This window comes from Cynocephalus volans, chromosome 3 (assembly GCF_027409185.1).
Source record: "Cynocephalus volans isolate mCynVol1 chromosome 3, mCynVol1.pri, whole genome shotgun sequence".
In the NCBI taxonomy this organism is placed as follows: domain Eukaryota; kingdom Metazoa; phylum Chordata; class Mammalia; order Dermoptera; family Cynocephalidae; genus Cynocephalus; species Cynocephalus volans.
In genome coordinates, this window is record NC_084462.1 from 157,606,820 (window position 1) to 157,737,179 (window position 130,360).

A 130,360-nucleotide genomic window follows, 5' to 3' on the forward strand; every position below is an offset into this window, starting at 1 on the left:
CACACAGAGAGGGAGCTACTGTCATTCCTATTTTCCAGAGGATACACTGAGGCCGAGGGGCACTAACTAAACCTCCAGAGCTCACGCCAACTCTTTGTCCCCAGTGTGGCTGCTCCTGTTCATTCTCATACAGGAGTTCCATCAAGGGACCCAGGGGCAGGAGTTCCAAGGCTGGCCATTCCTGCCCACTTCAACCAACGTGAGAGGAGGGGGCTGCCCACGACCTGGGCTGAGGACAGGTGGCAGAGAGGATGAAGGGAAAACCTGGTGGAAAACGAGGTTTCTCTGAGCCAGACTTTCAGAGGAAGGAGGAAAAGGCAGCCTCTGGGGCTGAGGGAGGGGGTGGGGGGCAGCTCCCACCTCTTCCTGAGCCCAGCCCCAGCCTGTTTCTCCTGTTCTTTCTGGCACCTTCAATCCTCTCTCCTTCCCCTGAGGCAGAGTTTCCAGGAGAGGAACAAGGACTCAAAGGCAAGATAAACAGAAGTGCAAAGGGGGCTTGGGAGAGCATTCCAGAGCTAAAAATAACAGGGTCAGCTGGCTGGAAGAGAAAGTGCCTGGAGCCCCTCCCAGCCCCCCCAAGACCAGCCCCCAGCCCTCTCCCCTCCGTAGCTGCAGCTGTCAACTAGGCTCCCAATCTGGGAAGTCTGGAATGCCAGTCTGCTGACACCAGGCCCAAGGTTCCCTTCCCAGACCCCTCCCCAGCTGTGGGGCCACGGCTCAGCAGCTAACCCTCTCGCCTACCTTCTCTATTATTATTTGGGGTTTTTTTTTTGACAAAATACGAGTTTACAGTCCTATCAGCAAAGGCAGGGGTTCTTCAGACCAAGAAGGATCTTGTCCTTCCTACAGGCACACCCCCACCATGGGTAAGCAATTCTTCTCCTACAGATGATAAGGGAGGCGAGAACATGGAGGAGAAGGAAAATTCCAAGAGAAAACCCATTTTCAAGCACCTACTATGTGCCCAAACTGTGCTAGGCTTGTCCTGCCATCCTTTCACTCCATTCTCACAGAAAGTGGGTGTTGTTCTATCCCCATTTTCCAGATATGGAAACTGAGGATCAGAGATGCAAAGAAAGAACCAAAGCCACCAGAGGCAGCCCAGACAGGAATGGTACCCCATCGCCTGGGGCTGCCTCCCAAAAAGGCCAGGGCTTCCCCCAACAGATTTGCACTAGATGCCAACTCTCTCCCCTCCAGCTGCTCCAAGGGGTCCGTTACAGCAGCTGAAACCATCCTGGGAGCAAAGCGATCACGCCTGCCAGAGTTCAGAGCCTTCTGGAATTGTGAGCCCAATCCCCATACTAGCAGCGGGGATCAGCCTGTGTCAAGGCCTATGTAGGCCCCTTTGCCTGAGGACACCAGAGGCAGAGTCTTTTCCATCTAGTGGCAGCTGCTGCTGTTCTGGTGAGCGCTGCTGGAATGGGTGGGCAGGGGTGTCCAGATCAGTTGGACAGGAAAGCCCCCTCCTCCCATCCATGACACCCTTGGGGCATCCCTGCAGGAGTTCCACTTGGGGGGCAGAGAAGTTTCGGGGGACCATGCCTGGCTCCAGTAGCCCCAGAGACATGAGGACACCCTTTCCTAAAAATCTGGAGACCTTGGACAGGCCTGCACAGCATCAGCCCGGCCCTCCCTGCTCCGCCCACGCTGGGGTTTGCTCTTCTCCTGGCCACAGGCAGGGATTGAAACACTGACACTGTTAAAACCAGAGCAAGCAGGGCAGGCTTAGATGTGACTTAGCCGCTGTCTTCAGCTGGTGGAGGGGCTTTTGTGCAGGGGATGGGGGGCAGCTCTTTTCCTGAGATGCAGGGAAATAGGAGGAAAGAGTGTTCACAGCCACAGGAATTCAGTCTCCTTGTTGACTGGCTCCCAGGTTGGGGATGCTCCAGCATCCTGCCAGCCTCTGTTCGAATACACCTAGTGATGGGAGGCTCACCCCATGATAAAGCTCTGATTATCAGCAAATTCTTCCTTGTGGTGTTGAGCTGGAATCTCCACCCCTGTACCTCTCATCGTCTGGTTCTGCCCTCCAGGGCCACGAAGCTGCTCCGCTTTCTGCAGGAAGTCCTTTCAAAGGTAGAGCACTCTTTCAGATGACTAGGTCCAGACAGGCTTTCAAATGCTAGAATTAGGAACAGCCATGGAAAGAATGAGATGATTCAAAATCATGCTAAACTGGTTGAGAATAACTGCTGCCCACGCTCTTCTTCCTTGACACTGTGTCTCAAAGAAACTTGAAGCTAAGGTGCCATTCACTTGAGGTCTCTTTATATAGTTAGTGCGGAAGCTTTTACTGCCCAGCCTTTATAGACTTTGGGGGAAAGGTTCTCACAGGGCTAGTAAACATGGGGCTTTTCTTTGACAGCAGCTGGACATTGCACTGTTTAGCAGGTTTGCTGGGTTCCCAGGCTAGAAACCAGAGAGTCCTGGAGACTCTTCCTACTCCCTCCTCCCCCAATCCGTGACCAAGTCCTCTCACTCCCACCTCTGCCCAGCTCTCATTTCTGCCCACTGCTCTCCATCCTTATGGCCACCACCTAACCGGTCTAAATCACCCCTACCTCTCACCTCCTAACTGCTCTCTACCTGCAGAGAAGTCTCCTGCTTCCCACCCCATCCTCAGTTCATTCTCCACCCAGAAGCTGGAGCATGGTTAGTTCGTGTCATTCTCCTGGGAAACCTTACAATGTCGTCCGATGCACTTCAAATAAAAGCCAAACTCCTCACCATGGGCTGTAAGGCCCTTTAACAGTGTGCCCTGCCCACCTGCCTGCTCACTGGCCTTGCAGAAGAGCACCAAGCCTTTCCTGCCTCACCCTTTTTCCTTTGCACTTTCAGGTCCCTCTCCCTGGAACACATTCACATTCCATTCCGTGCACATGTCTGGCTCCTTTTCAACCTTCAGGTCTCAGCTAGAATGCTGCCTTCTCAGACAGACTTCCCCTGGTGGCACCATCTAAATTAGATTCCCTTTTTTATTCTCTGTTACAGGCCTTTTTTCGTGTCATCCATATCACTTCCAATGTACTTACTCACTCACTCATTCATTTATGTCACTGACTGTCTACCACACTAAAATGTAAGTTGCATGACAACAGGGACCCTGCTTGTCTTGCCCATCCCACGTAGAGCTGGCACCTATAAGTACACAGGGAATATTGGTTGAATGATAAGTAACACCCTCGCCCTTGTCCAGTCTGCAGGGGTATTTGGAATTCAGCCCTCCTTGAAAACAGAGATGGGCATGAAGACTGCCTCAGGACCCCTGAACTCCATCAGAGGAAGAACGCATTTAAGAAAAACTGGCCAGTTGTCCTGGTTTGTCCATTCATTCATTCACTTATTAATTCCTCTAGCAAAAACTAAGCACTTCCAGACAGCCAGAAACGATTCTAGGGACTGAAACTTTAGAGATGAGCAATTCCGACAAGTCCCGGCTTCCATGACCTTACTTTTATGCAATAAATATTTCATTATAAACAAGTAAACAACGGGCCGGCCCGTGGCTCACTCGGGAGAGTGTGGTGCTGATAACACCAAGGCCACGGGTTCGGATCCCATATACGGATGGCCGGTTCGCTCACTGGCTGAGTGTGGTGCTGACAACACCAAGTCAAGGGTTAAGATCCCCTTACCGGTCATCTTTAAAAAAAAAAAAAAAAAAAAAAAACAGAAAAAAAAACAAGTAAACAACAAAGCAATTACAGATGGTGCTAAGGGCGCTACAAAAACTAAAACTGGGTCTGGAGGGGGTAGAGTTTGAGTGAGGTGGTCTCTTAGAGAAGGAAGCCAGGGGAGGTCCGAGGATCATGAACAGAGGCAGGCCTGGATATGCACCATCCCACCTTGCCCCTGCTCTGGGTCCCCATTTTATCATCAAGTAGCAAGCTTGTTGTGGGTAGGAAGTCAAGAGCAGGATTCCAATAAAATGTACCTTTGGCTAGCCAGTTCCCCATAAAAATCACACGGTCCCTGTCAAGCTCTGTGTCCACGGAGACCCTGCCCACTGCTGCAGGCTCTTGGGACTTGGTGCATAAAGGAAAGCTGCAGAGATTCCTTCGGTAGAGCATGAGGTCAGCACTACCAAGTTCTCTGTGTTAGATATCCACCTGCGGGATCTGCTTCCTTAGAATGAGGGGATACCTGCAAACTGACACACTCACAGGTAGACATTTGCGGTCGATGGTGCAGGAGAAAGGGCTCCACGCTGACACAGCTTGTAAAAGGAACTCTGCAGTGAGTAAAAGAAAAATAGAACTGCAATCGACTTGGGAAAACTGATCTGAATGCTAAGACGACCAGAAAAAAAAAAACCCACACGTTTAGGTGGCAAAGTTCAATGAGAGTGTGTGGGCATGTGATAGGCCGGTATGTCTTTGTCTGGGCATAGGCGTCCTTGGGTGGCATGCGTCTAGGGGTCATTGTGTATGTACTGGGGTGCAGCACATCTCTATTTCTTGTTTGTTTCACACTCTTTTCTCTTTTTCCCTTGGCAGCTGGCCAGCAAGGGGATCCGAACCCTTGACTGTCTCACACACTTCTCATCTCTGCCCATTTCACTTATTCATTCATCAGACTTGGGCATTCCCACCGTGATCCAAGTCATTCCCACCGTGATCCAAGTCTCTGTAGTCTCTGGGGTCGGGGAGAACTGGAAGGAGAGGAACTCGACAAGAATGCCACAAGGGAATTCTCTCCTCAGATAGTTCACCGACTGGTTCAAATCCTTGTTTTCTGTGCTGGGGGGCACAGCTTCCACCTCCCCGCTGCCCAAGCTGTAGCCCTGGGAGACATCCTAGTCCACCATTTCACCATCCCTTCTACCAACCAAGCACCAAATCAGTCCCTCGTACTTGTTAAATCGCTCTGATCTCCTCCCCACCTCCTGCCTGTGCCCTAGACCAGGCCATCGTCTCTCTCCTGGATACTGCAGAAGCCTCCTCGAACCTCTCCAGTCACGCTCCCACCCCCATCTCCAGGGTCCTCTGTAGGCACAGCCATCTTTAACAAACACACATCTGGCCTCCAGGAGCATGTCTTGTCTCAGCACAGCAACCCCTCCCTCCCTGTGGACTGGATGAGGTAGGTGCTTCCAGAGGCTTCCACCGGTACCGCCCTGGCCCCTGGGTCTCCTGCAGAGCGCAGCATGGTGCCTGTAGGACAGTGGCACTGGCTGGTGACACACTGGGCTAAGGCGACCCGTCAGATTTTTCCTCCTTACCGAGCTGGGTAACCATGTGGCTGCAGAGGAGACCCCGCCCCACCGAAGGAGCCAGCAAGCGCCAGGGCCCAGGCAGCAGCTGGTGTCACCATGGAAACCGCTCCTGCTCCTCGCGGGGCCTGGCCTTTTCACTTTGCTGTTTTGGCAGACTTCCTCAGCCACCCTGAAACCCATTCAGCCAGGAGAGCCAGGCCCTCGCCCCTGCCCCCACCCTGCCCTTCTGTCCTCTTTGGCCAGCTCTTCCCCTCCCTCTCTTCCTCCCCCTCGTCTTCCTCCCAGCTACCCTTCCTTCTGCAGCCTTTGCCAGAGCGAGGGGAGGGGAGAGCTGGGCCAAGGAAGGACTCAGATTTTCAATTCTAAGCCGATTTCCCCTCCACAGGCAGCCAGCCCTTTCATGCATTTTCCCCTATTATCATAAATGCAGGAACTGGCATTAGGATGAATGAGCAGAAACTCCTGTCTTTGTCAGAGTCTTGGCAGAACGCCAGGCATAGAATGACCTAAAACGCTCAGAACTAAATGGAGCTGGAGAGGGGGTGGAGATCTCATGTCGGGTGAGAAAAGGGAAGGGGGGGTGGCCCTTGGTCTCTAATTACAATAATGAAGTGTTTGCCCTGTGCCCAGGCACTACTATGCTAAGCCCTTTGCACAGACTCTCATTTAATCCTTGCAGAATTCCTACATCCTTTTTATCCTCCAATTTTTGTAGATGCTAAAACTGAGGATCAGAGATGTCAAGGAACAGGCTCAAGATCACACAGCAAATGAAAGATGGAAAGGGATTTGAACCTTTCAAACTCTGGAGCCTGGACTACAATGTCAAGGTCACTTTCCTGAGGGTCAGTTCCCATCTCCCAGACCCCCCAAATCCTCCCCTGCTCTATCCCTCTCTTCACCCCACAGCCTCCCTTCAACAGTGCTCCCTCATTTCCTTTCATCAGTGTAACTCTGCCCATCAGACTTGCTGACCCCAAATCAGATATACATGGGAAACCTGCAGTCAGAGGAAAGAGAGACTCAAGACTCAGCCAAGGCATGTTTGTGCTGCCTGGAGGCCAGAGACCTTGCTTTATAGATCTGCATGTCACACGTTTGTAGGGTACACACTCCAGCACAGAGCTGGGACCAGCAAAGGTTTATCAGGTGCTGTGCTGCATGGTCCACATTGCCCCTCCAGATCCACAGTCCACCCCTGCCATACCCCTGAACTCTAAGGACTATGTCACGGAGCTCCCTTGCTCTTTGGCTTCTGGTTGGATCCAGCCAATGGGATGAGGCAGCAGGCGACTGGAGGGCAGAGGAGAAAGAAGTCGGGGTATTTATTCCCCACTCACTTCCCTGCTGGGCCATGGGTCTCCAGTGGCTGCTTTCCTCTACCAAAGGCTGCAGCTCCTGTCCTCTGGTGCTCTCCTGCAGCTCCACATGGCCATGCTCTCCCAGGGTTCCCTCCTCTTGCAGCTAGGGCCCACCCCTACTCTGCTGTTAGCCCTGGGATGCTATTCCTTGCTGGTTCTCCTTACCCTGTCTACAACTTTAGAAACAGTGCTTTCATTGAAGTCCCCTTGATCACCCTGTTTGAGCGTGCAATCTTTCATTTTCTTTTAGGACACACACAGATATGAGCTCCTACTGGCTTTTTTATAGGTAGCAGGGATATAGCAGTGAACAAAACAAGCAAAAATTCCTGCCCTCAGGGAGCTGGATGGCATAAGAGAGTAAACAAACAAATAAGGACTATACTATGTCAGGAAGTGGTAAGTGCTATAAATGAATGAACAGAAGAAAAAATTGATGAATGTGGTCATTTGGAGGCATGATTAAACTTCAGAGATGATCTAGTCTGAATCCTCACTTTTCAAATGAAGGCAAGGAGGCCCAGAGAGGATGCTCAAGGTCACACAGTGAATTATTGGCAAAAGCTGGGCTGGATTCCAGCTCTCCTTGGCTCTGCCACAGTCATGGCCATGGCCGGAGGAATGCAGCTCAGCTCATGGTGGGGGGAAGCGGGGGGGGGGCGGCTGTGTGCAAAAGCCTCTCTGTGAAGTTTTTTCTGGTTCTCTTTCCCTTCCTTAATGACAATCTTACCGAAGAAAGGTGGGGGGTGGGGTGGGCAATGGAGATTACTGGAAGCTTGCTGGGCGGAAAGGAAGGACTCACCCAGCAGGAGCAATGGGAGCCCCTTTGTTCTACCTTTTTTTTTTTTTTTTGTGGCTGGCCAGTACCCGGATCTGAAGTTGTGACCTTGGTGTTATTAGGCTGCACTCTAACCAACTGAGCTAACTGGCCAGCCCCGTTCCACCTTCTGAGGGCACCTTGGCTACTCACCCGAGCAGAGGGCGCCTGGGCTGCCCAGGAGGCATAAAGGGGTGTGTGGGTGGAAGGGCCTGGTGACAAGGCACTAGGGCTGCGGAGTGGTGGAAACTGGGGGGAGGGCTGGCACTGCGGGCTTGCCTTTTGGGAAGGGTATTGTTCTTTTGTTGCTGACGAAGCCCTAGCCCACGTGCAGGGCTTGGCTGGGAACCTGCAACTGCCCTGGGTGAATGGGTCATCCGTTTCCCAAGCCCCACAATTCTTCTTATTCCATCCGGCTCACCAACTTGGCATGCCCCCAATACCCTACTGGGTGTTATTCATTTATGGAGACTGCAACATGCCAAGCACAGTTCATGCCTTATCTCAATGCATGATCATCCTTGCAATGTCCTAGGAGGTGAGTTGTAGCCCCACTTCACAGTTAAGGAAACAAGCACATGGGAGCCTGTGACTTCCCAGGGCCACAGAGCAGGCAGTGGCAGAGGGAAGATTCACACAAAGACTTGGGTAAGGAAAAGCTTGGGTTCTTTCCTCACACCACCCCTCAGACTCCTGTGGGGGGGCTTCCTGGAACCCGTCCGCCCACTCTCTTGTTTGGTGCAGAACATGGGCTGCCGGCCACACCCAGCCCACGTCCCCTCAGCATTGGCTGCTTGGTGGCTCACACTGTCCCCCGAGCCCTTAGAGTCTGGTCTGTGCCCAGCATAGTTTCTCTGCCATGTGGCCCTGCACCAGGCTCCTCTCCTGGTGGCCAGGCTGGGGGTGCCATGAAAATGCCCAACCCTTGGACAGCCTCAGGGGCTCCACAAGCCACTGGAATGTCTCAGAAATCCCACTCTTCAGGCCAGCATCCAAACTGCTTCTCCCAGACGGCCACTCTCATTGCAAGCAACAGGAAAATCCTTTCAGATTGTGTCCTGATTTTCAGTTTGGAAAACAGATGGCCACCATTGCATGCTTGCCATACACCCTCTTACTTCCTTTTCCCTTCCTTTCCATCCTCTTTCTCTGTCTCTCTCTGTCCGATATTGTGCTGTGGTTACAAGCACAAACAGAACCTGAGCTCAAATTTCAGTTCTTCCACCTCCCAGCCAGCTGACCTTGGACTCCTCACTTGGGCCTTTGTTTCCTTGTCCTTAACAGGGATGATAATAATTGTACCCGCATCCTTGGTTTTTTGTGCGGATTAAGGACACGTAACGAATCAGAATCAGTGCCACTCTCTCAGTGAGCTTTTCCCAGCCTGTCTACTTAAAATTGCAAACATGGCTGCTGGCAACCCCATCCTCCTTCCCTTCCTAATTCTTCTCCATAGCACATATCACCATCTATGTACTAAATATTTCACTCATTTTGGTTATTGACTGCCTTCCCTCTACTAGAATATAAGCTCCATGAGGACGGGGTTTTTTAAATACGTGTCCATGGCTGTGTCGCCTGTGTCTAGAACAGGGCCTGGTGCACCGTGAGCCCTCAAAACCTATTTGTTGAACACATGGACGACTGTGGCTGGTCCAGTGGCACAGGTATTTTTCACAGGCTTGTAATTCTGAGGCAGCACAGAGTTCTACCAGGTGCGTAAAGCACCTGGCACAGGGCCTGGAGGCGGTGAGCGCTAGAGGCTGGCTGACACTATCCTCTTGTTCCTTTCACTTTCCTCCGCCTCCACTTCATACCTTGGGCCTCCCAGTGACGCCATTGGGGAGCTCTGCTAGGAGCCCACAGAGGGCAGCTGTGGCGGAGGTAGCATCCTGACCTGTGAGCTGGCCACTCCAGCTTCTGACCCCTCCCACAGGGGACAACCTCTAGCTGTCGGGCCCTCCCTACCCCCTTTCACCCACGTGGGGAGGTTGAGTCAGGACAGAAGACTAGGGATCAGTAGCCTCAGGCCACCCTCTTGCTGCCCTGCAGGCAGCTCAGAGCAGCAACCTGGTGTGGGGGGTGGGCAGTGAGGAGCTGCCCTTCCTTGCTGCGGGGTCTCTGCAGGCAGCTGGCAGGCTATGAGCTCCCTACTCCCTCGTTCATGTGGCTGCTTCTTCCACGGGGCCACTTTCACTTTCTGTTTTCTCCACTGAAGCAGGAACAGCCAGGCCAGGGGCTGCAACCCCAGCTCGTAGAGATGGGACTGGGGGTGGGGATCAGAAAAGCTGGCTCCTGGGGGCCTCCTAGGCATGGGGAGAAAAGAGCTCTCTATAGCCTCTGTGCCCCACATCCACATGAGTGAATCTCAGCAGAGAAATAGTAAGAATGATACTCCCTTCCATTCCTCCAGCCAGGGATACTTTGCAAAGCATCATCATGATTATTATCTTACTGGATCTTCATTCTGGGGCAGGGATAGAGAAGACAGGAATTAAATAACAAAAGGAGAAAAAAACATCCTCCAGGCTCAGAGAAGCCAGAGAGTTGGAACAAACACACTGTAGTTTTTCTATTTTGTCAGATTTCCTCATTGTTCCCAGAAGGCCACCTCGGAGCAGCAGAGCCCTGCTCAATCCCTGTCCACCAAGGAGGAAACTGAGGCACGCCTGGTAGGACCTGGAGTGGAAACATGGCTGGAACCACCTCCCCCTAAAACCCATGGTTCCCCCCAACAGTCCAAGATCCTCTAAGGAAAGGAATTCCCCATTCCTGGATTTCCTAGCAGAGCCAAGTGTGTCTTAGGACAGGCAAGGAGAGGAAGTGACATCTGGGAGGGGACCCAGAGCTGTCGATAACCCTGCGAGAGAGGTTGTGTTCATTCCTATTTTCCAGATAGTAAGTAACTTACCTAAAGACAGAGCTAGCAACTGAGAGAGCTGGGATTCTCCACCAGATCTGGATTACTCCAAAAACTCCTGCTGTTTTCAGGGACAGAGGCCCCTGTGGCTCCATAGGACCTGCACACAAACACCCCCACACAGGCCCTGTCCCTCTGTTGCCTGGGTGTCCCCGAGGCTGCCCTTTCAGGCCTGTCCCTTCTCCGAGCATTGACCTACTTAATGTTACTGAGCACCCACTGTGTCCCAGACGCTATTCTAGGTGCTGGGGACACAGCAGGGCCAAACGAAACAGAATGTCTCTGCGGTCAAGAAGCTTTTATGAGGGAGGGGAGATGGACAGACAAAGAAGCAAACAAATAGAAAAGATAAATTCAGAGAATGGTAAATGCCATGAAGGAAATAAAGGAGAGTAAAGGCATGGAGAATGACCGGCAGACTGGACCTCTTTAGGTAGATGGCCAGGGAAAGTCTCCCTGAGGAGGTGACATTTATGCTGAGACTTGGGCCAGTCACGCAAAGATGTGGGGACATGGGCAAGGGTGAGGACGCGGAAGTGGGAACAAGCTAGACGCAGGGCTTGGTGTGGGGACAGTCCCAGTTCACTAGCGGCGTCCGGGCGTCCGTGTTAATTGCTCTTTCTTTCACAGTGGACAGTAGTGGCCCACGCTGAAGATAAGTTACCCACCGTGAGGGGTTGAATTTATTCTAAGTGCAGCGGGAAGTCATGGGGGGAGGAAATGATGTGATTGATGTTTTGAAAGATCTCGCTGGTTGCTCCGTGCAGAATAAATTAGACGGGCGCATGGGAAGAAGAGCCAGGCCGGGGCGCTCAGCAACCCAGGCGTGCTGAGATGTGCCCTTTCACTAGTGTCCAGTGGGGGCGTCAGGGAGAGAAGAGCCTTTAGGGAGGACCCCAGGCTCACCCCCCACCCAGACTGTGCCCCCGAGCCAGCCCCTCAGCGCACATTTCCATTGTTCTTGAGGCGCCCTGCCACTCTGAAGAGGGCCACCCTCCCCACGTCCCCCCCCCCCCTTCGTCCAGCCCGTCCCTGGCCTGGCCCGGCTGCAGCCCAGCGCCAGCCAGAGCCCACCCCGCCTCCCTGCAGGAAGCCGGCTGGCGGCGCCTGCTGCGTGACCTTGGGCTGCAAAGTCGGGCGTTTGCAAAGTCAAAGCGAGTCACTTCCTCCCCTGGCCTCCTCCCCGAGCGAGCGAGCGAGCGGGCAGCCAGCCGCGCTCCCTGCCCCCGTCGCTGGCCGGGCTGGCGCTGGCACGAACGCGTCCTGCATGCTAAGTGAGCGCGCCCGTGCCCACCGCCCCGGGCTCATTTGTCACCGGCGGCTGACTCAGCACTTCTACGGAAGGCTTTTCCCTCTCGTTAGAGGGGGAGGCCCGGAAATGAGGCGGCCGGGTCTTCCTTCCCTTCCCTCCAGGACGTGTGCGCATGGATATCTGTGTGTGTGCATCCGAGTGTGTCTGTGTGCAAGTGTGTCAGTGTGTGAATGTGTCTGAGGATTTCTGGGTTTGTCCGTCTGTCTGATGTGTGTCGATCACAGGTGTGCATTTCTGTGTGTGTCCTTTAGTGTGTGTTGATGTGTGCCCTGGGTCTTTGTTTGCATCTGTGGGCGTGTGTCAGCCTCTGTGCCTGTCGTGTGTGTGGTATAATGTGTGTCATGCGTGTGTCTGGGTGTGTATGAACTTCTCCAACACACTGCAGGCCTCTCCTCTCTCCCTCAGTCCCAGCATCCTCCCTTGGGACTTCACCTTGACTCCCTGAGTGATCCTGGGTTTTCTTGAGGCCACAGACAGCACACTTTCCCTGTGTGTTAAAGGGGCAGGTCCCCCAGTTCCCGCCTGCACGTTGTGCCTCCAATCCTCTAAACTCAAGACCTCAGGGAGCTGATAGCACAGGCTCCGGAATCAGCCTGATCCAACTTTCATCCCTGCCGCTGCACTTTCCAGTAGTGACCTTTCCTGAGCCTCAGTTTCCTCATTTATAAAATAGAGGTATTCATATCTCCCTAAAAGAGATAATCTTGTGATGGAGTCTGGCGTGTCACACGCAGTAACGGGTGCCTGTTACTCCTTCTTTAAACAGTGCACCCAGTGTCAGGCACATAGCCAGAGTAATGAATAGCCACTCAAGAACAAAGCTTCGGGCAGCCATCTCCTTGGCTGCCAGGGAAGGGAGCCGGTGGGGAGACAGTGACCTGGATTGGGAGCTAGGCAGGAGCTGCTTGCATGACAGCTACTGCTAGGAAAGATGAGTGGCGACCTGATTCAGTGCTGCCTTAGGCAACCAAGGAAGAAAGTCACAGGTGAGGGGCTTGGGAGCTGCCCTGCCTTGCCCCAGACCAAGCTGCCCCACACCACCAGGCTTAAGGAGGGCCTGGGGAACAGCACAACTCCACCCCAGCTCCCAACCCCAGAGCATCCCTCTTGCTGTGCTGTGTCCCAGAGAGAATGTTCATATCCATTTATTTTATCTTATCAACACTGTGAAGAATCTTAGGGTCCCCATTTTGCAGCTGCCAAGGCTTTGGCAAGTTAAGTCCCAAGGTCACTGGGTTGACATGTGGCAGAGAGAACTCTAGCATTACAGCTGCCAGTCAGGTACACCCTGGATGTCTGCACCACTGCCCTCTTCCTAGGCACACGCTGATGAGCCCTCCCACAGGCAGAACCCCACACTCTCTGGCTGTACCATACCAGCTCCTAGGGCCAGCCAAGCCCTGCTCCCCTTTATTAAAGGTGGCTTTCTTCAGAAGGGTTAGCGTTTGTCGTCTCAGGGCCTGTAATGTGGATTCTCACTCCCATCTTTTTGCTTTGCGGAGCAGGAGAGAAGCAAACCAACTTAGGATAGGAACACAGGATTTCCCCCCACTGGCAGGGGAGACCTGGAGCTAGCAGTCCCACGCTTTGGAGTTGCCGCCTGGGCGTGGTAGCCCCTCGTAACAGGGTACCACTCTCATCTGGGCCACCTATGATGACTTTAGTGGCTGGAGCCAATTAGGGGGCAAACCAGGGATCCAGGCAGGTGGGAGTAGTAAACAAGCGGAGACTTAAATTCAGGAGACTCCAATTCATGCCTGGGCTAATAATGAGCTATGTGGCCTTGGGCAAGTCACTACCCCTCTCTGAGCCTGGATTTCCACATTTGTGAAATGAGGGCGGCTGCACTCAGGTTCCTAGCAGCCCACACAAAGTCCCAGATGCTGCTAGACCTAGATCATGGCTAGGTCTGTGCTATTGGGTGCTACTATAAACCTAGACACCAGGGGAGACTCTATCACCCCCATATCGGCACAGCTCCCAACTGTCCCTGGGAGGACCAGCAGAAAGCAGGCCCATATGAGCAGAAGGAATCAGCATGAGGGATCTGGGTGCCTGGAGATGGGACTTAGAGCCTAAAGTGGAATAGGGCACCAAAGAGCTGCCTTCATTCCCTTTGCTCCAGGGAATCCAGCACTGAGCTAGAGACAGGACACTGGGTTCCTGCTCAGCTCTGGCCTGGATTCATAGGCGAGGCCAGGAGTCATTTCCGCTTTTGGGGCCTGTGACTGGTGGAGAGAAAGGGGTGATAGCATCTCTGGCCTTCCTGATTCATAGGGTTATCCCAGCATGAGGTGGGGCCGTTGCAAAGCAGACATGCCCATTTCTGTCCAGACACAGTTGGGGCGGGCAGTGGGCGGCTGCAGCCTGTCCTTACATGGGGCTGACGGGGCCCAGCCACTCGGTGACTCACCTAGTTACCCAGCCAGCTGAAACCCTGGCTCCACCCTTCCCTTCTCCTCCTACCCACAAAAGCCCCTGACATAGCACTCTTGTCACACTGAGACTAAGGTAGGAAAAGACATTTCCAAAGGTTGGCAGATAACAAGAGGGAAATAAACACAGAGGGCCATGTGATCACTTCATTAACCAACTGTGGAACCACCTACCTCTAGACTTCCTGGTGTGTGATTTATTTACCCCTTATTGTTTAAGTTGCTCGAGTTAAATATTTTGTTCTTGAAGCCAAAAGCGGCCCACTGCATGTGAACGGATATGAAGCCTGTGGCCTCCTGGGGCTATTATGCTTATTTCAGACGGTCTGCCAGTAACAGGGCTCCTGGCACCTATTCCGGAGGTCCCCGAGGATCCAAGGGGGAACAGGTGTGGTAACTTTTCTGATTGTAGGTCTGGTGCAGGCTGTATTAGTGAGGAAAACATGGAGGGAGGAACTCACCAGGAAAATCATGGTCAAATTCTAACTGTCAGGGGTCGAAGACCCAGGAGAGTACAGAGTCAGCTCCTTCAGAGCAGTGTTTTTTTTCCAGTTGTGGGCTGAGACCCATTAGTGGATCATAAAATCAATTTAGGGCCGGCCCGTGGCTCACTCGGGAGAGTGCGGTGCTGATAACACCAAAGCCCCGGGTTCGGATCCCACATACGGATGGCCGGTTCGCTCACTGGCTGAGCGTGGTGCTCACAACACCAAGTCAAGGGTTAAGATCCCCTTACCGGTCATCTTTAAAAAAAATAAAAATAAAAAAAATAAAATAAAATCAATTTAGTAGATCACACCCAGAATTTTTTAAAAGGAGAAATAGAGGGGCTGGTTAGAGCACAGTGTTGCTAACACCAAGGTCAAGGGTTTGGATCCCCTTACTGGCCAGCACCAAAAATAAAAAAAGAATAGGAAAACATAAGTGCAAGCTACATCTGATAAAAAGGAACCTACAGTTTCGTAAAGCTTTTGCTTCAGTATATGCATGTAGATGTTCCTCTGAGTAAAGGGTTGAGGTATGAAATGCATTTCTTAGTTTGGGTCATCATTTAAAAAGTTCAAAAGGGGCTGGCCAGTTGCTCAGTTGCTTAGAGCATGGTCCTGTAACACCAAGGTCAAGGGTTAGGACCCCTGTACTGGCCAGCTGCCAAAAAATAAAGTAAAATAAAATTAAAAGTACAAAAGCCATTGCTCTGGAAAACAGGAGTGAAGACCAAAGTATGTCCTTTGTGTATATGTGGGCAGCAGGAAGGGGGGGTCTTTATCCTAAAACTCAATTCCAGCACCCCAGAGTGTCTCTGGGAGGACATTTACCTCCATTTTCCCGTCCCCTTCACACCTAAATGTGCTCCAGTTCCATTTGCTACTTTCATTAGCAGGAAGGGAAGGATCGTAGCTTTTACCCAGATTTGCCATCTCTGGAATGTTTTCATGTTTCCCAAGAATCTGCATGGGGCAAGTTAGTCAAAATCTTTTTTTTTTTTTTTATACTATATTTATCATTACACAATGTAATTTTTTGTGGCCTTTTACCAATTTCTCACCAACCTGCCCCCCTTCCCCTCCGCTGGTGGCCTCAGTTCTGTTCTCTCCTTTTGAAAGTTCAACGAATTATTGTGATTATTGTATCTTTCTTTTCAAAAATTTATTTGTGTGTGTGTGTGCTTTGTTTTGTTTTTTAGCTCCCACTTATGAGTGAGGACATGCGGTATTTCTCCTTCTGTGCCTGGCTTATTTCACTTAACCTAATTTTCTCTAAGTTCATCCATGTTGCTGCGGATGGCAGAATTGATGGAGCCTTCCAAGTGGCAAGCGTCACCCTGTCCCCATTCCCCGTCATCGTGAAACCACACAGAAGGCAGCAGCAGGAGTCAGGAGAGGCAGTTTGGCCCCTGGGAAATCTACCCTCAGATACTTTCTCCTCCCAGTTTCCACTATTTGGCAGAATGCTGAATGTAGTGGAGCAGGACAGAGAAAAAACTAGAAAGCTCGATTTATGCCACCAGGCCGGAAGCCCCGCTGTGGCCCCAGCCCGTGGTTAGCCCCTGTTTGTCATTTTGCAAATCTGATCAACCCACCTCCGGTGAAAACTCCCAGTCTCACCCCAGGGGGCAATGACTAATTACAAAACACATTTTTTCTCTTTTTCATCCAGCTCACTTCCACGCCCACAACGCCCCTGCCTATCCCGATGCTTACTCAGGACTGGCCTGAATGAACTCTTGGCCTGGCCCCTCCTCCCCAGACTTCACCTCCTGGGGTTCTCTCCTCCCCACTCAGCTTTACTTTCACTTTCTAGTCACTCTCACTTCTCTGTCAGCTTCTTGCCCTGGAGCTCAGAGCCCTGGTACTTCTTGAGGTGGGGGCCATCATCAAAGCCCTGCACCGGATTAGTCAATCCTTGATTCAACAACAGTCAACAAGTACTTATCAAATGCATTCTGTTCCAGGCTCTAGAAATGCAATGACAGCAAGACAGTCACGGTTCCCACACATAGCAAATACAGAAGCTTCTAGAAGTCTGGGATACAGAGATGTGATCAGTGATTAAAAACAGTGGATGAAGGCTTTGCAGTTGAATGCAGGGTGCTAGAGACGCACACAAGAGGCACAGACAGCTAAGCTAGCTCTGGGGAACTAGGTAGGGTTCCCTGGAGGGAGAGAAGTCTGGATTCAGGCCTGAGGGATGACTCGGAATCAGCTGTTAGCCAAGCGAAGAAAGTTTTTCCAGGCCAAGGGAACAGCCTGTAAGAGGTGCCATTTTGGTGAGACTGACTGGAATCACGGGGTGAGAGGTGATGCAATGAGCCAGATCTAAAAGAACTGTGGAAACCTCCTAAGCCATTTGGATTTTGCCCTGGGGTGATGGACAGCCATTGAAGGGTCTTAAGCCAGAGTAACATAATTATACAGAATGGAGTTGGAGGGCAAGACTGGACACAGAGCGATCAGTCAGGAGGTTGGTAGTTGCAATGGGAGAAAATGGATGCACACAAGAGAAATTTAGGACACAGGATCATTGGGTAAGGAGGTTAGGGAAAGGAAGCAGGCAAGGATGACCCACAGTTTCTGCATGAATGGTGGGCCCCTCTGTTTCCTGCAGGAGGAAGAGTTGGAGAGATTAAGAGACAAAGAAAGGAGATGACAAGGTCCATCTGGGACACGTTGAGTTCCAGGAGTCTGATGGCCATTGGCTATGTGCTCTAAGCCCCGTGAACAGGGGCCTGGGCAGTTTTCAACTGGTTGCTCCCTACGTGCGGAGGTAAGTGAAGGCAAGGTGTGGAGTGAGAACACGTGAAGATGGAAACATTTGGGACACAAGCCTGGGGAAAGCAGTATAGAAGCAACTGGCAGTGAGTGCCATCAGCAAAGGAAACTGGGCCTTCACAAGGAAGGGTGTGGTCACCAGTGTGGCATGCTGCCGAAGGCCAGGGGTTGAGCACAGAGAAGTTTCCTTGAGATTGCACAAAAGAGAGAAGTTTGAGAGCAGTAGTGAGGGCAGTTTTGGTGGTGCTGGTGGTGGTGGTACGGGAGGAGAGAGACTGACAAAAAGCAGTTTGATTTTGAGGCTGGGAGTCGCAGGCCAGGGGAGGAACTGACTAGGCCAGCTCACAAGGGCCCCAAGTAGCCTCTTCTGTTATCTCTTTACCTCTCAGTAAAGTGCTACTTAATTTTTTTTTTAAGGAGTATTTATTTTGTGTCCAAACCTACTACCTTATAAATTCCCCTCACTGTTCCTCTGCTACCCCTGGGGGCCACACTGAACATGTGCAGTGCTGTTCCACCCCACTGAAGAGCCAGCCAGTCCAGGCGGTGTTTACGGACAGTACTCCTGCCTCCTCCCCCATGCTCCTCTTCCCCAGATTAAACAGTCCCACTTCTTTCCATTCTTCTTCCTCCATTCTCAGGCCCATTTCTGCCGTGGTTGCCCTCCTCCGACCACAATCCAATTTGACCACATGCCCAAATCTGAACACCGCCCACTGGGGTATGTTTTGCCAGCGTGCAGGGTGGGACATCTTGCCTCCCTCTTTCTAGATGCCATTTTCTGCTAAAGCTGCCTCTCCGGTGGCTACACTGCCCTCAATCACAGAACTAACTCTAAGACTGGAAGAGAACCTCAGAGTCTTTAAGACCTAGTTCAATGTCCTAATTTTACAGATAAAGAAGCTGAGTGCAGCCTAGGTCACAGAGCTAGCCATTGGCAGATGGACAATTAGAGCCAGAGAACAATCCAAGGTACAGAGGACACATTCTCCCTTCCTTCGAATCATGTGGCTTGTGGATGGAGGTCTGGAACTGTGGCAGCCTTTTTGCTCCGTGAGGGAAGATCCTGGAGCTGGTGAAGGGGAGTGAAGCAAACACTGAGTGGAATCCAGACAGAAAGTCCACACCTCAAAAAACAGAAAAGACACCAAGAAATATACTTGTCTGCTCTGTGGAGACACTGGGTGGCTGGGTCAAGCCATCATGAAGTCAGCATTATATCCAGACTTGTGCAGTTCATGAGCCTTCAAACCTTCAAACTCCATTTTGTTTGTTTTTAACTGTCACATGCACACACAAGTGCATGTGTTTAGGTGTTCCCCAAAGTCCGGAATAGCAGACCAAACTGTTAATAGTGTTACCCTGAGGGCGGGGAGCAGGAGTGGGCGTGTGTGTGTTGGGGTGGCAGGGCTGTACCTGCTGGAAACTCACTCCCTGCTAACAGTCAGTGCTAGGCACTGTTCTAAACCTTGCAGGTATCAGTGCATTTAATTCTCACTCTAGGAGCTCAGGAAGAGCCCTCCAATCACCCCTACTTAATAGATGGGGAAATGGAGGCTTATAGGGGTCACACAACCTGCTGGAGCTGGGATCTGAACTGCCTCAGGTGGTGGCCTCCCTGCCCACTGCATTATCCTGCCCTCTGGCTTCTGGGTAGCTGCTGGGTCCCAGGCCATGAGCCGGCACTAGAAAACCCCTTCATGCCCCTCTTGTCACTGAATCCTTTCCCACAGCTGCCTCAAGGGTGGCGGCCCCTGTGGTGTTCTCTTTTCCTCCCACTTGCACGTTGCTGACCTGAAATCACTCCCCTTCCCCTCCCCATTTATCTCACCTGGGAAAACAGGAAACTGGAGGCCAATCCCGAGCCTCCCAGGACTGCATTTTGTTTAAGTACTGTTTACATTTTCTTTAAGGTCTGTTTACAGAGTCCATTCACACTGGGAAAAATATAAAGGGTTATATTATCTAGTGCTGATGAGGTCTGAGGCAGAGGATACTCTGGTGAGACTGCAATGCTTTGATGGGGGGACAATGGGACAAAATCCATCCCACTGAAGAATGCACATGCTCTTAGAACTAACCATGGCACTTTTAGGAAGGTATCCTACTGAAGTACCTCAACAAGGACGCTGATGGCAGCAGTCCTGTAAGTGGTTGCAGGCCACAGGACTCTAAGCAGCTGTCAAAAGGAACCGAGGAGGTCTGGCTTAATGAATAGGCACAGAGGATATCACCGTGCACTGTTTAAAAAACAAGTTGCAAGGGCTGGCTAGTTAGCTCCGTTGGTTAGAGCACCATGTTATAGCACCAAGGTCGAAGGGTTCCGATACCCTTACCAGCCAGACACCGGCACCCCACCCCCCCAAAAAGCTGCAATACCTAAAGTATGACTCAAGGTTTTATGCAACAGTAAAAGCTATACACACAACTTAAGTGTACAGAAAATGGACTGAAAGGATGTACACAAAAATGGTGATAGTGGGAAGCAGAATTAGGGAGGAAATGGGAAGACAGGGAGAGCTTTTCACTTTTTATCTATATACTTCAATATTGCCTGGATTTTTACTATAAGAATACCTTAGTTTTGTAATTAAACTTTAAAAAACAGCAGTAACTAATCAATTAACTTTTTACGGCCCAAGCATCAGTTTGCCGACTGTGTCTTGTCCCTCATCTCCCCCACCCTTCCACACGCAGTCTTGTCTGCTGCTTCTGCCCTGTGTTAGGCTTGGACCTCAGACTCCTGAGCTGGCTGCAGGACCCCAGAGCCCCTCCAATGCACACTCACTAATCCCTCCCTAATCCCTGCTTCCCAGCAGCTCAAACCAGCTTGCCTGCTCCTGTGGGAGGCGGGCAGCGGTGCTCTTGGGTCATGCCCATCTTAGAAAGAGAAGCGGCTATTTCCCTCGGCTACCGTCCTCGGGATGCTGAGTGCCAGCTCACATCAGTCTCTAGAGAGGCACCTCGTCTCTGCCTGGACAGTGTATTTCTTTCCTTCCTGGATGCACTCTTTGCAATCAAAGCATTTCCTAAGAGTTGGGTGGGACTCCAGAGCCTGTCTTGGCAATGGCCTCACTTTGCAGGTGAGCACACTGCATCCAGGCCAAGCCTTTCACCACTTTGCTTCTCTCCAAGTTCAGTCCCTTAACAACCTCTGAGCCTGAACACAACTCTTGTTTACTGCTCAATAAAGGAATTCCATCAGCAAAGCTGCCATTTATATCAGTGGTTCTCAGCCTTGTGGCACATTGGAATCACCTGGGGAGATTTAAAACTCCTGACACCTGGGTCCTACCCTAGAGGTTATGATTTATTTTAACTGGGGTGTAGCCTGAGCACTGGGATTCTGTTACTCCCCACCTATTCCCAATATGCAGCCAGTGGTTGAGAACCACTAGTCAATATCGGGTGCGTGTGCATGTGTGCATGTGCATATGCTGCATGCGTGTATAACCCATGCATGGAAACCTACACACATATGCAAAGCTGCATTTCCCAATACACAAGGCAACACGTACTGTGGAGGTCACCAGTAAAGCAGGGTGCCAAGAAAAAGCGAGAAAAAATTTTAGAATGTGATATTTAAAAAATGAAAAGGTCATCATGGGGAAAATCAGAAACTTTATTGGGCTTCTTGTTTTCTGATGTGGTTTTCTTGTATTACTTGTGAGGGGAAAGGGACCCCACAATCCTACCCAAGCTGTGCCCTGACTTCACCCTGCACATCCACAAAGAGGGCCGTTTGCCCAGAATCTTGCAGCAAGTCTTCAGTTTGGGGCTTCTGAAGGAGGGATGGGGCAACGTGTCACTGTTCCTCCAGGTGAAAATCCTCAGCAGCCAGAGACTTGGCACTGAGCTGGGGGTCAGAGGGGCTCAAGAGAGACACCATGTTCCCAGTCCTTCAGGAGCTCCAGGCCACCTGCAGGTGGCCCCAGGTATTTGGGGCTCTGGTCTCAGGGCGAGGTGTGCATATGTATGATAATATACATGTGGGCCTGCCTGAAGCAGAACGAGAGTTGGCAACCTTCAAGGTCATTTTCAAATCTAAGTTTGATGAGTCAATAATACAAAGTGAATCCAAAGGAAGTACTTGCAGAAGCGTTATGGGGAATTGATTAGTTGGTTTTGATCTGAGAAAGAAGCTAGAGCTGCCCCACACTTATTTTCCTCCACCTTCTCCTGCTCAAACTCAGGGAGCTGGACTCTGCCATAGAGCCCTTTGCAGACTTCAGGGAACAGAGGGCTCTGGGAGTGGCCTGGGAAGAAGGCAGAGGGTTCCCTGCCTCTCACTGCCCTCTGTGAATGAGTATCAGCCCCACAATAAGCATTCACCTCTGGACCTGGTGTGCTCAGTCCTGGCTCCTCCGACTTGGCTTTGAGGTCCCTAATCCTCCTCAGAAGCCCTCAGGCCTACCTAACTGTACATACATCACAGTTCCAGGTCATGGCAGGGGGAAATACTCTTATCCCTTCCCCTGAGGCCCTTGGGGCCAAGCTCTCAACCTGGAATTGTCTCAGAAAGATATAGCTTTAAAATACACAGAGTCCAGGACCCTCACCCCACACCTCCAGAATCAGGCCATCCTGGGACAGAGCCTGTGCTTTGTGAAGGCTCTTCCAGGGACGCTGCTGGCCAGCCAGGATTGAGAACCACTGGCCAGTGCCAAAAGGAAGCAAGGCAAAAAGCAAGGGGGAGGGGAGGACAGGCGCCCAGGGGAAATGCCCAGAGGCTCTGGGACAGGTGGAGAGAAGGCCCCAGCCAGAAGGGGCTTCATGGAGAGCAAACATTCGGGAGCAGCCCTGAATGCTGCTGCTGTTCCCCAGGCCTCAGGCCAGAACCAAATGCAACTGTTCACCACCACCCAAGGTGGGAGGGACAAAAGGTCCCCAGAGAGGGCGTCCTGTTCTCCATAGTTGGTGCCCCCATGAGAGCAAACACTATCACATCTGTTCACTGTTGTCTTCCCAGCGCCTGGCACACAGTAGGTGCTCAATAAATACCTGTTGAATGGAAGGACTGAATGAACTTCAAATGCCAGCTGTGTGCCCACAGCTGCCCTTCCAGATCAGAAAGTAGGAGGAGGACGAAGGGGAGGAGGAGGAGAGAGCAGGGTAGGAGAGGAGCAAGCGGAGAAGAGAAGAGTGTACGAGAGCCCGTGGTGGCTGCCAGCACACTGAAATGTACATGATCTACCCAGAGAGAAAGGGGAGGCTGGGGAGGCACCCACATGGTCACTGAGCTCCCGGGATCTTACCTCCAGAGCTTGGGAATCTGCATTTTTGCAAGCATCCTAACTGATTCTTTGTAAATACTGTTACACTGTTTGCACTGAGGTTCCTAATGCAGAATCCTGGGGTGGCAGGGGGGTGTCCACAGATGGGCATGGGCAATAGTAGCTAAACACTATGTGTAGGATTTTCCGGGGATGGGGTCATAATTTTATAAATTCTTCAGAATGGCCCCTGACCCCAAATAGGTTACACATAAGGAGTATTGGTTGTAGAGTGATGTTTACAGAGGAAGGAGCTTCAAGGTGGGTATCCCTTCTGGTCAGATATGGCTGGAGGCCTGAATTCTAATCTCTCCCTCAACCAGTGTGGACATCCCTGTCCTGCCTGGAAGCTGAGCTGAGGCCTGGACTCCCACAGATGCTATGTGCGATCCAGCCATCCTGCTCTGCGTCTCCCCCTGCCCACTCCTCCTCCTGCTCTTTCTCTTTTAGGACTTCCCTCTCCCCGCACCCTGCGCTTCCCTGCAAGTCACCTTCCCACCCAAGTCAGCTTCCTCAGGATACAGCCATGTGAGGGATGGCTTTTGCACCTGCCCCTAATTGCTTTCCTGGGGGACAATTTCAGAGGCAAACCAATTACCAAATTGTTATACTCTGATCTTTGGTGTTGGGTGGTCCATCCTGCCTTGCCCAGGGAGGGGAGCTGTGTGGAAGTTGTGTGGGTTATGGGTGGGGGGCAGAGCTCTGATATTGGAGACTTGCATGTAACCAGGTTAGCCCTTTCCTGCTTCTGTCCCCAATACTCCCTCACCTCTCCAGCAGCCATGTATCCCTACGGGAGTGACTTCCAGAGTGGGGTTGGGGATGTGTGGAGAGGACCCAGGGCAAGAAAGCAAGCCATCACTCTCCACCCGAGCAGCACTGGGCTATTTTTCTTCAGCGTGTCTCCACCCCAATAAGAGATGGTGGAGTGACAATCATACTCTGTCTTAGCACATTCGGGCTGGTACAACAAAGTAAAATGGTGGCTTATAACCAACAGAATTTTATTTCTCACAGTTCTGGAGTCTGGGAAGTCTAAGGTCAAGCTGCCAGCAGATTTGGTGACTGGTGAGGGCCCACTGCCTGGTTCAGGGTTGGTGCCTTCTAGCTGCATCCATATACAGTGGACAGGGTGAAAACGACAAGTTCCCTTGACACTAATCCCATTCATGAGGACAGAGCCCTCAGGACCTAAGCACCTCCCAAAAGGCTCCACCTCCTAATACCATCACTTTGGGGATTACAGTTTTAACATATGAATTTGAGGGGAGGGGACAAAAATACTCAAACCATAGTATGCTCTTTCTTTTTTCTTTTTTTTGCTGGCTGGCTGCTATGGGGATCCGAACCCTTGACCTTGGTGGTATAAGCACCACACTATAGCATACACTCTATCACTGATGGTCACAGCCTCTGGAGACTACAGTACCTGTGTGTTTCTGTATGCTCATCTGTGGGTACAGGCCTGGAAGCACATCAGTTAGTCACAGGTGAGTGTGTATTTAAGCTCTGGGAGGCTGTATCTGTGTGTCCTAACCAGGATGCAGAGTTCTTTAAAGCCACCTTTAATGAGCACACTGGCCTCTCCATTTCTGGGTACCTGAGCCCACTCCCCACCATACCTGAGGCAAGGAGAGCAGGCTGGGGCACTGCCCCTGGCCTTTCATCACTTCTGGAACCCCAGGTGTGTCTGAGTGCACAGGCTTGGAGTCCCCTGCAGCCCCTCTCATCTGTGAAGTTCTGGTTCTGGTCTGTTACAGGTGAGCTCAAGGCTGGCCCTGGGGCAATGAGGAAGGGAGGGCAGGCCAGAAGTGGTGCTGGGGTTAACCCCTGCCTGCCCAGGGCCAGATTCTGCCTCACCAGGGACACCCCTAGCCAGCTACCAACTTCCTTCCCCAGGAATGGATGTAGGCATGGGGACAGGTGACAGGCTGATAGAGTATGGATGTGTTATCCCCCTAAAACTCATGTCAAAATCTGATCCCTAACTTGGCAATGTTGGGAGCAGTTTAGGTTATGGGAGCAGATCCCTCATGAACAGATTAACACCCTGGTGGTGTGGGGGGGTCATGAGTGAGTTCTCACTCTGTTAGTTCCCAGGAGAGCTGGTTGTTTAAAAGCCCTTGCACCCCCCCACCCCCCCCCCCCCCCGCTTCTTCTCACCATGTGATCTGCTTGTACCCTCTGGCTACCTGCCACTTTCTGCCATGAGTAGAAGCAGCCTGAGGCCCGAACCAGATGCAGTTGTCACAGAATCACAAGCCAAGTAAGAGTCTGTTCTTTATAAATTACCCAGTCTCAGGTATTCTGTTATAGCAACACAAAAGCAGACTAATATACAGGCATTACTGAGCAGGTTCCCTTTTTGCCCATTCTCAGGTCTTTCCAACCTTCTGCTTACCAGAGGGATAGCCTCCAATCATACCTCTTAGGGAACAGACCCCAGATACAAACACCCCAGAGGACCAGGTGGGTGTGGCTGAGCCCCATTTCCAAGTAGATGTGGTCATTGTCTCATTGCTGGACTGCCCCCTTCCTATGCTGCATCCCCAGTGCCCAGCACAGTGCCCAGCATAGTCGGGGTTGAGGATGTGTAAGGAGAATGGCCTTTTTGAACCCTTCCAGCTTCTCCACCCCTCCCCCACCTTTTCCCAGAGATTCGGACTCTAGCTTTGGGCGGGCATGAAAGCTCTAAGAGCATCCAGGTGGGTCTGCAATCTGGCCAGCCCCACCCACCTTCACACCAAGGTGCTGTGTTTCCAGGCTATTCTTCAAGAAGTGTGTGTTCCAAAAGACAGCATGGATTGCCAAGAGTGTACTTTAGGTAGTGCGGTGCGGTGAACCTGCGCTCAAGAAGTTCGAACTTCAGATCTTGACGCTGAGCAACTCGCTAAACCATTTTGTGCCTCAGTATCCTCATCTGCAAAACGGGGAACTAATAATACCCACCTCTCAAGGCTGTTGTGAGGATTAAATGAGACTTGGCACCTAATCAGGGTATGTAAGCGTGAGTGGTTATTATAACTTGTGGTATTTCTAGGTTGGATGAGAAGAGAAGGTGATCTTTTCAGCGACTCAATTTGAGTCCAAAAGCACTTTCCTCATCTCATGAAAAGGCCAACCCGGCTGCCCAGCCAAGACTGGGCACAAAGCAGGAGGATGGAATGTCTGGTCTCTGGATCAGGGTGACCTGATCAGGGCCTTTGAAATGTAAATGACGATTGTGTTGTGACTCAGCCAGTTCAATGGGAAGCATTGGGAAGTGCTCTTTCTCCTGGGAAGAGGGCAGGAAAGCTCCGCCATTACCACCACAATGTTGGGGGGATAGGGGGCAGTGGGGAAGTTGGCCACTGGTCATCAACTGCCTAGAGAGCTGGAGAAACCTGTGCCATCACCAAGTTCAATCCTCCTGTTGTAGATATGGAAAAACCGAGGGCCTCAGCCTCTGGTGAGTGCTTAAGCCCTCTGAGACTCAGTTTCCCTATCTGCAAAGGAGAAGTTGTAACCTCTGTTCTGCATAGCTCAGAGCATGTACAGGAGGCAGTGAGGGTGGAATGGTGAAACCCTTGAGAGAAGTGGACTCTCTGCCATAGAAGGCACCAGGTGGGGCCCAAGGCTAGTCGGGCAGAGCTGGGGGGCAGGGCCCATGACAGTTTGCTTGCTCTGACCCATGACTCTGTCTACCCTCCTGCAAGGGGACATGGCAATCTGGGCAAACACAGTGGGAGTATGGCACAGGAGGAGCTGAGTGGCTGTGGCCACCCCTGGAGGCTGGTTTTGTAGCACCAGCCTCTGTTTTGTGTCCTCTTAATCATATTTTTGCTGCCCCAATTTCTAAGAATTTAGACACTCCTTCGGGTACCAAACTCATCATGGGAATAAAAACTCAATTCAATTCTCCACTAAAACCATTTCCTGTGCTGAAAGACTTTGCACAGACATTGGAATCCAACGAATCTGGGTTTAAATCCCAATTCCACCACTTACTGGCAGAGTGACATTGGACATACCTTGGCTCTTGGAGCCTCAGCTTCTCCATGTGTAAAGGAGAAAAAGCCACCTCTGCTAGTAGGCTTGTTGAGAAGATTAAATTAATTCAGTCCTTTATTCTACAAGTCCTTATTGAGTGCACAGGCATTAATACATCTATGAATACAAGACGACAGGCAGGGGTGTGTGCTCACAGTGTGTTCAGAAAGATATTAACTAGTAGTGACCCCCATGTCTATGTTACCAATTGTGTTAAGTGTTACAGAGAAGTACTCATGAGGTTGTGGTGTGAGCTCAGGTGTGAAGGATAACTACGCGTGATCTAGTTCATCAAATATAAAACACTATTTATTGTCCACACTGTTACTTTAGATAACACTGAGAAAGAAAAACTTAGCCAAATTACCTGTAACACATAGCCTTTTTACCCTTAGAAATGTTATTTTGTGCTCACTGAAAGAGCTCTTTTAAACTTTCTTCAGACCCAGAGGAGTTTCCTATCTCCCATCTAATTTAAAACAAAGAAGGAACTGTAATGGCAGAGATCAGAATAGGGTAAAATCCAAGAGAAATCCACCTTGCCCTGTAGCAAGCTTGCCTGGTATAAAAATTTCTGAGTTTGTGGCTGATAGGTTCCCAGGCTCTGGTTCAATGGACAGGGGAGACAGGACAAAAGGGTCATGTGGACTGGCTTGGAGAGAAGGGTGGGGAAGGGGTCCTGGCTGAGCAGTCACTGCTGGGCTCAGCATTTGGTTTAGAGTTGCCAGAATAAGAGCCAAATGCCAAACTGGGGGATTGTTAAACACCATAGTCTGAAAAATACATCCTGTTGTCAGAAATTTAAAAGGTGCAACTTCCCCAGAAGCAGGGAGCATTCCTAGTTCCCAGATCTTGGTTCCTAAATACCATTCTTCACTAAAAGGAACCAGGGCACTTTGGAGAACAGCTAATTCCAGGGCTGGCTCACGGAAAAGATAAGATGAGCCTGGAACATCTTGTTGTCCAGAAAGTGAGGACATGCTAAAATAATGGGGACATGTCAATAGGAATGGGAACTTAAAGGGGTTTTCACTGGACAAATTTAAGTACTAAATTTGAGTACTAAAATAAATAATGAGAGATACAGAGTATAACCCAAGAGTAAAATAAGAATCCACAAGTCCATCCATCCTGATATAAATAAATAAAACAATGGATGGGGAAGGAAAGAACACCCTTGCTTAATATAGAATGTTAAGGAACAAATGTAGAAAAAATGGTGGAGTTAGAAAATCATCATATGGCAACCACCATAATATTATTGTCATTTTTTTCAGGCAAAATTGTATTTGGATGAATGGATGCTACTACTAATGGGTGATAAGAAATAAGGTATTGTCATGGTTTCAAAGTATCTCTCCACGAGAAAATTATTAATTACAAAGTGGAGAAAATTGAATCTTCACAGTAGAGAAAACTAACAGACATTACCTTAACCAAATGACCCAAGTTACCAAAACCAGCAATGGGACAAACCAATGTTATGTACCTCCCGATAGGATGCACCAAGAAGGACACAATAACATTTCCGTGGTATTCCTGCCCAAAGAATGCATAACCTGAATCAAATTATGAGGAAACATCTGACGAATCCAACCCGAAGTACATTCCACAAAATTGGTGGCCTGTCCTCTACAAAAAAATGTCAAGGTCACAGAAGACAAAAAAAGACTAAATAGTTCTAGCCTAAAGGAGACTAAAGAGACATGGCAACTAAATGCAATGTGTAATCTTGGACCTGAAAACTTTCTTCTTTTGCTATAAAGGACATTAATAGGACAGTCAAGAGGACATTTGAATAAGGTTTGTACATCAGACAATAGAACTGTAGTCATGCTAATTTTCTGGCTTTGATAAATGTATTGTGGTTATTATATAAGAGAGTGTCCTTGTTTGTAGGAAATACTCATGGAAATATTTAGGGATGAAAGGGTATGTCTGTCACCTATTCTCAAACAGTTCAGAAATGAAAAGGAAGGCGAGTGTACACACACACTCACCCCCATACATATAAAGAGAGAAACTGATTAAAAAAAGAAAAGATGTACCGGCCAGCTGCAAAAAAAAAAAAAAAAAGTTAAAAAAAGAGAAAAGACAGAGCTTGATAAAATGTTGGTGTGCTGAAAAATGTTTAACAACCAATTCTCTAGGTGAGAAAAACCCTGATACCACTTTCTCTGGGTGTAAATATTCTCCCTCCATGGCCAATTTCAAGTTAGCAACATGAAGTCACTGAAGAGGAGTTGGGAAGACGTGCACACAGGTAGCTCTGGTATCCAGCACAACAGTGCAAGCGCAAGCGTGGTGCAACGCTAACAACTGCGGAAACTGAGTGAAGGGGATATAGGCATTATTTATACTATTCTTTACAACTTTTATTTAGTCTGAAATTATTTCAAAATAAAAAGTTTGGGTTTTTTTAAGTGCTCATCTTACAATTGATAAGATACTGTCAATGAACTGGGGAAAGAGAGTATATATGGGAGGTACTTCTAAAAATTTGTGGAAAAATAGAATTAAAAGATAATATGAACTTTTCCATGAACTTCTTGAAGTACCTTCCTACAGTAGTCCCTTCTTATCTGTGATTTCACTTTCTGCAGTTTCAGTTACCCTTGGTCAAATGCTGTCTGAAATATTAGATGGAAAATTCCAGAAATAAACAAAGTTTTAAGTTGCACATCTTTCTGAGTAGCATGGTAAAATTTCATGTCAGCCCAGTCTGTCCCACCCAGGACGTGAATCCTCCCTTTGTCCAGCACGCTCACACTGTAGACACTCCTCACCTGATCATCACTTAATAGCAGCTATGGGATCACAGTGCTTGTGTTCAAATAACCCTTTTTTAATTTCACAGTGGCCCCAACAGGAGTGATGCTGGCAATTCAGATATGCCAAAGAGAAGCCGTAAAGTGCTACCTTTAAATAAAAAAGTGAAAATTTTAGACTTAATAAGGAATGAAAAAAATTGCATGCTGATGTTGCTAAGATCCATGGTAAGAACGAATCTTCTATCTGTGAAATTATGAAGGAAAAAGAAATTCATGCTAGTTTTGCTGCTGCACCTCAAACTGCAAAAGATAAGGCCACAGCGTGTGAATGAGTGCTTAGTTCAGATGGAAAAGGTATTAATGTGTGGGTAGAAGACATGAACAGAAACGTGCTCCGACTGACGACGATGTGCTGTACTGGAAAGCACTGAGCCTATGTGAAGACTTCAGCAAGGAATCCCCTATGTACGTATGTATGGATGGATATATGTATGGGAAAAGCACAGGATGTGTAGGGCTGGGTTCTATTCTCAGTTTCAGGCATCCCCAGGGGTCTGAGAACATATTCCCCTGTGGATAAGGGGGACTACTGTATGAACATTTAAGATAGAGGCACCTGCCCTGTGTGTACAGAAGCCCCAAGGCTGATTCATTTGAAAAACAAGAACAACAACAAAAATAAATAAAAACAACGAAAGCCTGAGTGTCTGGGGGCAGAGAAGTGCAAAGTGAGCTGAGCAGTGGGGATTGCAGGACACAGCGAGCGTTTGGGTCCCTGTGCCCACAGCAGGGAGAAGCCACCAGAGTGCTTTAAGCAGTGGGTAAGGAGAAAAATTTGCTCTTATCACTCTGGCCCCTGGCTGACCCTCAATAAAGGGTAGCCAGTAATACTGCCTTGTCTGGTTAACTCTCTACTGTCACCTCCCTGGGGGCCTTTTTGCTCCATTGGAGTTGCCAGTGCTAGCCCCATACACGGACTGCCGGGGGACTCCAGAGCATCCAGGCACTGTCCCACCCTCTCCCCTCCCTCACTCAGACCTATTTGCAGGTCACATAGCTCCACCCCTTCTCCATCAGCTTCTTCCTGCCCGGGTTGGTTTCTAGTCAAACCTCTCACTCCTGGAGTCCCAGAGCCCAGTGGGGCCTGCAGAGGGCTCAGTGCAAGAGGGAATGAATGGGCTATTTGACAGGGATCTCCTGGTGCAGCCTCCAGGCTTGGTACAGTGTGAGTGGCTGTGGACTTCCTTTTTTGAAGATGACTCAGTGCTCTGTGTCTGTGACTGTGTGAGCCCCCGCTAACATGCCTGGGGCCCTGCGTTACAGGAATGGACTGGATATGTATATACAACATGTTACTCACCTCCTCCTGTGCAGAGAACATGGACTCAGGCCCCGGTGACCAGCATTAGCTGCATGCCAAGTATTCTGCAAGGCATTGCTAGGCATTCCTCATCCGACTGTTACAGCAGCCTTAGGATGAGACATGCTATTACCTCCATACTACAGGAGAGCAAACTGAGGCTGGAAAGGTTTACTGGAGTATCCAAGTTCACACAGCTGACCCAAGGAGTTAACACAGGCCCTCTGGCCCCTGAAGCCTGCACTTCTGCCCGCAGCACCACCCTGCCTTTGTCTAGTGGCGCCTGTGCCACTGTCTCTCGGCCTGGGCATCAGCATTATGAGCATCCAGGCCATGTGGACAAGCGTACTGAGGACCCTGCTACACCAGGAAGGGGTTAATTGGTATGCCCTCAGCAAGTTCTGGTTTGGCAGAAGGCCGGTTGCCATGGCAACAGCAAGGTTTGGGGAAGAGGGAGGCCAGCACAGCAGGATCTTCTGAATCACTGGATGCACAGCCCATGTTTATTCTGCGGTGAAACCCTCTCAGCGTCTTCTGGGACTGCATGTAGCCACCAGGAATGGCAGTATTAGGTAGGGGTGAGGGCAGGGGTTCCTGGAGTGGGCAGAGGCCCGGAGGCCTTGGCAATGCTGCAGCCTCTCACCAAGCACTGCCCAGGGAGGCTTTTCCACCAGGAAGGCCTAGGGCTCCTACTTCAGCTCGCAGCTCCTTGAACTAGGCAAAAACCAGGAAAGAGCAAAGACTTGAGGACAAAAGCAGTCAATCGATCATTCACTGATTCATTCATTCACCAGATATTTATTGCTTGCTGATGATACGAAGTCACTGAGCTGGGTGCTGTGACCTGGGGTTAAAGCTGGGAGCCAGACAGCCTCTGCACTCATGAAGCTTCCCTTCCAGGGGGCCGGAAGTCTCTGCCACGTGCCCTACCATGGGCAAGTCCCTCTCCCTTTCTGAACTCATCTGTAAAACGGGGCCAAAAATGCTGACCCTGCAGGGATGCTGTGTGGATGAGACAACATATTTAATGCATTTACCTGAATGCCCAGCACATAGTAGGGTCAAATATGCAGATATGGCATAAAAGCCTATAGGCTTCTCACTTTTTCCTCCAGAGGCTGAAGGTCCCAGGTGACTATCAAACTCATGAATAAGGAGACCCAGGCTCTGGACCCTGGGGGTTCTCTGTGAGCAAAATCTCACACTGACCCAGTTAGTCAGATCCAGTTCTTTCATTACTGGGCATGGACCTTGGCTTCTGTGTGCCCACTTGTAATGTGGGGCTGAGCCTCCAGCATTTACTGGAGGTAATGTACTGATGGGCAGCATCGAAGTGCGTACTTAACCATTCTGTTCCACCATCTGAGACACCCCTGGTCAGAAGAGCTCGAGGCCACCGGATAAGAACCTAGCACTGGCCTCCTACTCCAGCCTAACTTGTTTTTTCCTACAACATGGATCCCAATAGCTATCTGTTGATTTGATTCAAGTTTGATCTTCCAAGCTGGGCTACCCTAGCCTAGGGGAAAGCCCCTTCCCAATGCCCATTCAGGACTCTGCCCACCCTGCTCCCAGCTCATCTCTTCCCTGGTCAGCCCTGAGCTGGCTAGCCCACTGATCTTCTAGAAAGAATTTCTAGAGTAGAAATTCCTAGAGTAGGAAGCAAGCCCACTAACCTTGGTGAGAAAAAATTTGACTCTGAGACCTTCCCCACTACACATCAGGCCTCATTTCAGGGAAGGACCCCTGAGGTCCTCAAGGTTGGCCACAGAACGACCGGTCTAGAGACCCAGCACAGGGCAGGCCTGCTGGGGACAGGAAGACCAGCCAGGGGTGAGGGCTGATTATAGATAAGAGCAACATGCAGACCAAACCCATAGTAAGGGAACCAGCAAAAGTAAAAATCACGTAAGAATTTCACATTTGATATTTCAAAAAATAAAAAAACTTCAAAGTAGTCATCATGGGAAAATTCAAAATGTTGAAGGACTTCCTGACACTTACTTTGTGGCTCAGGATTGATTTTATTTTCTACGACTCATGGGGGTGGAGATGCCCTAATCTTTTCAGAGCTTAGTGCCTCTGAAAGTCTTAATCAAGGCTTGGGAAATGGAAGTGGGGCACACAGTCGGTGGGCTCCCCTCAAGTCTGTTCCACGTAGCAGCTCCGCCCCTGGAGGGTGGGGGGGGGGAGATGTTTTTCCTCTTGCTTTAGTCTGACACCGAAGGAGGCAAGATTAAGCTTGGTTGGAGGTGGTGCTAATGAGTTATCCAGGATTTTCTTCTCTCTCCAATCTTGAATTTCCTTCTCCTCAGTTGGACGTCAGGGCACATATTTATACCAGGACAGGGCTTACAGAGCAGATTGCAGCTGTCAGTTGTTTATGAAATTCTTTCTAGAAGATCAGTGGGCTGGCAGGAAGCTGGGGGGCTGCAAAATTGGCAGAGGAACCACAGACATCCAGAAGCTTCCAGTCAGGCCGGCCCCTAAGCTGGAAAATCTTACACAAACCACAGAAGAAAAGGACAGGTAGACAGACACGCCCAGTAAGCACATCTCCTGTGGGGAAATCAGAACACTCGGGCAGCAGAAGGAAAGAATGTGGATGGGGAGAGAGGAGAAGGAAGCCCAGGGGAAATGTCTGAAGCTTTCTTTCCTTTTCTTTCTTCCTTTATTATCTTTTTTTGATAGACTTTATTTTTTAGAGCAGTTTAGATTCAAAGCAAAATTGAACAGAAGATACAGAGATATCCCATATACCCTCGGCCCCACACATGCATAGCTTCGCCCATTATCCACATCCCCCTCCAGAGTGGCACACTTGCTACAGTCCATGAACCTTCATTGAAAGGTCATTATCACCCGAAGTCCATAGTCTACAGCAGGGTTCACTCTTGGTGTTGTACATTCTGTGGGTTTTAACAACTGCATAATGACATGCATCCACCGTTACAGAATAATACGGAACAGTTTCACTGCCCTAAAAATCCTTTGTGCTCCGCCTATCCATCCCTCCCTCCCTCCTGACCCCTGGCAACCACGGGTCTTTTCAGTCTCTGTAGTTTTGCCTTTTCCAGAATGTCATATAGTTGGAGTCATAAAGTACTTAGCCTTTTCAGATTAGCTTCTTCCACTAAGTAAGACGCATTTAAATTTCCTCCATGTCTTTTAAGGCTTGATAGCTCATTTCTTTTCAACACTGAATAATATTCCATCGTCTGGATGTACCACAGCTTATTTATCCATTCACCTACTGAACGACATCTTGGTTGCTTCCAGATTTTGGCAATTACATAAAGCTGCTATAAACATCCATGTGCAAGTTTTAGTGTGGACTTAAGTTTTCAGTTTATTTGAGTAAATATCAAAGAGCGTGATTACCGGGTTGTATTGTAGGAGTGTGTTTGGTTTTGTAAGAAACCATCAAACTGTCTTCAAAGTGGCTGTACCATTCTGCATTTCCACCAGCAATGCTATCTGTATATCTCCTTTGGTGAGGACTCTGTTGAGGTCTTTTGCTCATTTTTTAATCTGGTTATTCATTTTCTTATCGTTAAGAGTTCTTCATATATTTCGGATAACAGTGCTTTATCGGCTGTCTTTTGCAAGTATTTTCTCGCAGTCTGTGGCTTGTCTTCTCATTCTCTTGAACCTCCTCAGTTTCTGAGTTGACGGTTCCAGTCTATGACTGCTGAGCCAGACTGTGGTACAGAGTCTCGCCATTTCCACTCAATTCCGGACTCCTCTAATGGACAGTCTTTGCTGACGGTGCCCCAGGGGGCTGGCAGAGATCCTGTCAGTTCTGCACCATGCTCTGATGGCTTGCCCCATCCAGTCCCACCTCCTCCCTGTCCTTTGCAGGGGCTACTCCCCAGTAAACCCTATGCACTCCCAACTGTCCCAGTATCTGCTTCAGACCTGACAGACCTAGTGCTGGGCAAGAACTAAGTCAGAGTGATCAAATGGAGAGGGACTGGAGGTGCTGATTTAACTGGTGCTGACACTGGTACTGTCATCGTATTGGGCTAAAACCTGGAGCCAGGACAGCTCCTGACAACAAAGGGCCCCAAGAGAGGAAGTGGCAGGTGCGAAAGCTCTTGGCTGTGTGGCTGAGGCAGGATGTGCCCAAGGAGTGAGAGGAGATGAAGCTGCAAAGTTCCAGAAATTGGGGTGGGGGCATATCCTGTAGACCAGTCAGAATTCTGAATCATTCCATGTGAAATGGGAAGCCACTGGAGGATTTTCAGCCTAAGAGTGACATGATTTGATTCACATTTTTAAAAGCTCTCACTGGCTGCTGGGTGGAGAATGGATTAAAAGGAGCAAGAGAAGAGGCAATGAGAGACCAGTTTGGTGTTTTATTGCCTTGGGTAATATAAATACCCCAGCACAATAAGTCTTTTTTTTTTTTTTTTTTTTTTTTGGTGGCTAGCCGGTAAGGGGATCCGAACCCTTGACCTTGGTGTTACCAGCACCACACTCTAACCAAGTGAGCCAGCCAGCTAGCCCCCATCCCAGCCCAACTTCTCTTCTGCAAATTTCCTCCTCCCAGTCATGGTGGCTGGAGTTGCAGAGTTTCGTGCAGACTCACTGCAAACACACACATACCTCATATCCCCTACACTCATAAACACCCACACACTCTCCTGAACACCTGTGCACATGCATGCACCCGTGTTCCCCACATGCATATTTAAACACACAGAGCCGTGCAGGTTTTTTGAACATTTGCACCCACACACGGCACCAGCAGAGATATTTCCCTGCAAACACAAGTACATACACTCCCATTTATATACTTCCTCATATATATGAGATACTTTCATTCACACACACACATATGGCTACACACATACATGCTCCTCTACACAGGCACACCATTTGCCAAAGGAAGCATGTCTGAGCAGGGGGGTTGGCTGGGGAAAAGGAGTTAAGGGGTTTATGGGAGGAGGAGGAAATTGCAAACATACTTAGTCATTGGAGAAAGAAAATGCCTGAATGCCTGTTTCACCCTAAATTGCACCTGATGGTTGGGCCAGCCAATTTTTAGGGAGCCTACATTAAGGCCTTCTTTCAGCAGGTTGGGGGTGTGGGGCCACTGTGCAGTTCCTCCTCACTGAGCCACTGCCGCCCACCTGCCCACCCACCACTAGCATTAGTCAGCTCTCACTACGCTACAAATGTCTCACAGGGCATGAGGGGAGGTGGGGGTCCTCTGCCTGGGAAGACCTGCTGCTCACAGGAAGGGGAGGAATCAGGGAGGTTTCATTTCAGGGCCTCACCTGCTGCAGCAGAAAGAGGACAGGCTGCAGGGGAGGTGGGGGCCGCTTTGGGAAAATCTGGAACCCTCAGAAAGGCCTTCTCAAGATCCTGCAGGACCTGCCTCCCTCTGCTCCATCACCCCCAAGACAGCTTCTCTCCAGTACCTTCTCCCTTCCAGCCCTGAGCCCCAGCCAGTGACCTGCCAACCACTAGCAGCTCTTCAAACACATACCTTCAGATCTTTGCATATGCTACCCCCAATGCGTTCCCCAAGAACAGCTTCCTTGTCATTCCAGACTTGGCTTAGGAGCTGCCTCCTCAGGAAAGTCTTCCCTGACTGCCCCACCATGCCAGCCCAATTAGAGGTTCCTCCTGTGCTCACCTCCACCTTAGCACTTTACTGCACTGCCCAGACATACTAGGTTTGCCTGTCTGCCTCATCTTCAAGGCTGAGAGCATGTCTGCTTTGTGCATTGCTGCCCGGCAGGTGCTCAATAAATACTTTTTGAATAAATGAAGGTTGCTCCTCTGTGCAAGTGAAACTAGAAAGATCGTTTCTGGAAAGGATTCTGTGCTCCCTCCCACCTTCTCTGTTACTGCAGGCACCACTTGGTGAGCACATAGGTGCCAGCACTCATCACAGCATGCCTGTGGCCAAGGTTTCTCTTCTACCTCTTCTACCTTGAACCAGCTCTGGTGCGTGTTGCTGGAATAATGTTAAGCTCCCTGAGTCGGGAGATAATGGGGGAGGTCTGAGAAGTGGGGTGACATGGAGTGAAGACATTAAAGTTACTATATATAATTCCCTGTAACTTATTCTGGGGAGAGAGTGGTGAACATGAAATTGTGTCTACATGTGTTTCTGTATGTGTGGTGTATCTGTGTTGACAGGGAGGATCAGGCTAGGCATTTGGAGACTGAAAAGAGTAAGAGAAAGTCCCAGGAGAGAGAAAATCTTAAACAACCTGGATAGGACTGAAGCAGTTTGCTGATTAAAGGAGAGGGCTGGCTGGGGCATCTGCACTGCTGAGAAGTTTGTGCCGAACCAGGAGAGGTGGCTCGATGACTCAGGACCTGGGCTGTGCTGGTGGGAATGGACACTGGACAAACAGGATCCTGGCCTTTTTGACTCCAGCAGAATCCTATTTTCCTTCCAAAAAAGTGAAGAGATATGAAAAGTGATAGCTGTCATTTAGTGAGTGTCTTCTACAGAGAAGGCAAGCACATTTTACAGCCACTTCCCAGTCCACACCAGAACAGATATCACAAGTGCACCCATCACCCCCAGGACAGGACAAGGTATCAGAATTCTTCTCAACCCAGTGCTCCAAGGAGCCATTACTGATAAGTTGGAGCTGGAAGGTAAAGTGGATCCTTTTTGCCATCACTGGTCTCCTAAGTGCCAAGTGCTTAATAAATCTATCTCATTCAGTCCTCAACAAATCCATGAGATGAGCATTAATTTTTATTTCTCAGAAAGAATAAAGGCTCTGCATGGTTAAAGACCTTGACCGAGTTCACACAGATACTAAGATCTGGGCTTAGAATTCAGACCTTTGCAGGCCTGGTTCCAAAGTCTGCTCTTGCCACTTTACCATGCCGCACGCTTCAACTGGGCATTTGTGTCACCATGTTGCGGGCATTTGTTGGGGCTCTGTTGCTTCCCAATCTTCAAACCCCCTGTATCAGTTTGGGTCCTATCAGGAAACAGGTGTTACCTTCAGACGGGGCAATTGAGAAACCTTTCCTGCAGGGACTATTTACAAAGGGTGGGCAGCGCTAAGGGAAACCAACAAGGAATGGTGAAGACCCTGACGGAACAGGGAGGGAGGTGACCGGAATCTGGAAAGACCCAAAGCTACAAAGGAAAGGAGCGAGGGGAACAAATCCCCCAGCCTCTCTTCCCCCACCCCTATTCTCCTCCAATGGTGCCTCCCATTGGACGAACACAACCAGAAGCCAGCAGCAGGCAGTTCTGCTGATGCAGCCCTTGCAGGTCAGCCTCCTGGACTTCAGAGTGTATGGAAAAGACAGAAGGATGGAGATATGGAGGCACAAACTGAGAAGGCCATCCAGAATGTTCCTTTCCTGTTTGGAGGCAGTGGATGGGAATTTCCCTTCCTGAGGGGTATTTATGGAAACAGACCCGACTTTCATGACAGAAACCAAAGCTGGGGATTCCGTCTCCCCCTACCCCTGCTAGCACCCAGGATGCGAGCATATGACCTAGATTCAGCCAATTGGAAACTCCCACCCGGAACCCTGAATCCTCAGGGCACAGCCTGAACCTGCTGGGTCCACTTAGATTTCTATTCCCGGCAGAGGTACAGACTGTGGCAGAGTCCGGCTGTGGTGAGACCCACAGATGGCAAAGGCAGTGCAGCAAGGGCATCCTAACCAGGCTGCCCTGTGGTGTGGCCGCAGCATGACACTGAATGCCCAGTACCCCTTGGACTCTGCCCATGTTCCAAGCTGGGTCTCTGGCCTTCCTGTTGATACTGCGTGCATCCCCAAACCCTTACAGTAAGTTTGTTCTCTGTCTAACAGTGTTGGAGTCCATTTCTGTTGCTTTCAACGAGGATGCTGACTGGAGCAACCACCCAGGACAGATAGATGATGCATATAGCAGTGGGTGGTTCCAACATGTGTGCCAGGAATGCCGCAGGAGAGATGCACCCGAGCTGCAGTCAGGGAGGTCCTCAGGGGCCCCCAGATCCCATTCTGTGACTCTGCCACTCACCAACTTGGGCAAGCTTGCTCTGAGGCCATTTGTGTTTTCAGCTGAGCTGCCAAAGGAGTGAATCTTACTGTGTGCATCCTACAAGACGTGGTTTACTTGTGGAGGCGGAAGGAGGATAGACTGCCCAACTCCAAGCAAAGACCCTGCCATAAACAACCAGCAGACATTCCACCCCAGAGGGGTCCTCTGCAGGAAGAGCCCTACCCCTCAGCAGCCTTCCTCTGCCAGAGGCCAGGGCCTGGGCTGTGTTGATCTTAGCTGAGCTGCCCAAGAAGCAGCCAGCTGAGTTACCACCTCCACCCCACGCAGATGCCCAGGATTCAGTTTTCTCTCTGGATGTTCAATATTTGCTGAGGGAATTAGAAGAAAACCAAAGTAGAAACTGCTAAGGTGACAGGCTGGTGCATGAGATAGCTGGGTCACACTGGGCCTGGGGTTTCCAGAGAAGGCAGGAGGGGCAGCAGGCAGGGAGTCCAGGAGATCCACAGCCCAGGGGCAGCCTGAGGTCTGGCAGGAGGGAACCAGGCCGGTCTGCCCCCCCTCCCCCGCACTCTTGCTCCCTGGCTTACCCCACGGGAGTGTGCACACTACACTAGCACAGGGGTCCACCCATTCTACAGAGGTTGATGCACAGCAACAGGGCCTGGAGCTCGTGCAGTCCCAGGGGCTACGTGAGCACTAAGCTGGCATGTCCCTACCCTCAGGAACCCCGGGGCTTGTGGGGGACACAGTAGAGAGTGCTCCAGTGGGACGCTGCAGGGAGGCACAGACAGGTAGCAGGGGTGCCCTAAGCCAGCTCCTCCCCGTGAGACACCTCACCCTCCTCCTCTTCCTCCAGCTGCCACGGATGCTGAGGAACAACCTAGGTCTGGGCTCCCAAATGTCTCCCCTCACCTCCTCCATTGCCCTCACAGCAGGGCTGGAGACAGACTCCAGGAGGTGATGTCGGGAGACTGCAGACACCTCCTCCCTGCTCTCTCACTGCCCCAGACACACTGGCTGCCTCTGCCCTGGGGTATCACTGTCCCAGCATACCAAAGCTCTTCAGGAATGGACCCTCCCCAGGCCAACAGGATGCACACCCTTTCCCAGGATGGGGGGATCCCCCAGTCCTACACAAAGGCGTGCACCAAGCCCAGCTTGGGGAAATCAATGATGGAACAAGGTCTCAGCTCATAGGGAGAACAGAAATAGGGGAGTGTCACTGCTCTGTGCTCCAGGGACCTCATCAGGCCTGAGTTCGTCTGTGCCTGGGCCACCTGCAGGCCCTATCAGGCACAACCAGGCCTGCCCCTGGTCTGAGGCAGCTGAGCAAAGTTGGCCTCCTAGGGCAGGGTACCCAACTTCTGCCCACCCCACCAGTCTCCCTGACCTTCCTGAGTACCCACTATGCCAGACTTCACTGGCTCAAGCTGCTCAGGACAAGGGAGGAGATCTAAGCATTTGTGAGCTTTTCTCCCCACTGGGCTCTGTGGGTCAGGAGGGAGGCATGGGAGTGAGTGGGGGCAGCTGGGCTGGGGGGACCAAGTGGGGAAGAGCCAGACTTTCATCTCGGCTTTGTAAAGCAAACCAGCATCCCCCCCCCTCCCCCCAGCCAAAGCTAGCTGGCATCGGCATGCACCATAAATCTCCAGGATGCTGCAGCTGTGACTGGATTATTTATAGCTCCCGTCTTACATTTCTAACACGAAAACATCACACAAAGGGAAAGGTAGTGAAATCTCACCTCTCCTGCATGTCCCTCGCTCCAAACTGCAGGGCTTTCCAGAGCCCTTGTGGCTGAAGGAGGGATGAGAGAGGCCGCCTGCCCCCTTGCCTGTCTCGTTCCCCCTCTGTCCCTCCCCTGTTGGTCACACACACACACACACATGCACACACACACGCACACGCTTCTCCTCAGACACGTTCTCTCAGACAGACACACTTTCTCACGTGTCTTCTCTCTCACACACACAGTTCCTCACAGATGCAGACAGTTCTGTCCAGTCCCTCTCCTCCCCAGCTCACCCTGCCTGGTCCCTTCCTATCCCCCCGCACACTCCACAGACCCCTGCCCTTTCCTTCCACTTCCCCCATCTCCCATGTGACTCTCTCCCTTCGGCTGTGTGTGTGTGCTTTTCTGCTTTGTCAATGAAGACGCTGGCACATTAATTACCAGGCCTGTCCTCTGCTGCGGCATGTCAGCTCTTTGCCAGTTGTCGGTGGAAGTGTCAGCTTACATTCATCTTGCTCTGCATTTAAGGATCCTGTGGGCACTGCCTCCCCAGGGAGATCCATTTTGTGGCATGTGGCAGTAAGGACACGTGTCCCTGGCTTGACATACACAGACACACAGAAAGCATAGGCCCCAGAACGTGCCTGTCACCCTGCAGGAAGGAGCATCTGAGGATGTGCTCCACAAATGCCACGCGGGGCCCAGTGGAGTATTTCATGGTGCAGAGGCCGAGAAGTTCCTCCCAATCCCTCCCTACTGTCTCGTGGTTCTTCTGCTACGCATCCCACAGGCACAGATAGGAAACTCGGAGCCCCATGCAAGCTCCCATGGAGAGCCAAGGCCCAGCCCCCCTCCCTGCCTAGCCCCGTCCTCAGGCACACAGAAGAAATGATCAGAAACCTGCTTCTGAGTGCAGTCCAGCCCTGACATGGGCCACGACTCACTACCCCACTTCCACCCAGTCACAGTGGCTTGTGTGTATGTGTGTGTGTGTGTGCGTGTGCGTGTGCGTGTGCGTGTGCGTGTGCGCGTGCGCGCGCGCTTCTTGTGCTGGGATGAGGTTTACCTGAGGTGGGTGGGGGGTTGGGTCTGGGGACAGAAACCCTGCAACCCACCATCAGGGTGACATTTCTTAGAAGTCTCTCTTCTTTTTTATCTTAAAAATTTACTTGGCTTTTGGTATTATTCACTATAACATAAATGTCAATCATAGTTACTTAACTTTTTTTCTGCAACCTTTGCTTAAAATGGGCCTCCCCAGGGGTTGGCCAGTTAGCTCAGTTGATTAGAGCACAGTGCTGATAACACCAAGGTCAAGGGTTTGGATCCCTGTACTGGGTACTGGTTGACCAGTCAACAAAATGAAACAAACAAAAATTGGCCTTCCTCACCTTCCTGAAAATTGAGCCTCAAACTCTCTGGCTCATCCCGGGGATTCTGAGGGTAACACAGCCCAGCTAAAGATTTAAGGGAACCAACCCATGGGGTAAGAATAGAAGGTATGAATCGATGGTGGAAGGATAAGAACAGGAACTTGGGTTTTCATCCTGGCTCTGCCAATTATCAGCTGTGTGACGGTGGCTAAATCCCTTAACCTCTCTGTGCTTCAGAACCTTCGCCAGTAGAATGGGGATAGTAATAGCACCTGTCATACTTGGGTTTTTTATGAGGGCTGTATGCATTAACGTTTGTCAAGTGCATAGAACAGTGGCGGACACAGTATAGATACTTGCAATTATTTTTCCGTAGAAGACCAACACAAAGCCACCAAATCCACCCCAGGAACTGAAATTAGAGTTCTCTCCTCCCTCCCTCCTAGGATGTGCTTCTGCCCCCTGCCCATGCCCTACCTCCAGCTACATGCAAGCAGTATTTGGACCTATTCAGAACTGAAGGCCCAAAGATGAGTAAACGTCATTCCTTCTTTCAGAGTCACCGCCTCACTGCAGGGAGCAGGAGCAGCAGACAGATTAAAGCAATGAGTGCAGTGTGATTGTGATGGTGTTGTCCACTGGCCTTCAGCCCTCTGGATGGGCCTGCTGTATAGACACCGAACCCATTTCTCTCCATCAGGGAATGACGGGGGAGAACGGAGCAGGGGCTGGCATCAGGATTCAGACTTTCTGTGGACCAGTCAGTCCTCCCAATTTCATCCTCTTCCCTCTCGTACATTTCACTCCACCCACTCTGGCCTCCTAGCTGTTCATCAAAAACAATAGGCACAGATCTGCCACAGGGCCTTTGCACCTGCTGTTCCCTCTGCCTGGAGCCCTCCTGCCTCGTGTATATATCAACCCTCTCCTCTGATGTCACCTCACCTGCAGAGCCTTCTAGGACAACCTGTGTAAAATAACAACACTCTCCCCATCCTGTCAATCACTCTCCCCTACCTGCTTTATCCACCTTTGCAGCACTCACCACCACCTGACATATTTATATGCATTTTTTTGCTGTTGGTCTGCCCACCAGAATGTAAGCCCTGAGGGCAGGATCTTTCTTTTGCTTCCTGCACAATCCCCTGAGCCTGAAATAACACCTGGCAGACAGTAGGTGTTCCATAGGGGTCTGTTAAATAAAGGAACTGTGGACAGATCACTCTTCAGTGTTTTGGTGAAACAGGTGACTAAGCCCTGCTCTCAATTGCCACATGGGGAAATGCTAACTTGAAAAGAGGTATCACATGATATTGGACATGCTTTTAACTCTTCCAAAGATAGATGCAAATAAATTCAGCTGAGACAAAATCCACAGGTGGCTCTACATTCCTGCTGTTTAGTCAATGAGGGGCTGTGGTCGAAAACAGCCCAGGTGGGGGCCGGCCCGTGGCTCACTCGGGAGAGTGCGGTGCTGATAACACCAAAGCCCCGGGTTCGGATCCCATATACGGATGGCCGGCTCGCTCACTGGGTGAGCGTGGTGCTGACAACACCAAGTCAAGGGTTAAAATCCCCTTACCGGTCAAAAAAAAAAAAAAAATAAAGAAAACAGCCCAGGTGTGCCCACTCCACAGGCCCTGCCCTGCGGTTGGTCCATTGAGTCCTGGAAATGGTGAACACACACTGTACCATGTTCACATGGGTGACTGCCCATGGGCACACAGCTGGTCTGGGGCTATGGGCCTTTGCTGTCCAAGAGTCCCTAAGACGGCTGCAGAATCAATAAGATTGTTAATGCACACTCAGAACCTAAGGAACAATTGGTGTTGGCCATGAAGGAGTCTGGGTCCTGAGCCATTGAGCCCAGTCAAAGGTCCCGAGGCCACACGCAGGGCCTCTCTGCCTGCTGAGATAGGGGGTGGGGGCTCTCCTCTGTGTACTGACTTCCTGTTCAACCTCAACCTCTATGCTCCCAGCTATCGAGCCACTGAATGGCTCAATCAGAAAGACAAATGTTATTTGAGCCAAGTTTTTTTCCTAGCCAAATCTAAGGAAGAGCTGGAGGCCTGACCAGTGGGCAGAGGCCAAAATTACAGTATCAAGGAGATTTACTGTCAGACCCAAAAGGGCCTCATTCCTGAATCAGGCTGTCCTATAACCTTAGAGCTCCTCCCAGCACTCATGAATTCTGTGCCACGGCAGTTTCTTATCTCAAACCAGTGCACAAGTGAGGCCAGAGATTCTCCCATCTCTGCTCAGTGAACTTCTATACTCTCATCAATACTCTGGCCAAATTGTCCAAGCTACAGCAGTTGCCCCTCCATTACCAAGTTGTGAGTTTCTAGAACTCTCCCCCACGAGACTGTGAGCACATCAACAAGCACTTTGGCTTATGTATGACCAAATTCTTAATGCTGAGTAATGAAAATTGACCAAATGACCCAACAAAGGAAGGACAATCCATGCTTTCTAACTCTGGGAGCCTGATTATATCTCTGTGTTCCGCCCCCATAACCCAGGTGTCGGCTCAGCTGAGGAGGCAGGATGTTCCTGTTTGGCAGGGACAGTTCCAGGTTGTGATGACCTGCATCAACCAGACTGGTACTTATTTCAAGCCTTCATTTGTGCATAAACAGCTGGGGGCTAAGGGAAATGGTAACATAACCTAGGGAGACTGTCAGTCATTGGCAGCCCCCTCCTCCTGCAGCCACGGATGCCTGACTCCACTTAGGCGAAAGTTCCTCACATCTTCCCCCAGCCTCCAGTCTCCCCACAGCCGCAAGCTGACTGGAAATATGACCCCGTGACAGGTTCAGCTTGTCAGTTTACCAGACAGGTCCAAGAGCCCCTCCTCTTTAGGGGACCCTGGGGTAGAATCACTAGGAAGAGAATGTCACCACTTCTGTCTGGCCACAGGCCGCAGGGCCCTGCACTCTGCAGGGTGAATAGGAACATTCCACCCCAGGGCCATGTGAGCAGCCCGGGCAAAGCCAGTTTCTTGGGACCTCTTCCCCCACATACACATAGGGGACAGAGCACAGGTAAAGCAAATCCCTGACCTCCCTGTGGCCTCTCTCCCATAGCTCAGAAGTCTCAGACTCTGGGACAAGACTGGCTTTACCAACAGCCTCCCTGCCTTCAGTTCATCACTGCCCGTTGCCCTCACTACCCATCAGATTGACTTTTTCCTTTGGGAAGAGAATAGCATCCATACATCATAATTGACAACTACTGATCACTTTATGGTTTAGGATAATCTCATTTAATCCCCTTCAGAATGCTTTGAAAGAAGCACTATTCTTCCTACTTGACAGAAGAGAAAGTCAAGGTTTCAAGTGACTTGCCCAAGGTCACTAGCAGTCACTACTAGTACAGAAGAGATCTGAACCCCTTCTGTCCAATCCCAAAGCCTAAATGAACTCTTTCAAAACACTCATCTCTGTATTTTACAGCCTTTTCTGGGGCAGCACTTGCTTAGAAAGGGAACACACAACCCCAATCCCCCAGAGCAATGGTGATAACGCTAAAACTCCAAATAGGGCAAGAAAGAGAAAGACACAAACCTCAAACTTCACTCTGAGCCTCTAACTTCCCTTCCTCCCTCCCTAAGCCTCCAACCAGAGTGGCTGTCAGTCAACGCTGACCCCCACCTCGCCTTCACAATGAGAACCCACAGCCTCTGCCCTCCCCAGGGAGACACCAGACCAGCTGGCCTGAAACCCACTGCCTAAGACTTCAGGCCAGAGTGACAGAGAAGGCTGGACAGAAAAGATGGAAGGTTGGATTGCACCTTGAAGATGGGATTCTGGGGGTTCCAGATTGGCTGTGATTAAGAGCATGGGCCTGCAGCAGAAAGCCCTGGGTTCAAATCCCACTCCACTTCTTCCTGGTTGGGGGACAGAGTCCCTTAACTACCCTGTGCCTCAGTCCTTTCCTCTGTAAAAAGGGGGGACACTAGTACCTACCTCATGGGTGCTGTGGGGATAGAATGAGATCACGCACAGACAGCGCTCACTCACGGCAGGCCTGCTGCATACACTGAGCTCAGTTGTTGAGCTTGGGGTGCTGCAGGAGCAAGGGATTGGGTGGAAGACTGAGGTTCCAGCCCTAGCTCTACTGTCCTGAGGCCATGAGTCAGTTCCTTAAGGCTCTCAGACTCAAGGTCTGGTCTGAAGGATGGAAGAATACATAAGGCTTTGCAGGGCTCTTCTAAGCTTAGAAGTCACACAGGGGAAGTACCCTACACACGAAAAGTGCTCAGTATGCATGACTTCCCCTCCTTCTCTTCCCTGCAATGTGACATTTCCTTCAGAAAACATAGAACCTCTTGGCTTTGGTTTATTATCCAGAGGAATAAATGACAGAGTATGCACCATGCTGGACCCTCCACCATAAAACGTCTGTTCCCTTAGAGGGGTGAAAGTGATAGCAGCTGGATGGGCACTGGGAGGGAGAAAACAGCTGAGAGGGGAGTGGGCATGGGCTGGTGAGGGTGCACCTTGACATGCTGTGGAGTGCTCCTGGGGAGGAGCAGGGGATCCATAGTAGAGAGGAGGAGGGAGGGTTGTCCTCATGCCTCGCTCAGGGAAAAGGCAGGGGCCAGAACAAGGCCAAGGGATCCATTCCACCCCCGCTTATTTGCTGGTGACCTTGTGGATATGACTTGCCCTGTTCTGGGCCTGTTTTCTCTCTGCAGAAGGAAGTGCTCTCCCACCTGGAATTTTCTGGGATGCTTCCTCATTGGCCTCTCTCTCTGAGACACCAAGATTGTGCTAAGTCAGCCTGTTCTTCCTGCTTGTCCATAGCCTTCTGCTTGCCTTTTCTGTCCCCCATGACTGCACCCTCCCACCCTCTCCTTTCCAGACACGTGGGTTTTATTTTTAACCAAAGTTTACAAGCAGGATCTGGAAAAGCCAGTTTGTGGAAGAAGTTCCAGCACTTGCTGGCTTCCTCCCCAACAGCGGGAGGGTGAATAGCTTGGGCCAGTCCTTGGCGAGGCAGGAGACCTGCCCAGCAGGTGTGGGTGAAGGGCAGCGGGCCTGGGGACCAACACGGCCCAGCCATCCTTGGCCAGCTGTAGGACTGGAAAGGGGCCCGGGCTGGCCCTGGCTGCTCTGGGGAGGAGAGGGTGCCCCATAGCAGGGGCGGAGGAAGGAGAGGAACCTTCTGGGTTTTTCTGACATCACCTCCCCAGCAGGGGCTGATTGGCCCAGGGCTTCCCTCTCCCCTGGGGAAGTCTCTGGGCAGAGTGGCCCAATGCCCTGGTATTGCAGGCCAGGCTTCTGTCCCTCTCTGGCACCAGGAAGAGGGCAGGCAAGGCCAGGTTACCCAATAGGCAGATTAAGCGTGTACTTAGGGCACTGGCAGCAAAAGGGCATCAACACAGTGTTTTGGTTTTGCTTTTTTAAAGGGCTAATATTTAGTACTTCAAAAATAGCAAGGAAGTAGTCATCCTGGGGGAAATCAGAATTTTGTCGGACTTCCTCATGCTTATTTTAAGGTTTAGGGTGTTTTGAGTTTATATGTGGGTGAGCGGGGGAGGTGCACCTTAATCTCTCAGCTCTTAAGGCTGCTAAAGGTCTTAATGCAGCTCAGGGTAAATCAAGGATCAGAAAGGAGGTGGGGAGAGTGGGGTGTTGACGGGGAGGCAGCACGTGGCCTTAGTGCTGCCTCAGCCACAGCTATAGCCCTGGGAGGGCGAGGCCTTCTGGAGAGAAGGGGCACTGCATGATGATGAAAGGAAAGCTGGCCTAGCCCAGCCACAGCATGCAGGCTGCCTGCGCCGGCATGAAGCTGTGAGTTAGTGTGGGGGGAGCAAGTGGAGGACCATTCCAAGCCCCAGAACCAGGCCTGGCAGCCTGAAACTCCCACACCAGGGCCAGAGCTGGGATCGATCACTCTGGAAATGGTAAGGCTCTTGGCCAGAAGTGGCCAAAGACAGTGGTCACTTCCATTTCCTGGAAGATGGTTGCAGGGACAGTGCTCAATCCTCTGAGTCTCCGGAGGTGGGGCAGGGACTGGCTGCCTCTTCTCCCATAGTCTCCTACAATGGAGCATATTTCTCCCAACCTGACCGCCTGCTTGCCCCAACCAGGCACTCTACAGCCCTTGCCACACACTGCCTCATTTTAACCCTCATACTGCCTGAGATATGGTCACACTCTCCCCATTCCACAGGTGGGAAAATGATAGGCTCAGAGATATTAAGCACCTGCTAAAGAACACACGGCTGGCAAGCGGCAGGGCTGGGATAAAAGCCCAGTTGTCTTACTCTGCCCAGCATGCTTTACTCAGAGACCACAGGTCTCACCTCTCCTCCAGCCCTCGGGGGGGACAAAGCTATAAGCTCTCCCCATTTACCCTTCTCTGGCCCAGCCATGCACCTTCCAACTTCTACTGGGGCCAGGTGCACTGTGGAGCCTCCAGCATTCATTATGGGTGAGGAGACAGACAAGCACCCCAGAACCAAGACCAGCTACATGATATTCAGGGCCCAAGGCAAAATCAAAATGCAAGGCCCCTAGTTCGAAAGTACTAAGAATGTCAAAACAGTGACAGCAGAACACTAAACCATCTCTTTTGAATGTGGGCCCGGTACGATGGCAGGGTCTACACTCATGAAGCCAGTCCTCCCCAGAACCCACACCATCCCTGAAACAAACTCCTCCCTTACCTAGGCAATCACACACCCCAGACATAAGACAAGTGGATTTGGTTTCCAGGGCCCCAAGAGTATGGGCCTTGGGCAGCAAATCCTCCTCTGACCTGGAGGTCCTGCCACCATCCTCAGGTGCTCACGACTCTCACTTCTCATCTCCAGGTCACATCAACACGTAACCAGGGGCTGCCCAGAGCCCCTGACAACCTACAGTCAGTCCAGAACATGCTGACTTTGATGGGGTGCTGCTGTGGGCCCTGAGGACATCTGACGGTGCTGCTTATGGAGCAGAGGAGAGAGGGGGCCTCTCTACCTTCCTTTTCTTTGACGAACTAATCCTGACACCTCCTCCATGACCCATTCATTCCTTGACCATTGCCAGAGACAACCTCTTTCCTCCTCTGACCAACACTGCTGAGCATCTCAGCAGTGCACTGAGGCTCGAGGACTTGCACTAGTAACTTCATTCTAGAACAGTGCCAGGCCCCTGCTAGGAGCTCCGGCGATGTTTGTAGACGTGGTAGAAGTAGCTGCTGTATAATGAGTGTCACCTGGTACCAGGCTTTGAGCTGGGCACACCTGCCCACATATGTGATCTCACTTAATCCTTACCACAGCCTGGCAAGGTCAGCATCACTGCCCCTTAGGGCCTAGGAGGAGGCTGAGGCTCTCAGAGTAACACGCAGAAGGTTCTACACCTACCGAGTAGAATGAAGAGGCCAAGGTCTGGTCCCAAAGTCTTCACCTCTACCATAAGCTGCTCCTACGGCCACCTGCAAGGAGCTCTGTCTGACCCAGGAGAGAGCCCGTAGCTCGATAAACACTACAGAAAAGGCCTGAGGTGGCTCTACCGGCCTCCGCCCTCACCCCCATGCTTCCTTCCTCTGCTCCCCGAGTAAGGGGGGTGCCCAATTCTGTCCAGGGTGAATCCTCCACCTGTGCCCATTTTCCTGGTGGGAGAATAAAGGACAGAGGGACAGGGCAAGTAAGTGGAAGAGCTAGGATTGAAACCCAGGCATTCTGGCCCCAGAATCCATGCTCTTGGCCTCTACACATCTCTGGAGGCACCTTGCCTGGGTTCGAATCCTGGTGCACCAGCAACAAACATCACGTTAGCTGTGTAACCTTGGGCAAGCTACTTAACCTCTCTGTGTCTGTGTTCCTTCATCTATAAAATGTAAAATATAACCACCTATTATTTGTAGGGTTGTGGTGTGGACTGGGGGGCTTAGTATATGAGGGTACTTCAAAAAGTTAGTGGAAAAATAAAATTAAAAGATAATATGAATCTTTTCACAAACTTTTTGAAGTACCCTCCTACGTAAGGTGCTAAAGGTGTCTGGCACTGTGTAAATGGCCGCTATTGTTACTATTATGACGCTCCAGTACCCTACACTGCCTCTCCTGGCTGTCTCCTCCCCTCTTCAAGGCTGCCACTATGTTAATTAGCATCCCCCTTCTAGTACATTCACCCTCTCCTCCTCGACTATCCCTTTCCCTATTAAACACGCTTAAGTCTCTTTAAACTTGCATCAAAGAAACTCTCCCCTGGCGGCCAGATGCTCTCCTTTCCTTCAAAGCCAAGACACTAGGACAAGCAGGGTCTTCTGCTGTTCCCACACCTCACCCACCACCCCCTCACCACACCATATCTTAGCTTCTGCCCCCTCCATTCTGCAGATGCTTCTCTGGCTAAGGTCTCCAGGGACCTCCCTATTGCCAAATCCAAGGGACACCTTACTGGCCTTATGAGCCTCGATCTCATCCCAGCACTCGACCCCATCTATGACCCCAACCTGCAGGTCTCCCTAGGCAGGCAGGACACTACTTCTTGTAACTGTCCTTCCATCTGTCCTGCCACTCGCTCTCCTCCCCCCCCCCCACCTGCCCCAGCCCTGGAAGGTTGGGAGCACTAGCTCCAGCTCTCCATCTTGTCTTCTCATGCTGCCCACTTTCTTTCCAGGGACCTCATCCAAACTCACACCCCCAACTTCCACCCACAAAGAGGATGCTGCCTCTCATCTCCTGCCCAGACCTGTCTGGAAAGTCCAGGCCTGCATGTCTACCTGCTTACCTGTCATCTCCCCCCTGGTGGTCTGTGACACCTAAGGCCAGCATCCAGAGCAGGCAGAGCCTTGCTGCATTCTCTGGGCACCCAGGCTGAGAGATAACCCTGCCTCCTTTCTCCTTCTGCCTCACCCTATGTATCTGGGCAGCAGGGCACCCTGGGGCACCACGGCCCTTCCTCAGTCAGCCTCCTCACCATTGGTCTGGACTACTGCAACCACCTCCCAGCTGGTCTCCCACCCTTGCTTTTCCTTCCCCTCTGATCCAGTCCTCACGCTGCTGCCAGAAAGATCAATGACAAATCAGTGTCCCTCCTTGCTCATAATATCCTCCAATGGTTCTTTGTGATTAACTCCAAGCCCCTCAGTTTAGCCCAGAGGTTTTGCTTGCTGGTCCTGCCTCGCCTCTCCCCACCCTCCAGCCAAACCAAACTCACTCCTTGCCCTGAGACGCTCGCTCTCATGCCTCCCAGCCTACTTCTACCAGGAGCCCCTTCCTCTCCTCTGTCCCCTTCCTTTACAGGACCCCTTCTGGAAGAGGTCTTTGCCAGTGCCCCCACCTGTGCTCCTGTGGCTCCACGGTCATGGTATTTATCACCAGTGCTGTTGTTGTCTTTCCTGTCCCCTGCCAGCACTGAGAGTCATAGTGGCAGAGGTATAGCTGAGCCAAGCAGGAATAAGTGTAGCAAGAATAGCTGTCATTCATTGAAAGCTCATGAGCCTGGATCGTGCTGACACTTGACATGCACTATCTGTTTTAATTCTTCCAACAGCCTCCGGAGGGGGTATTCTTATTTCACAGGGAGGACCCAGACACAGAGCGATCACGTAATCTGCCCAGAGTTAATAACAGAGTCAGGATTTGAACCCAAACATGAACCGGTCAATGTGTGTTGGTGAATACAAGTTTTCACTGAGACATCCACCTCTGATGAGCCTTGAAGAAGGAGGGGAGTGATGGGAGGGCAAGAGGAGAAGGGAGCAACGTTTCAGGCAGAGCAACAGCCTGGGCTGCATGCTCATCCTCTGCCATCCTGAGGGCACAGGAGCCGTGCTCCAGGCACTCAGCCTCAATATGCAAGAGACAGTCCTGAGAGGAAGCCACGCCACTGGCAGCAGGTGGGACAGGAGATGAAGGGATAAGGAGGCTGCAGGCTCTGACTCAGCTGGTTCCCAGGGAGAAGGGCTTGACCTGGACCATGCACAATAAAAAAAAAAAGAAGGCAAAGGCTGTCAGGGAGGCCCTCCCTGCCCCCAGGGTGCTGGAGGCAGCGCTATGGCTGGCAGACACCTGCTGACGCCCTTCTGCCTCCCTCTGGGGGCAAGGCTGAGGTCGGGTAGGAGTTACAAGATAAGGGGCTGTCTCTGGGCTGATGAGCTGTGGGGGCTGGCTCCCTGTCCCAGGGCCATCCTGCCTTTCTTCCAGCCCGTCAGGTTATCACACTTGCCCTGCTGGCCTGCTTCCTGGCAAGTGGCCTGGCCAGGCATTTTAACCCCAGGTGAGGCAGAGAACCTCACAGCATCTTCTCCTTTGGGCTTCCCAGCTCTCTCCCTTTCTGTTCTGCCTTAGGAAGCTCCTAGATGCCTCTCTCACACCCCTGACACCATCCTACTTCCAGAGGTTCCCCACTAGAGTGGGCATGTTGGCAGCTCCCCAGCTCAGGGATCAGTTGCCACCAGCTCTGGTCCAAGCAGCTCCAGGCAGTCAAGGGGGGAAGTTTATGGGAGGTGGTCACATGACTGTCTGGGCTGAGACCCAGGGGCACCAAGTTAATTCCTTTGCACGTGGCCCCTGCATTCCAGAGCCACCTCTCCCAGAACTGGCCATCAGCATCACCCCAGGCACCCCCATCCACCTGAACCTGTTCTCACTGTCTATGGCCCTGGGCTTTCAAGTGCTCCCTCCTCCTCCCAGCAAAAACACCAGACCCCCCTGGAAGGGTTTGTGTTGGTGAAGAGTGGGGGGTTGGGGGTGAACATCCTTCAGAGGTGAGAGGAGCAGTGAAGCCAGGCAGGGGCTAGTTATTGACCACTGTGTCTTAGCTGCCTCTGTAAAATGGGCATAACAATAGTAGCTCCTATGAATGAGTATTTTCCTGTCAAAGGATAATAGCCACAATCAGCCTCAAAGATTTGCCATAATAAAGGAGAAGTTGTATAGGACATCAGGTCCAAAGCTCACGTTCAATACTTTCCCTCCTCTTTTCTTTCAGCTGCAGCTTCCCAGTCTGTCACCTAGGGGTGCAATTCTGACAGCTTCACTGAGCTGTTGTGGGTGGTGGGAGAGCAATGCATCTCTTGGTGAGGAAGGTTCTGGATGCTGCAGGGGATACCTGGCCTCCATGGTCACTGCTCAACCCCACCTCTTCCCCGCCATTCCTCCCAGAAAATACCCAAGCCACACAGGGTCTTGCTTAGGGAGCCCAACTCGGCAAAACAATGTGGGTGCCAGGAGCCTATGAAGAATAAGAGCTAATCCTTGGCTGTGGGGTCAGGGGCATCCAGTCCGCACTCCAGACCCACACTGGGGCTCTCTCTGACCCAAGTCCAGTTTTTGTCCTGGACCTTTCTTCCTGTCTTTAGATTGGCTTCAGGTCCACCTCCAGAAGACATATATATATATCGTCTAGATCGAAGCTTCTTTGTGCATCTAATAGAGCTGAAACTATACACAAAATAACAGTGCTCTTCTCGATGGAGAGGAACTGAAGATTTGGAATGGAAAGGAGGCTGACTTTTCACTGAGTATGTTTTTACGCTCTTTGATTTTTTCTCTTTTACCATTTATATGTAATACCTTTTTTTTTTTTTTTTTTTTAAAAGATGACCGGTAAGGGGATCTTAACCCTTGACTTGGTGTTGTCAGCACCACACTCAGCCAGTGAGCGAACCGGCCATCCGTATATGGGATCCGAACCCGGGGCCTTGGTGTTATCAGCACCGCACTCTCCCGAGTGAGCCACGGGCCGGCGCATATATGTAATACCTTTTAAAAAATTAAAATACTTCTCGGGTGGAGAGATGGTGGAGGACTTTGCTTGCCGTACTCAGGAATTTGGACTTTATTCTGTAGGCAACAGGAAGCCAAGGGAGGTTTCAAAGCCAGGATGTGACATGCTCAGATGTGTAAAAGGATGGACTCTGCTCCAGAGCCATGCCCTGAAGTGGGCAGACACCGAAGCCAACAGGAGGTCAGTTGGAGGCTGGGACACTTCTCTCAAGTCTAAACCGGAGACCCACAATTATGGTTCATGTGTAGAGGTAAGCTTTCCTGGTTCCAACTCCAAGACTGGCACGCACACTGTCATACCTGGTGGATGCACACCTGTGACCCCCCACCCAGCTAGGTCCGACGGTTAATAGGCCACTGTTTCCCATTAAAACAAGCAAGATTGCCAGGGAAGACACTGGCTAGTGAGGCTGATGCTGCCCATACTTTAGAAATATACCTTAGAAATTAGAACTACCATCTGCTTCCTGCCCACCTCTCTGTTCCATCAAAACTGAGACAGAGGTGGGCTCATTCTTTAAGTGTGGGGGTAGGAGGCAGCTGAGAAAGACTTCAGAAGAACAGCCTTGCCCCAGAATCCCTGATTGGAAATATTGCTTGGACAGCACCACTGTGTGCACCCAGAAAAAATGCCCTTGCCTAGGGGTTTCCTGACTGCCCCTAGTGTAGATAGCCTTGCTGATGGGCATTGGTGAGGCTCACATTAAGACTCAGGAAGATGCAGACAGGGCTGAGGGATGAGGCTCACCCTCTGAGCCTCAATTTCCTGGACCCTGCAGGTCAGAAGCCAGAGCCCTCCGCATGGAGCAGCATGGCAGTCAGGGAAGAGTCCAGACTCTAGGCTAACCTGGGCTTGAACTGCAGTGGGTCTGGGTGGCCTTGCTTATTTAAACTCTCTGAGCTTGCCTGGGTCATCATACCTTCCTCACAGGCTGGTCTCAAGCTCAGACGGTGCAGTGCACATCTACCTGGCACCTTGTGCAGCACCTGGCATGTCACTAGACTCCTTCAGTTCCCTCTTCAGCAGGCGGAGAGACAGCCAGGCAGAGGTAGGTGACAGAGAGACAGCAGAAACACCCCAAGCTCAAAGGAAGGAGGGAGTCCCAGTTGTCTCTCTCCCTACTCCTTCCCCGCATGCCCAGATGGTCGCTTCCTGTTGGTTTGAAGTCAATTGTTATCTGTCTTTAAACCTTCAGAAGTTTCTAATCAGCAAAGGGGAAGGTGGTGTGAAGGTCCACAGATCAAAGGTTAGGAAAAGACTCTACCAGTTCAGGCCCACCTGACATTTATAGTCAGAAATCTAGAAACTTCTCTGAACATCCCTTTCCCCAAAACATACGGCTGCAAAAGAGAGCAAGGGACAATGCTTATTCCCAGTCCTCTAAGAGTTAGTAAAAATGATGAACCCCACCCCACCAGGTACTCACTCTTCTGCCCACCTCATCATCACCCCTTCTCATAGAAGAAAGCTCTAGTTAAGCCAAGAATTCTTAAAATGTTTTTTAAATGTCGATTATAGCTGTTCCCTAACAGACTCTGCAACTGTGTGACCACAGGCAAGTTATTTCACCTTTCTGTGCCTTTGTATCCTCATCTTTACAAGATGGATGGATTAGACCTGGGTTCTAACCTCAAGTTCTGTGGACGGGCTTTAGATATGCATGAACCCCTTTAAAAATTGAGTAATGTTGGTTGTATCCCAGAAAGGAGCTGGGTGGCAGAGGGGCCATTTGTAGAAAACAGGCATTACGGTTGTACTGTATTCCCTTTTGCATCTTTTGAATTTCAAGCCAAAGGAACGTATTACCTGCTCAAACATAAGTAGATAAAATGTATATTAAAAAGGAAAGAAAATGTATGCAAATCCATGTGTATATAAGTACCTCTACTTTCTTGGGGAGGATCCATAATTTTTATTAGATTTTTCTAAGATGTTTCTGACCCCAGAAAGGTTTAGAAAACATTTCACTGGGTGACCTTAAGGGTCATTCTCAGTTCCAACTTTTTTGATCTGATGAAGTGTAAGAGAAAACAGAAGTGCATTTCAGTACTCACTACGTAAGCAAGTCTGAACTGGAAGCACATGAAAATGCACCTACAATCCTATATTTAGGATTTGCTTGATATGGTGAGTGTCTTCACTAGCGGGTCTTCTATGATGCTGCCTTCAGAGATCAAGGTCATAAAATGACCCCCATCAGCCTGTTCTCCCCATCAGCCTATTCTGTTGTACTAAGTCCTCATTGTCCTACCCCCATGCCCACTTAAAGAAACATGCAGATTGGATTAGCTACACAGATGACGCATGTAAACAAATACAGTATCGATTTTTAAACAAATACAGTACGGCCACTTTGGCTCTGATGAGGAAGGGAGTGAGAAGGATGGGAAATGGGGGGTAGGGAGATCCTAGGTGAAGTGAAGATGAGTGGAGTCTAGGCTCGTCCAGAGATCTGGGTCTGAATCTCAGAAACCCACAAGAATCCTCACATGCCAGAGAGGAAAATTGCTTCCCAGGTGTCCCACGTGCAAAGCTCCAGGGAAAGAGAATCTATATGAGGGATCAAAGCAAGACTGGTTAAGGCAACCAGACTAGGAACTGAATGGGTCAGAGCAAAGAGAAAGGTCACATGATTCCAAAAAAAAAAAAAAAAAAAAGGGAGAGCCACCATTTAACAAATGGCCCCTGGCTATGGTAAACTTTAATTAACTGCACCATTATAATTCACTTCCAGCCTGAGTTCCACTCCAGCCGCTCCCTCCCTGCCTCCTCTCCCCCAAGTCTCTTCAAGTCAGTCTTCCTTAGTGAAACCAAACCAATCCAGCCTTTGCTGGATGCCTCCTTATTAGAGCTACTGCTTCTCCAGCTAATAATAGCACCCAGCAACAAGAAGGGTGAGAAAACAATCCCATTCTCAGCTCTTAATGACAGGCCCCTTTTTCTACCTATGTGCACTAGTAATCTAGGGTCTTGTAATCCTACAAGTTCCTGAACATAATACCATAGCAATGAAGAAGACAGTTGCAGGCTGGCAGGAGCAGATGTGCACTCAGAGGCAGATAACATGGCCCACTCCCAGTTGGAACTACCAGACACTACTCATGGGTCCACACCCAGACAGGTAATCCACGCATTTAAGTTCACATACACAGTTCAATGCTGTGGCCACACCTGCCGTTCCTTCATTCAATGGTGGTTAAATCACACCCTTAACACTCCCTCTGTAGTCTCATGCTCTTGAGCTTTACCCATTTTAATAGTATGTGCATTGCGAGTGGGAGGTGCAAGCACCTTAGAGGATCTTCCAGGCGAAATATGCTTGGTTTTTATTAATGAGATTACAAGAAAAGCCAACCCAGACCTTTAAGTGAAATGTGTGATTGGTAGCCAGGCAAGAATGGGTTTTAGAATTAACTCTACCTACAGTCTGCCATGCATTCTCACTCCAAGTTAATTACCCCTGAGAATGAAAATGGGTTTCATGACTCATAAGCACCAATACAACACTTGGCAGCAGATGAAAATGGAAGGACACATTTGCAGGAAGCTGACAGGAATATCTATTTATATGTAGGGAGATTCTTAAAGAGGTGAGACAGGCACCTCCCATGTACCAGGATTAAGAGGCTGCACCAGATCCATCAATATTACCACTTATCCCCACCCCCAAACACACACACACACAGTCCTGGTTTCCACCACTTCAGTGATGGTAGTGGTAAAGCTGGAAGAGAAACTAAAAGGGTGTTATTAACAGCAAGTCCCAACACCAACCCAACCTCCACACCGGTGTTTTGGGCTAACCGGTGATTTGTCTATTCCCAAACGTGCCTGCACCCATACCCACCTCCCTACGCTGGGGTAGGGGCGCGGAGTTTCTTCACATATTCCCCCAGCCACAGTGGGGACTGTCAGGCCCAACTCGACCCTCCCAGGAATGGGGTGTGGCCAGGAATGAAGTTCAGATAGGATCACAAGGCTTTGTTTTGCTTCCTCTCTCCTGTTTTCTACTCTTCTGCTATTTGCCTCCCAGGAAAGTACAAGGTTCACACCGAGTTTGTTTGCCTTCCCCTAGCTCTGGGGGGCAGAGGGACTCCAGTCTAGTCTCAGCCCAGGGGGCTCTGAGCTCTAAAGGGAATTACAGTCCCCCGTCCTCTTCCTCATCCCTCTGCACCCCACACATGCTGCCAAAAAGTTGATTAGATGAACTGCATTTCTTCACCAGTGAGAATGGATTTGATTTGGCGTCGTAATCCTTTGCTTCAGCAACTTTGTTTGGGTTCCCCTCCCCTTCCCCATCCCCAAAACCCTCTCTGACCAACCATATGTTCTGCCTTTAGAAATACTTATTAAAAAGAGAGGAAAGAGAAAAACGTGTAATGAGGTGAAAACTACTTTTGTACCACTTCAGCTGGAATCTGCTGGAGACTATCCTAAGGACATGCACACACTCCTTGCCGCACCCACTGACAGCTCCCAGCTCTGTGGCATTCTTGTGTTAAATGTGCAGTAACAGTGATTTCTGCCATACTGAAGAGGCAAAGCACCCTAGCTTTTTTCTAGAATTTCAAGTCACAGCTGCATTGAGTAACAGCCTATACTCAATGGCCACAGGGTAAGGGACCAAAGATCATTTCTGACAGTCCCATTTGCAGCTGCGCCCTGCATGTGGGGGAAGGGGTGGTGAAATAAGACATGCTGAAGAGTAAACAGAAATCGCTTAGTCAGCAACTGTAGCCTCCCCAAGAGGTGAATGTAAATAGCCTGGTACTGGGGGGGAGGGGCAGCCAGGCAGCACAGGGCCTTCCTCACATGCCAGCTCTGAGGGTTTGCAAGGCACTAACATTTGTGTTTTACTGGGAGGTATGGAAGGTGTCCCCTACATTGGAGTTGTGTGGTCTTAGCCCTAGAAAGACAAACTTGCTGACTCGGGGCAGAATTAATATCAATTGAATTTATTACAAGTTACTAAGCTCCAAGGCACATTACAGTGTTCTGTTAACTACAGAAATGTATAAAGGACAAACAGAGCAGATTCTCCATGGCTAGCATTTCGCTCTACTGTTCAAAAGCATCCGTGCATCAATAAAGCAAAAACAAAACAACACGTGAAGAGCCAACACATTCAGGTCAGTAGAAACAAACCAAAACATTTTCCCCTCACCAACTTGCAACGAAAAACACCCCATCCCCCCCAACACCCCCCTTACCATTTTGCAAACAAAACAGGAAAACAAAACAGAACAAAATAAAGTGAAGACTTCAACACTTGGGGCTGTTTAGAAAGAAGCTTTCACCATTTTATAACATCATTTTTTTTTTTTTTTTTTTAGGCAGCAACACTGGCCTTGGCAAAAAAAAAAAAAAAAGTCTTTTTCTTTTGTGTTTTTCCTTTCAGAGGGTGCATAACATTTACAAAAGTACACACCAGCAGCAGTCGTTGCTAAGGGCTATTCTGTACCTAGGCAAACATTCTGCCACCAAATAAATGCTAACGAATATGATGCAAATGACCCAACCAATATTATACCGCTTAACACAAACCAGCTTATCCTTCAAATGAAGAAGTTACATACCTTTGTTTCAAAATATAGAAACATACCACGAAAATAATGTCTATACATAAGACTAACTTTTTGCAGTTTGTTATATTCACAATTCTACATCATGGGGGTGAGGGAAGGGAAGGTCCAGGTGGGTGGGGGAGGGGCCCTCTGGATTGGAGGGGAGCTGGTCTAGGGCAAAAGAGGTGGCTGCCCTGTGGTTCAAGGGTCTCTCTCCTTTTTCACTTTAACATCCCCAGCTAAGATAGTCGCGATTTCGCCCTGCATGAAGGCCCAAGGTACATTCGACCCGACTAGGGGGCATTTCTCTCCGCTGGGGCAATACACCTCGCCGGTGGCCCCCTGGGCCTTAATACTCTCTCTAGAGCAAGGGAAGCAGAATTTGTGGCTGGGGACGGATGGGCACTGAACGAAATGCGTGTCCTCCAAACGTTCGTGGCAAATGGTACAGCAGAGGGGTCCGCTGTTGGCCATGGGGGAATCCGGAATGTTTTGGGGGTGCACTTGGTCCATGCCCGGGTGGGCGTTAGGCGGCGGGGGCGCCACCTGTAAATTCAGGTCCCCGTTACGTGATGCCAACCGGCGCTGCCCTGGCACGGAAGCCGGCGACACCGGGCTGCTGCTGTTGCGCCGCGCGGACGCAGTGGTAGAGTGCACAGAACTGCCGTCCTTTGGCGAGTGCGCCGTGCCCAGAGTGTCTGCCACTGACATGAGGGCGGCCATGGGGGACGGGCCGTTCTGGGGAGCTGACTCGGGCGGTGTGGTCCGGTTGGAATGGGGTCCCAGGGGTGGGGGCGGCGGTGGCGGACCCCCTGCCGCGTGCCCCGGCGCTGCAAAGCCCCCGGCCGACATGGTAAGCTTCAGCGCCTCGCTCTGGTTCGCCATCCACTGCTGCCTCTGCTGTTCCTCGCCCAGCTTCAACGCGCCCTCGGCTGAGTCCGGAGGCTCGGGGGATGCCTTCCTCTTGCGCAGGCTGGCGGCTGCACCCCGGCCCGAGGGCGCGGCGGGCGGCAAGGCCCCAGTGCCCGGGGGTGCGCTAGGGGCGCGGCTTAGACTCACCAGCGCCGTGGGCAGCATGGGGCAGCTGGCGTCCAGGTAGGGCTGGGGCAGCATATCCGCGCCGGGCACGCCCTCCTTGAAGAAGCGCACGGCCTCGGGCAGCAGGTCCCCAAGCAGGCGCCAGTCCCCAGAGCCGTGCTTCTTCTCGTACTCCAGGTACTTGAAGCCGGAGGAGAGGCCCCGGCCGAAGTCCTTCATGCAGTCCTGGTACATCTGCTTGGCGACACCAGACGCGCTGGAGTACACGTTGCCCGAGCCCGTGGGATACTCGATGAACAGCTTCAGCTCGTAGTCCATGCCGGGCTTGGAGACGGCGTCGAAAGCGAAGACGCGGCCCAGCAGCGAGTGGTCCTTCTTGAAACGCACCTCGTAGGGCGTGCAGCCAGCCAACGTGAGCAGCGTGTCGCGGACCATCTTGGGCTTGTTGGCCCACTCCTCGGCGCGGTTGCGCAGGCTTTCGCTCAGCTCCGCCAGGGCCTCGGCGTTGCGCTGCTTCTCCTTCAGCTCGCGCTCCTGGTCGGTGCTCGACACCGAGCCGGGCCTCTTGCCACCAGCACCCACGCCCACCTCTGCCACAGACGACGAGGTCGAAGACGCCGCCGAGGACGACGCGGCCGATACACCCGGGGCGCCCCCGAGACAAGCGGGGCCCCCGGGAGCCCCTGGGGGCGCGGGCGTCGGAGGCCCACGGCTGCTCAGCCCGTGGGGCGGGGGTGGGGGCAGTACCGCGGTGCTGGCTGGGCCGTTAAGCAGCGTCTGCGGCAGCAGGTTGGGGGGCATGGTGAGCTGGGGTCCTCCACCACCCCCCGGGTTGGGCAGCCCAGTCACCAGCCCACCGTGCGTCCCACGCCGAGAGGCCACCGACGCCGCCGCTGAAGACGAGTTGGGGCTCTGACGGTTCAGCTCTGGGGGTCCCTCCTCCGGTGTTGGCTTGGGAAAGCCATTTGGGCCCCCCAGGCCGTTGGGCAGCCGCGCGGCGTGGCTGCTGCTTCCCAGGCTCACCGGCGGTGGCGGGTACTCGAAGCGGCTGCGCTGTTCCACGGCAGCGGCGGCTGCAGCGGCTGCGGCGGCGGCTGCGCTCAGGCCGTAGCGCTCCAGGCCGGACGGGGCCGCCAGCACCGCAGGCTTGCTGGAACCGTCAACGTGGTTGAGCTGCTGTTGTTGCTGCTGCTGCTGCTGCTGCTGCTGTTGCTGTGCGGCGGCCGCTGCCGCCGCCGCTGCCGCCGCTTCCTTAGCCGACAGGGCCACTGTCTTGACCCCGACGGGCGGCGGCGGCCCGGGTGAGCGGCCGTCCTGGAAGCAGCCATGTGCCCGCTTCAGCTGGCGCGCGGTCTCGATCACGAACTCGATGCGATCGGCGCCCTCGTAGTTGACGCAACCGCGGCATACGGGTTCCGAGAAGTCCCAGATCATGGCCCAGGGCATGCGGGGCAGGTCGCACAGGTAGCAAGATTGTCTCCGGGACGAGGACACCTGCGCCGCCGACATGATGCCGGCCCTGGGGAAGGTAGGCCCCCGCCCGGGCACTCTCTGCGGCGCCTTCTCCTCCGGGAGGACTGGCCGGCTGGGGAGGGAGTCCGGCTGCGGGGGAGGGAGAAGGGGGGGCGAGAAAGTTCTGCCCCAGGGGCTGGAGGGAGCGCGAGTCTCCACCGCCGGCGCAGCGCCTCTCCGCGGGGGCTCCACGAGTTCAGCCCGCTCCTCGCCCCCACCTCCTACTGCGGCTGTCTCGTCGGGAGAGGAGCTCAGGCGCCTTCTTCCTGGTGCCACGGACCCGGGCTGGAAGCTCCCGGACCGGGGGGAGGGGGCGAGGGTGCCGGGTCCTGGCTGTCGTTGCCTCTTGGCCCCCTCCCCGGAGTGACTGGTGCGTGGAAGCTGGAAAGGAGCTGTCTCTTCCTCTCCCCTGGGGGCCCCCTACGAGCTGCGTCCTCTCCCCGCCGGGCTCCCTGGGGCGAGGACTTAGAGGGTTCAGTGCCACCCGGTGCCCAGGTCCAATCTTGCTGAAGCCGCTGCTTCTCGGAAGGGCCGGGGGAGGGGGTGGCAGCCGAGAGAGGAGCTTCTCCTCTCCGCAGCGTCGGCCGTTCAGCTGGCGGCGGCTAGGTGTGCACGCCGGAGGGAGCCGCCGCGGCCGCCGCTTCCAGGACGCACGAGAGCAGAGGAGAGGAGCGCACGCACGCAGGCTCCCGCCGCCCCCAGGCCTGGCCCGCGCCCGGGCCGCCGCAGCTGGCGGCGCTCACGTTGGCTGCAGGGCGCTCGCGCGGCGCCTCGGCCCGGGTCGCATCCCTTCCCGCTCGCGCTCGCCCGGAATGTGGGGTTGTGATTGTTACTCTACGTTCCGGAGGCGCGTCTCGGCGCTCCTGCTCGGGCTGCGGCTCGCGCTGTTCCCGGCTTGGCCGCGCGGGATGCCGCCCGGGCGGAGCGCTGACGTCACCGCCATGCTCTGCACCAGTCCCCCCCCCCCCCCCCCCCGCCTTACACTTCCTCTGTCTGTGGAGCCCACTTGTTGCTCCGGAAAGGCGCATGCGCGGCAGGACGCCCAGATTCCTCCCAGTCGGCCCCTCCTCCGCGCCTCCGCCCTCCCCTCCCCCCTCACCGTGTGTGTACAACAGCTGAGGCCCGGCGAGCTAAGGCTGGAAGTCCAGGGCGGGGAGTGGAAATTAAACAGACGATGACCTTTCCTTTCTCTGCCTGCCTTTCCCAAGTAAAAACGCATTTAAGAACCACAAGCGTCGTTTCCGAGCCCTGCGCCCCACCCCCGGCAGTGAATTTAAATGTCCTGTTTAGGGATTTTTCATTGTGAATTTCATATAAGGTGTTACCCATTTCTTCTGCGATCAAACCTCACCCTCCTTCCCCCACCCCCCGCATGGATGTTACGTTCATTGCCACCACTGATGCCGAAGCACCTGCAAAATTAGCTGTTTTCCATTCTAACAGAAATTGCCTTTCGATCTGTTTTTGTGCCCTGGTCGGAGCTAAATGAATGCAGGGTGAACTACCCCTGCCTCCCACCAGCCGCACTCCAAAAATTCTGGCTGAACGTCTAAAGAAGATATGAGCACCCGGAGGCCTTTCAGGAAAACAGTCAACTGGCTGCGCACAGCTGCAGTTGAGGGCAGGGAGGGGGAGGTGCTGGAGAGGCCAAACAGGTGAGTGGTTTTTCTGGGGTTGATAAAAGAGGATGGGGACAGCATTTAATAATACTCGTGTATTTCTGTAAAGCACAGCCGCAGTTTTCAAAGTTTTCTCACATAATGTGATTTCATTCCATAGTGCCCCAGAAGGCTGAGCAAGGCCATGGTTTCTTTCCCTTACAAGATCACTGCTCATCATTATTGTGTATTGCAGACAGATGTGTTGATCATAGCTCTAGTTCGGTATTTCAACCGATTCTTCTAATTTGGGGGTCTACTTTTTTTATTTCATGAAAATTGGAATAATTCCAGGGAAGACTGGAGGAAGGGAGGCAATATAATGGGATGTCAGGTTCTGGAGGCTGGCCCACAGTGTTTGAATTTCCTCTCCCGTCACCTACAGGCTTTGCAACTTTGAGCTGGTTACTTACAAAACCTGTCTTCCATCTCTAAAATGGAATAATAGCTCCCAACTTAGAGTTGTTTGAGATTTCAATTTGTTTCTTGTCATAATAGGAGGTAGCTCTTACTAAGACTGTGGGCCAGACACTATGCGAGGTGGTTTGCTTGCATCACCCTTAATATTATCTACATTATTAAGAGTATATTATCTGTATTATTAAGCCCTTAATATTATCTACAAGGTAGATTCTATTAACTCCATTTTACAGATGAGAAAAGTAAAGAGGTTAAATAACTCTCTCACAGCCTTTAGAGATGGAGCTGGAATCTGAATCCAGTAACTCTGATTTGAGAGGTGGCTTTGACAAGTTTAGGCTCCCAGAGGTGGTTTGGGGTGCTCAAAATTTCCATTAGCCCCCCCCCATGCTTTGTTATATGCAATCTTATGTAAAGTGCTATGCAAATATACCTTCATAAACAACACCCAGCCTCCCCTTCCAAACTGATTGTGCCACTGAGTTCTATATACAGAAGTTGCGGATCTGCCACTGCCACAGACTTTAACATAAATACACCATACAGTATGTAGAGCACAGTGTCAGACTCACAGAAAGCCATCAGTAAGTGTTGGTTATTATTAGTATTGATATTAATGTTGGTACTATTGCTGGTTAACCTCTCAAAGTACTTTGTAAACTGCATAAAATGTAAGGATCATTATTCTTATCACTACCATCACTACTAATTGTAATAAAGTTCAGTTGAAACAAGAAATACTTATTTTTATTTTGACACTTGACCTCCAGATCCTATTTCTCTATCCAACACTCCCCAGCATCCCAATCTCCCACTCATTCTGAGGCCCCTAGTGAAAGGAAATGGGGGTTAGTTTTTAAGAATAGGGAGAAAGGGGGAAGGAAGAGCCCTAGGGAGCCCCTCTTTCATCTCAAAGCAGCCAGATTTGTTTTTGCAAAACAGTGAGCTCACTGTGCACTCCAGAGCAATAATAAACTTTCCCTGGCCGGCTGGCTGGCTCGGTGCAGTGATTCCTCTGCAAAGAGCTGCTCCGGGAGCATTGCCTCACCCTCCCAGACTTCAGCCCTCCCCACACCAGAGCTACCCTGGAGTGAGTCAAAACATAGGGCTGGGAGATGGCTTGACATCCTCGCTGCTGGCCTGGGCTCCTTAGTTTTGGCTTGGCTGGTTAACCCATTTCTTTGCATTAATATTTATTCAGCCCTTCCTTTTATTAAACCAAAAATATTGGGGAAATAGCAACAGCCACAACCCTCTAGCCAGGCTGCTAAAGAAAGCACGTTGTATTCTATGTCACAGTGTTATGTTTGGTATGCACACACATATGTCTCCATCTCCCTGTCTGTCTCTGTCTTCACTGTTCCTAAAGGAGATATATACATATATATATATACACACATACCTGCCAGGGTGTCTTAAGATACACTGAGTTAGAAATCAACCTGCATTTAAACAGACTTCCAGTACACTCTCATAATTCTTTTATTTCAAAAGCACAACTCTCTCCATATCCTCCCCCCCTTAAAGAATCGTTTATGTTGATAAATTGCTCCTTAACCGTTTGAGCCCTGTTTGGGGATGTGTCAGAGATTGTGAGAGGCAAAAACTCCAGTGTTTTGGAGTGTGATTTTCCCCCGAAGAAAAACCTCATGCGACAATACTGTGACCACAGTGGGTGGGAAGAAACTGAGGGGGGGGTAGCGGGGAGGGCGCGCTCAACTTAAGACACCAGGTGTAGGGAACTCTGGGGAAGGGGAGTGGGGGGAAGGGAGTCTGAGAGACTAGCAGAGCCTGGCACGAAACGCCCACACTGCCTTCCCAAAGTTCCTTCCTACTGTCACTGTCTCCCCACAGCTTGCTATCCGAGCTGGTACCCTCAGATACCTTTTTGCTGCACTCTAAACTGGAGCAAAAGGTCAGCTTTCCACTTAGCCTTTCTGGAGCGCCACAGCCCAACATTAGGGGTGAGAAGGTCGCAAGGCACCTACGCACTTCGAAGCTCTCCGCAGTCTCCCTCCCGTCCCTGCCCCCGCTGCCGTTCTGAGGCAGAGACGGGCCGGGGGTGCTCTTGGCCTGGCATCCCTGCAGCCGACTGGCTCAGCCTTCGAGGAGGAGGCCCCGGCTGAACCTCGCGTCACCCCGCTGCAGCGCGCGCCGCCAAGCGCTTTGGCAAGAGAAAGGCCTTTTTTGGTAACACTCAGCACCGCGGTAAGCAGGACCCGGTTCTTCGGCCTGCAAGAGCTGCCTCGGAGTAGGTGAAAACAAACGCCTGGCTTGGGCCGTCCTTTGGCTCTGCCAGACCCCGGACCCTCGCGTGCCAGGAACCCCAGGGGTGCGGCCTGAGCCCTGGGCCTGCAGAAACGCGCAAAGGGGCTGTGGAGGGAGGGGAATCGAGACAGCGAGGTGATTTACACATTGACTCCCCAGGCTGGTTCCGTGGCGGAAGTATTTGCCTTTCCCTAAAGGATTAATCATGATATTTAAAAAAAAAAAAAGTATTAACTTAGGCCAGGGCATCGAGTTACGCAAGAGCCACTCCAGCGTGAAGTCCCAGAACAACGCGATTCGCTGAGAAGCCCCGCGGAGGGAGCCTGCGCCGCCCGCCAGGACCTGCCCAGCCTGGGGCGCGCGGGCGGCCGGGCGCACTGTGCAAAATGGGTGGGAGGAAAAGGAGGGCCGGCGTAGTGGTTGGTGCTGGCCCAGTGGCTGCACAAGCGATCAGATCTCTGACTGCTTTCTTCCTGGAGGGGCGGGGAACGGGGAGAGAAAGAACGGCTGGGGGAGTCGCGTCTGGTTCCTGCCTCCTCCTCCCGGCTTCCTCTCCTTGCCAGCGTGCCAGGGCAGCGGGGAGCCCAGCGCTGTCCTCAGCAAAAGCTGGTGTGTTTTTTTAGGTCCAAAAATAAAGGAACCCTGGAATGAGCCGCCCAAGGACCAGGCCTAGAGGAAAAAAAGAGGCAAGCACCACAAGAGTGCTATTCACTGACCCGGTTGGGTTAAAACAAATACCCACACCCCAAGGAGGGAGATGGCGAGGAAGGAAGCCTCTTTGGACGGCGAGAGTAAGCAGAGAGCCTGGCGGGGTGGCCGACAGGGCCACAGGTGCGCATACTCCCGGACCCTCCACGCAACCCCGCGCGCGCCCGGGCGCCTGGGCCTCCGCAGGGAGCAGGAGTGCCAGCCGGTTCCCACCCGCCTGCACCGAGCTGGGGATTTCCACCATTCGGCTACGGAGACCCGTTGCCGCCGGCGCTTTCCTGCCGGGGCTGCCGGAAGGCGGGGCCTCAGGGTGGGAAGCCCCTCCCTGCGGCCTCGCCGTCCCTGGGTCAAGTCTGGTACAGCCAGGCAGCCATCCGTGCTATCCCTGGTTGGGGTGGATGGGCCAGGACCTTAAAATATTTTGACTTGTCTGAGCTGGCTAGTTGAACCCGAACCTCAGGAGAGTGGGAGGAAGGGAGGGCGCTAATGCATTGGGTACATACTCACAATATGTTGTTCATCTTGGACTTGGCTGACCCTGAATGGTTCTGTGACCTTGAGCAAATCACTCCAACTTCGATTTCATCTATAAAATGGGAATAATTACACTGCCTCCTTTGCCTGCCTCACTGATGTGTGTGGAAGGCACAATATTATAACATGCTTAACAAAATGTAAGAGATTATTAATATAATGACCGACATTTGTCTAGGGCTCTGAAGTGCGCTCCCAGACATTATCTCACTAATCTCCACTCCAACCCTGTGAGGTAGGTGTTACTTTCATTAGCCTCCTGTATAGGTGAGGAAAGCCGGTCCAGAGGTGGTCCTGAATTACTGGAAGCCAGGTTCTCTGGCTGTAAGCCTGGCATTCCTTCCTTCACTTCACTGGTTGCTAACATTTTGGGGGTATCAGATGCTTCTAAGAAACTGCAAGAAAGTAAAATCCCTCTCTTCACAGGAGTTACAGGTTAAACTGTCCCAGTAGAGACAAGGTCATGCATAAGCAAAGTAGGGTAGTCATGCTGCCCTGGCATCCCCTGATACCTTTCTGTCTCTTCCTGGGTTTTCTATGCTTTGGTCCTAAGCAGAGGGTATAGAGGAAATTCTGAAGCTCTGGAATTCACTGAAGTATTTAGGAACTTACTGTCCTCTTACCAAGGACAGCTGCATTTTAAATGTACATACCTGAGGAAGACCCCAGGCTGAATGATGAAGGGGACGGAGGAAAATGAAAGAGGCTGCATTTTATGGTGGAAAAAGCCGCTTTCCAGACCCAAAAATCTTATTACACAAATAACAACCCCTTGTTCTCATCTAATTCAGGTCATACTCACTGTGTGGACACCCACCCAATATATATCGTGCTGTCCTTGGGCTGGGGCCACTTGATGACAATGGCAGGCTGCTGCCCTCAAAGGACTTCTGTCCTAGGAGAGGTATATAGCCCTGACAATCAAACCTGGCATCACTGGAGCTAGAAAGCCAGAGAACAAGGTGGCCCTCCAACCCTGACCCATCTAGAGGACTACCATGCTTTAACCAGAACTCTCTTTCTGGCCAGACCCAGAGGATCTAAGCTTGATGGGTCCCTGGTGGGTGTGAAGTTGTTTTCATTCCTTATATTTTATTTCAAAGCTGATACCTGGCTCCCAGATTTCCTGGTGGGCTTCCATTCCCCAACTCTTTATTTTAACTTGTCCCTTCCATTTGCCATTCATTCACTGATTCAACTATTTATTTAGAGAGCACTTTCTATCTCAGTGCTGGGGATCTAAGGATAAATTAAGCCAGACTGGCTCCAACCCAGAATCTAGAAGCTTCCATCTCCTCCTAGGTGTCCTAGTTTTCTGATGTATTAGCCCAAAAGTCATGAGAGGCAGCGTGTGCTCAACACTCTCACCAGCCACATGATGGACTTAGAACAACAATCTTTATTCTCTCTGGGCCTCCGTTTCCTTACCTGTCAAATGCTGACATTAAAACCTGTTCTCTCAACTTGGGGGGCTTACTGTGAAATTGTGTATGTTAATACCTAGGGCGGGAGGTAGAAAGGAGAGCCACTGTCATGAATCTCTTTTCTAGCACTAAGCCCTTCTAGGTAAAATAGGTGGAAAGCAGGGCCTGAAGTTAAGCCTTGACCACTCTCTTCATCTTGCCCTTGGAGGGTTTCCTCCTGGGGTGGCCAGCCTAGCATCTCTGTTCTTCTGTGCTGACAACAGATAAGCAGTGCTGGAACAAAACAATAGCAAGGTTAGGCTGTTTTCTTCTCATCTCTCCTGGAGAGACAAAGATTTCCCCTCCTCAAATCCCTGGTGGTGGTAGTGAAGCTGAGAGCAGTTGGATTTATTTGGGGCTTTTACTTTTTTGTTTTGGCCAATTTGGAAAGAAAAGAGGCAATGACCTCTTCTTTAAAAAACAAAACTAGGCAGGAAGTGTGCTGGGCCTGAGTGGCAAGGACTAAGGGTGTAATTACAGGTTTTTGTTCAGCATTTTCATGTAATTAAATCCAAAGGAAAGCGAGCCTGGCCGAGGCCTCTTGGATGCAGGGCAGACAGAGCTGTGTGTGCGTGTGTTTGGGTGTGTGTGTGTGTGAGTTGGAGTGGGGATGAGAGGCAGGAGGTGAAAAATGGATTTCCTTTTCAGACTGAGAAGAAGCGGGGCTTCTTGCCTTTATTCATATTTTTACATTCCTTTTCCAAAAAGTGGCCTATTATTCATCTTTTATTCTGTACCACTGCTCTCCTTGGTGGCATTTCCCAGCCAAGCGCAGCCTTCTAGGTACTGATTTCCCTTTACTGCCATCTCTCCCCCACCCACTTTTTCATATTGCTGCTGTCTGGTTGCCCACACAATAAACCCACTGCAAAATCCACAGCCAGCTTTCTTGCCTAGGTAGTTTCGATCCCAGCGACCTCCGACGCCGCGAAACAGTCTCTCCTTTGGTTTTGAACGCCCCTGACTTTCCCCGTTCCCGCTTTACAATACTTCTTACCACCGCCGCCCCCACTCAGCCTTCCCCGCGGCGCCTCGGTTTCCCCTCAGGGCCAGCAGTCTCTGTGCACACGTGCCCTTGGTCTGCAACGCCCAGAGCGTTCGAAGTGGGTCGGAAGCGTCGGGGCGCGTGGGCTCCACTCTCCTCCCCTCCCCAAGCCCTGGGTGTCATTCAGACGCTCCCTGGACGTTGTCATCTGGCAGCAAGAAAGGACCCACTGTCTGCTCGCATCCTTAAGGGCAGGAAACCTGACCCACCCCCCAACCACGGGCCAATGCTAGGATTTGCTGGGCTGGCTTTGCGGCCGCCCCCTCCTGCCCTCCTGCTCCCCCCCCCACCATACCCTCGGATTACACCCCCTCAGACCCCTTCACCTAATCTTCCCAAGAACAGATTGTTTATCAGAACGGGCAGCCAAGAAACCCACTCCTGCTCCTGGCCTCTGCCAGAGATTAATCACACTTGGGAACCGCACAAAACTTAACGGTGTTGGGGCGGGGCGAGGTGGGGGGGGGGTAGCTAAAAAGGAAGACCAATAAATTTGACGTTTGACAAGCTGACCAAATCGAGGCTACCGCTGCCTCTCCCATCCTTTATTTTACTAAGTCAGTGCAGAGGCCTGAATTATATTTCATTCCCACTCTCTACCCCCACCTTCAGATTCTCCCTCCTTCTCTAGGACTTCATGTTTGATGCTTTAATAGGACTGACTGGCTTTTCATTCTGATTAACATTCTCAGATAGGGGGTGAGTGTGTGAGTGTGTGTGTGGGGAGGGGCCTGGCAAGACACACTCACCAACCGGACTCCCTGACAAATATCGTCTTTTCATCCTTCTCTTTGAAATGACATCAAGATGGACTGGTGTGTGGGGGGTGGGAGGGTGGGCGGGAGCATGAAGAGAGGAGGCATGGAAAAAAAGGAGGGAGGGGGAAAGCAATTTATGTGCTTTGCTAAGGCAGCTAGTAAAATTCCTAAGGGAGAACAAATGCCAAAATTGACTGTCTTGGTGTATTTTAGACCCGATCGTCTGGGTGAATCATGTCAGGGCTTTGCACTGGACCCGCAGCCTGGAAGCTGGGGACGGGCCCACAAAACATCCCTGTGGCTGGGAGGTGCCCTTCTGAAGGAGGCCGGAGATGGGTATTTGCTCTCGCCAGATTTTTCTCCATCAGGATTTTTTTTTCCTAATTCATTGCAAGATGATTTTTTTTTTAATTGGCACCAATAAAAGCCAGGGATAGAAAATTCCCCATAAAACATGGCCCCCAAAGGGAAGGTGCAAAACCCGTTTGATCCAAGATGTAGATATCTCTACCCTGGATTTTTTTTGTTTTTTCCTTTGCTTTACAACTCTGCAGACATCAGGTTAGCAAAAGGTAATAAATAGTCCTTGCACAGCGGGGTCTGGACTAGTGAAAACAGTTTACTGAAATTAATGGGCCTCGCTTGAACCAAAACCTCCACTTTGGAATTAATGCCAGACATAGTTTTCCTGAACTCTATCCAACCGCCTAAGCGGCAGACAATTTTTGTTCTATTTGTGCTGGAAAATAAAGCCCGAGCCCTTGATCTCAGTGTAGCTTTTCTTAAAAAAAAAAAAAAAAGAAAAAACTGCACAGTGAACACTATGCCAATTTCCACATTCTGCCGGTAGAAGCCCTTGTGCTCTGGGCTGTGTGTGATGGTCAGAAGTTATCTGGTAAACTTTCCATTAAAAACCATCTCCAAACTCCCTCCCCGTCGGTGGTCTCTGAGTTTTCAAGGTGACATCTGAGAGATTGAAGGAAAGCTCCAGAACCAGGCTCAGCTCTCAGTAACAACCCTCTTCCCCACAGCTCTTAGAAAGGCTGGATCTGAACAACGCCGCCTGCAAGACCTCCATTCCCCACCCGTCCAACCGAAACCCACCCCCATCCGCCACTCCCACCCCCGCTCAGGATGTCCCCAGTTCTGAAGCTGCTTCTATTTTCATTAATATATTTTTAAGGCTGAAAGGCACACACACCACACGCGTGCACACCCAGTAGTTACGGGGTTATGGCAGGTACAGCGGGGACCTGGTGGCCCGGCTGTCAGTGTCTGATGGCAACCTGCCCCCCTGTCCCCCATTACTAATAAAAGCCCGGTCGTGGGCAGCCGGCATTCTGGTTTTCATTGTACAGTCTGCACTGGTGACACAGGACATGTGGAAAATTTTGAGAGCACTGCGGTGAATGGCGTGGAGGGGGGAGCGTGAGCGGGGGGGAGGGGAGCGAGTTACTTTTCAGCTTCCGCTAAGGACTTGGCAGCTCGCCAGGCCCGGAGGATTCTGGGAAGCGAAAACCTCCCCAGTATAAACTGCCAGCTCTAAGCAGCCCTGACAGTTCTGCTCCTTGCAAACTTGGCAGCCGTTCAAAGTGCTCTTTCATTTGAAATGCTGGAAGCCTGCCATGTGCAATGCAGATTTGCTGTGCCTGTGCGCAGAAGGAACTGATAAATGCCGTGGCAGTTGCCATGGGGACAGGAGGCTATCAGCATGGCCTTGTGATCCGCAGCCTCTCAGCGCGGCAGGCTCGCGCGCTCTCCCTCCCGCCCCTCCTCCTAGTCAGTGAGATGGGGAAATAAATGTTCTGGAAGAGGGTTAACCCTCCGCGCTCTGGTTCCGAAGCTGAGAGGAGCTTAGCCTCCAAGCACTGCCCTGGCCTTAAGTGCCAGCCAGGAGAACAGGGCAAAAGCACCACCCTGGGGCGGGTCACCGTCCCGCCTTCCCCCACACACCCCCACCCCTGCCCCCGCACCCGCTCCCCGCCTTTCTTCTTGCTCCCTGGGGGCTTGCACAAAGCTGTGTTTTTAATAGAGCTTTTCAGTAAGCACAAGTGTAAGTCTTTGAGTCATCAAAACCCGGATGTAAACACAGCGGCCCTGCATTCTGCACAGTTTGCGTGTATTTTATCTTTTTAATAATATTTAGCTGGCAACTTAAAACTACAAGGATGCCAGATAGTTGAGCCAGCCACTTACATCATGCAGCATCCATCTTAAGGAGAGCGGCTGCCTGTTCTTTCCTTTTTCTCGCCCTCCCTACTCTGAGACCACAGGAAATCTGTGTCTTTCTGAAGGTACATTATTGCAGTGTAGGAAATCCAGTACCTACGCTGGGTTTTAGAATGAACATGACATCACCCTGGGCAACGATAGAGGGTATGTTCCTGCCCGAGACAAGACACTAGGTGATCCAAGGTGAAACAGATGTCATTTATGCTGCGATTTCAGGTGACTGTGTGTAAGGGTTCACCAGTCTGGATCACTGGCCCCCCATTTTCCACAAGCTGCTATTTAAAACACAGACTGATTCAATGTACAGAAACCAAATAGCACATTCAGATTTGTTATATTTTCAGGTCTATAATGCCAACTCTCCGGGTGGCCTGTTTAATGGGGAAAAAATGAAATACTCCATTCCAGCCAAGGCCTATGGAAACCAAACAGGTTTAGTGATTTATTTACATTGGGGGTAAAAAAGGTGAGCAGTATTCCTTTCAGCTCACTATTTCCTGAAGGTTTCCTGAACCTAAACCTTCGTTAACATCCCAGGAAGGGAACATATTTTTCCTGTGGCTTTCAGTATTTTCTGCTAAATATATTTCGGCACACTGTTTATCCAGAGTTTCAGTTTTCAGACTTTTATGTACTTTTAACACCTTGAGGCAGTCCACTGAAAAATAGTGTGTGTTAATTAAAGAGGACTTTACGTACTGGGCATGAAGGCAGTGGAGATTTCTATTTGGGTCTGTGTGTATAATGAGGGTTTCAGGATGAGATACAAGTCAGGGGCCTGTTTGGTTTGTGAAGCCCTTTTGACAAAGTGGGCCCTACATAGATCATACAAACCCTTGAATATCACAGAATGTTGAACCAAACAAGGTATTTCTTCCTAAGTGCGTGACTGGCATGAAGACAGGGACAGGAGAGAAAATGAAAATGCCTCCAAGTTCCTGGGACTTAACTGCAATTTCTTCGAACTCACCTCTCTCACTGGGTGTTTGCTCATGATTGTCACGGCAATTCTGGCCAGGGTGACACACTCTGTCTTGATAGAATTTCCTAATTCTAAAGTACCCCCTCCCAAATAAATAAATTAATCAACAAAAGCCATCTGCTTCACCTTGCCAGCAGGTGCAGAGCTGAAGGGTTAGTGTTAAAATGCGATTTTTAGGAGCAGTTGGCCTTGAGACATTTCAAGATGGGTTTCGGCTTGGAATTAAACTGGAGTTGGAGGCAGAAATAAGGTAATTTAGAAAGCGTGTCCCCCATCACCCCCCACCTCCCCCCAACCTTCCCCAGACAGTCCAGGCAGCTGGGTTTTTGGCTTTTGCAGCTGCTAAGCTTTGGCAAGCCAAAAGCATATTTTGTGGTGGTGATTCCTTTACCAGGTTGACGGACATGTTTCTGTACTGAGCACAAGGCATGTTTCCTGACTGTACGTGAATCAGAGGCTGTATTTTTAATCCAGGGCTTCTGGTCACAGTTTTAAACTGGAAGAACAAAGCAGATCATGACTTGCCCTCTCATCAGGGTTCAGAGATAAAGAATCTATTTTAAGTGCTTGCCACCCATAGCTCAGATATATTATTTTTATGTTTTTATCATGCTAAGAGCAGCCAACTGCCCCAAAAGTCCAAGGATGCCCATATTCACATTTCAGATGTTACCCTCCTTCTCTCTCCATGTCCTTGTGATATTTGCTTCTGTGTTGGCTTCGGTGAGAAGATTTGTAAAAGCCATCGTAGGCCCTTGAGTGCCTTCCCAGATCAAGGCAAGCCCCGAGATTCCAAACAGCCTTGACATTGTCTGTGTTCTGCCCTGTTACAGCAGGGATGATAACAGAGGGGAGTCCTTGGTGTGGCCCCTCTAAACCAGGGCTTGAAGAGCCAGCTTCCCAGAAATCCATGGATTAGGAAGGTCTGTTGTGGGCCAGTTCAGGAACAGCTGAGGGAACAACTCCCTTTTGTTTTGTTGTCTAGCATGTGACCAGAATGCTGCCAGCTAATTTTAACCCCACTAAAGTACTGCTGGGAAAAAAAAAAAAAAAAAAAAAACTATCTTGCATCTGGAGAGAGAAATGCTGTGGGCTGGATAAAAGCTTTTTCAGCCTGTGTTCCTTCCTGTTTCAGTTTCCAAACTTGCATTATCAGTAACCTGAAAAATGATGAGTTTCACCAAATTCCTGGATGTTGTGCAAGAGGACAATGAGTCTATTTCGGGTGCTGCGAGTGTGTCTGGCACAGACCCTGGAAGCCATTGTTTTCAGGAGGGAAAACATTTTGGGGTTTCCTGGTACTTTCCTTCTAGGTCTCAGAGCCCCAATGGGTACTGCTGTGTGTGTGGGGGGTGCTCTCCATGGCAACCATTTAGGCTGTGCTCTAAAAAGACCTGCCTAAGAAGTGGGTAGTTAGGCCAGTGAGGGGGTGGCCGTGGCAGTGGTGGCCCTGGAGGTATTAAAAGGCTGGTGGTAGGGAGTGCTCGAAGTGGGACAGCAGGAGCAGGAAGAAGTAGGGAGAGGGACACTCACTATTACTGAATGGTTCCTTGGGAACCACCTCTCCTACTAATCTTCCATGTCTGCTTTCAGCACCAGGAATTAACGGAAGACTACATAGAGTTCCTCACCCTGGATACTGGATCAAAGCATACCCATGGTGGTTAATTGTTGCTATCTGGCTGAATGGCCAATGATGCTAATGAAAAGGTACAGAATCTCAAGAGCCAGGAAATTAAACGGTTAGGATAAGACAGCATGTAGATCGGCGGCTGCTGCCAGCTGTTCCAGAAGCAGGTAGTGAGGTGGACTGTCATTAGCCTGAGTGTCCATGATGCAGTCCCAGAAGATGAAGTGAATGCTAAGGCACTCCCTGCAACCTCAGCCAGGAGAGCTTGGTGGCAGTTGTTCTGACAGCTGCTGAATCTCAGCTGCCTGAAAAGCCAGTTGCTCAGCCCTACCCTGTCTGGCCAACTCCTGTGTACGTAAAGGCTCCTCCTTGGTCTCTAAGGCTCCCCTCTCCATGTGAATCCTCAGGCAAAAACACTATCTTTGGAAGGGCAGAGAACCTCCTAGGAGACTGTCACCCAATCTTCTGCTTCTAACCAGATACTATAACCTGCCAGTGGTAGTTGGAAAATTCCTAAATTAAGGTTCTGTTTCCTCTGTTGTTCCAAAGGCTTGTTTCGAGCAAGATGTTGTGCTTTAATTAAAAAGATAGGAACTCATGAGTAAGTGAAAATATTTTTGTTTTTTGTTTTTTCTTTGTGATTAGCTGGTAAGGGGATCCGAACCCTTGACCTTGGTGTCATAAGGTCATGGTCTAACCAACTGAACTAGCCAGCCAGCCGTGAAAATATTTTTGAATCATCACAAATATATTTGAATTTCGTTTCTTGCATTTCACAGCGTGTGTGTGGTGGTTGGGGGGGGGGGGGTCAGTCTGGCCAGCACTTTTATCTGTAAGATCACTTAAAACATTTTCTGTAAGTTAACAGCTGGCTCTTCTGCACAATACGATTGTAAAGGGAACCCTAAGTCAAGAATTTGTTCCTTGGGCTTCTCTGTTTACAGATTTTAGCCAGCCTTCAGCTGTCATTAGGACGCATTCCTCATTTACCTTTTCAGCCAGGGGATTCCTAAATGTTTCATAATAGCTCCACAGCTGGAAGGCAGCTGCTTGGGGCGGAGCAAACATAGCTCCTTACAGGTCAGCAGAGTGAGAGAGGGCAGGGAATCTTGGAAGGTTGGGAAAGTCTTTCTAAAGCCAGAGTTCAGGAATGAGCAGGCCTCTGGTGTGAAAACTTTCCAGATGGGGGAAGGAAGGATAAGGTTTTTTTTGCCCTGTGGGTAGATTCCAAAAAATCGCTTTGGAAAGGCCAACTATTTTGAAATTGCCTTTGAAGAAAGCAGCACAAATGTTTAAGTTGACCTGGAAAACCCTTCCTTTTTCCTTTCCTACAATCCAAGTCTGTTCCCTTGCGCATTAATCAACAGGAGCGTTTGCCCATGCTTCTCTCCTCCTTCACCTCTTTTTTTTTTTTTAATTTTTATTATTATTATCTTTGGTTCGGGAAACTTTTGGAAGCTTTCCCAGGCTGGAGCTATAGAATGTTTCCAGGAAAATGCATAAGGAGTGTCTGTGTTTTGAGTTTCTCTGGAGGGGGCTGAACATGTTTTTCAGAGAGACTGAGCTGAGGGCAGCCAGGTCTTGTGCAAGAGCCTAGCTAAGCAAAAGGGCAGACAGCGCCGGAAAGATCTGTGAGCATCCAAAACTGCTGAAACAAAGGTGTGGTTTAGCGAGACTGCCTGTTCTCAACCTCTTTCAGCCTTTCATTATTGCAGCTGCCATGATGTCAGCCTGTCAGCCGAAGCACCCTGTCTCCAGGAGATATGCTGAGAACAGCTGGGTGCCAGGGCTTGAACTTTATTCTCCAGTTTGCAGCACTTGTAATTTCTGCCTAAAGAACACTCCAAGATATAGATGGAGAAGTGTAGGGAGTCAATACTCACCCAGCAGGCAGACACCCCACCCAGGCGTGGAATGTAATGGACAAAAAGTGGCTTTGAGCTGCTGCTACCAAGGGTGGTGCCAACCCCCAGGTCATGCCAGTGCAAAAACACTCACAAAGCTGCATGCACGCATGTATCAGAAGAGCCGTACACACAAACAGAAAGCTACTGGGGCTTGAGGGCAATAGGGACTCGCAGGCCCCATCACTGAGAGTTGTGGCTCTTGAAGGTGAAGGCAGCTCATGTTTCCTGGAAATACACTCCATTTAAGCTAGTTCATAGGTAAAGGAGGCAGCAATAGCTCCATAGGAGGCTGCCCTGATTGAGGGCAGATCTGACAGCCACTCTGCAGTGGAAGGGCTGCTTCCTCCTCGGTCAATCTCTTGTGGCCGTGAGGACCCAGAGAACTTAGGAGAGGAGGGAACTGTCAGAGGCTTGTGGTGGTGGGAATTAAAGGACCCAGCGCCTAGCTCTCCTCATCCTGTTAGTTTGAAGACTATTAACCAGTAACACTGTCATGGTTCCTTCAGTAAAATCTCTTTCCTTTCCACCCAGGGACACACTGACTCCAGAAAGCATCTCCCCCACAGCAGGTTGGGAAGGCACTTAACAGCCCAGGTTTTGGCATATTAATAGCAACAATGACAGGCACAGCTAACATTCACTGGGCACCTCTTTTGTGTTGGGCATTGTGCTAAGTGTTTCAATGTGTCCTTTCTTCTAATCTGCACCTAATGAAGTGGGTTCAGTTATTATCCCCATTCTATAGAGGAAGAAACTGGAACTCAGAGAGGTTAAGTAACTCGTCTCAGGATATACATACAGCTAGTAAATGGTGGCCAAAGTTTGAACTCAGGATTGCCTGACTCTAGAGTCCTTATCAGACAGACCTGGGTTCAAGTCCTAACTCATAAGACTCTGTGACCTGTGCCAAGTTTCCACACCTCCAGCCTTCCTTATCTGTTTTCATATGTTAAACACATCCAATATTAGCAATTTCATATAATTTAGCCTAAACCATCTTTACAAGATTGCTGTAAGAATTAAATAAGGTACAGTATTTAGAGTACTTAGCAGCATGCCTAGAATATAGCAAGCACTCAATGGATGCTAGCTTTTAATAATAATCTCAGTGTGTTTGTTCAGTATGGATCTATTAATCAAATTATTCATCATCTTTGTGGGTGATAGAGTTTGGATGTGTTGTCCCCCCAAAGCTCATGTCAAAATCTAATCCCCAGTGTGGCAGCGTTGGGAGCTGTTTGGGTCATGGGGGCGAATCCCTCATGAATGGATTAATGCTTTCCGGGTGCAGGTAGTGAGTGAATTCTGCTCTATTAGTTCCCCCAAAAGCTGGTTGTTTAAAGGACCCAGGAAACCTCTCCTCTCTCTCTCTCTCTTCCTTCCTCTCTGGCCATGTGATCTTACACCCCCCCCCCCCCCCGGAGGTCTGTCACTTTCCCCCATGAGTAGAAGCAGCCTGAGATCCACACCAGATGTAGCTGTCCCTGAAACGTGAGCCAAATAAACCTCTGTTCTTTATAAATTACCCAGTTTTAGGTATTCTATTCTAGCAACACAAAAACAGACTAATACAGTGGGTCTTCTCAAACTCTTGGAAGGTCCCACACATCCCTGTACAGGTATTTTGGCTCCAAGTACAGTTGGACACGGTGCTGATGCTTCAGGGAGAACCCCTTCTCATTCTTTTTCTCGACTTCTTTTAACTTAGGCCAGAAGCCACATGTCTTGAGCATGCGCATGTGAGTCTGAGCAAAGTCCTCCTTTCTGCATTACCCACTCAAGTTCATTTGGATTTATTAGGGTGTTCCAAGTTTTCAAAGTCATTCAAATATAATCAGTTTACTTTCTTGCTTAAAAAATCTTCCAGGCGCCTTACAGGATCAAGACAAACTTCTTAGCTCAGAACACAAGGCCCCTGGGAAATTGCCTCCAACCCCCTTTCTGTCCCTTTCTCCTCCTTAATTACTTTCTTGACCACATTAAATTTCTCTTGGTTTCTTGAACACAATATGAACTTTCAGGCCCCATGCCTTTGCAGAGCTCTTTTCTCTGCCTAGAAAGAATGCTTTCCCCCTCTTCTTCTTTGAGCAAACTTCTATGCATCCTTCAAAACCCAGCTTGGTTTTTACCTTTCCTGTAAAACTGGTCTCCCACATTTCCTGGCTCTATGCTTCAATGGTAATCTGCAAATATCACAAAGAATTGTAGTTATCTGTTCACAAAACTCCCTCACTGGGGACTCATTGAAGTTCAAGCTAGAGCTTACCATTCTATCCCCAAAGTCACGTAGAAGGCCCTAAATAAATGTACCTGAATGGAAATTTTATAATTTAATTTTATTGTCAGTAAAATAATATGTGAGTGTATGTATCTATTATACACCCTCCCTGTCCCAGCAAGAATTTGGAACATCCTGCTCATAAGTAGAGATAGAATAGTGCCTGGCACATCCTATGTAGAAAGAGCTGGGGCTTTGGAGTCAAATGGTTCTGGGTTCACATCCTAACTGGGCCTCTTACTGTACCTCTAAGTCATTACTTTGTCTCAGCCTCAGTTTTTCCCATCTGTAAAACCAAGATAACAATTACCTGTGTGGCAGACATTGTTGATTACTATCCAGTAGTCACCCCTGCTTTTTCCTGCCCTGGATTTTTTCTTTATGAGTTCACCCCCCTCCTCCACATGCCTTGGGAGGGAAATCTTGATTAGTCTAATCTTGGTATCTCACTCCCCTTGCCAGCAATTCATTTCGGACGAATCTTTGACCCAGTTCTGGTCAATAAGATGTTAGGAGTGTAGGTTGTGCTAGGAAATATTTCCTTGATGTTAAAACATGAGAGAGAGAAACAATTGTTCTTCTGCAGCAGGGTGTCCTGTCTGGGGTGATGGCTGGGGCCACAGCAACTATCTTGCTATGATGAAGACAGCTACTCAGAGAACTAAACCAGCACACTAAAGATGATAGAATGGAAGGAGAGGTGAAAAGACCCTTAGTCCTGGTGGCACAGTTTAGCTGCTGGATTACCCTGCCCTGGAGCCACCCACCTGTGACCATTCCCTGAGATCATCAATTCCTTCATTATTCAATGAGGGACCTCTGGCTCAATCCAGAACAAACAAAGTTGCTGTGACTTGCAGCCAAAAGCATCCTAACAGGTCAACTTCACAGGGTTGTTGTGATAACTAAACGAAATAAACTTTATAAATATCTAACAGTGCCTGGCACATAGTAGGTTCTTAAAGATTAAAGACTTTCCTGCTGAGATGTTCTGCAGTGAATGTGTGAATGACTATAATGAATGGCCTAAAAAACATGGCAAATGGTAATAAAGTTCAGAGCAGTTCAGAGGTGGGTGGGTGCTGGAATGACGACAAAGATGACGATGACAATTTATTCAAACATTATGTTAGTGTCCTGACAGAACTTCTTGGGTCTATAACAATGGTTCTCCTTTTTATTTCTCATGCCATTTCTTACCCCGGTCAGAGTGAAACATTGCGTGCACAGGCTTTTCTAATTGTGGGCAGCCACACTCGTACAATCGGGGTGGTCCCTGATTACCCTGGGGCATGGAAGCCCTGCTACAGGATGAAGTCTAGAGTGTAATTTGTAGCTCCAGGAGGAGCCAGGATTTGTAAGCAGAACTAACATACCCACACAACATAAAACAGGGCCTGTAACTTGACGGGAGTACACAGAGTTTGTCCTCTCCGAGGGTGCCCAGAGAAGCCCTGCAGACTTCTGCAGCTCGGGTAGGCCTGCCTTTAGTGGCCCTGGGGCCAGGCAGCCCATCTGGATTTTGGGCAGCTGACCAGGCCACAGATTTTGCTCCATGCCAGCCCCACACGGCCCTTCCGAACCTTGTTCCAGGAGAGCTCAGCCACACCAGTGTCTGCCAGACTCATGTCCGCCCAGCTGTGTGGGCGGCCCTGGCAGCAGGGGACGGGGCAGGGTTTGTGCAAGGACATTGTGGCGCCCACAGCAAGGTGTGGGAGAGGCAGTGGCTCACTTCAGGGGCTAGCCGGGAGGGAACCCGGAGGAGTGGGGAGCAGAAGCCACAGACTCAAGACAGTCTCAGCCACCTTCTTAAGGCCACCTTCACCTTAGAAACCTGTTCCAGACCCCTCTTTCCTGCCTGCAGGTTCACACTGCCCTGCTTCGAGGCTCTGACACTCAATTCTGTCTACCAAATATTTATTGACAAGACTTAATGCTGATGCCTTATTCCTCCTAGCTGCTCGGGCTGAGAGAGATACAAAGAACAAGATCAGAGGTAAAAGGACCTCAAAATGGTTTTTAAACTTTCCTCAGCCTCAAAACCTCCCCTCCTCCCCCAAGGCCCAAGTGTTTAAGAAGGAAAAAAAGTGAGACTGCCACAGTTAAATCTGGGGCAGGGGTAGACCCTGTTCACTGCACTCCAAGGCAGACACCATGGACAGTCCCAACAGCCCCAATCTAGACCAGAGGGGAAACTGAGACCCAGAGAGGTACAGTGACCTCCCTGAGTCACATTGCAAGTTAGTGGCCCAGTTCAAATCCAGGTGTCTGAGCACCTGGCCCAGTGCCCTATCCATTGCACCGCTCTACCCCTTGGCACTTGTTTCAAAGATCAGCTGGGGAGATGAGGCAAGTTATCCAGGAGCAGCATGCCCGTGCTACAGGCTAGTTAAAACTGCAAATGATTCTAACTCAGCAGGGAGAGGCTCCATGGAAAGGAGCTGGGGGCTGGGCCTAGAAAACATGGACAAGATTTGCCCTGGACCATGGCAGTGGTGTGGTAACAGTCAGGTGGTGAGAAGGAGGCAATTCCATGACCTGTTAAAGCCTGAAGAAAGACTGGAAATCCAAAAAGTTGGTTCCAGCCCTGGCTCTATCATTACAAGCTCAGTGACCTTGGGCCAGTGGCCTCCCTTGTCTGGCTTGTCTCCTTGCATGTCAAATGGCAGAGGGAGTGGGCTAGCTGGTTCTACTGTGACATGCTGTGAAGCCTTCTCTCCTCCCACAGGCTGGCCCTCACCTCCCCACCACCAACGTCACCCCCAGGAGACTTCCCAGGTATGCTGGGTAGTGGGAATTGACACCATTAGGAAGCGTCTCTGGGCACCCCAGGAGCACAGCATGGAGCTGGTGGGCCTGCTGAAGGTGACTGCCCAGAGTTTTGGGGAACAGTGACAAACCACGAGGAGGCAGGAACCAGGGCAGAGCTGGGGCAGGAGCCACTCCTTCTGAGAAGTGTTCCTTCCAATCCAGCCCCTGCACGTGCCCACCACCTGAGACAGGAAAGAGGACGCTTTGAGGGTAGGGGTGACAAGCCTCTTAAGAGCCCCAAACCTCAGTATTCTTATTTGTAAGATGGGTAATGTCAGTACCTTGAATGATTAATGAGATAAGGTGTGTCACGTGCCTTGCACAGTGCCTCGTGTGGGAACTGCTGAGTAAATATGAGGTCCCCACATCCCAGAGGACTGCCTGCTGGGGAAGACCTCACAGTCTGAATCCTCCTGACATTAAACAGGCTGGTTCAAGTAGAGCACTTTCCCACTAACACAGCACTTAATCAGGAGAGGGGATTGTGAAGGGGGCCTGGGGAGGCTGGTGAGAAGCCCACCAGAAAACAATATGTGTGCGCCCCCTGCTGGCTGGTAGCAAAGGTCCCTCCTGTCCACTCAGGGGTCTTAGTGGGGGGCGGGGGATGGGGCGTGTTAGCAAAGCCTGTGGCTGCCGGGTCAATTGACCCGGTATTTACAGAGTATCCACCAGGTGTCAGGCACTGCCAGACTTTGGGAGGGATGTGAGATGAGTGACAGGTAAATTAGGTTTTGGGAGCCAACTAGTTTTAGAGTCAACCAGACGTGTGCTCAAGCCCAGACCCCCAATGTCTGTGTGCACGTGCATTCAGTCACAGAAATTGTTTTGCGTGGGGATGCAGCAGTGGACAAAGATCCCGGTGTCTTGGACTTGTAGTGATCTTGGGCAGGGTACATAACCCTTTGAGCTTCAGGTTTCTCATCTGTAATGCAGAAGTCTTCTCTACCCCGTCCCCGCAAACCAGAGGAGAGAGACCCTGGCTGTGGATCTCAAGGTGCAGTCACATGGGGGCAGCTAAAAGTCACTGCCAACAGACATCTCTTCTCAAGGGCAACCTCATCCCTTTGAACTTGGGTTGTCATTTGTTCGGTTCATTCAGAAGGGACCCTGTCATGCCAATCTCCCCAGGTTCTCTCACCTACCAGGTACCCCAGCAGACCCTGGCTCCAGGGAAATGATGGAGCCCTAACCTCTGATGAGAACCCATCAGAGTGGACATAGGAGGATCACGCAAACAGGAAGTGCTCCTTGGATGATGCCATGATGGCCCACTCTGCAAGTTTCTACACTGCACATTCCAGGCAATGCATGGATATTTCTCCTTGACTTAATTGGAGTAGTTGGCTTCACAGTGTCAGCCTGGTGGGAACCATTTGCATGCCTGGATCCCTGTTCTCTCCCAGACCCCTGGGCAAATCCTTCTCACTTGGTAGAGCTTTGAGGGCTTGAAGAGGATAGGAAATATGTCCTCAATGACTTTTTATTAATGTCCACCACCACCACCACAATCAACAGACTTTTACTCCAAGTGGCTTTTACCACACACACACACATGCACACATATGCACACAAAGCAAGCTGAAGGTCTGTGCAACCCACTGGGACAACACTGGTGTTTACTGAGTGAGAGGAGCACACTGCAGAGTTTCGAGCACGTTGACATCATCATCTGTCCTGCGTTTGAACAGGATCGCTCAGCGGGGGCAAGGGTAGGAGAGCAGGGGGAACAGGCTACTGGAGGGATGCAGGCAAAGGATGGTGGCTGGGACCAGGGTGATGGTGGCAAAGTTGGTGAGAAGGGATCTCCTTCTGGAGATCCAAAGGTAGGGCAGGTGGGTTGAGTTAGATGAGAAATCAAATGTTGTGATTTCTATAATTATTTCTCTTGCATATTTTGTTACTAGTCCTTAAGGTATGTAAGAAGAAGGAGTAATGTACACACACACGTGCACACACACACAACTCAGTAGCAAATTACAGTGTCCACTACAAGCCCCATCCAACTGCTAAGGTGAGGACCCTCACACCCCCCAGTGGGGATGCTGATGATAGTACTTCCTTCAAAGGTGTGCTCTGGGGATAACACATGCAAAGCACTCAGAAGACTTTTGGGACTCAATAAAGAGGAGCTATCATTATTAGAAAAGCATAATCATGGGTCCCCCAAGCCCCTTTTCCAACCAATATAGTTAATTTCTGTCCTTTTCTTAAAGTTCCAAAATTAGTACCTGTCTTATAAGCAGGCCATGAGAAAGCTCTGTTTAGAGAACTGTGGTGAGGAGAGGGTAATGAAGGTAGGCTTCCTGGAGGAGGAGGTTGGCAGACTTTCTCTCTTTTCAGGTGAAGAAACCAAGGCTCGGAGACGTTAAATAACTTGCCTAAGGTCACAAAGCTGGAAACTGGCAGAGAAAGGCTTGCATCCATGCTGGCCTGGCTCAGAAGCCACTGCTTTTAGCCAGGGTATTCCATGTTGACAGGCCATTCCTGGTAGAGGAGAATGGTAGCTGTCATCTGAGGACCTGGGACAACATGGTCTGAATGGCCATCAGTCAGTCAGGGCAGAACACAGGTTGTGGGAACCTTGGCACTGTTAGGCTAATAACCATTGATCTTGGCATGAGCATGGGCAAGGTGCCAGGCCCTGTGCACAGGGTTGTAGATGCATAATTCCATTTAACCCTCATTTTGCAGATCAGGAAACCAAGGCCTGACAAAGTTTCTGGTCTCATCTGTAAGTATCAGAACTGAGATGAGAACCCAAGTGTTTCAATTATCTATTGCTGCATAACAATGGACTTCAAAAATTAGTGCATTAAAACGGCAACTAATTTCTCATGATTTGGGGAGTCAGGAATTTGGCAGGGCTTAGCTGGGTGTTTCTTTTGCTCCACATGGAGTTAGCTGGAGTCACTCACTTGACTACATTTAGCTGGTGGCCGGACTGGGAGGGAAAGGCTGGGAAGACTTCATTTACAGGCCTTGCACCTCAGCACTCCTCAGCATGGCCTCTCCATGTGGGCAGTATGGTGGTTTCAGGATAGGTGGATTTCTTACATGGCAGCTGGCTTCCAAGAGAATGGAAGAAGAAGCAGCCAGGTTCTTTAGGGGCTGGTCCTGGAACTGGCACAGTGTCACTTCCACCACTCGTACTAGCCAAAGCAAGTCACTACATCAGTCCAGAATCAGCAGGAGAGGAAATAGATTTCCCCTCTTGATGAGTGGAACAGCGAGCACATACTGGAGTGGGCAGAGGAGATGCCTGTGGCCATGTGGGAGACTAACCGCCATCCCAGGCCTTCTCATTGCCAGTTCTCCAATGTCCTTGGCCCAATCCCAGAAAGCCCTCATTTCCAGAGACTTGCTGAAGCCTGCTAGCACCCCACCACAAGGCACATGCTCATGTTTTGTCTTGCCTGGCCCTCTTGCCCAATGACTCCTTCATGCTCTGTGCCTGGCTTCACAGTGATTTCACAGGTATTTGTCTTATCTTGTCTCCTCAAGGGCAGGCACCCCTTTTTCCTACTTCCTGGGGCTCCATCACCTCAGTTAGCCTGAGCAGGTCTTGTTCTCAGGAACCTAAAAGAACCTAACCCATGACTTGCAGGCACTCAACCACCTGAACAAGACTGGGGAATCATGTCTACATTGTCAGCTTCTCAGAGGCTGAATCTGGGTCTGATTCTGCTTTGCACACCCAGCACCAGCACTGGGGCTGTCCCAGAAGAAGAGCTCTGTAAACAGGACTTTCATGCACCAAAGTCCACATGTGCTTGGGCCTTGAACAAAGGAAGAGAAAATTTTACTTCTTCAGGACCAGCTCAGCAGCACCTGGGAATGTGTTTAGGAGTATAGACCACTCCACCCCGCCAAACAGAAGTTGCATTTTAACAGATGCCCAAGTGATTCGTATGCATGTTAAAGTCTGAGACAACTGACGCTAGAGGTTCCAAAGCTATAGAGACTAGGAACAGGTTGGGAAGGCCGATGCCAGTTGAGCTTGTCTGAAATGATACGATGTAAGGTGCTTTTAAAAAAAAAAAAAATCCTGATGCCCAGCATGTACCCCAGATCAATTAAGTCCAAATCTCTGGGGATCTAGCCCAGGCATCAGAATTTTCTAAAAGTTCCTCTGGTGATTTTAATGTGCAGCCAGGGTTGAGAGCCACTGGGTTAGAGTATTAGTTTTTAGGTGTGTTTCATGGACCATCTACATTCAGATCACTTGGGACACATTAAATATGAGGATTCCTGGGCTCCACACCCAGTTTTTTAAGTTTTAATCTCCTTGGGTGAGGCCCAGGAATCTACATTTTAACCATTTCTTTAGGCGATTTGAATGTGTACCAGAGTTGGGGGCCATTGGTTTAGGGTCATGAATAAGCCATGACAACAGCAATGATGTTTTTAAATGCTACAAATGATAATGTACAGAAATTAGAAAACGTAGGTAAGTAAAAATAGGAGACATAAAATCACAGTACTCCTACTGCTTGGAGACAATTGGAGGTCTCCTTAACACCCACACTAGAGAAAAGGAGACTCCTTCCCTCAAAGAGTCTGCCACCCCTGGTAGGGGTTGGCTGTGATTTGGGCTCTGTTCTGCTGGCAGGGTGGAGCCTGTCATCTGGCCGGGACAGAATTATTGCCTCAAATTACATGGTTGATTATCAATTACTTGTGTCCACGTGAGAGCATATGTGTGTGTGTGTGCATAAGTGTCTTAGCAAATCATTAAGGGTCGTAATTCTGGATTATTGTTGATTAATGAGAGGGAGGCCTGGTACCTCCAGCAGCTGGGATGGCAGCCCTGCAATTATGTCCCAGCTGATCAGTAATTGGAGCATCACAAGCTGATTTCTCTTGCAGTTGCCTCCTCCAGCCTCTGCTGCTGGCTCCACAATAAGACCATTGCTCGTTCCCTTCCAGCCCCGGCTGAGTCCAGAGGCCTGCTTTCTGCCAAGGGAATGATGCTATGGGGCTGGCTTTAAAGACCGCCACCCAAATGGGGTCGTGATGGTGGGGTGGGGGAGGTGGCAGAGGCACAAGGCGGGTGCAGAGCGGGCTTGAGCGCTGGCTTCCCCCACACTGGAGCTGTCTGTGGTGTCTTCTCCTCCTCCTACCCAGCAAGCCCAGGAGCCCTTGTCCTATCTTCCTACCCTCACCCCCACTGCACAGATGTGGAAACTGAGACCCAGAGAAGGAAAGTGGCAAATTAGGGAAACAGTAAAAAAAAATGTCATTCAGAACAGCATGGGGACATGAGTCCAACCCCACAGAGCACCCAGGATAAAGCAAAGCTACAGAAGAAGCCCCTCCCACTGTCACTCTTATCATTGGGGGGCTGTTATGTTGCCACTAGTTGTCTCAGTTTCCCTGTGGAATACAAGCTTTTGTCCTCCAGAGATTGCAAATAGATATGCAAAGCTCCCTGGGTGTGGAGGAAGTGCACTGAGAAATGTGGAGGTGTTCATTCAAGGCAGCAGCATCCCCCTGGGTTATGGGAACAGTTCTCCCACTTCCAGGCTGGGCCCCCAATATACCCTCCCCTCTACTCCACAGAATGAACTCCCTTCTGCCCTCTAAACAAAGCCCAGGTCCTCAGTTTCCTTTCCTTCTCCGCCCCGTGTACCCTCTTTGCTCAACCAACTGATTCATCGTGCACCCCTCCTTGCTCTGGCTCCCCTCCCCTCCTGTGCTCTGCCCAATCTGACCCCTCTTCCTGGAGGCCCTTTCTCCTCCTCTCATCTTTTTGCTTTGGGCACACACCCTCAGGGAGGCATTGATACATGCGCTCATACCTGGGCTCCATTCCTAAGAAAGGAGTTCTGACCTGCCTGGGAACCAGCAGATACAGAAGCTGAAACTTTCAGGAAGGCTTTAGTGGGGTGTGAAAGGATGGGGAAGGTGGGGCTGTTCCTGAAACCTTCCACATAAAAGATTCTCCTGTGGCTGCAAAGCCACCAGGCAGTTTGTTTTTGAGCCTTGCAGCTGTCTCGGCCATTTTCATTTTTATCTACTTAGGGTGGTCAGCGGGTCATGGCAAGTGGGAGACGCAATGCTAATGACTCTGGTTCCACGTGGCGACCATTCAGGAAAAAGCTGCAATGTTCTCTCTGCCACATTAATCAGAGGAACACATCAAGAGCTGTTGCGTGGAGACAGCTTTCCTCTCGGTACCTGCCCTGCATACTAATCACCACCCCCTCCCGGCGGTGAGTCAGCTCCATGCCAGGCCGAAGGCGGCGGTGAGGGAAGGCCAGAGACACCAGCTCCATCCACGTGGGGAGCAGCCTGGGGAGCAGGAGCCATGTCACCCCCAACACGCACTGTGTGCCACCATCATTGAGGCTCCAGCAGGCAAGGATGGCCAATTCTGGGAAAGTCAATACAAACCCAAACCCTGGGCTACTTCCTTGTGTCTAGGTCTTACCCAAGAGTACCAGAGGGAATTCTTCAGAAGCTGACCCCTGGACAGTCTGATTAAAGCAAGAGGGGCCTTACTGCCAGGCACTTTGACAACAATGAGACCACCTTAGATAGTGCTTAACACACGGTAGGCACAAGTGTAATCACTCTAGGCAGATTAGCTCATTTCATCCTCATGCAACCCTGTGAACTGTTAATAGGTACTATTACTATTCCCACTTTGCAGATGAGCAAGGCAATGCACAGAGAGGTTAAGTAACCAACCCTAAGTCACACAGCTAGTAACTACTGACTGGGTTTGAACCCAGAGTCTGGCTCCAGTAGCCACACTCTGAACCACTACCCGTTGCTGCCTCTCATTGCTCTCCTAGTGCTCACAGAGTTGCCTGAACTGGCAGTGACCATAGAAACGCCCCCAGTGTCTTTGCATGTATTCACTCATTCATTCATTCTGTAGCAACTATTTATTGAGCACCTTCTATGTACAAGGCACTGTACTAGGTACCAGAGAGACAATGGTAAACAAAACAGACACAAGCTTAAGAGGGAGACTGACACATCAATTTAATATTTTTATAAATTTACAGTAAAGTTGAAATGTGGTAAGTGCCATGCAGGAGAAGTACTGGGTCCCATGAAAGCAAATAGTGGAGAACCTCATCTATTTGGGGATGTCAAGAAAGGCTTTGCTGAGGAAGTGGCAAATGAAGGAATAGCTTGTACTGGGGGTCCTCGAAGGGTGGTCCCTGGACCAGCAGCATCAAGGAATTTGTTAGAAATGCAAAATCTCAGGCCCCACCCCTCACCTACTTAATCTGGAACTTTGGGGGTGAAGCCAAGAAATGTGTATGTGAGCAACACTCCAGGGGATTCTGATGCGTGCTCAAGTTCGAGAACCACTGGCTTATTCAAAGGCCCAGAGGCAGGCAGGTGCGGGCACATTAGAGAGACTGCAGGAAGGCCTGCATGTGATGGCAGAGTGGCCTTGGTTGAGCTGGACAGGGCTGGGCTACACTGGCCTTGCGTGCACACTAAGCAGTTCAGCGCTGCATCATCTCCCACCACCAGAAAGCCGGGCCAGAGCAGCCTCTGCCCTGGGGACCCCCAAGGAGTAGAAGGTCACCATGTGTCCAGGCTGGATGAGGTGAAAGGATGGGAGTGGCTGTGTCAAGGCTTTGAGAGGCCCCTGGTCACCTGATCTCGACAATGTTTTGACTTCCAGGAAGGACTGTCCAGACAATGAATTCCATTGCCGGGGAAGTGCCTTAGTCCTCAGTGCCGAGAAAGGAACCCAGGAGGGAAACTCCTCCTTATCCTCAAGAAGCATTTGCAAAGAGCTTGAGGGGCCAGTTTTCTCTTGGATGGGTGCTCGCAAGGGAGATCATGTGCTGAGCGGAGGGTTGATAGAGGTGCTTTATACCCTGTACAGGAGGCAATCCTGAAGCAGACACATATGTGAAAGACCCTGGGCAGCAGAGGACAGGTATCACCCCACTGAAGAGAGAGCCGGCTGGCGTTGACAGGGTGAGTGGTTGAAGCCAGGTTCATTGCAGGGGAAGGGCTGGCTGCTGGTTCCCCAGCTAATAAGCCTGGACGGGCTGGGTGTGGTTGCACCTGCTTGCTGGAGGCATTAGCCCCAAAATAAATCAAAATTGGTGACAACCAAACTACCCGCCAGACTTGGAGTCAAGTGGCATGTAAGGGGTACCTGCTATGTGCTAGACGTGGTATGGGCCCTTTCACATGTGTTAACTCTCTCTTAAAGTTCCCAGGTTTGCAGATTCCTCCTTCCATCATTCTGTCTCAAAAATGGATTGATTGATTGTTCAGGCTCAGTGCACCAGGACGCGGTAGTGAGCTGGACAGATGTGGTCTCATTCTCAGGGCAACCTAGTGGGAAAGACGAAGAAATACTGATGTTCTAGAAAAGGAGCTATTGGCGTTTTTAGAGCCAACTGTGAGGGTTGCAAGCATTATATTTTATTAAGAAAGACTTCCTTTCTTTAAGGATCTCTTGCAGGGAAAAAGAAACCAAGAGAAACCACAGTCAGTTTGAGATACTCGCATTGGCTTTGCCCACAGTGACTGTTAAACATCACTGCGTTCAGTACGCTGGCTCCTGGACAGCAGGCTTTCCACGTCTCCTTTCCTTCCCTTCCCCAGCTGCCGTGCCTCTCCATGGGGCTTTTCACAAGATGATCAGAGTCCCAAAATTCTGAAGGAAAAGGGGGCAATGGGTATTGGAGGCCACACGCTTTGGGGAAAGGTAGGAGTAAAAAACAGCCTTTAAAAAGCCCTGTCCCTGTTATTTCTCTTCCTGGTCTCCACCACCACCCCAACTGGCACATGAACTTGTACCAGCCTTATACAGCTCTGAGAAAAGCACCATATGGCAATTTCATCAGGCCCATGGCCTGGTTTCCATCCAGCCCTCTCTGATTTCCTCCCAGGCGTGGGTCTGCAGAATAACCCATCCTTCATCGAGGAACTCAGAAGTGGAAAGAGACAACAATAACAGCAGACATACCGAGCACTACTCACAGGCGGAGAGTTCTGTGTGTGTTGATGCTTGCAACAGCCCTACTAATACCATTATCACCATACCCATTTTACAGATGAAAACACTGAGGTACAGAGATGTTCAGAGACGTTCTCAAGGTCACATGGCAGAGCTGGGATTGGAGAAATATTAACCGTCCGACTTTGCTGATTTGCTGTCATAGAAAACCCAGTCTTGGTAAAAGATGTTGGCAGGAAGGGCTGAGACCTTAGAAGAAAGGGTCCTGCTGGTCGAGAGAGGGTGATGCCAGAGAAAAGGCCAATAAACCCATGAGGAGGGGCCAAGGCCTGGCTAACCCTGACTCCAACAAGTGGGGTGTGAGCTCCTAAGTGAAGGGAAGCCAGCATCTGCAGGAAAGCATGGGGAGGACTAGGCAACAAGGAAGACCTTGCAGGTAGCCTCACAGAGAGCTGGTCAGAGAGGGGCTGGGAGCCCTCAGGAGCCCCTGGAGGCTGTTTCCCCTTTGGGCTTCTGTACTAGTGCGTTTCTGATGCTAATAACAAAATACCTGGAACTGGGTGATTTGTAAGAAAATGAGATTTATTGCTTACAGTGTTGGAGGCTGGGAAGTTCAAAGTCCAGGGAACATATCTGGTGAGGGTCTTCTTAGTGGTGGCTTTACAGAAATGCAGGCGTCTCACATGGCAGAAAATGGCAAAACAGAGAGAGACGCATATGCTGTCCTTTTAAAGCCTTCAGAACCACGCCCCTGACCACCATTATTAATCTATTCACTATGGCACGGTCCTACAATCTAATCATCTCTTCAAGGCCCCAACTTTCAGTTACATAATAGGATTTCCCACCCTCAACAGTTACAGTGGTAATTAAGCTTCTAATATATGAACTTTGGGAGCACAATTCAATCAATCCACAGCATTCCACTCCTGGCCCCCAAAGTTTATGTCCTTCTCACAGGTAAACACATTCATTCCATCCCCAAAGTCTTAACTTGTTTCAACTCAAAAGTCCAAGGTTCAAAGTCCCATCTGTGAAATCAAAACAAGTTATCTATTTCCAAGATACAATGGTGTGACAAGCATAGGGTACATATTCCCATTCAAAAAGGGAGAAATGGGCCAAAAGAAAGGGGTAACAGGTCCCAAACAAGTCTGAAACCCAGCAGGGCAGATATTCAATGTCAAAGCTAAAGAATCATATACCTTGACTCTGTGTTTGATTTCCTCTGCAGGCTGGTATGGGGGTTGGGTCCCCAAGACCCTGAGCAACTCTGCTTCTGTGGCTTTCCTGGTGTTAGGCCATGCTTCAGCTCTCGAAGGCTGGCGTTGCATGCTGGTAGCTCCACAATTCTGGGTTTTCCATGGTGGTCCTGCTCCCATGGCTCCTAAGCATGGCCTTGATGGGGTTTTTCTGCTACAGCTTCAACCCCACATTTCTTCTTGACATCTCTCTAGCGAAGACTCTATGTGGAGACTCTGTCCCTACAACAGATCTGTTCCTGGGCCCCCAGGCTTTTCCTTACATCCTTTGAAATCGGCATTCTGTGAGCTTGCAAACTTAACACCATGTGGATGCTGCCAAGGCTTCTGGCTTGTATCTTCCAAAGCTGCAGGTCCAGCCACACCTGGGGCAATTTAACCACAGCTGGAGCAGCCAAAGCAGCCAGGATGCTGGTGCTGGAAGCAGCTTCCCAAGGTGGCCCTGGGCAGTGAGCCTGTGGAAGGAGCCTCAGTCCTGTTGGTCTCCCTAGGCCTCTGGGAATGTAATGGAAGGGTTGACCTCAGAGCCTCCTGCAATGCCTTCATGGTCTTTTCCCCCTTCTCCTGATAATCCCTTTCTTTTGTTCTAATCTTCTCAGCACCATTGCATTTTTCTCTTGAAAATGCTCTCTGCTTCTCTACCACAGGGCCAGGCTGCAAATTTTTCAAATCTCTACAGTCTCCTTCCCTTTTAAATTCTGGCTTTATGTCATGCCTTTTCTGCCATAACTCAGCATAGGCTGATGCAAGTAGCCATGCAGCTTCCTTAATGCTTTGCTGCTTACCTTCCACCAAATACCCTGGATCAGCACCTTGAAGTTCCACATTCCATAATACTTTTGGGCATGAACGGAATGCAGCCAATTTCCTTGCCAGTGCGTAGCAAGGGTGATATTTGCCCCAGTTTCCAATAACTCCCTTCTCATTTACATCTGAGATCTTCTCAGAATAGCCTTTACTGTCCATATGTCTATCAGCATTCTGCTCACCACCATTTAACCAGTTTCTAAGAAGTTCCAAATTTTCCCTGGTTTTCCTGTCTTCTAAACTCCCATCAGCAGCTAGGCTTTTTCTAGCCTGTTCCTCCAAATTTTTCCAGCCTCTCCTCAACACCCAGTTCCAAAGCCCATTCCACATTTTCAAGTTATAAGCAACATCCCACTTCTCTGGTACCAATTTTCTGTATTAGCCCATTTCTGTTGCTTATAACAAAAATACCTGGAACTGGGTGATCTGTAAGAAAACAGAATTTATTGCTTACAGTTTTGGAGGCTGGGAAGTCCAAAGTCCAGGGAACATACCTGCTGAGGATTATCTTTGGTTGTGGTTTTATAGCAATGCATCGTTCTAATAGGGCAGAAAATGGCAGAGCAGAGAGCTCTCACATGCTCTCCTTTTAAAGCCCTCAGAACCATGCCCATCACCACCATTATTAATCCATCACTGTGGCATGGTCTTTGCAATCTAATCACCTCTTCAGGGCCCCACCTTTCAGCTACCATAGTAGAATTTCCCACCCTCAGCAGTTAGAGTGGGAATTAAGCTTCTAATATGTGAACTTTGGGAGCACAGTTCGATCAATCCATAGCAGCTTCCCTTGCCCGGATTAGGCCTTGCCAGCACCCCTTCCATCACTAGGTTCTCTGCTCTCCAGGACTGAGGGGAACACACCCTCTGTGAAGCCTGCTGAGCAGTGAGGCTGCTCTGCATGTAGAGGGAGTGAGTGGCCCTTGGAAATGGAAGGGTCTGGGTACAGATCTCAGCTCCGTATTTGCTGGCCATATGGTCACATCACCTCCCACCTCACACCATGTCTGTGAGCCTTATCTATAGGGTGGCATGGTTAAAGCCATGAATGAGCTGACGTGTCAAGAACCCAGCTGGGCTTCTGGCACAGAATAGGCGTGTCATCCATGTGTCCTGCCCCCAGTCCCTGTTCTTCCTTCTAGAACAAGGAAGGAGGAAGCAAAGGCTCTCAGGCATCGGACGCTGGCCCTGGCAGCCACACAGGCCTCCAGGACAGAAGGGCTCCTCCCTCAGAGCAGAGGCCAGGAGGGCCACAGCCCTACCCTAGGCGGGCAGTGCCAAGCCAGACAGAGAGTTTGAGGGACCCCAGCTTGGCACTGGGGACTGCAGTCGAGCCCTGACTGCTTGTAAGCAAAATGGCTTTGATCCAAAGGCCAGAGTGGTGGCTGTTGCCTAGTCCTGCTGGCTGAAAGCTCCACCAGCACCACAGTGGGGTCTATACCAGGTGCAGAGGTAGGAGGCAGAGCTGTTCTTTCCTTCTGTCCACGATCCCCTAGGATGGAGGGATCCGTGGAGGGGGAATGGCTAGAAAAAGAAGCTTTCTTTGACATAGCTACCCGCCTCCAGCCCCCTCAGCCCTGTGGGGCCCCTTCCCACACATGTGCCCTGCTGCAGGTAACAATGAGGGGCTTCTCACCCCCCAGGCTGCCTCTACAGTATCTGCAGGACAACATGGCTCTGACAGCACCGGACTCGGATCAGAAGTCCAGGATGGGTGCTGGGATGCGATTGGCCCCTCCAGTGTGGCAGGAGCACTTTGATGTGGGCCCAGGTAATGTCCGGCTCTCCTATCCAGGATTTCTCCTTGGGGAGCTACTCTCCCCAGAAGTATGCTGAAGAAAAGAAATTTTGAGAAGTTTCTGGTGGATGAGGGAGGTAGGCAACAAGCACAGAAAAAAGGGCATTTTCTTTTTCTTTCTCTCTCTTTTTTTTTACACAAGGTTTTATTGTCCTCCATGGGGGTGGGGTGAGGGGGTGGGGAATGCAAACATAGAGGTGAAGAAAGTGAAAAGTCTCTTTTGTTCCCATTTCTGACCAATATCACTGCCTTCTCCAGCATTAACCCATATCAGCAGTTTGCTGTGTGTTGTCCCAAACTTTTTCTGGGCATTTATATAAATAATATACACCCACTCCCAATGCGTGTGATGTCAGGATAGTCGTTTTGCTTTGATTTTAAGTAAATGGGATCATGCTGACCGTATTGCTCTGCAGCTTTCCCCCATAGCAGTATCCTGGACATTTTCTCATGTCAACTTATATAAAGCATTCTTGTTTCTTTTTTTTTTTTTTAACTTCTGCATAATATTCCATGTGTGGATGTAGCACAGTTGATTCAACCACTTCCCTTCCACTCCAGCCCTCACTCGGTGTCCCCCTTGCCCATGGGGAGCATGGTCAAAGGTTTTTGTGGTAAGTGGTGCCTCTGCACAATTCCACATCCAGAATGCAGCAGCTGTTCCTGATGGACAGATAAGCATCTCCAATTTTTACCATACAAACAATTCTGCAACAAGCACACTTGCCTGTGCTTCTTTGTGCACACATGTGAGTTCTCCAGCCGTTGATCCCTTGGGGTGGAGCTGGCGGGCAAAAGCACATGCACCCTACCCTTGGCAGCCCTGCTATGGTGTGGGAGGGTGGCTTAGGGCTCCTACACCCATTCAGCCTCAGCCCAACAAGTCCCCCAGCACAAAACCGTCACGCGGCTGTTGGCCGGGCCGCTGCTTCCAGGAAATCGATTGCGAAGCCCAGTGATTGTCAGTGCCTCGCACGTTGGAAGCTATCCAAGGAGTAGATTAAATTGTGTGAGAAAATCGTACTGGCTCAGGACCACTCATAATGGAAACCCCTTGGTGACCTTTCCGGAGAAGTTAAAAGAACATGGGCAGACACATTCCCACTCGCACTCCCACGCCCAGTCCAGCTGCCAGGCACACAGCCCCTCTGCCCTTGGAGGAGCTGCTCCTCATTAGCAGGCCTGGCTGGAGGGAGACCTGGTCCAGGGCCGGGGATGCCTGAATGCAGCCAGGGAGGCCAACAGGGCACCTGCTTCCCTGCAGATGGACCCAGGATGACCAGCAGGCCTTCAGCTGCTCAAGGTCACTGAGCCCCCTTCTCCCCCATCCCAGCCCTCTTCCACTGCTTGCTGGAGAGGCCACTGGCAGCCAGGTGGCAGTCCTCTGTGACCCCTCTCCACTTATTTCCCAGACCAATGGATCCTCCCAGCTGATCTCAACCCTCCTTCCTCCCCCTGTGCAAACACAGGTACAGGCACCACTGCCTCAGGTCTTAGTATCCAGCTTGAGGCCCCTGCCCTGCACGTCAGGGAGGAACAGGCCTCTTCGAGGGTGGTGTGGACAAATACAACACCACTTCTTAATCAGGAAGGTGGCCAGAGACTTGACCTCATTTCCAAGCAGCCAGGCCTGTAAGTCACCCTCCCTGTTCTCCATTAGGATTATCCTCCACCCCCCTGCCCCAATCCTTCTTCTCTAGGTCCCCAGCCACACACACCCCACCTGGCTCTGCAAAGAAAACCCAGCCATAGCTATGAACTTGGGGAAACACATTCATTTTCTATACACAGCTGTCTGCCAGCTCTCCAGGCCCTTACCTGATAATGATAAAAATAACTCTAGCTCTCACTGATTGAAAAATGTGCCAAGGGCTCTACGTCTATTATCTTAATTTTCACAAACTCTATGAGGTAGGTACCACTACTATGTACAGTTGGGGAAATGGAGTCTCAGAGGGGTTAAGTGACTCGATCCAGGTCACACAGCTGGTAAGTGCTAGAGCCAGGACTGGAAGCCAGGTTCAGTCAGTCTTCAGAGCCTGTGGGCTTACCCATTGTCCTGTACCAGCTCCCACTTCCCTCAATTCTTTCCCGGGTTCTCCCAAAGACAAGGGTGAGCTGGACAATTTCCCTGGGCTGCCCCTGGGCTAGGCGGGGCCACCTCTCCAGGTGCCTGCAGCAGTGAGGGCTCCTGGTGGAGGACAGACCCTCGCATCTGCCCCTCCCCCATCCTTCTTCAGATTCTCTGACTCCCTCTTGAGCAGTCCTAGCCCCATTCCAGGCCAGCAAGGCCTGACAGGCCACCCTGCCTGCAGGGGACCGATCATGACAATCACCCAGTCTGGCTGCCAGGGCTTGGCCAGCTCAGCCTGAGGACCACGGGACCCCTCTCAGCAGCACCTCTCCACCTGGGCCCAGGTGAGGGCTGGTTTCCTTCCTCCTGGGAGGTGGGACAGGAAGGCAGGCCCACATTCCAGAGAGGCTTACTGCCCTCATGTGGCCTGAGGCTGTGGCGGCTGCAGCTTCTCCCTTCCCTCCCTCCTCCTGCTGCGGCTCAAGGAGCCAAGGCTCCAGCCGGGGAGAAGGAAAGAGGAAGGGTGGAAGCGGGATAGTGAGAGAAATCAGAAGTACAGGAAGAGGGATGTGTATGATGAGGAAGGGCATAGCGCTCTGCAGTACCTGGAAAACAGCCACAAAAATGACAACAACACCAGTAATAATAATAATATTAAAGGCAGCTGCCATGCAGAATTTTTTATAGCTTATAGATTCTCTCATTTAATCCTTACACTTACATCAATGTGATTAGTAGCTATTATTAGTTTCACAGATGATAATCTGAGGCTCAGTCATTTGTTCAAATGTCCCAGGTGATAGGTGACTGAGCCAGAATTGTATCTGACTCCAGAACCCTAACCATGGTGCTCTACTGACAGGACGGAGCATCCACTGCCCCAGCCCCCTGGGTTGCAAGCCCCTGGGCATCTGCCTGCACCCTCCCTTCCACGGGGCTTTGTCCTCTGTTCATCTTCCCTCCCCGTTCTCTGGCTCCAAGGTACAAGTGGCCAAGGACATCCCACGTGTCTGTTGGATCCCTATTCTGGAACAGCACTGTGCCTTGCTAGTGCCAACCTTCCCCAGCCCCAAGCCCAGGTATATGTGCCCAGGTCAGTTTTGCTGCCAAGTAGAGGGAGGCAGAAAGATGGGTTAAATTACCAGCCACCAGACAAGAACACCACAGAGCCAAAAACACTGATGGAAATGAAGTGCATTTATCTGTTGGCCTGAAAAGATGTCCTAGTATATTGTTCCATTTTTTAAAAAAAGCAGGTTATAAAGCTGAGTACAGTAAGAAAACACTTTGTTAGTGAAACAAAAGTATTTTCTATGTTTCTAAGCATAGAAAAAGGATATTTGCCAAGACGTTAACAGATGATTTTTGTTGTCTTTGCTTATCTGTGTTTTCTATTTTTTTTCAGTGAACATTGATTATTTACATGATTTTGAAAAGCAATAAAAATAAAGCAATTCCAGACTGATTGTGTTACCAGGCACACAGTTCCGGCTGCCTGCCCACTTTCAAAAGCAAACCACTCAAAAGTCAAATGTCCGTGAAAATGGAAGTCAGCTTTTATTCAGGAATACCAGTGACTTGAGGAGAGAGGTCAGGCTAACCCACCTCTCCAGTAAACCTGAAGGAGAAGACCAGACTAAAGCCATCTCCAAAAATCAGATTTACTAAGGTGTTTTTAAAGAAGGCGCTGAGGGAATGGAACATGGGAAATGAAAAGCAGGAGAGAAGGGGATGTGAGCCATGATGGCTTCATGTAAGGACTAAGATGCAAAGTCTCGCCAAGACTCGGTCTGCTTTCTGCTCCTGTCCTTGCTGTTAGCTCAGGTCCTGCTGGAGGGGTGGGATCAGCATAGCTTTATTGATGCCTTCCTTGGTTTCCCAGGGTCTGCAAGTTTGTAGCTTCAGGCTGGCTGGAAAACAACTTTACATTCATGTAAATAATGTCATCTTGCCCCATAATAAAGGTCCAAAATATCAAAGAACCATGGGAAAAGAGGCACCTCAGAGGAAAGCATGCCAAGGAAAACACTGTTTCCTTTTAAAGTTTGCCTACAGCTCATGTGGTTTTAGGTCCCAACATGTCTTCAGTCCTGCTCACTCCAACAATTGTACTTCTTCCTGTCCTTGTCCCTACCCGCAACATTGCACACTCCTGGACCTTCCTTTCTCTCCCTCCTGTCATTTCAACAACTTGACCTTGGGGAAGAGGTCCCACCTGCTCCAGGAAGCCTTCCCCTGATGAATGGCAGCAGTGAAGGCTGCATCCTCGGGCCTGAGCTCATCACCTCCGTCTGTCCAAGTGTACGGTGCCCCCAGGCCCTCTCCCTCCCTCCGGAGGCCCTTCACCCTCAGGAGGAAAGGCTGAGCTTTCCACTGCGTTGTTTGCCTCTGCAGGTGATGCTGACCTCCAGAGGACAACTGAGGCACGTCAGCCCTGTTCACGTGGATTTGGAGCCTCTGTCCACTGCTGATGTTATTATGAGCAACATCTTGGGAAAAGAAGAGTGAGGGGAAAGAAATCACAGAAGCTCCTCATCATCCATGAAAGGAAAGCGGTGCCTTTGTTCTGGGCTATGCCGGCCCCTTCCAGAAGGCTCTGAGGAAAGTAGGATGGTGATGGGAATTGGCACTTCCTGAGCATCTGCTATGTATGTGCCCATCACAGATGCAATCTCACCCTTCATTACACCCTTCCCATGGTGCTGATGAGGCAACTGAGGCACAGAAGGCAACAGCCATGCCATAGCATGTGGACCTTCCCTTCTTATATCTCTGGTGCTTAATGCGGAGTCTCACATTTTCAGGACGTGGGCTCCTGATAATGTTTCTGAATCAAGAAATTAGTATTAGCTGGTGGATTCTTCTCTTCCCCCATGTTATACACAGTTCAGGCCCCCTGGAAGACTGGCTCTCCTAGAGCCATAGAGACCCCTCTATTCAGAAGTAGGAACAGGCCCAGTCATTCTCCAAATGGGAGTGGCTTTCCAGAGCCCTTGCAAATTTAATAACGAAAGTTGCTAATTCCATCGTACCTGCCATTAAAATAGCAGCCATCAGTAAGGCAGTCTAGGGAGCCTGGAGAGCTGGCCTACCACCCAGCAGAGCCTGGGATTCAAGGGAAGGGAGCAGAGGGCCTTTAGTCACCCTGACCTCATCTTCAAATCACACACACTCCCTGAAGTGGCTGTCCCTAGAGATTTACAAACAAGAGCTTCTGTCCTCGCCAAGCTTCTTACATACAGAACAGGTGTGGGGTTGGTGCACTTAATTGGGAGGCCAGAGACCCAGGTACTTTTCCAGCTCTGTGCCCAACCATCTTGGTCACCTTGGCCAGTCATTCCTTCCCACCCACCCCCTTCTAGTCACACAGTGTGTGGTGGAAAGAAGGGTTTCAAAGGGTGTTGCTGATGAATGCTCAGCCCCCCTGGCAACATCTCTGTCTTGAATGGGAGCCTGGTAATAAAAGTTCCATGTCCTTGAGTATCCTGGTTTGGCTGCATTAGTCAACATGTGATTGATAGCGACATCCTGTGGACACAATAGGTAACTGCACCAGCCTGGATGGCAGCCAAAGGATGACATCCAGCTTCCCTCATTAAGTGGAGAGTAGATTGCAATTAATCACACTCATCACCTTACACAGAGAGCTGTCTTAGAGCTGGAAAAGAAACCCAAAAGATCATCAGGAAACCATCTTCCAGCCACAGATTTCCCTGCCACCAATCTCCAGCTATACAGTTTTGCTTAAATTTGTCCCTTTTCAAATATTGGCCTGATACAAGTCTAGTGGCCAGGGAGGAAGAGGAATGTCAATAATAATGTTAAGAGCAGAAAAACATAATGGGCTGTTTGCTTTTGGCATGAATTTCACGTGTATCATCTCATTTAATCTTTCCAACAAGCTCATGCTCTCATCCCCAATTTTCAGATGGGGAATCTGAGACTTGGTACCTAAGGGGAGGCTAGGTTTTGAACCTGGGAAATCTAACATCAGACCCTATTCTCTCTCTCCCTCTTTTTTTTTTTTTTTTGGCAGCTTGTCATCATGGGAGGATTCAAACCCTTGACCTTGGTGTTACCAACACCATGCTCTAACCAAGTGAGCTAACCAACCAGCCCCAGGCCACATTCTCTTTAATCAGCACTCTATTCAACCTCATTGCATCCAGCATCTACCTACCCTACCCCACGCGCAGTTAGCTTAGCCCTCCAGGCTGGAGAAAATCCCTCTTCCTGGGGCACTGGCATGAATTCCCAGACTGAGTGCCTCTGCGTTGCCCTCTGTGGTAGTGAGGGGTAGGCAGACAGGAGGGTTAGACAGGCCTGGGTAGGAGTCCCAGCTCTGTCCCTCACAATCACTAGCTGTGTGACCTGGGGCTAGTTCCTGATCTCACTTTCCTGAACTGCCGAGTTTAGATCATGACCCCTTACCTTGAGAGGATGTTATGAAGATTAGAGAAATCATTTGCTGCTGAGTAGAGGTTCAAGAAATGGTGGCTATTCTTATTTGCAAGATGTGCAATCTGTCCTTGGGAGGGCCAGCCTGGTAGATTTTAGTAGGTGGCAAATTGTGATCCAACATCTTCAGAAAATACCACCATTAAGAAGGGCTAGGATTCAGATGCAGGTGGATTCAATGGGCCAGCCTTCTCACCTTGAGTCTTGTGATGCTTCAGACAGGGCTGCTGATGTGTTGTGGTTCAAAGGATCTCTAAGGGGAGTTATTAAGCCGAGATGGCAAAGCAGAAACAAGATCTCAGGACTTTGGGCCCCACCCTTCCATAGAGACACTATTGTCCAAAGAACAGTGTCCCAGAGGGATTCAAGTCCATGCCTCCAGGATCTGCAGACACCCTGGTACCGTGAACCAGCCTCGGTGTAATCCAGGAAGCACAAATTCAAGTCCAGAAGTAGGGTCTGGATCCTAGTTCCAGCTCTATCTCCACTGTTCTTGTGGCCCCTTGCGTTTTATTCTCTTTGTGCCTCTTCAAAATCACACCACTGAAGTCTTCTCCTCTCCGTGCCTCTCTTCCCACCTCTGCAAAAATGAGTGCAGTCCCTCTTACATCTGTTTCTGTTCACATCTATGGCCCCAGCCCCTAACACAGCATTTGACACATGGAAGGTGCTCATCGGTGAATAACAAGTGGTGCACCTTGCTACAAACGGCTATGGAGCCCATCACTGGAAACATCCCCAGAGAGGATGGCATCAGGGCCCCTAACCATTCCAAGGATTATACGATGGAACTCTTCCTGTTTCATGGTATACTGAGGGCCCAGTATGATTGATATCAGTATTAATTATCTATTGCTGCATTAACAGATTACCTCAAAACTTAGTACAGTAGCTTAAAACAATAGTAAACATTTATTACCTCACAGTTTCTGTTGGTCAAGAGCTGGGAATGGCTTAACTGGGTATTCTGGCTCAGGGTTTCTCATGAGGTTGCAGTCAAAATGTCAACTAGGGATGTAGTCATCTGAAGGCTTGACTAATACTATAGAATCTGCTCCTAAGTTGGCTCACTCACATGCTGGCAAGTTGGTGCTCGCTGTTGACAGGAGGCCTCAGGTCCTTGCCATGCAAACATCTTCACAGGTGTGCTTGAGTAAACTCATGACATGGCAGCTGGCTTCCCCAGAATGAGTGATTCAAGAGAGAGAAAGGAGGAGTCACAATGTCTCTTATGACTGTATTAGATTTCTAATGTTGCTGTAACAAAGTACCACAAACAAGGTGACTTAAAACAAAAGAAATTTACTCTCTCACAGTTCTAGAGTCCAGAAGTCTGAAATCAAGATGTCAGAAGGGTCACACTCCCTTCAAAGAATCTAGGAGAGAATCTTCCTTGCTTCTTCTGGCTTCTGGTGGCCCCAGGTGCTCCTTGGCTTGTGGCTGCATAACTCCAATCTCTGCCTTTATCTTAGTATGGCCTTCTCCCCGTGTCCGTCTCCTACGTGTCTCTCTCCTTATAAGGATACCAGTCATTGGATGTAAGACCCACTCTAATCCAGTATGACCCTTGATTATATCTGCAAAGACTCTATTTTCAAATAAGGTCACATTCACAGGTACTGGGGGTTAGGGCTTCAACATAGCTTTCTGGGGAACACAATTCAACCCACAACAATGACCTAGTCTCAGAAGTTGCATGATATCATTTCTGCAATAGCAAGTGGTTACAAGGGTCAGCCCTCCTCAGGATGCGAGGAGACTACACAATGATGTGAAGAGCGGGAAGTCATGATCATTGGGGGCCATCTTGGAGGGAGGCTACCACAATATCAGATAGCAAACTGAGCATGAGACAGACCCCCACATGCAGTATTTGCAAAGGAAATGATGGAGAACCAGTTGCAAAGCACTTGGGGCTCTTGGTCTATTCAGAATATAAAAAGGGTCAGAGAGTGGAGGATGTGGGTGGTTGGAAATAGAAACCTCCAGAAAGGGCAAAGCTATGCTGTAAGCTCCACCCTCAAGGGGGTTGGGGCCCTCCCACCTTCTCTTAAACATAGAGATGGGGACTCCTATGGAGCCATTCAGAACTGTGTGCCCCCTGGGCTTGTGCTAGGAGTAGGGGCTGCATTGGGATTGGGGCAGGGGCTGTGTGAGTGCTTCCCATGGACCAGATGTGGGTCAGGTGTGGATCATGGTGGGGAAGAGCCACTGCAGGGTCTGTTTTAAGTCTTGTAGAGCCTCCTAGAAGGACCAAGGGATTTTAGCAGAAAGAAGTGGTGGGGGATGTTATATTCCTGGGAACTGAAGATGGAGTCCTAAGTGGTTACCTGGAACGAAGGGCAGATCAGGGAGCTTCAGAAGAGAACCTCGGAGATGGGAATCCTCAAGGGAAGAGCTCTCACCATCTGCCAGGCCCAGAGAGCTGGCAACCATGCGGTCACGTAAGAATGGCCCTAGTCCCTACTCCCTTACTTCTTTTCCCTGCATCCCCACTGCTCCACCACCACCACCACTCAGATCCTGAAAGCAACCAGCGAGTTGGGGAGAGCAGCAGCCCCCAGGTGCAGACCTTAACTGGGGCAGAAGGAAGAAGATTTATTTTTGAAGACAGATGAAAGTGTCATGTAATATCTCTGACTGGATGCTTTCAATCGAGAATGGATTTGAGCACATAAAATGAGCATACCTAAGCATGACCAGAAGAGGTGCGGGGCTAGCTGAGCTTTCATCCAGCGGAAGGGAAAATGCTTCTCTTGGAGAGTAGTTCAAATGGACAGTGAGAGGCAAAAAAAATTGAGTTGCATTTTGATTACATGACACATTCAATGGATTGGTTTCACTAAACTAGAGCTTTTTCAAGGGAAGTTGGGCTTTCTATCTCCTGCCCACCATCCCCAATGGCAGAGTCTTGACCCCCAGGGAGGTTCTGAAGAAAATTCCTTCTCAGCTTCTGTTCAGAATTGAAGAATGTTTACTATTTTTTTCTTCCTATCTGTCTGGAAATGACACAAAGAACACAAAAAAAGGACTCCTTGTTCCCATGTAAAACACCCACACCCTCCGAAGCCTTCAGTCTCTTGGCCTGACTTCACCCCGGGAGGGGGGCGAGGCTTGAGGCTGAAGGAAGCTTTCCCGAGAGGATATAGCTTAGCCCAGGAACAAAAGCTGTTTTTTGTTTGTTTGTTTGTTTGTTTGTTTGTTTTAAAGCTTTGGGCAAAGTCTACTAAGTGGGTGAGGGGTCTGGGCTAGGACAGGAGAGAGCACTGCAGGGGACAGTTCTGCTCAATCAAAAAATTCCCAAGGGGTGATGGAGTTGTGATCTGATCAGTCCTATAAAAATGTCTTATTACTTATTGAAAAAACAAATTGGCTGCTTCTGAGTCTCCCCTCTCTCATTGTTCTTGTATTATGTGTGGGACTAGCTGTGCTCTTTTTCTGGAGTCAGGCTCTATAAAGAAGGGTGCCCCTTGAGAGAAGACAGGAGGACGTGGCAGGAGCTGGGGCTGTGGAGGGTCCAGAGTTTCAGACCCTTAACCTCAGAGCCAGCTCCTAGCAAGGACCTGAGGAGCAGAGGCCAGGGCTGGAATGCAAGTAGGGAGGAGAGCCTGGGAGACATGCAGAGGATCCCAGGGGCATTCCACAGTCAGAGCCTCTGGAAAAGCCTGCCTTCCCCAACACAGAGGCCTCAGGGAGTAGAGACCCTGATTCTCTGTATTATTTTAGCACAAAGCATTTATCCTGTTGACAATGACAGTGCCATTTCAGGACTTAAACAAGCCTGGTTTTTTCACAGGCTGTAGGACAGAGGGCTATTAACACTCTCTAAACCTCTCTCCATAAGGGTTTCAGATGCTAGGCCCTAAATAAAATCTCTTTGTCACCAGGCCACCCGTTGCTCTTGACTTCCCTGAATGGTATTAAAGCCCTTATAAAAGAGGCCCAAGGGAGCTTGTTGGCTCCTTCTGTCACGTGAAGACATATAGAAGGCGCCATCTAGAAGGAATGAGCCATCAACAGACACTGAATCTGCTGGCACCTTGATCTTGAACTCCCCAGCCTCTGGGACTGTTGTTTATAAATTACCCAGTTTACTTTGTTATAGCAGACAAACAGACTAAGACACGAGGGATTAATGATATTTTGGGCTGGGTAATTCTTTGTTGTAGGAGCTGCCTTAGACATTGTAGGATGTTTAGGACTATCCCTGGCCTCTATCCACAAGACGCCAGTAGCACATTCTTCCCCTTCTCACCTCCCCTGTGACAATCAAAACTGTCTCCAGACATTTCCAAATGTCTCCTGAGGGGCAAAATTACTCCTGGCTGAGAACTACTGGCAAGTAGCCGTCCGCATTCAGTGACTAGGCAGCTAAGGAGATCCAAGACAGAGCTGGGCCACACATATCCCAAGGGAATTTGCACTCCATGTAAAAAAAAGGCCAAGTCTATGCGGCCCTTGTATTAGTTAGTGCTCTCTTAGTTTCACTAAGTGACAGAAAATTCACCTCTAAATGACTTAAAAGAGGGTGGGGATGCTGTCTCACGTAACTGAGAAGACCAGGGATTTGGCATAGTACTGGTTCAGGCCAAGCTTGACCAGGGACTCAAACAATATCACCAGACTTGGCTTTATCTTTATCTCCTGATTCTGTTCTCTCCATATGGTCTTTTTGTGGGGGTAAGATGACTTCCAGTTGTCCAGTCCTGTCTCTTCCCAGGTTTGAGACTTGTGGAGGAAAAAACCATGACCTGCTTTTCTTTCTGAAGTCCCAGCAAAAGTCTCACTGCTCTTTATTGGCTCTGATTTGATCATGGGTCCATCACTGAGCAAAACACCATGGCCAGAGAATGTGAAATTGTCCAGGCTGTGGTCCCATGATCACCTCTGGGTCTGGGAGTGGCGTCAATTCTGCCTGCAGATCATCAAGGATAGGAAAATGGAGATTCCCAAGAGAAAAATGAGGGTGCAACTATCAGAAGACAGGTGAAAGGATGACAAACAATAATAGATAGCTACCACTGTCTTTATACCAAAGAGAAGCTCACTCTTAAATTGATCAAAGAGCTAACAGGGTAGGAAAGACTTCGCTCAGTGGCAGTACAAAGCCTGTGCCATGATTGTCCAAATCAACCTCTAGGTCACAAAAACTCTCTTAGGTGTCTCTAGGACAAACTAGCAACTAGATAGTTCATTCAAATGAGTCCCTAAAGTGGAGACTGTGAGACTTTCACCAAGATTTGTCCTCCCCTTCTTTCATAGTACTATATTTGTGTTTGGGTCTACAGCTGTCCAGCTGGGGATAGCATTTCCCAGCCTTCCTTGCAGTTAGGTGTGACCATGTGACTAAGTTCGCATTATATGAGCAGAAGAGATGACCACACCTAGGCCTTAAGATAGTGGGCGCACCTCACCTACACTCTTTCCCCTTTCCTTTTTTTTAAAAATTTTTTTATTTTTTTTATTTTTTATTTTTTAAATTTTATTTTGTCGATATACGTTGTGGCTGATTATTGTTGCCCATCACCAAAACCTCCCTCCCTCCTCTCTCCCCCCCGCCCCCCCACCAATGTCCCCTCTGTTTGCTTGTCGTATCAACTTCAAGTAACTGTGGTTGTTATATCTTCTTCCCCCGCCAGATTTTTTTGTGTGTGTGTGTGTGTGAATTATTTATTAATTTTTAGCTCCCACCAGTAAGTGAGAACATGTGGTATTTCTCTTTCTGTGCCTGACTTGTTTCACTTAATATAATTCTCTCAAGGTCCATCCATGTTGTTGCAAATGGCAGTATTTCATTCGTTTTTATAGCTGAGTAGTATTCCATTGTGTAGATGTACCACATTTTCCGTATCCACTCATCCGATGATGGGCATTTGGGCTGGTTCCAACTCTTGGCTATTGTAAAGAGTGCTGCGATAAACATTGGGAAACAGGTATACCTTCGACTTGATGATTTCCATTCCTCTGGGTATATTCCCAACAGTGGGATAGCTGGGTCGTATGGTAGATCTATCTGCAATTGTTTGAGGAACCTCCATACCATTTTCCATAGAGGCTGCACCATTTTGCAGTCCCACCAACAATGTATGAGAGTTCCTTTTTCTCCGCAACCTCGCCAGCATTTATCGTTCAGAGTCTTTTGGATTTTAGCCATCCTAACTGGGGTTAGATGGTATCTCAGTGTGGTTTTGATTTGCATTTCCCGGATGCTGAGTGATGTTGAGCATTTTTTCATATGTCTGTTGGCCATTTGGATATCTTCCTTAGAGAAATGCCTACTTAGCTCTTTTGCCCATTTTTTAATTGGGTTGCTTGTTTTTTTCTTGTAAAGTTGTTTGAGTTCCTTATATATTCTGGATATTAATCCTTTGTCAGATGTATATTTTGCAAATATTTTCTCCCACTCTGTTGTTGTCTTTTAACTCTGTTAATTGTTTCTTTTGCTGTGCAGAAGCTTTTTAGTTTGATATAATCCCATTTGTTTATTTTTCCTTTCGTTGCCCGTGCTTTTGGGGTCGTATTCATGAAGTCTATGTCCAGTCCTATTTCCTGAAGTGTTTCTCCTATGTTTTCTTTAAGAAGTTTTATTGTTTCGGGGTGTATATTTAAATCCTTAATCCATTTTGAGTTGATTTTAGTATATGGTGAGAGGTATGGATCTAGTTTCATTCTCCTGCATATGGATATCCAGTTATCCCAGCACCATTTGCTGAAGAGGCAGTCCCTTCCCCAGTGAATAGGCTTGGTGCCTTTGTCAAAGATCAGATGGCAGTAAGTGTGTGGGTTGATTTCTGGGTTCTCTATTCTATTCCATTGATCAGTGTGTCTGTTTTTATGCCAGTACCATACTGTTTTGGTTATTATAGCTTTGTAGTATAGCTTAAAGTCAGGTAGTGTTATGCCTCCAGTTTTATTTTTTTTGCTCAGCATTGCTTTGGCTATGCATGGTCTTTTATTATTCCATGTAAATGTCTGGATAGTTCTTTCCATTTCGGAGAAAAATGTCTTTGGAATTTTGATGGGGATTGCATTGAATTTGTATATCACTTTGGGTAGTATAGACATTTTCACTATGTTGATTCTTCCAGTCCAAGAGCATGGGATATCTTTCCATCTTCTTGTATCCTCTTTAATTTCTCTCAGCAGTGGTTTGTAGTTCTCATTATAGAGATTTTTCACCTCCTTGGTTAACTCAATACCTAAGTATTTTATTTTTTTGGTGGCTATTGTAAATGGGCAGGTTTTCTTGATTTCTCGTTCTGCATGTTCACTATTGGAGAAAAGAAATGCTACTGATTTTTGTGTGTTGATTTTGTATCCTGCTACTGTGCTGAAATCATTTATCAATTCCAACAGGTTTTTTGTAGAGGTTTTAGGCTGTTCGATATATAGGATCATGTCATCTGCAAACAGGGACAGTTTGACTTCATCTTTTCCAATCTGGATGCCCTTTATTTCCTTCTCTTCTCTGATGGCTCTGGCTAGTACTTCCAACACTATGTTGAATAGGAGTGGTGAGAGTGGGCATCCTTGTCTAGTTCCTGTTCTTAAAGGAAAAGCTTTCAGCTTTTCCCCATTCAGGATGATATTGGCAGTGGGTTTGTCATATATGGCTTTAATTATGTTGAGATACTTTCCCTCTATACCTAACTTGTAGAGGGTCTTTGTCATGAATGAGTGCTGAACTTTATCAAATGCTTTTTCAGCATCTATAGAGATGATCATATGGTCCTTGTGTTTGAGTTTATTGATATGGTATATCACATTTATTGATTTGCGTATGTTGAACCAACCTTGCATCCCTGGGATGAATCCCACTTGATCGTGGTGAATAATTTTACATATGTGTTGCTGTATTCTGTTTGCTAGTATTTTAGTGAGGATTTTTGCATCTATATTCATCAAGGATATCGGCCTGTAGTTTTCTTTTTTGGTTATATCTTTACCTGGTTTTGGTATCAGGATGATGTTTGCTTCATAGAATGAGTTTGGGAGATTTGCGTCTGTTTCAATCTTTTGGAATAGTTTGTAAAGAATCGATGTCAATTCCTCTTTGAATGTTTGGTAAAGTTCTGCTGTGAATCCATCTGGTCCTGGGCTTTTCTTTGTTGGGAGCCTTCTGATAACAACTTCAATCTCCTTTATTGTTATTGGTCTGTTCAAATTTTCTGTGTCTTCATGGTTCAGTTTTGGGAGCTTGTGTGTGTCCAGAAATTTATCCATTTCCTCCAGATTTTCAAATTTGTTGGCGTATAGTTGTTTATAGTAGTTTCAAATGATTCCTTGTATTTCAGATGAATCAGTTGTAATATCGCCTTTTTCATTTCTAATTTTTGTTATTTGAGTCTTCTCTCTTCTTTTTTTTGTTAGCCATGCTAATGGTTTGTCAATTTTATTTATCTTTTCAAAAAACCAACTTTTGGATTCATTGATCTTTTGAAATGTTTTTTTGGTTTCAATTTCATTCAGTTCTGCTCTGATCTTAATGATTTCTTTCCGTCTGCTAACTTTAGGTTTGGATTGTTCTTGTTTTTCTAGTTCTTTAAGGTGAAGTGTTAGGTTGTTCACTTGCCATCTTTTCATTCTTCTGAGGTGAGCATTTAATGCAATAAATTTCCCCCTTAATACTGCTTTTGCAGTATCCCACAGGTTTTGGTATGATGTATCATTATTTTCATTAGTTTCAATAAATTTTTTGATTTCCTGCTTGATTTCTTCTTGGACCCATATGTCATTAAGTAGAATGCTGTTTAATTTCCATGTGTTTGTATAGTTTCCAGAGTTTCGTTTGTTATTAATTTCTAGTTTTAATCCATTGTGGTCTGAGAAAATACATAGGATAATTCCAAGTTTTTGAATTTGTTGAGACTTGATTTGTGACCTAATATGTGATCTATCCTGGAGAATGATCCATGTGCTGATGAGAAGAATGAATATTCTGAGGTTGTTGGATGGAATGTTCTGTAGATATCTGCCAATTCCAATTGGTCTAGAGTATTGTTTAGATCTTGTGTTTCTCTACTGATTCTTTGCCTAGATGATCTGTCTAATATTGACAGTGGGGTGTTCAGGTCCCCTGCTATTATGGTATTAGTGTCTATTTCCTTCTTTAGGTCTAATAGAGTTTGTTTTATAAATCTGGCTGCTCCAACATTGGGTGTGTACATATTTATGATTTTTATGTCTTCTTGATGGATCAGTCCTTTTATCATTAAGTAGTGTCCCTCATTGTCTCTCTTTCCCCTTTCCTTGAACCAGAGCATGAACTTGCCAGAGACCCAGATTTGCCATGCCAGTGAGAAAGATTCCCTGGGGGATGACAGAAGAAGGTGCAAAGAACCTGGATTCCTGAATGATCAGGTGGAGCAGAGCCTCTTGCCAACTTGGAATGAGTACCTCAAGTGAGAAAGAAAGAAATTTCTGTCTTTTTTAAGCCACTAAATTATTGTGTTTCATCAAGTCTAAGATGTGAGTTTTTTCATAGTCTAACATCTCAGAAATCCCCATGGCGCCATTGGCCAAGCAGTGGTCATCAAAGGCCACCTTTAAGGTATGCCAGGCCCAGGAAAATATTTTTCGTGGAACTCCTGTCTATATAAATAAATTAATTTAAAGTTAACATATTGTGCTTTCCCAGGTGGCTGCCGAAGGTGGCAGAGGGGCAGGTCCTGGTACTCGATGGCCAAGGCCATCTCCTCGGCCACCTGGCTGCCATCGTGGCCAAGCAGGTACTGCTGGGCCAGAAGGTGGTTCCTGCACTGTGAGGGCATCAACATTTAGGGCAATTTCTACAGAAACAAGTGCATGCTGCCCCACAAGACAGAGCAAGGCCAGTCTGCCTTGGACTGCCTCAAAGTGTTTGATGGGATCCCATCACTCTATGACGAAAAAAAGTGAATGGTGGTTCCTGCTGCCCTCAAGGTTGTGTGGCTGAAGCCTACAAGAAAGTTCGCCTGCCTGGGATGCCTGGCTCATGAGATTGGCTGGAAGTACCAGGCAGTGACAGCTACCCTGGAGGAGAAGAGGAAGGAAAAGGCCAAGATCCATTACCGAAAGAAAAAACAGCTCATGAGGCTACGGAACCAGGCCAAAAAGAACGTGGAGAAGAAAACTGACAAATACACAGAGGTCCTCAAGACCCACCGACTCCTGGTGTGAGCCCAATACTCTTTATTCCTCATAAAAAAATTAATTAATTTAAAAAAATAAAATTAAATTAACGTATTGCAAAATTCATAGATCCTTGTAAGGCATAGTGATTTATCAATGAAAACTTAGAATACTGGGTAGAGAAGAGGTGCCTGTGTTTTTATTTGTTTATTGTGCAATCGATGAAGATTCTTCCTAGTGGCCAGGTACCTTTCCTTCCTGTTTTGATCCGGAAACCCTCTCTTCATAATTTCACATCTCCCACCATGAGAAAACAATAGCAACACATTATTATGCTGGCTAAATACTGGACACATAATATTATTCTTTGAAGAACATTATGCCAATATTCTACCTCAGCCTTTACCTGCCTTTGTCGCATATTATCATTTGATGTTTATTGAGGCTTCGTCTTTGTTCTAGAAATTGTGTATTGCATGGAAGTGATGTTTTGTGGTCTTTTAATAGGGATCCTATGTGTTTTCCCTCCCACACACCCTCTTTGGCTAAAGCTAATGCTGAAAGAGGGATTTTTAAACACATAACAGTGGCAATGAAACACTTCTATTTTGTTTTGTAACAGCCTTATTGAGGTGTGATTCACATATCATACCATTCACCCTTTGAAAGCTCACAACTCAGTGGTTTTTAATATGTTCAGGGTTAACACTTTGGTTTTGAACTTAGAATATATGAGTGCTCAGACCAGAAAATCCAGTTTCTACAGTTTCTTTCACCATCTGAAGAAGGTGAAAAATCAATTGCTGACTTGTCCAGGCCTTGGGCAGGTCCCATCGTTTTGGAGGTCGCCCTGGTGCATTGCTGGAGTCCCATTTTCCAGTCAACTGAGAGGCAGGCCCTCCACCAGGGTCGCCCACCCTGACCCACGTTCTCGAGGAGCACGGTGCTGCTGTGGGGGATGTCCTCGCCAGCCGTTCCCTTTCCCAGGCTGTTCCAGGATGCTCCCAGGGCTGAGGTGTTCGCCTTGCATCGCGGGGTGGGACTCACTGCGGGAATGAGAGTTGGGAATGGACGTCAGGGAGGAGGAGGATAAGTCTTCCCTCATCGCCTGGGAGGTGAGGGATGCAAGGGGAGAGTGCAGGAGCTTGCATGGCCAGCTTGGGGGAAATGAGGGGAATCGTGGCTCCCATCCTCCCTGGGCCAAGACCTTCACCTCAGGGGGGCTGTTGCAAGACCACAAAGAAAGGGGCCAGCAAAGGTGACGTGAAGGGGTGAGCAATAGTCCGCAAGATCTACAGGGACAAATACACAGAAACAACAAAAAGGACAAGGTTCTGAGTGGGAAATGGCAGATAATGGGACAAGAGCCTATCAAAATAAATCTAAGGCCAATCTTTTTTTTTTAAAGGCCAATCATCATCGAATATTGAGAGCTTCATATAGCCCTCCACGAATGTGGCCAAAAGTTTGGGAGGCAGGGGAGGGGTGCGTAGAATTAGAGCTGCCCTTGCTGCTGGGGTTGGGTTGGGCCTTTGGTGGAGGCCAGTCATGCCACAAGACATTTTTAAAGGCCAAATTTACAACCATTTAGTGGCACAGGCTGGACTATGCAAGGATATGACTCAAATGGCACTCCTTTTTTTATGATAATAAATTTTTGTGCCAATGTTGAGTGAGCTTTGGGTATAGGCAGGGACTCTGCTTGTCCTGGTTTAAGCAATCTGGTGTTTGTCACTTTTTGCACATGCAGGATCTTTCTGGTAAGATCAAGAAAGTGCCAGCATCAAAACTTGAAGAAAGAATGTCTGTAGCTTGGAAAGAATCCCAAAGATAATAGTGAAATATTCTTTTAAGATATGTTACGTCACCGATGCTCTTGACGTGAAGGATGGTATTATTGGGGAGAGCACAGCAATGATTCTGAGATGAAAGTGGTTCAGGAGAGGTGGGCTCTGAAGGTGGAAGGGGACTTCGATGCTCAGTGTCAGTGAGCACACACATATTTATTACATAGTCATTCTTCTCCCCTCTGGGTCTAGGCCTGGCATCACCAGACTGGATTGTTTCCACTGTGTCTTAAGACAAGGAAGTATGTCAGGATGGATTCTGTCAGTTCTGGGCCTCACAGTTGTGCTGGAGACATGATGTGTGGGCAGAGCCACTTGCGGAAAAGACTCCATCAGCCTAGAGAAAGCCTCATGGATGTGGTTGAGCTGCTGTGATTTCTTCCAGCTTCCCTCTAGAGAATAACGCCTTATAGCTTGCAAAGCACTTCTCATAACCCTGGGGAAAAGGGCAGACATTATCATCACTCCATTTTAGAAATGATAAATGTCTTGAAAAGGTGAAGGGACTTTCTCAGGATCCCAGCTGGTAAGTGGCAGAGCCTGAATTCAATTGCCATCTTTAGTGCCACTTAGTGCCACACCCTGAGCTCTCCTTTCACAGCAATCCCACTTCTATCTGTCTTTTGCATTATCTGGATTGAAATTGTCTTGTTTGTTTTGGGGGGACGGCGGTGGATGTTTCTTAGAGTCTTCAGAGAAAATTCTTGTAGAGCAAGAATTCTGTTTGACAAAACACTGCTAAATTTTGGACCACAACCGTTGCTAATTTATCCTGTGATGGCATTCTCACAGATTGCCCATGAGATGGGAGCTTTCATGCATTATATCTCTTATGGAAACAAGAGGTGCCTTTAAGAGTGGAATAGGTAGTTTTGACCTCATTTTCAAGTTATAAGAGAAATGCCCAGTAGTCCTGGATTTTATGAATTATGGAATAGAGTTTACAGACCACCACCACACCCAACCACACCCCCAAAATATTAGTAACTACTTGCATCAGTTGACACAGTTTTGCTATTTTGTATTGAAGTAGGAGGGTTTTGAGTTTTATTTGTATGGTTTTGTTTGGGCGCAGAGCTCCCTGGAGAGAAAGATAAGGGTAATGGAAGGAATTGATGAGCCGTCATCTTCCATCTTGGCTTGAGGGTTCATTTCCAGCCCCAGTGAGGGAAGAGTTAGGGTGATAAATGGAAGAGGAGTTATCATGTAAGACTTTGAACGACTAAAGATATAAGCAGATTTGCTTTGGGACACAGATAATAAAGTACAACTAATTAGTGAGAAGGTCCCCATTGCCCCATCCCACCCTCTACTTTGGCAACTTGCAAGCTTACAGTGACCCCAGGAGAGAAGGGAGAGAATATTGTTCCCAGGAGGGCAACAAGAGTGACCACTATGAGGCCAATGTTCTTACAGAGGACACAGACACTGATGCCATACCCTGTTTTAGGGGGTGTGTGAACAGCAGACCATCAATGGGGGAGGCTGAAGTGGAAGAACATAGTGGGAGAAACTTAAGGGGCTTCCAGAAATAACTGAGGAAGAATTGGCAAGGGGAGGGGACGAGTAGTAAGTTCCATAGACCTTCAGTAGGGGCTCAGAGTTAATGAAACTTAGGTCTGGACATCAATATGATTTTCTTGGCACCCACAGGCTAGTGAAGTCTGGTAATGGGGTATGTGAGACACTGCATGTTATTTCTCTCTTCTGTATGTTATTCAACTTAAAAAATTCTGTCTTCAGTGAAGATACAATGAAAAATGCTGACCATGCCGACTGGGCCAAATGTAATTATCTGGGGCAGGCCCCCCTTTTCCCCCCTGCCCCCCCACTGGCTGATTGCCTGCCTCCCCTGACCCTTCTAGGGAGGGCCATAGTAGAGAGGAATCCATCAGAAACTGTTCCAAGGGCAGCAGCTGAAAAAGTCTAGCTACAGGGTTTCAGTGGGGTGGGGGAGGAAAATAGTTTTTTTCTTTGTTTGGCTAGTGATTAGGTATGACTTGTTAAAGGCTTCTGAGCACTAGGGTATTAGGCAAACATTTTTGCTATTTCAACTGAAGTTGAAATGAAGAGGAAATATGGGGTAAAATGCAGTGTAAAGGATTCAGATTAGAGCAATAAAGGATTTCCCAACATCAAAGGGCAACAGATTCTCTGCTCTAGGCCCATTTTTAAAGATAAATAGAGAGGCCTCCCCTGTTGGCCAACCTTCCAGGTCTAGTTTAAATCTCTCTTTGCCTATCTTTTCCTGAGTTCCCACCCTTTACCTAAACTAATTGATCTTCTGATGTGTTCCCACATCTTTATTACAGCACTTATAAAACTCATCTGTGAACTTCTCAGGGGTAGAGACTGGGTTTTATGCTTTATTGTGTCCCTAACCCTCAGGAGGTACATAGTACCTAGTAAATGTTGGTTGATTTGATGATAAGTGAAAAACTGCCTTGAGACAGGAGAATGTTAGTGCTCATCCGACTAATATGTGTTAGCACTTTTTGAGCTTCATAAGCTGTTATGAAATGAGGATGCATAAGGAAAATGTCTATACAGTGAATGATCTCATACAGTTCCCTTCTATCCTTTGTCCCCTTCCTTGTCTGACACTGAATTGGGAAGCAAAGGTCAGGGGCTCCATAGGAAGACAAGAGGTCTGGATAATTTTTTGAGGAATCTCAGGAAACTGGATGGTGAGGAAAACGGTTGAGAAGCAGGTCCTGCACAAGGGTTGGGAAGGCAAGCAGAGAAACCCAGGTGTGCCAGCCAAAGGTGGTGGAGGAGAGTGCTCATGCCGCAGTACAACAATCCATAAAAGCTTCCCGTATTCTGAGTCTCAATACAGTGCACTCAGAAGGAGCATCTAAATAAATGTGCACCAACAGTGTCGGGGAACGGTCACTTCACACCGTGCCTTGGCACCTTCCTGAGATGAAGATGATGCCAAACCAATTCATCACACAAGTCAACTCATGGGAAAGAGGCTAGTCAAATCCCAGGCTCTGTCTAGCAACTGCCTCTCCAGTGGGAAAGAAGTTAGCTCAAGTGATCAAAGGACTCCCTACAGCAAGATTTGAGACATGTCTAAGTCCCTCCTTAAGTGGAGAGAGGCAGTCACACTGCTGCAATGTAGACAAAGAAAGGCAAGGGGCTTTTTTAAAAACTGGAATGTGTAAAATAGAGGTAGGGAGGCTGTGAACATCACAGCAGCAATTATGCAGAAAGACTGCAGTACAGGCACAGGGCAGCACCACCCTATCTGATCACATTGGCAGTGTCATATTCCAACAAGAGCTGTTTAAGAGCTGCTAATTACTTAGATTCCAATAAGAGCTATGTCTTAAAAGTGATTACACTTTTTGATTACAGCGTTTTGAACTGATTGCAGCTGTAAGCTATAAAGGAAGGAATCTAAATAGAAGCAAAAATTCCTCTGATGAAAGAGAAAGGGTCTTTTCCAAATAAAAATACCTTTATTTTACATACACATACAGCTATCTGTTTCACCTGTGTAAACAAATGATTTACACATTAAACATATAAGAATGTACACTAAATTTTAAGTTTCCTGAGACAAGGGATCACACTTGTTCACCTTTATAATTCCTTACAGTATCTGGCATCGTACCTGGCATATAGAAGATGCTTACTGAATTGAATTTAATTGAAGCAATTGCTGTATTAATGATTCGATCAGATAATTGTCATTTGTTACAATAATGAACTGCTATAGAATTGAATACTGGGGAAAAGCAATAAAAAAGTCCATTTTAATAGCTTCAAATCCAGGAAAACATACCTATTTTTCTAGAAACCCAAAAGAAATATGCAAATACATTCTTGAAAGGAAAGCCAACTACTCCACATCCCACAAGGAGACCATGTTGATTGCGCTGTGTGAGTTGCTAGGCAACCACTTGGTAATTCCCCATGTAATAGAGACGAACCTGTCATCTGCTTTCTTGGCTAAATATGACATGAGGAGACAACAGGTAAAGGACAGCTCAGAGCATCTGCACCTAGATGACACAATCACTCCTGCTTATGTGTGATGACATTGGAGAAAATCCCCATGCCCTGTCAGAAATTGCTGGAGGGAGAATTTCATTAAACTATTAGTGCAAGACTTCGTGGTGAATTTTCTTGGATTTACCCTGTGGGTAAATCCTGTGGGTTACCCTGTTTTCCCTGTCCACAAAGCAGGAGACCAAAAGCACTGTAGTTCTGCATGTGGATGGCTGTCAATTCAATAAGGACTTCAAATCAGTGTGTCCCATGACTCCAGCTGGGATGAGACTTTACTAGATAAAAGCAGCCTTTTAAACCTTAAAAAGGACACTCAACGTCTTCAATGAAACCCAAGTTCTGGGTGAATAAACCACACCTTTTTATACCTGAGGAAAATGCTTTTAGTAATTTGCACATGATTTCAAAGGTACTTTAGACAAATGAGCTCCCTTGTAAAGACTCCACTCCACTGTAGGTATTGACATTGTAGTCTTTAAAAAAGGCTGAAAACACCATAAAGCACTGGAGAATGAATAAAGGTCTCAAAGCTGACATTAAGCAAGAAAAAGATAAATTTAAATCCCACTTCAAATCTGGAAAGCTAAGAGGACTAATCTTTTTCATTCGAATTTTCAAAAGGACCTCCCCCCTAACCAATTTAAAAAAAAAAATGTGGCCCACCCCACTCAAATATCATAGTTTAGTCTTCTTCAGAAATTGACAGCTTGCTTTCCAGTCTCCTGTTTGAGGTTTAATTTGGAGAGCTTGGACTCTGGGATCAGGCAATCAGTTGGACAGAAAGCAGATTCTGGGCCGACCCATGGCTCACTTGGGAGAGTGTGGTGCTGATAACACCAAGGCCATGGGTTTGGATCCTATATAGGGATGGCCAGTTAGCTCACTTGGGAGAGCGTGGTGCTGACAACACCAAGTCAAGGGTTAAGATCCCCTTACCTGTCATCTTTAAAAAAAAAAAGAAAGAAAGAAAGCAGATTCTGAATGAAGATAAAATCAACCAGGTGGTTTTGACAAACAACTGGGCATGACTTCAACCAATTATCTGCTGCCTTTCATCCAACCCGTTGTGATGCTGTCTTACGCAAGATGGGCTGGCTATCCTGTGGAATGAAGCTTTGCTTCCCCGAGGCTGCAGAGAGGAGTGCTGGCATGTGAAGTCCTCCAGCACATCTCTGTGTGCAAAGTACAGCCACTACATCTGTCACCTCTACTGACTACCAGGTTTTATAAGATTCTTCATGGAATTCCAAATAGAGTCAGCCATGAGCCAAATCACATGTTAGGGAGGAGGATTCAAGGGCATTCTTGAGCAAATACCCAGAATGGAAAAGTCCCTCCACTGACTCTGAAGGGCAGGAAGAACAACGGAGGCTCTGGAATTTCTTTGCAGAATTACAAGTGTAGAGCAAAACCTGTGGGAATCAGCAGCTATCTTCATTCCCCCTTTCCCTGGTGGCCACATGTAGTTGTGTGCAAAAGGCCTGGAGGTGAGTGAGAACATGGAGGTGGGTGAGAGCAGAGCGTGTCAGGAAACTCACAAAAGGAGAGCTCTAGTCTGCCCTTGCACCAGTGGCCCTGGAAGCTACTCCCCTGCTTGGTGGCATCTTCTCCTTCTCTAGAGTCCTGTCAGTGATGTGTGAGCCCACTGTTAAATATGCAGGAAGTGTGGGTCCCACTGATATCAAGTTGGTTGAACACGCTTTATGCAGAATTTGCTTTGTGGGACAAAACCATTAGATATAATCCCACTCCTTAAAGAGCTTAGACTATAGTGGGGTAGACAGACAGGTACTCAAGAAATTACAGTGCAATCCAGTCTCAATCAAGCTACAAGAGGCACAACGTACTCGATTTTGTGAATAATTAATTCCTGTTGGTTCCTGCTCTTGGGCTTTGCAGCCAGCTTCCTTGTACTGAAATGGTAAGTTCCACTAAAGAGCCCCAGTTCCATTTGGCTTTCTGTTTTGGTGACCAGCATTCCCAGCCTTTTGTCAATCCTATGCTGATGAACTGGGATCCATAGGCTGTTTACACAAGGGAGGGAAGCCTATGAGGGAAGCCAAGGAGAACCTACAAGCCAAAAATCAAATGGTTCCCTCAAAGGGGCAACTGAACATCTTTCTGGGTCACCAGAAAGAGAGAAGCCGTGAATTTAAATCAATGACTTCATATTCAGTGGGGCAGATATTTTTTTAAATCTTTTCACTAAAAAGATCTAGATGGGGGTGTCTAACATGTACAGGCAGCTTCTGAGTAGTTTGGGAAGATATGTCGGTTGAAATCAGTATATACCACACACATACAACAAATATTTCTACCATGTGCAGAGTGCAAGAAAAAGACCAGCTGGTGTTTTCTGTGAAGTTTGCCTTTATAGTGCCCAGCCTCCATTCTTGGAATCTTTCCCACGCAGCAAGCACCCGTCCTTAGTGTTTCTGGCACCCCACTGACCTCCTCCTTAGCACAGCAGGAAAGGGTGTGGTATTGCCCATTTCCACTTTAAACACAGAGGTGGTCCAGCAGAGTGGCTATGAGCAAAGACTCTGGAATTCAAATCCCGGCTCCACCACTTACCAATGGTGACCTTGGCAAGTGACATGGCCTCTGTACCTTAACTTCCTGCTCTGTAAAGAGAAAATGATGATACTATGTCCCTTTTATGGGACTGTGGGAAGATCTAGGACTACTACACATATCTCATAGGATGCTGGGAGGATTAAATGAGTAAATCTAGGCAAATCACTTAGGACAGTGGCAAGTAAAAACTTGTTAGTTGTTATGAATTTGTCTTGGGTTCCACAGTATTTAGGAGTCAAGCAATTATACTTAAAGGAATTTCAGGCATCAGCAAGAAGATGGAGAGCTATTTGGGAGGGGTTTCAATTTGCCTACAGCCCCTAAAATCAAACCTGTGCCTATATGTTAATATCCTGACTGTTACCCGAATATTTCCTTTTAGTGTTGCAGCTCTTCCAGATACTCCCCTAAGAATAGGAGCCAAGAACCAACCTGACTGGTGGAGGCCTTGTCACCTGACTGCTAAGGGAACAAAGGTCATGCATCCTGCTCTCATTGACCTCTGCCTCTGCCATCTGGGACCAACAGATCCCTCTGCTCATGCACAGGCTGGAGCCTTTTCCCTCTTCTCTCACTGACCCATGACGCTGGGACTGTGACACATACCCTTACCACACCAGTAAATCCTCTTTAAAACTCTGTGACGAGGTCAGCACCAATAATGCTACATGCTAGATTCAGACTAGAGAATAACTATTTCACAGCTGGCCAAAGCAAGGTTCAGAAAAGTGAAATCAGTGGTTCCCAAATGTTGGTCCATTAACCAGTGCCAGCCCATTTGGTGATGTTTTCACTGCTTCTCAGCAAAACTGGAAAGATGAAACTAATGCAATGAGTTTTCATAAAGCTGAAATTATTCAATTTTTCAATTGTGAGGTTCCGTCCTATCTTCCTTCCTGTGTATATGGGGAAAATGTCAAAAATGTCGAAATGCGCCCCCCCCCCTTTTTTTTTTACAAAATAATATCAATAAGGAGCTGGGATTTGAAACTAGAACTTTTGAATACTTTCACAGTTTCCCATTACGCTATTTTAATTAAAATGATTTTAAAGTAACTTTAATTTTAAATTCAACTTTAAATATTAAAATAATTGTTAGGCAATTATTTCTAAATATTTTAAATTATATATTCTATAGTATACTTTAAGATATCTTCACATAAAACTCAGCACAAGGTTAATTCTTCATGGTATCCTATGCAGGATTAAAAACTCAAATCCTCACACGGATAGGGCAAGTAATAGTGAACAAGGCTGGGTAGAGGTGCAGTTTTTGACCTCCCGTCTGTGGCTCTCCATGACACGAAAAGGAAAAAGAAACCTTCATCATTTGCAAATTCCTAAGTGCAGCATTTAAGGGAGCACGTCTCCCCCTGCTGGCAATGATAGTGGCAAAATGAGTCGAACCACAAATGGTAGTAGACAGGACTTGAATTGGAAAGGACTCTACAGCAAGAAGAAATGGTGTCTCAAAACTTGCTTTCCATCACAGGGACCTTAGTCTAACCAAGAATGCAGTAACAAAGATTAAAGAACTCACAGCACCAGGAAACTATCAATAGAAATGCTGATTTACAAACCCTGGTAAGTTAACAAAGAAAGGAAGAAAAATATTTACAGTGGGTTAGCTATATAAAAAAAAAAATTGTTTATTTTCTTGAATTGCTTATTCTGCATATCTAATTATAGAGTAATACAGTAAAATAATCATAAAAATTATGCCTATCAGTACATTGGTCCGATTCATTTGGTTCCATTACCAAACTTGTCTTTGAAATCCAAATTATTGATACAGCACGGCTCTGCTCATAAAGTAGGTAAAACCGGGGAAGTTTGACCTCTTTGCCCTTTTGGGCATCATGGGGCATCACTGCCCCTCATGCTTTTGCTTATTTCATCGATTCTTTTTTGCCTGGTATGCATTATGCTCTCACCCACTTGCATTACTGTCATCTTTTACGTGTCCTCCTTAAAGCTCTACCTGTTGGTCTCTTCCTCCTTCAACAACAAACAAAAAACAAGCTCAAAGTTCTTTCTTTCCTCCTTTGATTTTATTAATTAGGTTTTGTTCAGAATCTTCTGGCACTTATCACATTCTTTCCCATATTGATTATCAGAGCATGTCTTATTTCCCATATTAGATTTTAAGTTATTTGAAAGCAAAGACTGTTTTATTCTGCCTCAAAAAGAGGCAATATGGCTTGATAGTTAAAAGCAGGGGCTTAACACTCGTGTCATCATGGGCAAAAAACGCTCTATAAACTGGAAATGATAATACCACCTACGTCATAAATAACAGAATGTATATAAAGCTGCCTGGATTCTAATTACTTGGTAATTAACTACTTCCTCCATCCCCTAAATAAAAGCCTTACATGCTGTAGACATTCAATTATTTGTTGGTAGAGTTTATGCTAATAGGACACTCATACCCAGTAATACATTAGAATTATGCGTGTCTGGAAGACTAACGTGATTAACTATGACCTAGTAGTGCTTAAAAAGGCTCAGATTACCAATATAGGACAATTTCCCATCATCTAGATCAGCACCATCCAATATAACTTTCTGTGATGCTGAGAATGTGCAATAATCTGCCCTGTCCAACAAAGTAGCCATTAGCCATATGTAGCTACTGAACTCTTCTTGAAATACGGCTAGTGCGACCACGAAACTGAGTTTTTTTCATTTTATCTAACTTTAGTTAGTTTAATAGCTCCTAGTGGTTAGTAAATTCCGTATGCGACAGCACAGCTCTAGAGCCTGCCTGGACAGGTCAGCAACCTTTAAAGTGGCCCGTGGCCCGTTTTTCACTTGCGAAGGAATTCTTTCTTTAAGTGACCCTTGCTGACTCAGTGCATCAGTACCTCGATCCTAAGCCCTTTAGCTGTTACACGTGGTGAAACGTCACCAAGGGCTGGCATGAGAAACGGTATCAATATAAAGCCCAGCATTTCAGTCGCACAGGACGTGACTCAAACATCAAATGACATGAAATTGTAAGACTGGCCCAAAAGCGCGAATCTTACTTGTTGGGAAGGCTCATCTCGCAAAGACCAGGAGACAGAGATCATTGCAATCAAGCAAGAGGTTTTTATTCCAGCATGCTGGGGTCGCTCCGTCTTCAGGACAGAAGTGGCCCCGAGCTCTTAACACAAGCACTTTTTATACAGTTTGGTAGGCAGACTTTGGCAATAGGATGAGTTGTATATAGCTTATTGGTCACGTGAGGTGACTTTTAAATTCATTGGTGGCTTTCAGTGGGGTAGTATACAGACGAGGAACTGGGGAATTGCCCAACAGCCCACCCCTTGTGTGGTCATGCCCTTCCCAGAACTGGGTGAACTTTGGGCGGCTTAGGAAGTCCTTTATCTGCCCTTACCAGAAAGTCCCACTCGCAGGGGCTTGTAAAACCTTGCTCAAACTAATTACAGAAGCAGAAAAGTTAGTCAGTTAACATTTAAGGGTGGGGGAAGGGGTTCAGGTCCACATTCCCCCCTTTTACTTGTGGGTATTTCAACCATGAAATACTGATTCCTGTTGGTTTAATTCCTGATATTGTTGCCTTAACATCATAATTTGAACAGTACTAACACGTTCTCTTAACAAAAGCTAGCAAGCGATTTAAAATGCAGGGACCGAAGGTCAGAAGCAACACCAAAATGATTAGTGGGCCTAGCAGGGTAGACACGAGGGTCGTAAGCCACGGAGAGGAGTTGAACCATGACTCAAACCATCCATGATTTTGTTCTCTCTCTTTCTTTCTTTTTTTTTGGCTAGGCTCTCCCTAATTTTGGCCATGGAGTCTTTAATTACCCGAGTGATCAATGTAAAAACAACATTCTTCTCTTAGTGCAGCACAGAGTCCCCCCTGCTGAAGGAACAAGAAGTCTAGTCCCCTTCTATTTTGTAGGATCACCTCAGAAAGAGAGGTGAGGGACTCTTGTAATTTAGTAATTGAATTTTCTATTTCTTTAATATCAGCATCTATGGCTGCTTGTAAACTTAGGTAATTCTGATGTTGAATAGCCAGAGCTGAAGCTCCTGTAGCTGCCCCAGCTGCTCCCAATCCTAAGCCTAAGAGAACAGAGAGCATGATACTTAGGGGCTCCCTTCTGGTTCAGTAGTTCCTGTTATTTTCATCCCAGTGTGATAATAGTTCTTCATAGGGATGGTGAACAAGCCGAGGCAACAACCGAACCAAGACACAGAAATCCTGGGTCTCATCTGGGGCCTGTAAGCTAACACAGGGTGTGACCTCAGTAGCGCAGGCCCACCATCCTTCTGGAGGGGGCAACAGATATGTGTCACCAGACCACTCGGTCAAGTTAAGAGTCTGGTTGCACAGCTAGCTGTGTGAGGAGGGGATCTTTCCCACACGTTCCTTGCCCCGCAACAGCTGACAGAGTGAGTTTGACTTGTCGTTGCTGCCAACGACAGTTGGAGACATCAGTTGTAGTATTAATTTCTGAAGGCTATTCCTTCATAATATGGGAGAGCAACATTATAACAAAGCCAGCAGGAGCGGGTAGCATTGGGGTTGGTACTATTTAAGACCTTGAAGGCTTCAGAAATTAAGCGGAATAACCCAGGTTGTTCTTGTGGCCTAAGTTCAGGGGGCTGAGTTATTCCCTTTGGTGCCTTAGTCTTGGACCCTTTAGTGGGGGCTGAGGACGCTGGTTGGGTACCCAGGGGTGCTGGGGTAGTCTTTGGTTTGACCCCTGGAACTAAGTATTTATTTGGGCCTATGGCAGTATATTGGGTTTCTACTCTGAACTTGATGGGGAACAACAGCCCATCATCATACCTCTCTTTATAAAATCTTAACCCCCACATAAATCCTTTTTCCCACCCAGTGGCCTTTTTTCCTGAATCCGTGAAGGACACTCGGAGGGGGTGACACCACCCATTACAGGAAGGGTTATCTTTCCACTTAGACTGGCTGCTTCCCAATCGGCCTGCCCACCCTGCAGCAGGGGGAGAGGGGTGGGTATAATTAGCCGTTACCTTTATATAGTCCCAGGAGGACGAGGGATTCCAATATGTGTCTCCTGTGGTCTCACAGCCCCAGCCTTTACAGAAATAATCTGCTTTGCCTCCACACTGATAGTTTAGTGTTCTGTCACGATGGAACCCAGGGCACACATAGAAGGTGAGGGCACTCAGCATACTTCTCTGATCTTTAGTAGAGGAGGCCCCCATGGTTCGAGCCCAAAGCACCCCAGTGGGGAGGGGGTAGAAGGGGATTTGTGAGCATCAGAGTATTCTTCTAAATCCCAGTTGGCTGGGGCTCCCATGGCTAATTTGCACACATTGGGAAACAGTTCAGGCCACCATTTTCCCGTGGTGACCTTGGACAGGGTCCAGATTTCATCTCCCGCCCCATTTAGAACATACCAAGTTAACTTTTGGGGGATATGTGGGCTGGAAGCTCTCAGGCTCCTGGGAAAGACTGTCAGGTACAGAAGGGGAAAAAATAAAATTTTCATCTTACAATATTTAAGGTGTTTGAACCCCCAGTCCGAACGATTTTGAGCTTCAAGGGGTGTTCCTTGTAACTTTGGGCTCTCCACGTGGCGTCTTTTGATCCTTGGTCCTCTGGTGGTGCAGGTTTTGTGTGTGAGGCGTGGAACCAGGTGGTGATCCCGTCTACTTTTATGGCAGTTGGTGTTGTCAGGAGCACCAGGTAAGGTGCCTTCCAGCAGGGTTCCAGAGTCTGGGAGTGATGTCGTCTTACGTAGACTGTGTCCCCAACCTGGAACTGGTGAGAAACTTAGGGGGTCCCAGGTTCATAGGCAGCCGCTAGCTGCGTCCAGACTTCCTTCTGCACCGCTTGCAGTCCTTTAAACCTGGCATATAAGTCACTGTTACTGTGGCAAGTGGGTTCAAAGGCGTCCCCCAGTAACGTCAAGGGGGAAGGGGTACCATAGAGAATTTCAAAGGGGGTCAGGTTGAACCGGGAGGGGGTGTTCCTAGCTCTAAACAGGGCCAAGGGAAGGAGCACCACCCAGTCCACGCCAGTCTCCATGGTTAATTTAGTCAGGGTCTCTTTTAGAGTTCTGTTCATCCTTTCTACCTGTCCTGAACTCTGCGGTCTGTAGATACAATGTAATTTCCAATTGACCCCTAGGTGTCTGGCCACTCCCTGGCTTACCTTGGCAACGAAGGCAGGCCCATTGTCGGACCCTATTACCTTGGGCACCCCGAAGCGTGGGAAGATTCCTTCCAGGATTTTCTTGACCACAACGGTGGTAGTCTCCTGTTTCATTGGGAATGCTTCTACCCATCCAGAGAAGGTGTCTACAAAAACTAGAAGATACTTGTAACCATATTTACCTGGCTTGATCTCTGTAAAGTCTACTTCCCCATATACCTCAGGTCTGCTTTCCCTGGGTCTTTTGCCAGGTCCCGTGGTATTCTTACAAGCATTTACCTTTTGACATGGCACACACTTATAAACTATCTGTTCTGCTAATTGTTTTAGCCCTGTGATGTGATATTTTGTCGTTAGGGCAGTCTGGACCAATTTGTTTATTCCCAGATGAGTCATTGGTGCATTTGTTTAATCATGGCACGTGCTTGTTCTTGTGGCAAGATAGGCTGGCCTGACACTGCATGCCAGCGCCCTTTTTCCTGATTGAAGTGGTTATTAGAGTCCCTTGAGATCTCTGCTACATCTTCAGCAGAGTACTTAAACTTGGGCTCCTCTAGCTTTGGGAATGTTAACTAGCAGAAGAGAAGTGAACCTGTTGGCTGCCGCCCTTGCTTCAGAGTCAGCCAAGTTGTTTCCCCGGGTGATGGGGAAATCCCCTTTCTGGTGGCCCGGGCAGTGTATAATATGCCCTTTTAGCGGTTGGTGAAGGGCCTCTAGCAGGGCTTCGATCTCTGCCTTGTTTTTGATTTCTTTTCCTCCAGAGGTTAGCAGACCCCGCTGTTGATAGATAGCACCATGCACATGGGCAGTGGCAAAGGCATACCTGCTGTCTGTATAGATGTTGATTCTTTTGCCCTCTCCTAGTTCAAGGGCTTTTGTGAGGGCGATGAGTTCTGCCTTCTGGGCGGATGTTCCTGCAGGTAAGGTCTGTGCCCATATCAGGTTTTGGCCATCTACTATAGCGGCTTCTGTCTTCGGCACTCCTTCTTTCAGGAAACTGCTGCCATCAGTGAACCAGGTGGCTTTGGCATTCATCAGAGGCTGATATGACAAGTTTTTCCGCCATCCATGTGCCTCAGCAAGCACTTGTTGGCAGTCATGGATAGGAGGGTTGAGGTCGGGGTCTGGGAGCAACGTGGCTGGATTTAAGCTCGCCGGGGGAGCGAAAGTAACTCGGTCTGAGTTCAGTAACAGAGTTTGATAGTGAGTTATGCGAGCATTTGTGAGCTAGCGGTCGGGGGGCTGGCGGACAATACTTTCTAAAGCATGAGGTGTTGAGATTACCAAACTCTGTCCCATAGTCAACTTGTCAGCATCTTTTACCAGAACAGCTACTGCCGCTATGATCCTTAGACAAGCTGGCCACCCCGAGGCTACTGGGTCTAGTTTTTTAGACAGATATGCTACAGGCCTTTTCCAGGGCCCCAGTTTTTGAGTTAGGACCCCCTTTGCAACCCCCTTATTTTCTGCCACATACAGGTGGAAGGGCTTGGTTACGTTGGGCAGCCCCAGAGCCGGTGCGGACATCAAGGCCGTCTTGATGTTGTTAAAAGCCTGTTCTTCCTTTCCCCACTTGAAGGGCTGACTGTTCTTAGTGAGGGGATATAATGGGGTTGCCATCTCAGCAAAACCAGGTATCCATAGGCGGCAGAACCCGGCAGTACCTAAAAATTCCCTGACTTGTCTTGGGTTAGCGGGTGGCGGAATGTGAAACACTGTCTCTTTTCTGGCTTCAGACAACCATCTTTTCCCATCTTTAAGAAGGTACCCCAGGTAAGTGACCTGTCGCTTGCAGATCTGAGCCTTTTTGGCAGAGACTCGATAGCCCAGTTCTCCCAACTCTGTGAGAAGTTTTGTTCCTTCCAGACACAGTTCCTCATCGGCCGCTGCCAGGAGGAGATCGTGTACATACTGCAACAGAGTTACCTGGGGGTTTGAGGCCCGGAACATAGCCAAGTCTTGGTGGAGGGCCTCGTTAAAGATGGTGGGCGAATTTTTGAACCCTTGAGGCAGGTGGGTCCATGTGAGTTGTGCTGCTAGGCCAGTCTCTGGATCTTTCCACTCGAAGGCAAAGTAATCTTGACTTTTTACAGCCAACGGTAAGCAGAAGAATGCATCTTTGAGATCCAGTACTGAGTACCAGGTCCTGTCTGGGGGTAAAGAGCTTAAAAGATTATAGGGGTTAGAAGCTGTGGAGTGGAGGTCGGTCACCTGCTTGTTTACCTCTCGGAGGTCCTGGACCGGTCGGTAGTCATTAGTCCCAGGTTTTCGAACCGGTAGCAAGGGCGTGTTCCAGGCTGATTGGCACTTCCGTAGGATCCCCAGCTGGAGCAGACGGGCAATGTGGGGTCGGATGCCTTCATGTGCCTCTTGGGACATTGGGTATTGTCGGACAGCTATAGGACTGGCCTGAGCCTTCAGCTCTATGTGGACGGGGGGCCGGTTTTTAGCCTTCCCTATCTCTGCAGTTTCTGCCCACGCCTGGGGATAGTTTTTTAGCCACCAGTCCATCTGTCCGGTCTCCCGCCCTTGTTTTTCAAACAATCGGTATTTATCTTCCAGCCTGAGAGTTAGTACCTGGAGAGGCTTTCCTTGTCAATTTAACACCCAAGGTCCCTCGGGGTCAAAATGAATTCGAGCACCCATTTTGGTGAGGTGGTCTCTTCCCAGTAGTGGGTAGGGGCACTCAGGAATGACCATGAATGAGTAGGATACCCGGCCCATGCCTAGGTCCACCATTCTTTGGGTAGTCCATGGGTACTGTCAGGTCCCTGTAGCCCCTTGTACCCATGATTTTTTATTTGAAAGGGGTCCATTTGTTTGCAGTAACACTGAATGCTGAGCCCCAGTATCTACCAAGAACCGAGTAGGCTTCCCCTCCACTGTAAGGGTTACCCTGGGTTCAGGAAGGGGGTCCGAACCCCGTCCCCTCTAATCACTGTCTTCCTGCAGGGACAAGACTTTGGGGGCTTGAGGCTTTTTCTTTTTCTTGGGGCATTCTCGAGCCCAGTGTCCTTTCCCCTTGCAGTATGCACACTGATCTTTTGCTAGGGGTTCCTTCTTGCTGCCCGGTACTGTCTTACTAGGTTCCCTAGTTTCCCTAACTACAGTGGCCAGAATTTTGTGAAGATTTCTTTCTTGGCACTTTTCTCTTTTTATTTCTTTAGCCTCCTGCTCTTTCTGCTTTCTCTCTTCTTTTTCTTCCTCTGACTCGCTATTATGATAAACCTTTTCAGCCACCTGCACTAATTCCCTCAATGACTTATCTTGTAACCCTTCAAGCTTCTGCAGTTTCTTCCTGATATCTCTACTAGACTGGTCAATAAAGGCAACTGTCACTGTAGCCTTGTGCTCCTTACTACTAGGATCATACGGGGTAAACTGACGGAATGCTTCCATGAGTCTCTTCAGAAATGCTGATGGAGACTCATTGGGCCCCTAGATTACCTCTCTTACCTTAGTCAAATTGGTGGGGCATTTTGCTGCCCCTCGGAGACCTGCCATTAGAGCCTGGCGATAGACCTTCAGGTGCTCCCTACCTTCTGCCGAGTTGAACTCCCAGTTTGGTCTGGTCAACGGGAATCCTACATCTATAACATTAGGGAGGAGGGTAGGTCGCCCATTGTCTCCTGGAACGCTCTTTCAAGCCTCCAGGAGGATTCATTGTTTCTCCTCGATGGTGAACAGGACCTGGAGGAGCTGCTGGCAGTCATCCCAGGTGGGCTGGTGAGTAAAGAGAAGGGATTCTACAAGGTTAGTGAGACCCTGGGGATTTTTAGAGAAAGGGGGATTCTGACATTTCCAGTTGTAAAGATAGGAAAAGGAGAAAGGCCAGTACTGTAAGGGCTGGTTGCCCGCTTCATCAGGAGGGCCATAAGCCCGCAGAGGGAGGGTGGGAACAGCCTCCAG

General features: G+C 49.1%; 1 protein-coding gene and 1 pseudogene across 1 annotated transcript; one reads left to right on the forward strand and one right to left on the reverse strand.

Moving 5' to 3' along the window:
- Positions 1-58,871: 58,871 nt before the first annotated feature.
- Positions 58,872-62,518, reverse strand: IRF2BPL (interferon regulatory factor 2 binding protein like). Its single transcript, XM_063090369.1, has one exon. The coding sequence runs from the start codon at positions 61,701-61,703 to the stop codon at positions 59,358-59,360; it is 2,346 nt and encodes a 781-aa protein (XP_062946439.1). The 5' UTR covers positions 61,704-62,518; the 3' UTR covers positions 58,872-59,357.
- A 4,291-nt stretch (positions 62,519-66,809) lies between these two features.
- On the forward strand, positions 66,810-111,902 carry LOC134372782 (large ribosomal subunit protein uL13-like; annotated as a pseudogene).
- Positions 111,903-130,360: the final 18,458 nt, after the last annotated feature.

Coding starts and splice junctions, on each gene's coding strand:
- IRF2BPL (XM_063090369.1), bottom strand. CDS start 61,703: ATGTCGGCGGCGCAGGTGTCCTCGTCCCGGAGACAATCTTGCTACCTG.